General features: G+C 43.7%; 3 protein-coding genes, 1 long non-coding RNA gene and 2 other non-coding genes across 10 annotated transcripts; 5 read left to right on the top strand and 1 right to left on the bottom strand.

The window, feature by feature from the left end:
• Positions 1 to 6,471: 6,471 nt before the first annotated feature.
• LOC117667949 (uncharacterized) lies at positions 6,472 to 19,981 on the top strand. The gene is made up of 2 exons (XR_004592179.3): positions 6,472 to 6,547; positions 19,672 to 19,981. It is a non-coding gene; the product is annotated as an uncharacterized LOC117667949 (long non-coding RNA).
• A 4,254-nt stretch (positions 19,982 to 24,235) lies between these two features.
• IER3 (immediate early response 3) lies at positions 24,236 to 27,046 on the top strand. Its single transcript, XM_034421572.3, has 2 exons — positions 24,236 to 24,485; positions 25,723 to 27,046. Exons 1-2 carry the CDS (start codon positions 24,294 to 24,296, stop codon positions 26,050 to 26,052), a joined length of 522 nt encoding a protein of 173 aa, XP_034277463.2. The 5' UTR covers positions 24,236 to 24,293; the 3' UTR covers positions 26,053 to 27,046.
• A 28,255-nt stretch (positions 27,047 to 55,301) lies between these two features.
• Positions 55,302 to 55,374, top strand: TRNAV-AAC (transfer RNA valine (anticodon AAC)). Its single transcript has one exon. It is a non-coding gene; the product is annotated as a tRNA-Val (tRNA).
• A 1,277-nt stretch (positions 55,375 to 56,651) lies between these two features.
• On the top strand, positions 56,652 to 85,539 carry FLOT1 (flotillin 1). Of its 5 annotated transcripts, none has more exons than XM_034421571.3 (13): positions 56,652 to 57,116; positions 62,156 to 62,215; positions 64,382 to 64,457; positions 64,830 to 64,920; positions 68,665 to 68,808; positions 70,712 to 70,831; positions 72,531 to 72,626; positions 73,424 to 73,576; positions 74,375 to 74,556; positions 77,859 to 77,904; positions 78,001 to 78,138; positions 81,554 to 81,718; positions 82,528 to 85,539. In XM_034421571.3, exons 2-13 carry the CDS (start codon positions 62,173 to 62,175, stop codon positions 82,561 to 82,563), a joined length of 1,290 nt encoding a protein of 429 aa, XP_034277462.1. In that variant the 5' UTR covers positions 56,652 to 57,116; positions 62,156 to 62,172; the 3' UTR covers positions 82,564 to 85,539. The 5 variants fall into 5 exon arrangements, with proteins under 5 accessions (XP_034277462.1, XP_034277461.1, XP_087744250.1 ...); XM_034421570.3 differs by having other exon boundaries at positions 56,783 to 57,116; positions 82,531 to 85,539; XM_087888124.1 differs by having other exon boundaries at positions 57,031 to 57,112.
• Positions 85,540 to 91,275: 5,736 nt separating this feature from the next.
• Positions 91,276 to 91,363, top strand: TRNAY-GUA (transfer RNA tyrosine (anticodon GUA)). Its single transcript is given in 2 exon segments — positions 91,276 to 91,312; positions 91,328 to 91,363. It is a non-coding gene; the product is annotated as a tRNA-Tyr (tRNA).
• Positions 91,364 to 103,597: 12,234 nt separating this feature from the next.
• TUBB (tubulin beta class I) lies at positions 103,598 to 126,455 on the bottom strand. The gene is made up of 4 exons (XM_034421574.3): positions 126,243 to 126,455; positions 109,453 to 109,561; positions 108,171 to 108,281; positions 103,598 to 106,329 (listed from the first exon to the last, which is right to left on the bottom strand). Exons 1-4 carry the CDS (start codon positions 126,297 to 126,299, stop codon positions 105,272 to 105,274), a joined length of 1,335 nt encoding a protein of 444 aa, XP_034277465.1. The 5' UTR covers positions 126,300 to 126,455; the 3' UTR covers positions 103,598 to 105,271.
• Positions 126,456 to 143,810: the final 17,355 nt, after the last annotated feature.

Below are 143,810 nucleotides of genomic sequence, written 5' to 3'. Positions count from 1 at the left end.
TTTTAAAATATATCATCAGTTCTATAGAGGAATTATTGAGTCTGTTATCTGCACCTCTATAACTGTCTGGTGTGGCTCTGCAACCCAACAAGACAGACAGAGACTTCAGAGGATAATTAGAACTGCAGAAAAAACGATTGCTACCAACCTGCCTTCCATTGAGGGCCTGTATACTGCACGAGTCAAAAAGAGGACTGTGAAAATATTTACAGACCCCTCACATCCTGGACATAAACTGTTTCAACTTCTACTCTCACAAGGATGCTATGGAGCACTGCACACCAGAACAACTAGACACAAAGACAGTTTTTTCCCGAATGCCATCACTCTGCTAAACAACTAATTCCCACAACACTGTCAAATTATTTACTAAGACTGTATTACTATTATTCTTCTCATCCTTTTTAGTACCTATCTCTTCCCACTCATGACTATAACCATGTTGCTTGTATCTTGACAATTTATTGTTTCCTAGTATGATTTGATTGCCTATGACTATCACTGTGTTGTATCTTATGATTCTTGATGAATATATTTTATTTTTCTTTATGTACACTGAGAGCGTATGCACCAAAGACAAATTCCTTGTGTGTCCAATCACACTTGGCCAATAAAGAATTCTATTCTGTTCTGTTCTGTTCTGTTCTGTTCTGTTCTGTTCTATTCTATTCTATTCTATTCTATTCTATTCTATTCTATTCTATTCTATTCTATTCTATGGGTGCTTGTTCTAAATATCTCTTCAGTGGGAAGAAAACAATTGGAACATTTTAGTCTCCATTGTGATCACTCTTCTTTCTCGCTCTCTCCCGCCGTCCCTCCCTCCCTCCGTCCCTCCCTCCCTCTCTTTTTGCTAAACAGCAGCGTTGTTTAGATAATACTGACTCATTGAGTCAATAGCCTAGCTAAGTCAAGGGCAACTTTCTCTATATCTAAGCAGAAACCAAAGAAAGTATACAATAAAAGCTATTCTGATTTTTGACAGGAAAATCTCTCATAAATAGGAGTTTGATTAACCTTAATTACTGAGTTCGAACTCCAGGCATGTGCTATTCATTCCATTCATTTAAAAATTGGATTCTAGTCTTCTCCTTGGCTGGACCTGCAGCCCTCTTCTCCAAGATCAAATGATAATAAAGTTTCCCTTAGCAACATACATTTTGGGCTCAGTTGTGGTTGTAACTCAAGGACTACCTGCATTATTGCCCATTTGGGCACCCTGCTTGTAGATGAATGGGAGAGCAGGAAAGTACCCACAAATCCTGTCCTTCCTGTCCATCACAGCATTTTCCATGGCGAGTTGAACAGAAATTTAACAGATTAACAGAGTTGGATGGGACCTTGTAGGTCATCTAGTCCAACCCCCTACCCAAGCAGGAGACCCTACAGCATTCCTGACAGATGGCAGTCCAGTCTCTTCTTGAAAGCTTGTTGAAGGTCTCAAATGGAGAACTTACTCCATGCATCCAGCCTGATCTCATGCTTCAGAATCCTATAATATACAACATTCCAGAGAAGGGAGTACCTTAATACATTGGATAGCATTCCTCTCTGCAGCTATGGATGGAAAACAGAGCTCAGGACAGAAGTGGGTTTCAGCAGGTTCTGACCAGTTCTGGAGAACCAGTAGTGGAAATTTTGAGTAGTTCGGAGAACCGCTAAATACCACCTCTGACTGGCCCCGCTCCCATCTATTCTCTGCCTCCCGAATCCCAGTTGATCGAGAGGAAATGGGGATTTTACAGTATCCTTTCCCTGCCATGCCCACCAAGCCACGCCCATAAAACCGTTAGTAAAAAAAATTGAATCCCACCACTGATAATCATAATAAAGGTGATGGAGACAGGTAGCTCAGCTCATGTCTCCGAATCTGTACAGGTAATCCTCGACTTACGACCACAATTGAGCCTGAAATTTCTGTTGCTACATAAGACATTTTTAAAGTGAATTTTACTCCATTTTAAGACCTTTCTTGCCACAGTTGCTAATTGAGTCACTGCCGTTGTTAAGTTAGCAAATACGGTGGTTAAGTGAATCTGGCTTCCCCATTGACTTTGTTTGTGAGAAGGTTGCAAATGGGGATCACATGATCCTGGGACATTGCAATTGTCATAAATAGTAATCAGTTGCCAAGCATCTGAATTTTGATCTTGTGACCATTGTAGGGGATGCTACAATGGTCATAGGTTGTGTTCACTGTGCATGGAGGTGGGTTCCTCCTGGTTCGGTCCGGTTCGACCGAGCCGGTAGCGGTGACGATATGATGTCACCGAACCGGTTCTCCCCCCCCGCCCTCCCACCCCCCCACCCCCCCACTTTATTCTTACCTTTTATTTGGTCCCACCCCCAATCTATTGCTGCCTCCTGAGTCCCAGCTGATGACTAGAGGAAAAAAAACTGTTTAAACTCTTGCCGCGGGGCTTCAAAGGGCTGTCCTACAGCTGATCAGTGTTAAAAGCAAACAAATGAGTCAGGTCATAAGTGCGAGGACTGGTCGTAAGTGTGAGGACCTTCCAGAAATGACTCTGACCAGCTAGCCACGCCCACCTAGTCACATGACCTCCAAGTCACACCCACAAAATAAGCCACGCCCACAGAACCGGTAGTAAAAAAATTTAGAACCCACCCCTGATGCGCATGTGCCGGCCACCTGTTTTTTGGCTGGGCACACCCACCCTGCCCCTCCCCTCCCAGGAGTCTCCACATGGTCTGTTTTGGATGCCAGGTAAGTACAGGGCTCACATGGAGGCTCTGGGAGGGCGAAAAATGGGCCTTCCGGAAGTCTGGAAATGGGCTGGGTTCACCCTCCCCAGGCTCCAGAAAAGCCTCCAGAGCCTGGGGAGGGTGAAAAAACAGGCCTATAGGGCCTACCGGAAGTCCGTAAATGGGCTGTTTCTGGCTTCCGGAGGGTTCAGGGAGGCCTGCTAGGCCCAAAAAGGGGCACGGGGGGGGGCGAGCATGTGCAGAGGGAGAGGCATCGCAGGGTGGGGCGCGTGGGGAGCATTGCATTATGGGTGTGGACACGCATGCGCACACAACCCCCCCGCACTCCCCCCGCTTTTGCCACGTGATGGCAAAAAGGTTTCAGAGAACATTTCAGAGAAATGGTTATTTGGATCTTCTTCCTTTGTTCTTAGGTCCAACAAGCCTTCCCAGCCTTGAGCCCTCCTGATATCTCAGAAGGACATCACTTGGAATCCCCCAAATTCCCACATTTTCTCTGGGAATCTGGAGTCTTGTGCCTTCTGGAGAACCACAAAAATGACTTCCTCGGAGAAGGAATGTGGCAGTTAACAAAAAAATGAATTGAGCCTGGGAAAAAGAAGGATGTGTTAGCAAGACATTGTTGGAAGGGACCTTGGAGGTCTTCTAGTCCAACCCCCTGCTTAGGCAGGAAACCCTATACTAGTGATGGCTAACCTTTTCCGGACCGAGTGCCCAAAGCACTCACGAGTGCTCAAAGTGTGCTTTGGGGATTCGGGCGTGCACCGGAACCCCCCCAAATGCAATGTGCATGTGCACCCCTCGCATGCGCTCCGCCCCGTGCATGCACGCACGCCCTCCCCGCATGCACCCCACCCCCACACATGTGCACGCATGCCACATGCGCCCCGCCTGAAACCCCAAAATGCAATGTGCATGCAGCCCCATGCATGCGCCCCACCCTGCGCATGCACACATACCCCCTGCATGCCCCCCACCCCCAATGCGCCCCACCCCTCACTCATGCACACGCAGTCCCACGCATGCATCCCACCCCTGCGCATGCGCAGCAGAGACCCGACGACCAGCTGGGCAGCAGGAGGCACACATGAATGTACGGCGAAGCTGAACTGGGGCGACAGCTCACATGCCCACAGAGAGGGCGCTGCGTGCCACCTGTGGCACGCGTGCCATAGGTTCGCCATAACCGCCCTATACCAGTGATGTCTAACCTTTTTGCCATCACACGCCAAAAGTGGGGGGAGCGCAGGGGGTCGTGCGCGTGCGTGCCCACACCCATAATTCTATGTACCCCACCCCTCACGCATGCATGCATGACCCCCCCATGCTCCCCCCACTTATGGCACGGTGGGCCCAGTAGGCCAGTTTTCTACCCTCCCCAGGTTCTAGAGCCTCTCTAGGAGACTCTGGAGGGCAAAAACAGCCTTCCCCACCCCCCCGGAAGCTTTCTGGAGGCCGAAAACAGCCTGTTTCCTTGCTTCTGGTGGGCCCAGAAGGCTCAAAAATCAGCTGGCCTGTGCATCCATGCGCGCCAGAACTGAGCTCACGTGCCCACCGATATGGCTCCGTGTGCCACCTGTGGCACGCGTGCCATAGGTTCACCATCCCGGCCCTATACCATTTCAGACCAATAGTTATCCGATCTTGAGTCTGTCTCCTGATCTAGCTAGGTTTCCTCAAAAGGGTTGACATCAGTGGTGAAATCCAAATTTTTGTACAGCAGTTCTGTGGGCATGGCTTGGTGCGCGTATTGTGGCTTGGTGGGCGTGGCTTGATGGGCGTGGCAGAGAAAGGATACTGCAAAATCTCCATTCCCTCCCCACTCCAGGGGGATAATATTGCAAAATCTCCATTCCCACCCCACTTCTGGGGCCAGCCAGAGATGGTATTTACCGGTTCTCCGAACTGCTCAAAATTTCCGCTACCGGCTCTCCAGAACTTGTCAGAACCTGCTGGATTTCACCCTTGGCTGACGTGAACCTGGAAGATATTAGAAGATGATCACTCTCCCCATTTAATTTAATCTCCCCAGAGTTGTCCATTTAGGCCTCATATGTCTTGTACCAAAGGTACTTTTTGAAACAGCAATTGGACTTTCTTGGATTTTTTTCTTTGAAAATGTTTCCCTTCTCATCCAAGAAGCTTCTTCAGTTTGGTTGAGAAGTAAAACATTTTCAAAGAAAAAACCTAAGAAAAGTCTAAGAAAAAATCTTTTCGAAAAGCACCTTTGAGAAAACCATGGCATGGATGGTTGAAGATCTCCATAGATACTTGTATGCCTTCCTTATCATGAATATTTAGCAAATCCTGGGCAGATATGGATATACGACTATAGAGTTTCCTGCCTGAAAAGGGGTTTGGACTAGAAGACCTCCAAGGTCCATTCCAACTCTTGTTATTCTATTCTGTTCTGAATTGCAGCTTCAAAGGAGAAACTTTCCTGCATCTGCACTTCCTCTGATGATGGGCCTTATAAATAAATTACCTTGGGTCAGGGGTGAAATCTACTTATCTTCCTTACTGGTTTGGAAGCACACGCTTCTGAAAGAAAGAAAGAAAGAAAGAAAGAAAGAAAGAAAGAAAGAAAGAAAGAAAGAAAGAAAGAAAGAAAGAAAGAAAGAGAGGGAGAGAGGGAGAGAGGGGGAGAGGGAGAGGGAGAGGGAGAGAAAGAAAGGGAGAGGGAGAGGGAAAGGAAGGAAGGAAGGAAGGAGGGAGGGAAGGAAGGAAGGAAGGAGGGAGGGAGGGAGGGAAGGAAGGAAGGAAGGAAGGAAGGAAGGAAGGAAGGAAGGAAGGAAGGAAGGAAGGAAGGAAGGAAGGGGTATAGGTATTATTCTTTACTGAAGCATTTGAGAATCACCATTTGGCTGTATAGTGGGCTATATGGACCAATGATTGTTAGTTGCTTATCTTTCTATTTTTCCTCCAGATTGTAGATTTCCCTCAGAGCAAAGCTAAAGCTTGGGAAGATATAATCAGACAATTCCCTATGACGTCTGGGGTTTTTTAATTGATGAGCAAGACATGCCTAATTATTTGAACTTTGGGAAGAGACAGTGAGTAGTTGGAGTGTAGGGCAGGGAAGGAGGTGGAAAAATTCAACTGCTTGTAATGAAAGGCAGAGATGATTCAGCCAAGGAGACATGTGAGAAGTTGATGTAAATCTGGCATGTAGGATTCTCTTTCATTAAAAAGGAGTTTTATGTATACATCTCTATCCACTTTCACACACATACTTACTTACACCATCGTCATGAGTTGCGATGATGACCCTTAACTCTGAGACACATCACAAAAAATAAAACTGCAGAATAAATTTAGGATAAGATCTTTTGTTTGTTTGTTTATGGAGCTAAAAGAGAATATTTTAGAGCTCTGTAGAGCTCTGATGTGCTGGACAGGAAAAAAAAAAGAATTATTTCTGTCAGATTGCAGGGAGTCGACCTTACGACCACAACTGAGCCTAAAATTTCTGTTGCTTAAGTGAGACATTTGTTAAGTGAATTTTTCCCTATTTTACCACCTTCCCTGCCACAGTTGTTAAGTGAAACACTGCAGTTCCTTTACCGTTATGCTGTTCACCAGACTCCTACATCTAAGCCGAAATAGATCAGTTTTCACTGCGAACGGAATCTGACATTTCTTTTACAGTTACTGTTTTCCCTCTTCCAGGCTTGGCCTCGGTCTTCAAATTCCCTACGCATGAAGTCAAAGCCAATATTATCTAACGGTTGGGAGCCAAGAAGGATATGTCTCACAGCTGAACGAGAAAAAGGGAAGCTGAGTACATGTTAAGGAAATGCCCAGGCTGCTTGCATACTTAGAGGTAAAAAAATAACAACACAACATTTGCATTTTAGCCAGGCCAGTTGCCAATTTATACAAACATCACAGGCTTCCCCCTGTTCAGATTATAACTAGAAACAGGACATCTGGGATGATTTGATTGGGAAAGCGACCTCATCGTTTTACAAGTAGTCCTCGACCTACGACCAAAATTTATGGTGCTAAGCAAGACATCTGGGATGATTTGACTGGGAAAGCGACCTCATCGTTTTACAAGTAGTCTTCGACCTACGACCAAAATTTATGGTGCTAAGCAAGACGGTTGTTAAGTAAGTTTATGCCCCGCTTTACAATCTTTCTTGCCACGTGAATCACTGCCGTTGTTATGTTAGTGACACGTTTGTAAAGTGAATCTGGCTTCCCTCTTGACACTGCTTGTCAGAAGGTCGCAAAGGGGATCACATTGTTGGAAGAAAAATCCAGTCCTGGTTCCAAGCCAGGAGGAGGGGGAAAAAAACCACTGGAAATAAAATGGAGGTTGGCTACAAGGAAATAAGATCTCTGTTTATTTGGTTTCCCAGAAACTTCAGTGACAGCAGCAAAGTTTCCAGGGTGGGTGACCAATTGGCTGGGTGAATGGATAGATTTTTATAGGGCTCTGGGGTTTGATAATTGAGATGCTCCAGGGAGTTGTGCAGTCTTTTACTATTCTAATGGTGGTGGGCAAGGGTGAAATCCAGCAGGTTCTGACAGGTTCTGGAGAACCAGTAGCAGAAATTTTGAGCACTTCAGAGAACCAGTAGCGGAAATTTTGAGTAATTTGGAGAACCGGCAAATACCATTTCTGGCTGGCTCCAGAGTGGGGTGGGAATGGAGATTTTGCAATATCCTTCCCCCAGGAGTGGGGAGGGAATGGGGATTTTACAGTATCCTTCCCCTGGAGTGGGGTGGGAATGGAAATTTTGCAGTATCCTTCCCCTGCCACGCCCACCAAGACATGCCCACCAAGACACACCACACCCACCAAGACATGCCCACAGAACCGGTAGGGAAAAAAAATGGATTTCACCACTGGTGGTGGGTTAATCCTATTATGTCCTAAAGGTCATATCCTGTCCTTAGAATTTGGGTGGGGGAATGTAAATTCTTAATCCCATCAGCTCCAGCCATCTGTGGGAGCTGTGGCTGAAGGCATTTTGTTTATGAATAGGATAGCCTGGCTTTCTTAACAGGTACAAAATATCCATCTCTAAAGACTTGAGACCTATGGGAGGTCTCACATAGGGGCTGCTTTCTGCCTTTGTTAAGATTTTTCTCCATTTCTCCTTTGGGGAAATATAATATTCTGCCTCTTTTAATATTCCCCAGAATACTTTGTTCTCTTGGGGGGGGGGCTTCCCACAATATGACCCCGGGACATTGCAACCATCATAAATGGGAAGCATCCAAATTTTATACACGTATAACTGTGGGGTTGCTGCAATGGTTTAAGTGAGAAAAGTGGTCCTAGGTCACTTTCTTCAGTGCTGTTGTATTGTGGCCCATCAGCAGCCTGTGCAATTGGTAGCTGATTCCGACAGCGAGGAGGCTGGTGTGGTGCTGCGCTAGCACTCGAGTCAGACAATGAGGAGGCTGGAGAAGATGTGGTGCCAGAGGCGGGGATTCAGCCAGGGCTTTCAGAACCTCCAGAAGCTCCCATAAGTGAAGAGGAAGAAGAGGAGGAGCCTCTTCTCGATGCACGGGCGCGCAGAGCTGCCAAAAGGCAGGAGTGGCTCCTCAGGAGGAGGTCTCCTTGAGGGTAAGGCTTGGGGCTAATTGGCCACTCCCTTAGCCTATTTAAGGAGGAACCCCAACTGAAGCAATTTGCAGGGAACAACTTCGTTCACTCTCCTTCGCGTCCTGATCTTAGTTCTCTTATCAGGTTCCTACAAATTGCTTCTGGGCTTTCTACCAACCATAGTAAGATTACGATTATTTATTCTTTGGATTCTTGTAGGCTGTTAAGAAAGTTAATTAACAGCCTTTGTTTGAAAAAGACTGATTTAATTTGGTAAACTAAGGTTTGTACAAGACTTTGTGTGTGCTGCATTCTTTGGGGTCCGTAGCTGGGGCAGAACATGTTGTATCTCGAATGGTCACTAAATGAAAAGTTGTAAGTTGAGGACTACCTGCAATGGGGCTTTCTCTGCAAGGCCATGGCACACTCAGCTGGCTTTAGAACAAATACACTGGGATAGAAGCTAATTTCAATGTGGCTCAAAACTCCCTTTGATTAGGAAGAAGCAGTTTGCGGGCACCAGTAACCAATTTAGAAGCCTTATACCTCACATAAGAAGCAAGTTTGAATATTCATTCAATTCAATTCACCTGTCCCTGAGTAAGGAGCCCAAGTCTTCCATCTACCTCAGGGGTGTCAAACTCACATCGTTAAGGCAGCAGCGTATGTGACGTATTGGGACTTTTCCCCCCTTTCGCTAAATCGGGTGGGGGCAGGACGTGACGCATCTGGCCTGCAGGCTGTTTGTTTGACACCTCTGATCTACCTCTTAACCTGGTGAGAAAGGAACTAAGGAGAGAGCAGAGCAAGGAACCTCTTAGCAAATAGAGCCGAGGTGGCACAGTGGTTAGAGTGCAGTACTGCACTACTTCAGCAGACTGCTAGTTCAGCAGATCAGCGGATCAAATCTCACCGGCTCAAGGCTGACTCAGCCTTCCAGCCTTCCAAGGTGGGTAAAATGAGGATTCAGATTGTTGGGGGGCAATATGCTATTTAGTATACTGTCTTTGGTGTAAGCCGCCCAGAGTCCTCAGATGGCATAGAAATATGACTAATAAAATAAATAAATAAATAAATAAAATGGCAACATCTGCCACTTCATGTCTGGGCTTGAAAGCTGAGTGAGATTGGTTATAATATACAGTATGTAGGAGAGCACCAGAAAATCTCAGAGCTTTAGGCTAGACTGGGAAAACACCTTCAACACTCCCTAAAAAATTGGAATGGCAACCCTTCTCTATACTGCTGCCAAAATATTTGCATCCATGTGCTCATGACATTACAGGTGGTTGGCTTGACTGCAAAGCCTCTATTTTACAGTAAATATTTCTCATTTCTTTCTTCAGGACTACCATTCCCATGGCCACGAATTTTGGGACTGAACAAAAATATTTAAAACCAACATGAAGCCTTTACAACATGTTCAGCTCTAGCTTAACAATGAGGATTTAGTTTAGACTAAATGGTGAGTTGCTGAGGCTAACTAGTATAGGATATTTTTGCCTCTGGGTTTGCTTAGTCCACATTTCTTGTTATATTTCCTCCTGTCATCTTCAGGGCGTCTTATGTTGGCAAGAAAACTCTGGTTTCTTTTTAGAAATACTGTCCATTTTCTTTGGTAATTTGCTACTCACAAAAAGTTCAACTGCTGCTTGAAATATCATCATCATCATCTTTCTATGCAGGATGAAGACCTCTTCCACATGTATCCAACTAATACGGTGCTGAGCTTTCTTTTGCCAATTGGGCCTGCAATACTTACTGATATCATCGATCCGTCTTGTTTTAGGTCTCTTTCGTGGACGCTTTTTATGAAAAACAAGCTTTTTTATGAAAATAGCAAAGGACCGGCCCGTGGTGCCTCTGCTACCAAAAATGAGGTACGAGAGGCCGTGTGTGGCCCCTCTGTGCCACATTCTGGGCCTGGACCAGGGGTAGGGTCTACTTACCTTTATTACAGGTTCTAACGGGGCCGCGGGCACGCTCTTCTGTGCATGCGCAGAAGCATTCTGATGACGTCGGGGTCGGTGGGCGGAGCCTCCCGCTGGTTTTACTACCGGTTCTATTGAACTGGTGCGAACCGGGGGCAGGCAACCCACCACTGGCCTGGACGGTCTCCTGCAGCACTCTGGCAGCCAAAACGGGGTGGTTGGGGGCACGCGCAGGGACTCCCACACCCTGTTTTGGCTGCCAGAGTGCTGCAGGAGGCCATCCTTGACTCAGAAGGTTATAAAAGGGAGGAAAGATAAAATATTTCACCTTTCAGGCTTGCAGGATTCTGCCACTATAGCCTCTGTCAATAATTTATAGTTCTAGTCTTCCTCCAGAGTCAGTTTCTTGATCTGGTCTTTCTCTCTCATAGGGTGACCAAGTAGATCAAGTATGTATTTAAAAAAAACAAAATCACAGAAATGTATGCCTCTCTATTTTTATAAGTATATAAAACCATGTGTGCGGAGGTGTGGTCCCGTGTCACGCCCACCATGGCCACGCCCATCATGGCCATACCCCCCACCCCAGCCATGCCTCCCCACCCCCACCCCAGCCCTCTGAGGTCAAACACAAACCTGATGCAGCCCTCAATGAGATCTAGTTTGACACCCCTGGGCAGGGGTGAGATGCTGGGGGTTCGCAGGGGTTCGGGAGAACCTCTAAGCTAAGATTCTGTGCAGTTCAAAGAACCCTCAAACTCTACTCCTGGCTGGCCCCTCCCACCCTGTCCTGCTCCTCCCAGGAGTCCTACGCGGCCCATTTTGGATGCAGGTAAGTGCAGGAGGCGCGCGGAGGTTTGAGGAGGGTGAAAAACGGGCCTACCGGAAGTTCGAGAAGCCAGAAATGGGCCTGTTTCCAGCCTCCAGAGGGCCTCTGGAGCCTGGGGAGGCCGTTTTCGCCCTCCCGGAGGCTCAAGGAAAGCCTCCAGAGCCTGGGGAGGGCAAAAATGCCACCCCCCACCGTGGTGCAGGAGGCCGACTAGGCCATAACCACCATGGCCACACCCACCCAGAAACCAGGTAGAGAACCCCTTGCTAAAAATTTTGAAGCCCACCCCTGGGGTAGAGGGATGGGGGGGAAGGAAGGAAGGATAATTCTGAAAGTTAAGGATGACCACATCTGGATACAAAACTCTAGACAGCCAGTCGATGGTAATTATTTTCTATCATTCTTTACTCTAACATGATGGTCTTAAAATGTCACTGAAAAGGAGAAATCCTATTACCTGTTCAATTTAATTTCACCCCGAAGGGTTGCCTGTGCAAACATGGGAGTGTACAATATAAACGTGCCCATCCTTTTAATTGACTTTTTAAACAAATTTAAACTTCCCAGTTCATTTCTAAACTCGGGAGGCCCTGGCCATTTCCTTTGCTGGGTCAGCATTTTCCACTGGCAGTTTCTCTTGCCCCACCCAGGATACCCAAATTCTCAGAACCGACATCAGCTGCTTGCTGCCCTTTCATCATATGGCCATGGGAAGGGGAGGGGTGGCCTCGCCCTTCTTAATGGCAGGGTGAGCCCAGGACAAGGCTCTGCATGTAGAAAATGTCACAGCTGGAGCAGTAAAAGAAAGGGCACACCTAAATCTCTACAATTTATGCACTCTTGGAGTTACTATTATCAGCCATAATATACACAGTAGCTCCAGCATAAAATATATATTGGCTGGATTCAGCCATTGCACTAAGCTTTGGTTTGTTTTATTGAATAAAGGAGAATGGGGTGGGTTTCCAAAATCTGCTGTAGGAAGCACCCCCCCCACACACCCGAATGAAATATTTGGGAGAATATTAAAAGAGGCAGAATATTATATTTTCTCAAAGGAGAAATGGAGATACATGTTCTTAAAGGCAGAAAGCAGTCCCCCCCACCCCTGTCTTCCTTTATAGTGAAACAGCCTCAAGCAGAAGAGGCTGCTCTTTAGGAATTTATTTATTTATTATATTTCTATACCACCTTTCTCCCGTAGAACTCAAGGCGATGTACAGTCAAGAAAAATATAGACACACAAACATCATAAAATTGCTAATTAAAATTGTTACTTAGTTTGGTCAATTAAATAAAACCCAGAATTAGATAATATTTTAAAAATCATTCGCATGTTTGTATGTTTAGCCCTGCCTGTTGGAACATCAGGGTCTTGAGGGCACGGCGGAAAGCACGGAGATCAGGGATATTCCGTATCTCCGGGGGCAGTTCATTCCAAAGGGTTGGAGCCCCCACAGAGAAGGCCCTCCCCCTGGGAGTCGCCAGTCGACATAATTTGACTGACGGTACCCTGAGTAGTCGCTCCCTGTGAGAACGAACTGGTCGGTGGGAGGAATGCAGATTTTGTACCCAATCAGAAAGGCTGGGCCATCCTATTCATAAACAAAAGATGTTCTGCCACAGCTCCCCCAGGCTGCGATTAAAATTTACATCCTTCCCCCCCCCCCATCCAAATTCTAAAAACAAGACATGACCTCTAGGACATAATAGGATTAACCCACCACCATTAGTATAGTAAAAGGCACAAGGCTCACTACATTGTGCAACCACCCTGGAGCATCTCAGAACCCTATAGAAATCCATCCATTCCTAACCCAAGGGGTCAGCCACCCCAGAAACATTTATTGCTGTCACTGAAGTTTCTGGAAACCAAATAAACCTATTTCCATGAAGTCAGCCTCCATTTTATACCCAGCGCTTTTCTCCCAGCTTGGAACTGGACTGGATTTTTCTTCCAACGGTGCTAAGCCATTCCACACAAGATCATAGATGGTTCCAGAATCAGCTCAGATTCAGTACCCACCTGGTTATTTGTATTCTACATGAGAGTTTATTTATTTCGGGCTTAACTGCAGGTTTACTTTCTTTTCCGTGCAAACATTTTTTATTGAGTTATAGAGTATTGTAAAATACAAAATACGAAAGTGAAGAGCAGTGGAGGGGAAGGGAAAGGGGAAAAGAAGTGAGGAAAGATGGGGGGGAGAAGAAGCATTGACTTCCGACTCTCTCTGTTACAATAAAATAAGGCATTAACATCAAATCACAACTTTTTGCTTTTCCATAATAGTATGAACAAGGCATTTTTATAAAGATCTATCAGTCTAATCTGTAAAACCCAAAGTTTCATTCTTTTCCACATCAAGCACGAAGTTCAGAAGCAGTTTCCATGTGGAAACAAAAGTACTTCTGTTCTTTTCCTTAATCAAAGTAGTCAGTTTTGCCATTTCAACCAACTCCATCAACTTCTGCAACCATTCTTCCACGGTCAGAATCGAAGTGTCCTTCCATTTTTGCTCATTTCAATAGTCTTGCTACTTTTTTTTTTTTTTAATTTGATTTATATGCCGCCCTTCTCCGAAGACTCAGGGCGGCTTACAATGTGCTCAGCTACTGTGGCCAGCTTGCTTTCTTATTGGCGGAAACTCAGGCCCTGCCCTGTCATTTGGATCCTGGGCTTCAGATGATAAAATTCTGCTCTTGGGTCTTTAAAGGGGAAGCATGTTCTGACAGCTTTGCAGGTCCTCCACACAGCACCCTACGGATTCCTTTTTAAAATGTATCTAGTATTGATTCTGACTTTGGATCATTTCCAGATCCTTGTACAAGTAGTCCTCAACATCGGATGACTACAATTGAGCCCCAAATTTATGTTACTAAGTGAGAAATTCGATAAGTGAGTTTTGCCTCATTTTTACAACTTTTCTTGCCAGATTTGTGCAGTGTCGTTGTTAAGTTAGTAAAATGGTTGTTAATAGAATCTGGCTTCCTTATTGACTTTGCTTGTCAGAAGGTCACAAAAGGGGATCACATGGTCCATGGGACACTGCAACCATCATGAATATGTACTAGATGCCAAGCATCACATGACCATAGGGATACTGCAACGCTCATAAGTGTGAGAAATGGTCCTAAGTCACTTTTTTCAGGGCTGTTGTAACTTTGAACAGTCACTAAACAAACTGTTGTAAGTCAAGGACTAGTTTAATTCTTGACTGTTGGTCTGATATTAATCTATGCCCATCTGGGTGATGATTGCTGGTGGGGAGATGTTTTTAATGTATCCTACTGATAAGTTGCCAAGAGAACGATAGTCAGAATTTCAATGTAGGCATGATGATGAATTTATCTGTAGAGCCACAAAACATGCTCTCATCAGCTTAGCTGAAGAGATTCAAGGACGCAGCTTGAAATTATTTTTCTCTACAGATGCAAAACAAGCATTTGTAAGAACTATCAACAACTGCAGAATCTAATCCTATTTCTTTATCAGCCCCAGGATTTCAACCCTGCTTTCCTTCGCTTCTTCCTTTCTCTTTATGAGGTAATGGATCCATTTTTCACTCTGGATGTCTCCTGCCAAAGAATTTTATTTCTTTGTTTTGCAAAAGCTTCAACTCATGGTCTTCCCTTTCTGGAGAGAGTTTTAAACTAATTTGGAGAGGATTCGGAAGTGGAGACAATCCGGTGCAGAAGTGCTCATGGCTTAGAAACCGCAATCGATGAGTTTGCACAACATGTTAAGCAGAACACAAACAATCTACTTAGAACTTGATGCAATATATGAATCAAACTTTTCAGTAAGCACTAACAACCGGTAGTTCATCTTTAAAGAAATCTGTAAAGTAGTTTCCCACCCCCCTTTAAAAAAAAGCACTTTAGACACTGATGTTTCACAACTTCAACGTAGTACTCAATTGCGTTATTGCATAAAATCAGGAAAGGGGCGGAAAAAACAAATTTCAAGACCATGCAATGGCAAATAACAGAATAACAAACTTGGAAGTTTTCTAGTCCAACCCCCTGCTCAAGTAGGAAACTCTATAATCATTTCAGAGTCATACCAATGGTTGTCCAATCTCTTCTTGAAAACCTCCAGTGTTGGAGCACCCATAACTTCTGGAAGCAAGTTGTTCCACTGATTTATTGTTCTCACTATCCAGAAATTTTTCCTTATTTCTAAATTGGGTCTCTCCTTGGTTAGTTTCCATCCATTGCTGCTTGTCCTGCCTTGGAGAATAGGTTGACCCCAATAGTGAAAACTAATTTTTTTTACTACCAGTTCTGCGGACGTGGCTTGGTGAGCGTGGTATGACGTGGTGGGCGTGGTGTGGCTTGGTGGGCGTGGCAGGGGAAGGATACTGCAAAATCCCCATTCCCTCCCCACTCCAGGGGAAGGATATTGCAAAATCTCCATTCCCAAACATTCTGGGGCCAGCCAGACATCCAAAACCTCCATAAATCAAATCCTGTGGCCCATGAGAAGCGTCTGGAAGCACATCATAATTAAGAGTTAGCTAATTCCACTTGACATCTCCGTTATTTTAGAGACGCTTTATTGTCCTCGACAAATCTTAGAATTTCTCTTGAAATTTCCATGATTTTCATTTGAACTTGGCCAGATGTATCATATCTGCTTTTCAAAGGTCATTGGTGCCCTTTTAAAATCATTTTCACATCATTGTCAAAATGTTTACTAGGCAACTAAGCTTACAACTTCTAGCATTTAATCCTTCTTTACGGAATCCCTGGGGGTGGCTGGACTGGGAACTTCTGCTTTTCATTCCAGGAAATAGTGGCACCAAAATAGCTGGTGGCATATTGTGTTTTTGCAATGCAAAGACGTCTAGAATTGTGGTGGCTTCTGTTGAATTGAACCTCGTAAATTTAGAAAGCGTACGTGACTCTCAGCCCTGCGATTCTGTTTTGCTTTCCGTTGTTGAACACCAAGAGAAAAACATATATATTTCCTATGTTAGTCAAATTAATATTTCCTTCTCATTAATATAGGTAGTCCTTGGCTTGCAAACATTCATTTAGTAACTGTTCGAAATTACAACAGTAGTGAAAAAAAGTGACTTATGACCATTTTTCACACTTACGACCGTTGCAGCATTCCCCCTGGTCACATGATCAAAATTAAGATGCTTGGCAGCTGGTTCATATTTATGACGGTTGCAGTGTCCCAGACCAATCAGATCAGACAAGCAAAGTTCATGGGGAAGCCAAATTCATTTAACAACCGTGTTTCTAACTTAACAATTGCAGTGATTCACTTAACAATGGTGGCAAGAAAGATAGAAAAATGGGGCAACACCAGGGGTGAAATGCTACCAGTTCGGGTGATAAAAACTGTGTGCCGCACTATCGTCGGAACCTTTGTTTTACTTTTTTAAAGCATTTTTTTTACCACCTATTCGCCCGAACCAGTAGTAAAAAAATGCTTTAAAAAAGTTTTTTAAAAAGGTTCTGTGATCATCGGAAACTTTTTTTTTACTTTTTTAAAGCATTTTTTTACTACCAGTTTGGGCAAATAGGTAGTAAAAAATGCTTTAAAAAGAAAAAAAAAAGTTGACCATGCCCACCCAGTCATATGACCCACACCCACCAAGCCACGCCCATCAAGCCATACCCACAGAACCGGTAGCAAAAAATTTTGCATTTCACCACTGGGCAACATTTACTCAACAACTGTCTTGCTTAGCAACAGAAATATTGGGTTCAATTGTGGTCATAAATCGAGGACTACCTGTACTTCGTTCCCACTCTCTTGGCAAACTACGCGGCTGCAAAAAAAATTTCCCAATTTATCTTCCTGCTAAGCACCAGCAATAACCCTAATCGCTCCAAAAAGTTTTTCTTTTCTCACAAACTTTTTCTACAACTCTGCAAAATAATGGCCAGTTTCTCATGACTGAGTTCCTCTCTTCTACCTAAAAAAGATCATTTAGGATAGGAATGTGAACTGCTCATATCCTGTCTCAATTTTTGGGTAAGTGTGAAGTGGCGGATTCTGCATCAGCTTAAAACGATCTCCCCAAACTTAGAATCCTTGAAATGTTATACAGAGAAGCCAAACATTCAAAATCTTATTCTTATTGGGAAACTGATATTTCCCCGCTCCCCCTCTCCATTCAAATTCCTATGGAATCATATGATTTCTAAGCTGGTTAAAAATTCATGTTGGGGGCATTTTGCTCTTTCTTTTTTAAGACAGATGCTGGTTTCCTTCAATACTGACTCTGAGAAGAAAAAAAAAATCTGTAATCCTTCCTGACCATCAACGTTTGACCACAATGTAGTCTAAAATCAATTGTAACCAGAGGTGGGTTTCAGCAGGTTCTGACCAGTTCTGGAGAACCGGTAGTGGAAATTTTGAGTAGTTCGGAGAACTGGTAAATACCACCTCTGACTGGTCCTATCCCCATCTATTCTCTGCCTCCCGAGTCCCAGCTGATCGGGAGGAAATGGGGATTTCGCAGTATCCTTCACCTGGAGTGGGGAGGGAATGGAGATTTTACAATATCCTTCCCTTGGAATGGGGTGGGAATGGAGATTTTACAGTATCCTTTCCCTGCCACGCCCACCAAGCCATGCCATGCCATGCCATGCCATGCCACGCCCACCAAACCACACCCACAGAACCGGTAGTAAAAAATTTTGAAACCCACCACTGACTGTAACATTGTTAATTGTAATTATAACAATTGTAAATTGTTAACGATGTTTGTAACATCAATGTTTGACTACATTATAAGGCCACACTTGGAATACTGCATCCAGTTTCGGTCGCCACAATGTAAAAAAGATGTGGAGACTCTAGAAAGTGCAGAGAAGAGCAACAAAGATGATTAGGGGACTGGAGGCTAAAACACATGAAGAACAGTTGCAGGAACTGGTATGAAGAGAAGGACTAGGGGAGAGATAATAGCAGTGTTCCAATATCTCAGGGGCTGCCACAAAGAAGAGAGAGTCAAGCTATTCTCCAAAGCACCTGAGGGCAGGACAAGAAGCAATGGGTGGAAACTAATCAAGGAGAGAAGCAACTTAGAACTAAGGAGAAATTTCCTGACAGTGAGAACAATTAATCAGTGGAACAACTTGCCTCCAGAAGTTGTGAATGCTCCAACACTGGAAGTTTTTAAGAAGATGATGGATAACCATTTGTCTGAAGTGGTATAGAGGTTCCTGCCTAAGCAGGGGGTTGGACTAGATAGAAGACCTCCAAGATCCCTTCTAACTCCGTTATTCTGTTATTTGCCATTGCATGGTCTCGAAATTTGTTTTTTTTTTCCCTTCCTTATTTTATGCAATTTTGCAGGATCCTACATTTGCTTGCATTCGGCTCTGCCTGCCCCAAAGCTTCTAGACACAGACCAGAACGCAAGACCACAAATGAAAACAACGAATTAACAAACAGGCTGCAGAATCTTTCCAATTTGGTAGCTCTGTTTTATTCATAAAGTGATTTAGGAAATTTCCAGGCAGATGGCTCTTAGGGCCATTAGTCAAAAGACATTGCACAACTATGCCCCTGTTAGCTTTTGTGACCAATGTTTTTGTGGCGATGGGGCCGGGATAGATTTTTTAAATGATGGGAAGATATGAGAAGATAAATGCGGTTTTTGGAATGCTCGGTAAAATCCCATTTGTGAGTCACGGCAATTGTATAATGTAACCTTGGCTTGAAGGATCACATTCCCCCCCCTCTGTTTTGTTTGGAAATGGAATAATTAAAGTGTCCACATCTGTATTTAGCCCATCTGTTTGGGAGATTGCATGGACTGTTTATCTGCTTCAAGATTCGCAGATCACTAGTGAGTGGAAGGTAATTATGGGGGTGTATTCCAGGCAGGATGTTTACAATGGGTTTGCAAGCCTTTGGAGCAAGTGTGTCAGGGAGATTTCGCATCTCGCAAAAACAACGGTGAAGAGCACAGGGTGCCCCCTGACCTATATCCGGTCCCAAGGTCCTTTTGGTAAAATAATTATTTTCAGCAAAATTACCAAACTTTGGCAGACTTAAACAGTGCAATTGATAGGCAGTTTTCCCCTTTGTATCCTTATTTATGGTAGTCCTCAACTTACTCAACTTACTCTGATGAGCGAAGTCAGTGGGGAAACCAGACTCACTTAACAACCGTGTTACTCATGTAACAATTGCGGTGATTCACTTAACAACTGTGGCAAGAAAGGCCGTAAAATGGGGGCAAAACTCACTTAACAATTGTCTTAATTAGCAACAGAAATTTTGGGGGTCAATTGTGGTCATAAATCAAGGAATATCTGTACCTGATTCTCCTTCCTATGTTTTTCTGACAGGGTGATTTTTCTCCTTCAAAGTCAGGATGCCCTTCCTCTTTCTCCTCTCATTAGTCACAAGCTCTCCTTGTGGTCTCCTATCCAAATACTAACTGAATCCAATCCTGCTTAGCTTTTCAAGATTAACCAAGGGCCAACTCTATTTTAATTAAGTGGGAGTAACTGAAATATTTTGTATCCCCTATATTTGTTTTTGCTTCCATTGTTATCACATTCAGTGGAAGTTGCTTTGGCTGCAAACGACTTTTTGAAATTCTCTCCTAAATTCAAGGAAAGAGAAACAGGGTGTCAATTTTATTTTTCAGAGTTTCGCAGGGCAAACGAGAAATCCTTCCACACCATACCTCAAAATTGGTCTGCTCTTTTTCTCAGACTAGCAAAAGTTCACTGGAAGATATTGGTTCAAATAGTTTCTTGTAAAGAATTTTGAAAACGATCTTAGAAGGGAAGAACCATTAAGAGAAGTGAAACTGCGATGAAGTCTTAGAAAAATGGAAAATATGAAGAAGAAATTCAGACTAAGCCCGTCTTGATTCTGTTGATATAGCAAAATCTGACTGCCTTTCAAGATCCTGTAATTATGCCGTATTACAATAAAGTCACAATTAAGAATCTGTTCCCTGATTTGGCCTAACCTTGAAAGGCTGATCGTTCCTTTGGGATTTAGAGGGATCCTGGAAAAACCAAAGAGTCTTGATGTTATAAAATAGCCCTGGAGAAATGAAGAGAATAGAAGAATAAAATATTTTTTATTGGCCAAGTGCAATTAGACACACAAAGGGATTTGTCTCCAGTGCATAAGCTCTTGGACTCGACTTACAACAGTTCACAGTGACCATTCAAAGTTACAATGGCACTAAAAATAGTGACTTGTGACCAATTTTTCACACTTACGAAGGTTGCAGCATCCCCCATGGTCACAGGATTTACATTCGTATGTTTGACAGCTGACTCACATTTACGACGGGGTCATGTGATCCACTTTTGCAAACTTCTGACTTGCAAAGTCACTGGAGAAAGTAGATTCACTTCGCAACCGTGTTACTAATTTAACAACTGCATTGATTCACTTAACAAATGTGGCAAGAAAAGTCATAAAACGGGGCAGCAAAACTCACTTAACAAATTTCTCACTTAGCAACATAAATTTTGGGCTCAATTGTGGATATAAACTGAGGATTACCGGTACGTAGAAACAATAAAGTGGTAAATCATAAGATACCAATAGGAGAAGGTAATTAGGAAAGATCTAACACCCCTATCTACTACATGGGTAAATATCCTTAGGTATAAGACAGCACTGTAGGAATTAGGTATTTAGCAGAATGAAAAAACTGTCTTTGTGTCTAGTTGTTCTGGCTTGCAATGCCCTTATAGTGGTGTCCTGAGAGCCAGATATTTACCCACAAACAAACCTCGATCCCTTTGCAATCAAGTCCTAAAGGAAAAACATTTAAATGTGAGCCAGCAGTGTGCAGCAGCTGCCAAAAAAGCCAACACAAGTTCTAGGCTGCATAAGCAGAGGGATAGAATCAAGATCACGTGAAGTGTTAATACCACTTTATAATGCCTTGGTAAGGCCACACTTGGAACACTGCATCCAGTTGTGGTTGCCACGATGTAAAAAAGATGTTGAGACTCTAAGAAAGAGTGCAGAGAAGAGCAACAAAGATGATTAGGGGACTGGAGGCTAAAACATATGAAGAACGGTTGCTGGAATTGGGTATGTCTAGTTTAATGAAAAGAAGGACTAGGGGTGACATGATAGCAGTGTTCCAATATCTCAGGGGTTGCCACAAAGAAGAGGGAGTCAAGCTATTCTCCAAAGCACCTGAGGGCAGGACAAGAAGCAATGGGTGGAAACTAATCAAGGAGAGAAGCAACTTAGAACTAAGGAGAAATTTCCTGACAGTTAGAACAATTAATCAGTGGAACAACTTGCCTCCAGAAGTTGTGGATGCTCCAACACTGGACGTTTTTAAGAAGATGTTGGATAACCATTTGTCTGAAGTGGTGTAGAGTTTCCTGCCTAAGCAGGGGGTTGGACTAGAAGACCTCCAAGGTCCCTTCCAACTCATTCTATTCTATTCTATTCTATTCTATTCTATTCTATTCTATTCTATTCTATTCCATTCCATTCCATTCCATTCCACGTAAATGGGTGCAAAAGTTCATTTAACTTTGAAATAAACTTCAAGAACAAATTCTCTTCCCAGAAGCTGGAAGACAAAGGATGGAGGGAGAGAAAAGGGGTGAGGAGCGAGGTGGAACAGGGGACGATGCAAGAGAATGTTCTGCTCCACAATAGATTATGCCCTTCCCACCTATTAACTAAAATGCATTTAGAAATAGAGCAGAGCAGCAGTGAGCGTGTGAGAGAATCCCTGAATGATATTCTTCAGAACGGGAACAAGGACATCAACAACGAGAGTGCCAGTTCATTAGCAAATGTTCTTTGTGCAGCCAAAATGGATAGAGAGGCTTCTGGGTTCTGTTAAGGCAAAGGAGAACAGGACATCGGTGACAAAAGGACATCTGCAGATGACAGTCAGGTAGCCCTCGACTTATGGTGGGGGGGGGCTTAGTGACCAATCAAAGTTACAACAGACCTCCCAAGGTTACCATATTTTTCAGACTATAAGACACACTTTTTTGTTTTCCAAAAGGGGGTAAAAATGTCTATGCGTCTTATAGACCAAATATTGCTGAAGCCCCACCCACCTGCTTGCCATTTTTTGGCCTCCGCACGCCCCGTTTTGGGGCCTTTCTTTGGCTTTTTTCAGGCCTTTTTTCACCCTGTTTTGGGGGCTTTTTTCAGCCCGTTTTTGAGGCTTTTCTCAGCCCGTTTTGAGGCTCTTTTCAGCCTGTTTTCGAGGCTTTTTTCAGCCTGTTTTCGAGGCTTTTTTCAGCCTGTTTTCAAGGCTTTTTTCAGCCTGTTTTCTAGGCTTTTTTTGGCCCATTTTTTTCTGAAAAAATATGTGAGCATTCTAGTCCCGCCTTAGGCATGAAAGCCAGCTGGGTGACACCAGGCCAGTTACTCTCCCTCAGCCTCCAACTCACCTCACAGAGTTGTTCTGGGGAAAATAGAAAGAGGTATCTAGGTATGTTCCCCACCCCCGCCTTGAGTTATTTACAAAAATAATAAAAGTGAGAAATAAATAAATAAAGTAATTACGCTGCAGCTAAAAGCAAAAGCAGATCTTGGACACCTTCACAAGGGCAAGTCATTCTGGCTGCGGTTTAAGATTGCATTGGATGCAGCTCACCACAAAAAAATTAAATGTATGTGTGTGTTTGGGGGGGGGGAGAGAGACTGTCAACGGGCTTCAAAGATGACTAGGTGGCTCATTGGCTAAGACAACGAGCTTGTCGATCAGAAAGGTCGGCAGTTTGGCAGTTCAATATCCCTAGTACAGGTCTCCTGCGCGAGCAGGGGGTTGGATCAGTGGTGAAATTCAAATTTTTTTACTACTGGTTCTGTGGGTGTGGCTTGGTGGGCGTGGCATGGCTTGGTGGGCGTGGCAGGGGAAGGATACTACAAAATCTCCATTCCCACCCCACTCCTGAGGGAAGGATACTGCAAAATCTCCGTTCCCACCCCACTCCTGAGGGAAGGATACTGCAAAATCTCCGTTCCCACCCCACTCCTGAGGGAAGGATACTGCAAAATCTCCGTTCCCACCCCACTCCTGAGGGAAGGATACTGCAAAATCTCCGTTCCCATCCCACTCCTCAGGGAAGGATACTGCAAAATCTCCGTTCCCACCCCACTCCTGAGGGAAGGATACTGCAAAATCTCCGTTCCCACCCCACTCCTGAGGGAAGGATACTGCAAAATCTCCGTTCCCACCCCACTCCTGAGGGAAGGATACTGCAAAATCTCCGTTCCCATCCCACTCCTGAGGGAAGGATACTGCAAAATCTCCGTTCCCATCCCACTCCTGAGGGAAGGATACTGCAAAATCTCCATTCCCCCCCCACTCCTGAGGGAAGGATACTGCAAAATCTCCGTTCCCATCCCACTCCTGAGGGAAGGATACTGCAAAATCTCCCTTCCCACCCCACTCCTGAGGGAAGGATACTGCAAAACCTCCATTCCCACGCCACTCCTGAGGGAAGAATACTGCAAAACCTCCATTCCCACCCCACTCCTGAGGGAAGGATACTGCAAAACCTCCATTCCCACGCCACTCCTGAGGGAAGGATATTGCAAAACCTCCATTCCCACCCCACTCCTGAGGGAAGGATACTGCAAAACCTCCATTCCCACCCCACTCCTGAGGGAAGGATACTGCAAAATCTCTATTCCCACCCCACTCTGGGGCCAGCCAGAGGTGGCATTTGCCGGTTCTCCGAACTGCTCAAAATTTCCACTACCGGTTCTCCAGAACCTGTCAGAACCTGCTGGATTTCACCCCCCTGGGTTGGACTACATGACCTCCAAGGTCCCTTACAAATCTGTTACTCTTACTGCCTACCCATCTCTCTCGCGTTCAGATCTTTGCAGCAGGAAGAGATTGCAAGGTAAATCCTTGGAGCTGGGAAAGGGAACCGAGCTCCCTGTGTATTATTATTATTATTTTTTTAGTGGGCGCGGTTGTATAGAAAAGGGCGGGGGGGGGGGACACGCGTGTTTTGCAAACAATGCCCTTTCTCGGCTTTCGCTGGCACCAATCTCCTTCCCCTCCCCCCTCCCCCTCCTCCCCCCGCGGGCTTGCTTATTGCGTGACATCCCTACACCTGCATGAATTAAAACTGTCGAAGTTCGGAGTTTCCAGTTTGAGCTGTCTTTGCTGCTACAGCCGCTTAGCCAATGGGGTGGCGGGTAGGCGTGGCCTCTCCCATTCATAAATTCGGATCCGGCCGAGCGGCTCCTCAGTCTGAGTGCTTTTCAGCTGCTTTTTGCCTTCTCCTCTGCTGGACGACCATGTGCTACGCCTGCAAGCCGACCTTGCCGCCGCTCAACATGCCCCAAATCTCCCCCAGGGCCGCGCCTACCGGGCCCCAATACTTCACTTTCGATCCTCTCCCGGAGGACGAGAAGAGCCCTGCCCATCGGAGCCACACCAAGGCCAGCAAGTCCAAGAGACGTTCGCGGAAAGTCCTCTACCCTCCAGTGGTAAGTCGTGGGGGGGATGATTTTGCAGCCTGGGTCCATCCAAGGCTTGTCTTGCTCAGGTCTTGACCCCTTTTAAGATGCTCGCTGGCTGTGGGTGGGTGGGGGACTCTAGGAGTTGAAGTCCCCACGTCCTCTGGTTGGTAAAGTTGGAAGGGACCTTGGAGGTCTTCTAGTCCAACCCCCTGCTTAGGCAGGAAACCCTACACCACTTCAGACAAATGGTTGTCCAAACTCTTCTTTAAAAACTTCCAGTGTTGGAGCATTCACAACTTCTGGAGGCAAGTTGTTCCACTGATTAATTGTTCTCACTGTCAGGAAATTTCTCCTTAGTTCTAAGTTGCTTCTCTCCTTCGTTAGTTTCCACCCATTTTGCTCCTTAGCCTGGGCTGACAAGGAGGGGGATTGGAACAGTGAGGAAAGCGTTCTGGCTTCTAGCACATTGCAAATTCAGGTATGCTGCTCACATCTGAGCAGCCTAACGTATTCAGTAGGGATTATTTCCCAGTAATTGTGCAAGGTTTAGGAGGGGTCCCCTAAATCAGTGTTTCTCACCTTGGCAGCTTTAAGAGGTGTGGACTTCAAGTCCCTGAATTCTGGCTTGGGAATTGAAGTCCACATCTCTTAAAAGCCACCATGGATGAAAAATACAATTCTGAGTAGCTATCCTCAACCTAGAATAACAGAGTTGGAAGGGACCTTGGAGGTCTTCTAGTCCAACCCCATGCTCGGGCCGGAAACCTTATACCATTTCTGACAAATGGTTGTCCAATCTCTTCTTTAAAAATTTCCCGGGTTGGAGAATTCACAATTTCTGGAGGCAAATTGTCTGCTTTGTGGGACTGTATAATCATCATCCCTGATTAATACCGGCAGGGGACAGCAGCAATAAATCATTCTAATGCCGTATTTTTTTGAATTTGGCAACTTTAAGATATGTGGCCTTCCATCCCCAGAATTCCATAGCCAGCATGGACATGGTGCATTTTCTGTTTTAGAATCAGAATCGTTCCTGAAAGTGGAGGGTTCTTCCCTACACACCAGTACATGGCAAGAGAAAGGGCATTATTTCAGAACAGAATAACAGAGTTGGAAGGGACCTTGTAGGTCATCTAGTCCAACCCCCCCCACATCCAAACAGGAGACCCTACATCATTTCATTGCAAAGGCACTGAACTAAATGCAGAGATTATCCTTGGGCGCTGTGTCACTAATCCCTTTTCTTGTTTCTCTTTCCCAGGTGAAGCGTTACTATCCCACTGAGGAGCGCAGCTATGCTAAGACCCTCCTCTTCATCCTCCTTGCCGTTGTCTTCTTCCAAATCTATAATGCAGAAGATGACCTCCTTGTTGGAGCCACACTGGAAGACAACACATCTGGTTGCTCTCTGCAGGTCCCGCCTGTCCCTTTAGAACAGCCCGTAATCCCAGAGCAACCCATTGTATCAACATCCTCCTTGGAAATCGCCACGGTGGCCAATGTTTCTGAGTGGTCCTGGGGAGAGGACAGATCTTCGGAATCTGCTCTTGACATTACCCATTTTTTGCAGCAGAATCCAGCTGCTTTCTGAAGATCGAACGACCTCCCCCTCTCACCGGAGGGGAGAAACAGAACAAGAGTCTAAACTGGGAAGTCAGACGGAGGGACTGCCATGCTCGTGGGCCTTTAGAAAATGTCTCTTTGTAAAGCAGAAGTAAAAGATGCAGAAAGGGACCAAGGAGGTTTGGAGCTCAGCCTTGTGCTTTCCTGCCTGGAGGTTGCCAAGCAAGGCTGACGTCATAGAAACTTAAACTCAACTGACACGGCATTATGCAACAGGAAGGGGACATTCCTCGTTGCTGCAATTGAAGGAGGGGGAAAGGGGATATTTAATATTTATTAATAATAATAATAATAATATCTATGTAATTTAAACTGACTTTTATTTATGTGTAAAACTGGGAGGTAGGAAGGGAAATTGCTGCTCTTGTGCTGCACTATGCATTTGGAAAGAATTCATGTTTTATGTACCTCTAGCGAGGTAGAATTAACGCTACGGTTTTGTGGGTCATAAATCTCTGATAGGAAGGCGGCTAGATTTTAAGAAACCAAGAATCTTTTTATGATTTGTACTTTGGCAAAGGAGCAAGGTTTTAGTGAAGATTGAATTATGATTGGAATTTTGCAGTGTTGTGATACTTCAATAAAGGGGGGAAAGTTGTGTGACAAATAATAGAAAAACTGACAAGTAAAAAAATTGTTATTGAAGCTGATGGACAGGACTTCTTAGCTTCGTAATAACTGGCACAATAAAAGTTAAGGATGCTCCTTTTTATTTATTGTAAAAACATCTGATTTTTTTTGGTTCCTGCTTTGTTAGCCAGAACATTTTTTGTTACAGTGTTTGCTTGCTGTGTAATAAGGAGTGGTTTGCAAGGGTTGGTGCATCCATACTACTAGCATTTCCAAAACTTTAGTAACTCACTTTTTGTGAACTGCACTTTACATGTTAACACTATTCCAGATGAACTGGCTCAACTCTGTATGTTCTGTGAACAAATCAATAAAAAAAATGGATGTTTTAATTTTTGGCTGGCTGGGATTTCTGAAAGCTGTGTGTGTCTGTAATCTGGTCTTGGATTGGTCATAAACCTTTAAGAAAATTTTTGTTGAATCAACCAACGCATACACATCCTGGTCCTGCATTCTAAATTCACAAAATTCCTTCACACATGCAAAAAATTACATATGAAAGAACACAAACAGTGGCAGCTTGGTTCACCATTAAGCCAAGCTCAGAGAAGACAAGAACTCAACTGTTTAACCCAAAATTACATTTATTTTCTACAATTTGGACCAACAAGAAGAACAAGTCCAATGAGTTCTGTTTCAGTTGTGGCTTCTGAGTCAGCTTCAAATGTTGCCCCACCTAGAATGTGCTGCAATAATTGACCCACACACGGCAATGAATATGGGTTACCACCACTTGGGTTTCCTGGTCCATATAGGGCCACATTCACTCACTTGCACTCCTGATTTATGATTACATCAGCTGTGCTAGTAGAAGCTCGTGAATTGAGGAGTGCGCTTGCTCATTCAGGGAACTCGTAAGGCCATCTGGTTCCATCACTAGAACCAACGTTTCTGTAGCCCAGGTGTTTTTGGAAGAACAGGACTTTTGCCTCGCTATATTTAATCCAAGTTTGTTTTGTCCTTTCCTGCCCTCACAACTCCAGGCACTGGTTCATTATTGTAGTTCTAGCTACCCCACCCCATGTTATATTTTTTGCAGATCTGGTTAATTATTCCCTTTACTTCATGATGAACTATGGACTCAAACCATTTACTGAGGCATCCCCCATCTCAGTACCTCTCCAACCATACATGAGTATGATTTTCAAGGCACCTTGTACACCGTTAGTTTTCAAGCCCACATCTAACTAGCTTGCTAATCCAAACGAATTATGGTTCTCAAATGCTTTAAGGAAATCAAGATATATTATGACTGCAGCATTCCCACAGTCTATCAAGGAGGTTACCTGTCGAAAATTCAGATGAGGTTAATCTGACAGATAAATTTTGCTCTTGATAAATTTTGCTTGACTTTTATTAATTACTGCATTATAATCAAGATACTTACAGATCAACTTCTTCATGATCTGCTCTAGAATTTGCCAGGTATTGATGTCTGTCAAACTGGCCAGAGGTTTCCCTTTTTCCACTTTTTAAGCACTGGTTCTCCTATACTTTTTAAAATTTATTATTAAATTTATTTGCCACCCATCTCATTTTGAAATTTCTATGACATTTCATTAATTTGTCAGGATTTCCCAAAGATATTGCATACAGGTAGTCCTTGACTTATTTAGTTCATTTAGTGACTGTTCAAAGTTACAGTGACACTGAAAATGGCACTTATGACCATTTTTCACTCTTATGACTGTTGTTAAAGGAGATGGAATGTTGAGGCCATCAAACTGATTGAGGATGGACGGCTGGGTTTCTTCTAGGTTGCAATTCCCTCGGACTGAACTGAGTGAGGAGTAAGGAGTGAGGAAAATTCCGTTCTGTCCTATGAAAGGGCCACTTTGTCTAACAATAGGTATACTGATAATGACCTGCTCAGCTTCCCCAAAACTGGCCAGCAAACCCTGGGATTTCTCACCTTAGAATAGAATAACAGAGTTGGAAGGAACCTTCGAGGTCTTCTAGTCCAACCCCCTGCTTAGGCAGGAAACCCTACACCACATCAGACAAATGGTTATCCAATTTTGAGTCTGTCTCCTGATCTTGCTGGGCTTCCTCAAAAGGGCTGACATGAACCTGGAAGATATTAGAAGATGATCAGCCTAGCACTCTCCCCATTTAATTTAATCTCCTCAGAGTTGTCCGTTTAGGCCTTATATGTCTTGTCCCAAAGGTGCTTTTCGAAATGGCAACTGGACTTTCTGGTCCTCAACTATAAAAAAATCTCTTCCCCCCCCCCCCATTCTTTGAGTTCCTCTTTCTTGTAAAGCAGGTAGCCCAACTATCAGTGCAATAAATGTTGTTGTTTTTTTCCTCTTCCGTGTCATGTATTTCTGAATTTGCCACGATGGTTCCTCAGAATAGAATTTAAATCCAGAATTTCCCTATAATTCAAATCAGGGATTCCCTGGCTCTCCCTTTATTCATTCAATCCTATTTCTTCTTTCTCTTTTCACAGCCTCCTCCTAGGGCAAATGTTTAAACTGAACCAAATTAAAAACTGAATAGTTCTGCCTTTTCTTTACTGCCTTGTTCACTGAGCACTTATAGTAAAGATTCTTCTCTTTTTTTAAAAAAAACAACCCTTTTCTTCTTCTTTTGCTTCCTTCTACACCAGTTCATTCTTGATCGTAAGTTTTCCTGACATGAACTCCGCAGTTCCTTATTAGCTTTGTCTACTCTTCCTTGACAATCTATCCCTTTGTCATTTAACAGAATAACAGAGTTGGAAGGGGTCTTGGAGGTCTTCTAGTCCAACCCCCTGCTCAAGCAGGACACCTTAGACCAGTGATGGCTAACCTTTTTGCCATCGCGTGCCAGGAGCGGGGAGTGGGTCGTACGCGCGTGTCCACATGCATAATTCTATGCACCCTGCCTCTGCGTGCGTGACCGCCCCTGCTCCCCCCACATGGTAGGCCCTCTGGGGGGGTGGGAAAGGCCGTTTTCACCCTCTGCAGACTCCTAGAAAGGCTCTGGAGGTTGAGGAGAGTCAAAAACGGGCCTTCCAGTCCCACCAGAAGTTGGCAAACGGGCTGTTTCCAGCCTCCAGAGGGCCTCCGGGGGAGATGGGGAAGGCCATTTTCGCCCTCCCCAGACTCCTAGAAAGGCTCTGGAGGCTGGGGAGAGAGAAATCACCCCCCCTCAAGGTCCTCTGGAAACAGCCTGTTTCCCTACTTCTGGTGGGCCCAGAAACCCCGAAAACCAGCTGGCCAGCACACGCACACGCGCTGGAGCTGAGCTCGCATGCCCACCGATATGGCTGCGTGTGCCACCTGTGGTACGCGTGCCATAGGTTCACCATCACGGCCTTAGACCATTCTGGACAAACGTCTGTCTCTTCTTAAAAACCTCAGTGATGGAGCACCCACAATTTCTGAAGGCAAATCGTTCCATTGATTAATCGTTCAAACTATCAGGAAATTTCTGTTTTGTTTTAGGTTGGTGCTCTATGAATAAATAAATAATGAATAAGAATAGAGATCTGTGATTCTCTGTTCTTCTATGTCCCCTTTTCCCTTATCAGATCCTCACTTAGCCTCTTGTTCCCCTCTTGTTTCCTTCTCCATTTTTTCCTTATTGCAGCTATTTGTAATTGCCCTTCCAATATCACATTTTCTGAGTCATCCCCATGTTTTTAGCTTTTCCCCCTGAACTTCTGTCCTTTCTTATTATTTCATGACTAATAATATAGTTTGCCAATTTTGATGAGGGTCATCACTTAAAAAATTATTAATAAACTTTAGTAAACTTCAGTAAACTTTATATACATGCAGGTGGTCCATCAACTTTCTAAATATATTGCTTTTTCTTTTTAAAAAAAGTGACCTTTTTTAATACAGCGTGATTTTTTTTTTCTGTTTAGTCATCCTTTCCACAAATTTGACTTGAATATATCAGAGTGGTGATGGCAGCATCAGTCAATCAGTGACAAATGAATTCTCTTGCAAACCATTTTGGGGGGGAAACCCTGAAGTTGGTATTCAATGACTTTCTGACTCTTTCTGATTTTTTGCTCTGACTGATGAAGCTGCTTGGATGAAAGATCTCTGATTAACAAAGTTTGGTCCAGTTTGCCATGAGTCAACCTTTAGACGCCTTTGGCCTGGATGTTTGAGTCTTCACTGATGAATTCTCTTGAAGTTTCTTCAAAACAGACCAATCAGAAGCCTACCTAGATGAAGAACCCATGAGGAACCAGATTTCTTAGATTCCCATGACATGGACCAATCAGGGATTAGTTACAAGAGTCCAGCCATCTCTGCTTCAGTTGCCTGTGGCAATAAATTCAATACAAAACAGCTCAATTTCCAGCCTCGGAAATTGCCAGCCACAACTTCTGGAACAACATCAGGATACCAGAAAACTAGTTCATAGCCATTCAGGCTGAAGCACATCCTGGCTGCATGAGAGAAGCAGAAATAAATGCATTTCTCTTTTGGGGAGCACTTTACAAAAAGAATCATGAATATTTCAAGAAAGTAATATAGGGAAATAATGCACACTAGAGCAAATAGCAAGCTTTCTGATACTTCCCATCCATTTACCAGTTCTAAGACTTACACTTCAATATACAGATTTACCAAGGTTCATTTAGTGACCATTCAAAATTACAACGGCAAAAGTGATTTATGACCATTTTTCACACTTTATGACCTTTGTAGCAGCCCCATGATCATGTGTGATCAAAATTCAAATGCTCGGCAACTGGTTCATACTTATGACCGTTGCTGTTTCCACAGTCACGTGATCCCCTTTTGTGACCTTTTGACAAGAAAAATCAATAGGGAAGCCAGATTCACATAACAACCGTGTTACTGAGTTATCAACGGCAGTGATTCACTTAACAACTGTGGCAACAAAGATCTGTAAAATGGAGCAAAACTCATTTAACAAATGTCTCACTTAACCAAAATTTTTGGTTCAATTGTGGTCGTAACTTGAGAACTACCTATAACCCCATATCAGTGGTGGGTTGCCCCCGGTTCGCACAGGTTCTATAGAACCAGTAGTAAAACCGGCAGGAGGCTCCGCCCACCGACCCCGACATCATCAAAACGCTTTTGCGCATGCGCAGAAGAGCACTCGGCCATGCTGTGAACCAGTAACAAAGGTAAGTAGAACCCACCCCTGCCCTATATCAATATATGCCCAGCCTTATTTAGAGCACAGTTGATGTGGGGGGAAATAGATTGAAGAAAAAGTTATTTTCATATTGTGTTTGATTCTTTCTGTTTACAATTTTTGTGGGGTCCTTGGCACTCTCTGAGCTTGGTTGTTTTCTTGCAGATATTTCATTACCCAACTAGGTAACATCATCAGTGCTAGAAGCGAGTGGGATTTGGTCTCTGTTTATATATAGTGGTTTGCCCTGTCATTGTTGATGAGAGTGTTGTTTTCTTCTTGCTAGTTCCACGATTAGATGTTGTTTACAGTTTGACTATTTGTCTGATTCTGTGACTGAGGTTTCTTTTTTTTTTTTTTTGACTGCTTGTTTGTTGCTCTGGTATTAATCCCCGTTTATCTGCATGTTGATTGCTGGCAAGGAGGTGTTTTGTTTTTGTTTTAACATATACCGTATTTTTCGGAGTATAAGATGCACCTTTTTCCCCCTTAAAAGTAGGTGAAAATTTAGGTGCTTCTTATAGACTGAATACGGACGTTTTTGCCTTCTGCGGTGCTCCACGTGGCCCATTTTCACCAAAAACGAACCCGTTTTTTGGCTCCAAAGCCCTCTGCATGTCACATTTTCGCCCTCCCATGCCCCCAGAAGCACTCTGCAGGGCAAAAACGGGCCGTGCAGAGCACTGCAGAGTGCTTCTGGGGGCATGGGAGGGCGAAAACCCAATGCACGGAGGGCTTGGGAGCCCAAAAATAAGCCTATTTTTGGCAAAAATAGGCCTGTTGTTGGCAAAAACAGGCCGTGCAGAGCACTGCAGAGTGCTTCTGGGAGCCTGGGAGGGCAGAAATCCGACGTGCAGAGGCCAAAAACTATTTTTTTCTTGTTTTCCTCCTGTAAATTTAGGTGCATCTTATAGTCCGTGCGTCTTATAGTCCAAAAAATACGGTATGTGCTTAAGGGAATTAATAGCTGGTGCACCACCACCCCCTTATGTCTGCATGAAGAGATAATCGGTGAAAAGCATTTTGAGGGTCTTTGCCAAAATCTACAACAGGAGTCTTGTTTGAGCCTGATTTACCCTTCTAGGCCTTCTGTGTTTGCTATCTGTGTGTACAATATTGGCTATCTAGGATAAGGCGTGGCCCATTAAGAATTTGTCATCGGCAACCAGCCCAGGAGTTGTGAGTAATTCACAAAGATAACTTTTGCCTCCAGCCTTTACTTTCCCGGAAAGTTACCATGCAGAAGTGATGCAAAAAACAAAACGTCTGATGAATTGTCTTTTTGAAGGTGATCCACTGGCCAGATAAAGCCTCCATTTTCCCTAATAGCTTCTTTGAAATGCTTTGTTCACTATTTTCCTAATTGCCTGAATTTAGTGAGGTATTTTCCACCAGACCACATCCATTCTAGAGGAGCATTTCACATAAAAGAACAGAATAACAGAGTTGGAAAGGACGAGGTCATCTAGTACAACCCCCTGCTCAAACAGGAGATCTTATGCCATTTCAGACAAATCGTTGTCCAATCTCTTCTTAAAAACCTCCAGTGCTGAAGCACCCACAACTTTTGAAGGCAAGCTATTCCACTGATTAATTGTTCTAACTATCAGGAAATTTTTCCTCAGTTCTAGGTTGGATCTTAATTGGTTTCCATTCATTGCTTCTTGTCCTGTCTTCAGGTGCTTTGGAGAATAGCTTGACTCCCTCTTCTTTGTGGCAACCCCTGAGATATTGGAAGACTGCTATCATGTCTCCCTTAGTTCTTATTTTCATTAAACTAGACATTTTTTAAAAAAAAATGATTTATATGCCGCCCTTCTCCAGAGACTCAGGACGGTTTACAGTGCGTTAAGCAATAGCCTTCATACTTTTGTATATTTTATACAAAGTCAGCTTATTGCCCCCACAAACTGGGTCCTCAATTTACCTACTTTAGAAAGGATGGAAGGCTGAGTCAACCTTGAGCCTGGCAAGATTCGAACTTACTTTAATTGCAGACAGCTGGTGTTAAATTACAGTGCCTTGTCTGCAGAGCTATCCAGGCTGACATACCCAGTTCCTGCAACCGTTCTTCATATGTTTTAGCCTCCAGTCTCCTAATCATCTTTGTTGCTCTTCTCTGTACTTTTTCTGGAGTCTCAACATCTTTTTTTACATTATGACAACCAAAACTGGATGCAATATTCAAGCATCTTATCAAGGCATTATAAAGTGGTACTAACACTTCATGTGATTTCTTCATTTTATGCATTTCATTGTAATTATGGTGTTGGAAGAAAAACCAAGTCCGGTCCCAAGCTGGGAAAAAGACCCCGAAATAAAATGAAGGCAGGCTGCAGGAAAGGAGGTCTCTGTTTAGTCGGGTAGCCAGAACCTTCAGTGACTGCAGTCCTGTCTTTGATCAGAGCAAAGTTCAAATGCAAGATACAAAAAAAAATCCAATTCTTTTCATTCCACAGTCTCCATATTGTTATAACTATACAGGTAGTCCTCGACTTACAACAGTTCATTTGGTGATCGTTTGAAGTTACAACAACGGCACTGAAAAAAGTGATTTATGAGCATTTTTTCCACTTATGACTTTGGCAACATCCCCATGGTCACATGATTTACATTTGGATGCTCGACAACTGTCTCACACTTATGACGGTTGCAGTGTCCCAAAGTTATGTGATTTAATTTAATTTAATTTAATTAATTAAATTTATATGCCGCCCCTCTCCGAAGACTTTGCAATCTTCTGACAAGCAAAATCAATGGGGAAGCCAGATTCACTTAACAACCGGGTTGCTAACTTAACAGCTGCAGTGATTCACTTAACAAAATGTGGCAAGAAAAACCCTAAAATGAGGCAAAACTCATTTAACAAATTTCTCACTTAGCAATAGAAATTCTAGGCTCAATTCTAATCGTAAATCAAGGATTACCTGTATCTTTAAAACTAAATGTCTCTATACAAGCACTGTTTTCACACACGAATGATGTTATCTGTGCTCTTGGTGGATTTGAAAGCATTTTCACCTTCAAAATCACACCCCAACGGCCATACCACTCCTAGGCAGAGCTATGGAATGCAACAATCAACAAACATAGCAGATTAACCCTCCATAATCACTTATAACACTGTGTCATAATCAGAAGCAAAGAAGATAGGTTATGCCCAAAATTATCGGGCCTTGGGTGCATGCTCCAAGATTACTCCCAGTTTCAACCAAGCACATTGGGAATTAGTCATAAGGGGGAAAAAAGTGTGGGGAGGGAATCTTAGGAAATTGGAAATGCCCTCCACATTGTAAAGGCATCTAGGCCAACCCCGTATCATTTCACTCTTATATCCAATTGTTGTAACACTTGATAAAACTTTTTAATAAAAAAAAAAAAGATGTCTCCGTGGTCATGTGGCCGGCATGATTAAATGCCAAAGGCGCACGGAAAGCTGTTACCTTCCCATCAAAGGTAGTCCCTATTTTTCTACTTGCATATTTTATGTGCTTTCGAACTGCTAGGTTGGTAGAAGCTGGGAGAAGTAACAGGCGCTCACTCCATTACACGGCACTAGGGATTCGAACCGCTGAACTGCCGACCTTTCAATCGACAAGCTTAGCGTCTTAGCCACCGAGCCACCGCATCCCTCTATTCTCAGCAAGAGAGCATGTAAATCTGGAGGTTCCTTCAGAGGAGCCTCATTGACGTCATCTGCCAAAACACTAGAGAAATTTACAGAGGGGTCTTTCTGATTTGGTCTTGAATATACCATAGCAGCTTCTTGTTTCTGCCATGTCTCCATGACACTGTTCTTGTCATAGCCCCAGCTCGTCCTTAAAGGCACTTTAAAATCCTTCTTAGCTGTTCTAGTCTTAAATTGGTGCTTTCCCTCTTATCCCAATTCAATCTTGTTGAAAGAGCCTGGCATGCTTCACCAACCATTTAGTTACTGGTATGATCCAGGGTTGGGATTTGTCCATCTCTTATTGGCCTCTTGTAAGCTACAGCTTCCAGTTCTCTGACATTGTCCTTCAGAGACATTTCAACCAGTGGTGGAATTCAAATTTTTTTACTACCGGTTCTGTGGCCGTGGCTTGGGGGGCATGGCAGGAGAAGGATACTGCAAAATCTCCATTCCCAGCCCACTCCAGGGGAAGGATACTGCAACATCTCCATTCTCACCTCACTCTGGGGCCAGACAGAGGTGGTATTTGCCGGTTCTCCAAACTACTCAAAATTTCCACTACTGGTTCTCCAGAACCTGTGAGAACCTGCTGAATAGCACCCTTGACTTCAACTTGGCCTTCAAAGAGGTTGGACATCTGCCTTCTACAGAGATTTCAGCTTCCCTAATGCCTGACCAACATTTTTTTCTTAGCACTTAGCAGAATAACAGAGTTGGAAGGGATCTTGGAGGTCATCTAGTGTTCTAGTCCAACCCCCTGTTCAAGCAGGAGACCAGTGGTGGGTTCCTCCCGGTTCGGCCCGGTTCGCGAGAGCCGGTAGTGGTGACAATATGACGTCACCGAACCGGTTCTCCGTCTTCAGGAGCTGGGCCCTCCCACCCGCCCTGGCGTTATGCCGACCTTATATTTCTTCTTTTTTCGCCCAGCTGAGAGGTGCGACAGAACGGATTGCCGCATCTCAGCTGGGCAGATTTGCAATGCGCTTGCACAAAGCGCACGTTTGGTGCGCAGGCAAGCAAACCGAGCATGCGCACGGTGATCACGCGCAAAGCACGTGACCGAAGAGGCGATTGCGCGCAAAGCGCGTGCACAAAGAGAACCGGTAGTAAAGCCGGTTAGAACCCACCCCTGCAGGAGACCCTATACCAGTGGTCCCCAACCCCCGGTCCGCGGACCGGTGCCGGGCCGTGGAGTACCTGGCACCGAGCCGCGCAGCGGCCGGGGGACATGAACGCTGCAGCGCACGGCCCAGGAGCCTTTGCGCTGCAGCGTTCATGTCCCCCGGCCGCTTTTGCGCACTGGGCCGTGCGCAAAAGCTCCTGGGCCGCAGCGATAAAAAGGTTGGGGACCACTGCCCTATACCATTTCAAACAAGTGGATGCCCAGTCTCTTCTTTAAAAGCCTCCAGCGATGGAGCATCTACAACTTCTGAAGGCAAGTCGTTCCACTGATGAATTGTTCTCACTATTAGGAAATTTCTCCTTAGTTCTAGATTGCTTCTCTCCTTGATTAGTTTCCCTCCATTGTTTCTTGGAAACAGTGTCAGGTTTCTTACAAACCTGTCAGATCTGATGCTGGTTTCTGTAAATCTAAGTTGAGTGCTATTGTAAAAGAGCACTAGACCTGTTTCTTACATATGGCTTTACCACGATTTTTGTAAATTGAGGACTACCCCCTGCAGTTTTCTTAGCAATGTATCTTAGCTGTGACTTGTCACTGCCTTTTTCCTAGGGCTGAGAGAGAGTGATTGGCTCAAGGTCACCCAGCTAGTTTTGTGCCTAAGTCAGAACTAGAACTCACAATCTCCTGGTTTTTAACCTGATGCTATATATATAATTTTATTCATATATATTTTTGAATACAGTGTATTGTCAGGGTATATACCATTTACAAGAGAAAAAGGGGGGGGGGAAAGGTCAAATAGAAAATAGTAATAAATATTAACACATGAACTAATAACAATAATAATAATATAATAACACATGTACTGAGAATAATACTAATACTATAACCAAAAAATTTTTCAACTAAGTTTCTTTTTATATTGGCTTATTTACATTTTTGTTAATTACGATGATTGTAGTTATAAATCTTCTCTGTTGTTAATACAAACATTCGTAGTCTTTCTTCCTCTAATTTCTACCTCTTGTCTCTAACCACTCATAAAATCTATTCCATATCAGATAATATTCTGTGTCTTCTTTATCTTTTATTTTTAAAGTTAGCTTGTCCATTTCAACACAGGCTAAAATTTTCCAAACTGCTTCCTCATCTGGCGGGGTTTTCTCATTTTTTCCAGTATTTAGCAAATATAATCCTTGCTCCTGTCAATATATGTAAAACTAAATATGTGGTCCCTTTATCAAAACCCTCCGGTATTATGCCCAACAGATATATTTCTGTCTAACCTGATACTTAACCACTTCACCGAATTAGTGCTCCTTTTCTTTTATATTTAAACCTAATTTTTTCAAAAATGAAATCCTGTCAACATCTCCATCGCCACACAGGCCGTTGCCTTCATTCTTGAGCATTGAGTGAAATCTGGAGAAGATGATGATCTCACGTTTCTGGGCTGTTTGTGATGGAAAAAAGACTCATGATACCATCTGAAACAACTGATATTTCTTTGTGCGTTGTTATGTGGAGTAATCTGGTGATAAAGCTTCCACCTCAAATACACAGTACCACTGGGATGAAATCCAAATTTTTTCCCTACCGGTTTTGTGGGCATGGCTTGGTGGGGGTGGCAGGGGAAGGATATTGCAAAATCTCCATTCCCACCCCATTCCAGAGGAAGGATACTGCAAAATCTCCATTCCCTCCCCTCCTGGAGGAAGGATTTTGCAAAATCTCCATTCCCACCCCACTCTGGGGCCAGGCAAGGGGGTATTTGCCGGTTCTCCAAACTACTCAAAATTTCCTCTACCGGTTCTCCAGAACCTGTTAGAACCTGCTGGACTTCACCCCTGCAATACCACCATTCCACCTCTCTTGACAAGGCTCCCCTCAAGGAGGATCACTTCTGATGTTATCAACTCACAACTCACACCCTTGGTCACTGTTTGTCTTTGAGCTCGTAAATCAGACGGTTCTTGTGGGAAGATAGCATCCTGCAATGAACTCTGGAGTGCTGATTTTAGGGTCAACAACAAGCTGTGAAGAACTGAAGGCAGCCTTGGATCTTCTCCTCCATGTTTTCAAAATGACCAAGGGTGTCTGGTGTGGAAGTTGAGGCAAAACAGCTCCATGGCTGTGTGACCAAAGCACCTGCGTGTGGAAAAAGGAGGTGGGGTGAAACTTTAATTGCATAGATACCATCCTGACTTCCCTGTGGATGCTTCTGCCAATGATTATATGGTGAAAAACCCCGCCGTTTAATTGAAGGCCAGTAAAATTTCTCTCTTAAAACACACTCCTATATTGGGCCCTTCTTAAATATATAACCAAAGTCAGCCAAGTTCTTCCCCAAGGTATTTTCTTCTTCAAGTCAAAAAGAGAATATGGTGTCCTGTATGTGAACTAGGGAGTTTTAATTTTACAGCCTAAGTAAATATCATGATGTTTTTATAGGAGGACATTTGATTTCATTTCAGAGGATGATCTCATGATGGTGGGAATCTTGGTTTTTGTTTTTTTGTTTTAACTGTGAGGCAAGTTCACAGATGGGATTGAAGCGGAAACCAAAGTTAGGGAAGATGTGATAGCCGTCTTCCACTATCTAAGAGGCTGTCACAGAGAAGAGGGAATCAACCTATTCTCCACTTGAAGGCTGGGCAAGAAGCAATGGATGGAAACTAATCAAGGAGTGAAGCAACCTAGAATTAAGGAGAAATTTTCTGACAGTGAGAACAATTAACCAGTGGAACGGCTTGTTTCCAGAAGTTGTAGGTGCTCCAACACTGGAAGTTTTAAAGAAGAGATTGGACAACCATTTGTCTGAAATGGTATAGGGCTGTGATGGCGAACCTATGGCACGGGTGCCACAGGTGGCACAAGGAGCCATATCTGTAGGCATGCGAGCGTTGCCCTACCTCAGTCCAGCATGCATGTGTGCACTGGCCAACTGATTTTCAGGCCTTCCGGACCCACCGAAAGTCAGGAAACGAGCTGTTTCCGGGCCTCCGGAGGGTCTCCGGGGGAGTGGGGAAGGCTGTTTTCGCCCTCCCCAGGCTCCTAGAAAGGCTCTGGAACCTGGGGAGAGCAAAAAAATGGGCCTACCAGGTCCACCGGACGATCGCATGCCAAAAGCGGGGGGAAGCGGGGGGGTCACGCACGCATGCGTGGGGGGACGGGCGCATTGAATTATGGGTGTGGGCACACGTGCGCGCAATCTCCCCCCACTACCCCCGCTTTTGGCACATGACGACAAAAAGGTTAGCCATCACTGGTATAGGGTCTCCTGCCTGAGCAGGGGGTTGGACTAGAAGCAAACCACGCCCACCAAGCCACGCCCACAGAACCGGTAGTAAAAAAATTTGAATCCCACCACTGTGGGTTGGACTAGAACAGGGGTCCTCAACCCCCCAGTCCATGGACTGGCACCGGGCATGCCAGAAACTGGGCCACACAAACAAGTGAAGCCCTATCCGTGGGACGCAAGTAGCACACAAAACCACCTCCCCTCTGGGTCCGCAGAAGAACCTCTCTTCACGGAACCTCCAAGGAACCTCCAAGTCCCTTCCAATTCTGTTATTCTACTACAATATGGAAAACAGGCCTTGTGGGTTATCAAGGGAAACAAAGCTATATGGTCTATAGCGGGGCTCAGTTCAATACTGACTAGTATTAGCTGTGTCACTTGATCCTAATGACATTTATTTAGAAATAAAACCTCCTGATCTAAAAAGGAGGTATAACCTGCAGCTGTGATCACTTAAGCCTGCAAGGAGAGCCCCACATCTAGCATTCATAAAACTGAAGTACTGTAGAGGCTATGCAGGGAACATTCATTCTTCTTATTCTCTGATCAAATATAAGGTAGCATTAGAGGGGTTCACAGCTTGCTTCTGACCTTATAAAGTGATTCAACTACTTGCCTTGAAGTCTTTTTTTTTTGTTGTCCCCATGTAGAATAGTCAGTGAATGGCTTAAACTGGGAAATAGTACCCGACAGCTGTCACTCAAGAATCATAAATACTTCGAGATAGAGCAAAGAGGAAGCTGTCAGACCTCCATATCTGAGTTTTGTTCCTAAGGAACTGATGGAGTAGGTCCTTAAGAGTTTGGAAGCAGAATAAAATATACTTTGATATCATCACCCAGTTATTTTTTCAACTGCTTTGGGATTCATTGTGTCTAGCAAAAAAAACTAGCTTAAAGGTTTGTGTATAAGTAGACAGATCTGTTACTTTAGGGCAGTTATTTTCTAAACAAAGTTTATCACTGTATCCAAGCTTCATTCCCTTGAGTGCCCTCTGTACAGCTCTAAATTCTCTTATTTGTAAACTAAAATGCGACATTTTAATAAACAATCTCCATGTTAAAAAAAAAAAAAAAAAGGAAAACAGGCCTTGTGATCTTCACACCTCGGTCCCCACTTGTTTTGCAACAAACCAGAGAAGGAGGGAAGCAAAGAAGTAAAATTATTCACCTCGGAGATTAAGGAGGGATATGATCTCACAACACCTGACACCTCAAAGGAGATAGAGAAGAAATACGTGCAAAGGCAATTTCAGAAGTACAAAAGGTCACACCTGCATCAAATGTCATGATTGAGAGCTCGGCTTCAGGAAATAAAACAAAAAAAAAAAGACATCCTTATAATAAAATCCACTGGACAAAGGCTTACTTTTGTTCTTTAGGAATGTGCAAATACCTTTCTCCTTCAGGAGTTTGTGAAATCTGTTTCTTGAAAAGACATGAGCTGTTTCCGGGAACAATAGTTTAATTTAGTTCCTTTAAAGCAGACTATAAGTGACAGTTAATGTGAAATATGGAAGTATAACTTTTTTTAAAAAAATGAATTACTAGTGCTGGAGTTGACTCTTACTGGCAACGCAGTGTGCATGAAGGGAATATTTAACGCTTCATTTCCCAATCACAATAAGGACAACTATTAAGACATTTGAGGGGGGGGAATTTTATTGGTGCAACTTTATATCAACCAGTTAATCGTCTCTTATCGTAGAGCACTAATCCTAGCAAAAACAAAGTTGCAGACAGAGTACAAATTGTCCTTGGGCAGATTGGCCAAAAAGAGAAAAGGAAGAGGACAGAGATTTATTTATTTATTTATTTATTTATCAGTCAACAAATTTATACATTTGTCAACCATTTATTTATTCGTCTACCAATATTGGTAGAGTTTTAATTATGAGCTTTTTTCAGTTGGGTCTAAGGAAGCTGCCAAGAATATCTGAAAGGGGTATAACGTGTTCAGAATAATGTCTTCTGTTGTCTTCTCCTGTTCAATAGTTTCCAATTCTCAGAGACTGCCTGGACAATCTCTGCAATTTTCATGGTGAGGTTTTCAAAGCAGCTTGCATTGCTTCCTTCCTAGGACTGGGACAGAACGACTGGCTAAAGTTCACCCAGCTGAACTAACTGGTTTCTAGCTTGCTGCCTTAACCATGGCAACAAATTGGTTCTTGGATTATAATAATAAAATCTAATACACAGCCTAAATGTAAAAAAAACCATAAAAGAAAGTAGGAGTAAAAATGCAAGAAAAAAGGAGAGAAGACGGGAAAAGAACAATATAACAAAGAGAAAATAAATATATGAAGACATGGCCTCCAACGTTCATGACGAGTATAAACAAATTTAGTGACTCTTCACCATCTCTAAAGCTACAAACATTTTTCTCTTCATCCCATATGCCATCTTCATTCAACAATGTCATTGTGTTGAACAGGGGTGGGGGTTCGCAGGGGTTCAAGAGAACCTCTAGCTAAGATCCTGTGCAGTTCAAAGAACCCCCAAATCCCACTCCTGGCTGGCCCTGCCCACCCCACCCCGCCCCGCCCCTTTCAGGAGTCCTACGCGGCCTGTTTTGGATGTAGGTAAGTGCAGGGCGCGCGTGAGGGCTTGGGGAGGGCAAAAAACAGGCCTACCGGAAGTTCGGGAAGGGCAGAAAGGGGCCTGTTTCCGGCCTCCAGAGGGCCTCCAGACCCTGGGGAGGCTGTTTTCACCCTCTTGGTGCTCGAAGAAAGCCTCCGGAGCCCGGGGAGGGCAAAAATGTCCCCCCCAATGGTGCAGGAGGCCGACTAGGCCACGCCCACCATGGCCATGCCCATCCAGGAACAGGGCAGAGAACCCCTTGCTAAAATTTTTGAAACCCACCCCTGGTGTTGAAGGGTAACAACAGAAATTTCCAAAGGCAATTCCAACTGCTTTGCAGCCATACTGTAACGCTCTCAACTCGCCATTCTGTAGATGGCTTCTACAGAATCCCAAAATGTGTTCAAGGGTTGATTTTCTAAAAGGTTCTTAAGGGAGTGGGATGGGGAAAAAAACCCGCATGAAATGCTGATGTTTCTCCTGATTCTGCACAACACGTTTGTTGTGCAAGAATGCCAGCATCTTATAAGATCCGGTGGATGAGTTGTCAAGGAGTTGCAAAAGTTTCACAATTCTGTGAGTTTACCCTTTTTCAAAATTTTGATTTTGTTATTGTTGTTAGTTACAAAGCTGTGTCCGACCCATCGGGACCCCGTGGACAACGTTCCTCCAGGCCTTCTTCTCCTCTACCATCCTCTGGAGTCCATTTAAGCTCACGTCAGGCATGCCCTTAGCTGAGCTGGGCCGCATTGAGTGAAGAAGGAATTGTCTGGGGCCCCATATAAAACACATACTATATTTTATGTGTATAAATGCACATAATAATGTTAAACATTAACGGTCTTGTGGGGCTGCATTACTGGCTGTCCAGGACCTAATGCGGGCAGCAGGTTGGACACGCCTGTTCTAAATCATTTCTCATGATCCAGAGTCCACTTCCTAGATAGAAGCTTTTTTTAAAGACCACCCAGAACCTCTTTGGAGGTTTATTTATTTATTTATTTATTTCAAATTTATATACCGCCCTTCTCCCTGAGGAATCAGGGCGGTGTACAGCCAGAATTAAAAACATAAAATACAAATATTAAAAAACAATTAAAATATATATAAATTTGGCCCAAAATTAAAAATACAAACCAATTGAAACATTTAAAATTTCTTCTTAAGCCAGCCCAGCTTGCTGGAAAAAGAAGGTTTTAAGGGCACGGCGGAAGGCACTGAGGTCTTGGATTCTCCTTATCTCTGGGGGCAACTGATTCCAGAGGGTAGGTGCCCCCACAGAGAAGGCCCTCCCCCTGGGGGTCACCAGCCTACATTGATTGGCTGATGGCACCCTGAGGAGGCCCTCTCTGTGGGAGCGCACGGGACGATGGGAGGTCGTCAGTAGCAGCAGGCGGTCTCGAAGATAGCTAGGCCCGATGCCATGGAGCACTTTAAAGGTGATAACCAGCACCTTGAAGCGCACCCAGAAGACCACTGGGAGCCAGTGCAGCTCGCGCAGGAGCGGTGTTACATGGGAGCACCATGCTGCTCCCATCACTACCCGCGCTGCTGCATTCTGGACCAGTTGGAGCCTCCGGGTGCTCTTCAAGGGGAGCCCCATGTAGAGAGCGTTGCAGTAGTCAAGGCGAGAGGTGACAAGGGCATGAGTGACTGTGCACAGGGAATCCTGATCAAGAAAGGGCCGCAACTGGCGGATCAGGCGAACCTGACAAAAGGTCCCCCTGGTTACAGCTGTCAGATGTTCCTCCAAGGACAGCTGCATATCCAGGAGGACTCCCAGATTGCGAGCCCTTTCTGTGGGGGCCAAAGACTCGCCCCCAATAGTCAGTGATGGAGTCAACTGACTATACCGGGATGCCGGGAGCCACAGCCACTCAGTCTTGGAAGGGTTGAGCTTGAGCCTGTTCCTCCCCATCCAGATCCGCACAGCCTCCAGGCACTGGGACATCACTTCAAGGGCATCATTGGGGTGGCCTGGGGTGGAGATGTACAGCTGGGTGTCATCAGCGTACTGGTGGTATCTCACCCCGAAGCCACGGATGATCTCGCCCAGCGGCTTTACATAAATGTTGAACAGAAGGGGCGAGAGGACCGATCCCTGCGGCACTCCACAGATGAGAGGCCTCGAGGTCGACCTCTGCCCCCCTGCCAACACAAACTGCGACTGGTCAGAGAGAAACGAGGAGAACACAGTGCCTCCCACCCCCAACTCTTCCAGCCGGTGTAGCATGATACCATGGTCGATGGTATCAAAAGCCGCTGAGAGATCTAACAGGACCAGAACAGAGGAGCAACCCCTGTCCCGAGCCCTCCAGAGATCATCAACCAACGCGACCAATGCCATTTCTGTGCTGTGCCCAGACCTGAAACCCAACAGGAACGGATCTAGATAAGATGTTTCCTCCAGGAATTGTGGGAACTGTCACGCGACCACACTCTCAACAACCTTCGCCATGAAGCGAAGGTTGGAGACAGGACGGTAGTTGGCCAATATTGCCGGATCCAGGGACGGCTTCTTGAGGAGAGGCCTCACCACCGCCTCTTTCAAGGTAGCGGGGAAGTGGCCCTCACTCAGTGAAGCGTTGATAACACCCTGGAGCCAGCCTCGTGTAACCTCCTGGGAAGCCAGTACCAACCAGGAGGGACACGGGTCCAGTAAACATGTGGCCGCACTAAGTCTCCCCAAAATCCTGTCCACATCATCGGGAGTCACAGCGTCAAACTCCTCCCAGATAACATTCTCAAGACTATTCCTCGTCACTCTGCCCTGATCTACCCAGTCAGAGTCCAAATCCCCCCGGATCTGAGCGATTTTGTCATACAGGTATTGTCCAAAATCCTCCGCCCTGCCTTCCAAGGGATCCTCCCGCACTCCCGGATGGAGCAGGGAGTGGGTCACCCTAAACAGGGCGGCCGGACGATTCCCTGATGACGCAATAGAGGCGGAAAAGTAATTAAACTTTGCCGTCTTTATCGCCACTAGGTAGGTCTTAATATGCGACCTTACCAGTGTTCGATCAGATTCAGCGAGATTGGCCCTCCAACCGCTCTCCAGGCGTCTTTTCCAGCGCTTCATTTCCCTCAGCTCCTCGGTGAACCAAGGAGCCGCATGGGATCGGCACCGGGTCAGAGGCCGCAAAGGCACGACTCGGTCCAAGGCCCCACCAGCCGCCCGATCCCAGGCGGCTACCAGGTCCTCGGCCGAGTCATGTGCTAGAACCTCAGGAAATGGCCCAAGCTCCATCTGGAACCTCTCAGGATCCATCAGGCGCCTGGGGCGGATCCATCTAAAGGTTAAGCTTCAGTGAGATTTATATTTCAGCACCTGGGACGGAGGCACAAGGCATGACCCCTCTGCACATTCCCATGGATGTCCTCTGTCCTAGAATATGATCAGAGGCAAGAATTGAAGAGTCTTCCCTTTCGTTTCCTTGCCTGACAGTATTGCCTTAATCATTTCCTGTAAGCCACCTTGAGTTGCAGTGAGCGAGTAGGCAGCAATATAATTTTCTAAATAGGGAGGGAGGGAGGGAGAGAGAGAGATGAGAGAGAGAGAGAGATGAGAGATGATAGAGAGAGGGAGGGAGGGAGGGAGAGAGAGAGATGAGAAAGAGATGAGAGACAGAGATGAGAGGGAGGGAGGGATGAGAAAGATGAGAGAGATGAGAGATGATAGAGAGAGGGAGGGAGGGAGAGAGAAAGATGAGAAAGAGATGAGAGAGAGAGATGAGAGAGAGAGGGAGGGAGAGAGATGAGAGAGAGAGAGAGATGAGAGATGAGAGAGAGAGGGAGGGAGGGAGGGAGAGAGAGAGATGAGAAAGAGATGAGAGAGAGAGATGAGAGAGGGGGAGGGAGAGAGATGAGAGAGATGAGAGAGAGAGATGAGAGATGATAGAGAGAGGGAGGGAGGGAGAGAGAGAGATAAGAAAGAGATGAGAGAGAGAGATGAGAGAGAGAGAGGGAGGGAGAGAGATGATAGAGAGAGGGAGGGAGAGAGAGAGATGAGAGATGATAGAGAGGGAGGGAGCGAGGGAGAGATGAGAAAGAAAGATATGATAGATAGGGAGGAAGGGAGAGAGAGAGATGATAGATAGATAGATAGATAGATAGATAGATAGATAGATAGATAGATAGATAGATAGATAGATGGATAAATCATTCTATTTTCTCTAGAAAAGCCACACTTTCCGTAATGTCCATCAGCTTCTTCCTTCTCACAATTACAGGTAGTCCATAAAATTTACAATTCACTTAGTAACCGTTTGAAATTGCAATGGCACTGAAAAAAAGTGACTTACAACCAGTTCTCGCACTTACCCCTGTTCCAGCGTCCCCTCAGTCGCACGATCAAAATTTTGGACACTTGGCAATCAGCATGTATTTACGACGGTTGCAGTGTCCCTGGGTCATTATTTGCGATCTTATTTCCAACAAGCAAACTCAATGGGGGAAATTGGATTCGCTTAACAACCATGTGATTTGCTTAACAACCATGTGATTCGCTGAACAACCATGACAAAAAAGTTTGTAAAATTGGATGTGACACAGTTAATAACAGCCTTGCTTAGCAATGGAAATTCTGATCCCAGTTGTGGTCATAAATCAAGGACTACCTGTAGTGGCATAATCCAGTGAGGCAAGCGTTCATCTGGTTAAACTCTCCCAGATTAATGGACATCAAGAGCAGCTGATAAAACTCCATCTGAGTTGTGCACTCCCATAAATCTCAGAGGATATCATGGCTATAGGATATTTCCAGAAGAAAAGGGAAAGAGCCAGTTTGGTCTAATGATTAAGACACCTGGCTAGAAACCAGGAGACTGGGAATTCTAGTCCCGCCTTAGGCATTGAAAGTTAGCTGGGTGTGTTCGGGCCACTTGCTCTCCCTCTCTCTCTCTCTCTCACCTCAACCCACCTCACAGGGATTTTTGTTGTGAGGTAAATAGAAGGAGGAAGGAGAACTAGATATGACTTCCACCTTGAGTTATTTATAAAAGTAATAATGGCAGGAAAATAATAAATGATAGATGATAGATAGATATAGATACTAGCTAGCTCTTGGCCCTCATTACTCTTTTCAAACAGGGATTTGAGGGATTCGATAACAAAGGGGTTTCTGGAATAAAACTCAATGGTGAAATAAATTTTTTTTTACTACTGGTTCTGTGGGCGTGGCTTGGTGGGGAAAGATACTGCAAAAGAGGGATGGAAAAGAGGGAAGGACCCATTGCAGAAGGGACGAGCCACTGGTTATCCTGATGCCTCAAGGATGATATACAAGGCAGAGGTGGAGGGTGAAAAAGTGGAAAAGCAGAAGAAAGTGGAAAGATTACTAAGATTTACAAAAGACGGCCCAAAAAGATTGTTATTGTTGGCTTTACTGTATTAAGGAAGGAATGGCTTTGTTGTTTCTCCATCTGTCAGTTTCCTGGGTGTGCATCACTCTTAGATTAACTAAGAATTGCAGGAAAAGCAGAACTGTCATGGCACGAAAGGGAACCGGAAGATGTCTAAAATGACATCTGTCTTCTGACCACAGAGCAGGCATTCATTCTAAGGAAGCAGAACTCAAAAGGGCAATGTAGAGAGAAGGAAGGGAAGGAATATGTGACTTGTCACCATCCACCTACAATTCAGCTTTTTCAGAGAAGAAAAATGAATGTAGAAGCATGATGACGTTATCGCATAACCTATGCCAGTGATGGCTAAACTTTTTGCTCTCACGTGCCAAAAGCAAGGGTCACACAGGGGGGTCGCGTGCACGTGTGCCCACACCCATAATTCAATGCAACCCCCCCCCCATGGATGCGTGCACGACCCCCCCCACGCGACCCCCACTTTTGGCACTGATGGCACAGTGGGCCCGGTAGGCCTGTTTTTCGCCCTCCCCAGGCTCCAGAGACTTTCTTGGAGCCTGGGGAGGACGAAAACAGCCTTCCCCAGCCCGCCCGCCCCCCGGAGACTGGAAACAGCCCGTTTCCCGACTTCTGGTGGGACCGGAAGGCCCGTTTTTCACCCTCCCCAGGCTCCAGAGGCTTTCTAGGAGCCTGCGGAGGGCGAAATCGGCCTCCCCACCCTCCGGAGGCCAGAAACGGCCTATTTCCTGACTTCCAGTGGGCCCAGAAGGCCAAAAATCAACTGGCCAGTGCACGCATGCATGCTGGAGCTGAGCTAGGGCAATGCTTGCATGCCCACAGATATGGCTCCGCGTGCCACCTGTGGCAAACGTGCCATAGGTTCGCCATCACTGGCCTACACTATGTCATTTTTAAAAATACTTTCTCGTTCTGTGAGCAAAGATTGGATGGATGAATGGATGGATGGAAAGAGAGAGAGATTGATGATAGATAGATAGATAGATAGAGATAGATAGATAGATAGATAGAGATAGATAGATAGATAGATAGATAGATAGATAGATAGATAGATAGATAAATAGGAGATGGATAGAGATGAATGGATAGATAGAAAGATAGATATGGATAGATGGATAGATGAGTAGAGAAAGATGGATAGATGATAGATGATAGATAGATAGATTAGCGATGGATAGAAATGAATGGATAGATAGATATGGATAGATAAATAGATAAATAGATAGATAGATCGATAGATAGATAGATAGATAGATAGATAGATAGATATTGGATAGATAAATATAATTATGGTAGATGATAGATAGAGATATAGATGGAGAGAGAGGGAGACAGAGAGAGACAGAGAGGGAGAGAAAGAGAATACTGTATATGGGTTGATTTTTATCAAATTGATGTCAGCTCTTACCAACCACTTAGATTTTTCCAGGACGATCCATCCCATCCTGGTGCTTCCACAGACCAATATGGAATGGCAGATTTGAGTCCTAAGACAAGATGAACTACAATCATAACTGAGCCTGGAATTACGGTCATAAGTCATTGCAGTTGTAAGTCAAGGCATCACAAGACCAGATTCGAAGTTACGACCATTTTTTAATGACAGCTGTTAAGCAATCACGGCTGTGGTTAGGCGAATGCGTTTTCCCGTAGGGGTGTTTTTCGCCAAAAACCGGAAGTAAATTCCAAGAACAGGCAAAAACATCACAAACCAGTCTGGTGACCACAGGACACAGCAAACGGCCATCAAGAGGTGCAGGCTGCCAAGCATCAGAAATGCAATCATGTGACCCTAGGTGTTTGTGTGTGTGTGTGTGTGTGTGTGTGTGTGTGTGTGTATACGCATGCACATCCATTGTAATTCAGCAAACAGGTCATAAGTAGCTCTGGCGAGGTCCTTCATGACTTCAAATCATCGTTAAGTGACCAGTCATAAATTGAGGATTACTTGTAACTATATACAGGTAGCCCTTGACTTACAACCACAATTAAGCCCAAAATTTGTGTTGCGAAGCGAAACATCTGTTAAGTGAGTTTTGCTCCATTGAATGACCTTTCTGGCCACTGTTGTTAAGTGAATCTCTGCAGTTATTTAGTAACATGGGTCATTAAGCGGATAGCGCTTCCCCTTTGACTTTGCTTGTCAGAGGATTGCAAAAAATGATCACGTTACCTCGAGACACTGTGACCATCATACATATGAGTCAGTTGCCAACAGTCTGAATTTTCATCCGGGGGAATGCTGCAATGGTCATAAGTGTGAGAAACGGTCATAAATCACTTTTTTTCAGTGCCGTTGTAACTTTGAATGGTCACTAAATGAACTGTTGTAAGTCGAGGACTACCTGTATACTACAAATCAGTCAGAATATAAAGAAAGAGAAAGTCAGAGATTAAATACCTATTTTTTTCCAAGCAGCTCCTTTTTTTCTCTTTTTCCCTTCTTTATAGCATTCATAAATATTTATTTACTTTTATTCATATATTAAATTTGTTTGCCGCCCATCTCGTTGCAAAGTGTCTCTGGTCAGCTAAATAACAATAAATATGGAGACTTTAGTGTGAAGCTCACATTAAATATTGTAAAATAATTTAGTGCATTTTGCAGTTGTCTATCGATGCTGCACTTAACTTTTAATTGTACAATTCATGTAAAAATGTTATGTTTATTAACATTTTATAAACCATATTTAACAATACCAACATTTTAAAATTTTTATTTCAAAGGTTTAAGATCTCAACCAAAATAGTGTTAACGGTTATTAGTTTGAATTGCATAAATACCACTGTAGCCAGCTAGAATTTACATTTTATGATTTGTGTGTATTAACATCCAAAACAATGAGTTGGGGAAAATAAGTTTCAGGCGTGCCTCCTTTCAGATTTCAGATTTCAGGAAAGAATGACCCCAACTCCATTTTCATAGATTTCCATTTTCATGCCGTTACCATGGCAGCCAACAAGCAAGCATTGAAAGAGCGGAGGCTGAGGACAGGTTAAGTTATGAGGTGGCTCCACTATTAACATCCCTCCATCTATGATTTTCTTTTCCTGTTTCAGTTCTGCTTTTTAATGCTTTTTTAAAAATAATATTTATAGAATGGTGGTCCCACGGATGCTTTTTTATGTGAAGACATTTCATTTCTCATCCATGACTGTCAGAATTGAAGAAACTTCTTGGATGAGAAGCGAAATGTCTTCAAAGAAAAACCATAAAGTCCAGTTGCCTCTTGAAAAAGCATCTTTGGGACAACCATTGACTGAGAATCTCCATAGACATATTATATAATTACTTTAGGTAATGATTATTTATATATTTTACTCTTTTGATTGGATTGCTGTATGCCACCCAAAGCCAGTTTCTAGGTGATGGGCAGCAGTGTAGATTTGATTAATGAATAAATAAAAATATTAATGATTGCATATTATTCTGTGCCACAAAGAAACAGGGCCACTTTGAAAGCTGATGTGCACAATTCCAGACCGATTGATCGATTTCATTTACAGGATGTCCTCGACCTACGACTGGTCACTTAATGAGCATTTAAAGTTCTGACAGACCTACTTAGGGTACAACCCAGATTCAAAGTTCTGACAGTCAGCCCCTCCCCCACAGTCATGTGACTGCACTTCATGCACTTGGCAACCAGGTCTCACTTTATGGCCGTTTGCAGCGTTCTGTGGTCACGTCACTATGTTTTATGTTTTTGCCGAAAACTGGCATTCAGCTCCATTGCTTCGGTTAACGACCAGTGTTTGCTTAACGACCCTTGCAAAAAAAAAAAAAGGACTGTAAAATTGTAAAAATGTACATAAATTATAAAAGGCCATAAAATTACAACTGTGAGGGGCAAGCTCCATTATGATCATAACTCAAGGAACATCTACAAATAGCATCCTGAGTCAGTCCATAGAATTACTCAATCTGGGGCTGATTACCCTCCCGAATTTTGCTTAGGCTTAGGATAATTTTAGCGCCACTGCATCTTAGTGTAACATTGCTCAGGGAAATCCCAGAGTTTCTTTTAAGTACTGTATTTAATCAACAGGAAACGGCATAGAATCCTGTCCCCTTACCCACATGCCTGGAAAATCTGCAGTCTTTTCATTCCCTCTTTACCATTTGTAACAGCATAAGTAAAACCTCTCACATTATTCTGAAAAGAATTATTATTTTTAGTCTAAAATGTCTGAGTGATAAGGGATTTGCAGCCCAGCTAACGCCGTCCCCTAAGTCTGAGCCACTCAACAGAGTTTAACCCTTATCCCAAATGTAATCCATTCAGATTTTTTTCAACTACAAGACCCAGCATCCCCCACTGCTCGCCAAGCTGTTTGTGGTTTCCAGGTTCTGTAGTTTTAGTAATAGAGCCTTGATAGTACAGGGGTTTAGTGCACCCTGTAATTAACACAGCTGCCTGCAATTTCTGCTGGTTCGAATCTCTCCAAGGCTCAAGGTTGACTCAGCCTTCCATCCTTTCTAAGGTAGGTGAAATGAGGACCCAGTTTGTGGGGGCAATAAGCTGACTTTGTATAAAACATACAAAAGAATGAAGGCTATTGCTTAACGCACTGTAAGCCGCCCTGAGTCTCCGGAGAAGGGCGGCATATAAATCAAATAAAAATATATATATATATCTGGAAGATCACAGGTTCTTTACTTCTGAGAACCAGAGAAAAGCAGGAAAAGGAATCAAACGGAAAGAAAGGAGAGGATATTAATAGAAGTTTTTTTCTTTATGACACCGGAAGGACCAATTGTAATATTCTTCATACGAGGGTAACCTAGGTAGCCCAAGAATCAGAAGATAAAACTCTTCTACACACTTTTATAGATCCATTAGTTTTTGGTGGCTGTTCTCTCAGTGAAGGAGCCAAGCTTCAGATAGATTGACTCAAAGTCACCCAGTTGGCTTTCATGCCTAAGGCGGAACTAGAACTCACCATCTCTTGGTGATTGGCTCAAAGTCACCCAGCTGGCTTTCATACCTATTGCGGGACTAGAACTCACAACTCCTGGTTTCTAACCTGATTCATTCACACTAGAGCAGGGGTCAGCAACCTTAAACACTCAAAGAGCCACAAAGGTCCTAACCGGAAGCCCCCATTCAATTCTGGAGCCGACCGGATGGTTCCCCCATCATAGTCTCCTCCTAGCGCGGCATCCTTTTTCCTCTACCTGTCCTAATCGAAAGCCCTATCAATTGTGGAGCTGACCAGCAACAGGGAGCCGCAGCAGAGGGATGAAAGAGCCACATGCGGCTCCAGAGCTGCAGGTTGCTGACCTCTGCATTAGAGCAAACTGGCTCTCCGAATTACTTAACAGCATAAAATTACTATCCTCTGCAGGTGAGGACACGCTCATCAAGACAGAGAATATGATGTCATGCCTCAGGGACGGTGGAGGGAAGAGGTGGAAGGATATGCAGAAATACTACCACTTACTCACTGGAGCCTCACTCCTTAAGCCACCTTCTCATCCTCCAATATTATACAGGAATGAATAATTCTATCAAGGTATTATTTCTCAACCATATGCAATTCGTAATTTTCAATCTTCCAACACCAATATGAACCCAAGTATTGAGGTGTCCCAAATCCTGGTTTTGGTATGCTTGAATTTTGAGGTCATCCAACTTTTAGGTGGTGCCAAGCTGGCAAATCTGAATTACGTACCATATATGATGTGGCACTAACACACTTGCATCTTGCGTGCAGTTTTCTGTGAAACAAGGAAATATGACTAATAGCTAAGCCTTCTTGAGAGTAACATCCTCCAGATTGCATTGCAAATGTACTGCAATGACTTCTTTTCAAATCTCTAGCAGAAGGAGGCTCTGTTAATCTGCTTCCACAGTTCCTACTTGTGATTGTTAGCACATGAATGGGAGATCCCAAGGAAATCCCAGGATTACAGAACAGGCTAGGGAAGCAAACTAATATTTCGAAAGAAGGCCACGGCAAACCCCGCTGCATTTCTGTCAAGAAATCCAAATACTGTAGTCCGAGTAACTTGAGTTTCTGAGATTCTGAGGAGGTTGACTTTTTGCCTCTCACGGTACATAATGGACAAAATTCGTAATCCAGAAGCTAAAACGTAGGAGGCACCGTTGCAGGAATTGGGTATGGCCAGTCTAGAGAAAACAAGGACATGGGGTGGACATGATAGCCCTGTTCCAGTATTTGAGGGGCTGCCACAAAGAGGAGGGGTCAATTTATTTTCCAAAACACTAGGAGGGCAGGACAAGAAACAACGGATGGAAACTAATCAAGGAGAGAAGCAACCTGGAATTGAGCAGAAACTTCCCAACAGTGAGGACAATTAACCAGTGGAAGAACTTGCCAACAGAAGTCGTGGGTGCTTCACCACTGGAGGTTTTTAAGAAGAGACTGGACAGTCACTTGTCTGAAATATTATAGGGTCTTTTGCTTCAGGATGGGGTTAGAATAACACAATAACAGAGTTGGAAGGGACCTTGGAGGACTTCTAGTCCAACCCCCTGCTCAGGCAGGAAACCTTATAACCTTTCAGACAAATGATTGTCCAACCTCTTTTTAAAAACTTCCAATGTTGGAGCAACCACAACTTCTGGAGACCAGTTGTTCCACTGATTAATTGTTCTCACTGTCAGGAAATTTCTCCTTAGTTCTAGGTTGCTTCTCTCCTTGGTTAGTTTCCACCCATTGCTTCTTGTTCTGCCCTCAGGTGTTTTGGAGACTAGCTTGACTCCCTCTTCTTTGTGGCAGCCCCTGAGATATCGGAACACTGCTATCACGTCACCCCTAGTCCTTCTTTTCATTAAATCAGACATACCCAATTCCAGCAACCGTTCTTCATATGTTTTAGCCTCCAGTCCCCTAATCATCTTTGTTGCTCTTCTCTGCACTCTTTCTAGAGTCTCCATATCTTTTTTACATCGTGGCAACCAAAACTGAATGCAGGTATTCCAAGGTGGTCTTACCAAGGCATTATAAGGTGATATTAACACTTCAGGGGATCTTGATTATATCCCACTTTTGGACTAGAAGACTTCCAAGCTCTATTTCAGCTCTATTCTGATTGGTTGATAGGTCACCATATACTTTACAATCACCAGGTGGCATACTATTATATGTGCTCCCATCTGCCTTAGCTGATCTGTGCGTGCCATCTACTGGCTGCAAAGTGCGTTGTCATCTGCCTCTGGATTTTAAAAAGAAACGCTGTTTGCAAAGCATTTTGCAAACGTTGAACTCATTCAAAGTAGCATTTCCCAGATTGCAATGAAATTCAATCTCAGTAATTCCTCACCCCTGTTGGAAATTATGGCAATTGGTCTAACATAGGATTCCCTGGTGGTCTAGTGGTTAAGGATTCAGCACTGCACTGCCCACAGCTGGATTCAATTCCTGGTCAGGGAGTGACTTTTCCTTTCAAAGGAGTTTCTGTAGTGTAGTGGTTATCACGTTCGCCTAACACGCGAAAGGTCCCTGGTTCGAAACCAGGCAGAAACAGCTCTTTGGTCTTTTTCAAGAATTCCCCAGTCATTCAAAGCCCCAGAGATTGAAAACATTTGGGGACTGTCCTTCAGCAGTGCAGGAGGGGTGGGAGGAGACGACAATTTTTACATTTTTACCTTGCAGCTATCAATGACCAAAAGGTACCACTAGTGGGTTGGAGAGAACACGCCCTGGGGATGATGGAGAAAATAAGGACATTTTTGCATTGTGTCCCAAAGGTGCTTTCTCAAGAGGCAACTGGACTTTCTGGTTTTTTCTTTGAAGACGTTTCACTTCTCATCCAAGAAGCTTCTTCAGCTCTAACTGGATGGTGGGGAATGGAAGGATTTATATTCCTTGCAGACAGCTGGTCATTTGCATTCTTTAAGCTCCTTTCTTCATCTCTTTTCCCTTCTCCTCTCTCTCTCTCTCCCTCCTTCCATCTCCATCTCCCTCTTTCCTTTTCCTCTTGAGCTGTTTTCTCTTTTCCATCCTTCCTTCTCCATGTCTTCTCCTTTCTCCTTCCTTCCTTCTTCCTCTAACTCCTTTCTTTTCATTCCGTTCCTCCTCCAGCTCTTTTCCTTTTCCTTCTTCCTTTTCTTTACTCCATTTTTCATCTCCCTCCCTCCCTCGCTTCTTTCCTTCCTTCTGCCTTCCTTCCTCCCTCTTTTCTTCCCCTCTGCCTCCCTCCCTCCCTTCTTTCCTTCCCTTTCTGCCTTCCTTTCTTCCTCCCTCCCTTCCTTTACTGCCTCCCTTCTCCTTCCTTCCTTCTTTACTCACTCACTCCCTCCCTCCCTTTCTCTTCTGCCTCCCTCCCTCCCTTTTCTTCCCCTTCGGCCTCCCTCCCTCCCTCCCTCCTTTCCTTCCCTTTCTGCCTTCCTTTCTTCCTCCCTCCCTCCCTTTAGTCCCTCCCTTCTTTCCTTCTCTTCCCACTTATGACTGTATGACTGTAACCTTGTTGCTGGTATCCTTAAGATTTATATTGACTGTTTCCTAATAGGATTTGATTGCTTATTTGTTCCCTCTGACTATCATTAAGTGTTGTACCTTATGATTCTTGACGAACCTATCTTGTCTTTTAGGTACACCGAGAGCATAGACACCAAGGCAAATTCTTTGTGTGTCCAATCACACTTGGCCAATAAAGAATTCTATTCTATTCTATTCATTATTTTTTATTCTTTTCTTTTCTATTCTATTCTATTCATTATTTTTATTCTATTCTATTCATTATTTTTTATTCTTTTCTATTCATTCTATTCTATTCATTCTATTCTATTCTATTCTATTCTATTCTATTCTATTCTATTCTATTCTATTCTATTCCCCTTCTGCCTTTCTTCCTCCCTCCCTCCCTCCCTTCTTTACTCCCTCCCTCCCTTCTTTTCTTCCCCTTCTACCTTCCTTCCTTCTTTCCTTCCTCTCTCCTCTCCTCTCCTTCCATCCCATCCCGCTTTTTCAGCCTCCCTCAGCCTCCCCTGTCCTTGGCGGCCACCAGATGGATCTCCAGGTGAGGGCCGACGGAGAACGCAGCCACTCTGCCTGCCGGCCCAAAGCGAGCGCGGGCGAGGCGGCGGTGGCGACGCTGCTCCCCAATTCCCGCCATTAGCCGCCCCTGCGCCGCCCGGCCGCCTCCAGCAGGGGCTGCGCTTGTGGAAAAGCGAAAGTGAGCAGCCAGCGAGGGCTGCCGGGAAAGGCGTCGGCAGGAAGGGTGTGTGCCTGTTCGGAGCAGAAGGCAGCGGGTCCTGGGAAGGCAGGTAGGGCCTGGGCGTCGGGGACCCGGGCGGGGAGGGTGCCTTGCGCCAACGAGCAGCGGGCGGATGAGAAGCGGGCAGTTTCAAGATTGCACGCAACTCCCGTTGGGGAGCGTATCCTTTTCCCCCTTTGCGCTTTTTGCAAAATACACACGAATAATAAAAACAGGCCTTGGGCTGCTGCCTTTTTTTTCAGAGAGCGGCGCTTGTATCCTCAGCGAAATTATTAGCCTAATTAAACCGTCGCGGGGCTAATAAACCCCTAGGAAATTTTTTTTAAAAAGCTTCGTATTACCGTAGAAGATTTCCACACTACAGGATGTGGGGCTGTCCTCCTGTAGTGTGGAAATTTCCCGGATCAGCTTCCTCCTTGGGTATGGGTGGGTGCTTATTTTGAATTACAGATAACTCACTAGTCCTCATGATTCTACCCGCCTTAGAAAAGCTCTGCTTTTGATCTAAACACCCCGTGGCTAAATGCATTGCCTAAAGAATTTCATCTTTCTGTGGGAAATGGCTCCAGGGTTGGGTTTTTTTGCCAGAGGGAGGAAAAATATAGTCTCTGCCATTGATTGATGTACATTATATTTAGAAAAAATATACAGCCAGAAGCAAGACTTGATGGGGAGCAGAGGGTGGCAATTAAAAGGGATGAATATCAGTAATTAGGAAGAATTGGCATTATTGAGCATTGAAATGCTCTGCTTAGAATAATGGTGCTGGATGGATTCCTTTCACAGAATCTTGTCCTGAGAAGGGGTTGGACTAGGTGACCTCTTTGATACCTTCCCTTTTTATGTCTAAATGCATGTCACCCATTGCAAAAGCTCCAGGCAATGTACATTACAGATAGTCCTCAACGTACGACCATAATGGAGCCCAAGATTTTGGTTGCTGAGTAAGAAGTGAGTTGTGGCCCATTTCATTACCTTTTTGCCCCTGTTAAGTGAATTGCTGCAGTTATTCAGTGAATCACACCATCATTAAGCGAACCTGGCTTCCCCCCCTTCTCTTCGTCGGAAGCCAGGTGAGAAGGTGACATGCTGATCACATGACCTGGGGATAGTGCAACTATCAGAAATACATGCCAGTTGCCCAGCACCCAAATTTTGATCATGTGTCCATGGGGATATACAATGGTTGTAAGTGTGAAAACCGGTTATAAGTGACTTTTTTCATTGCTACTGTAACTTTGAATAGTCACTAAATGAATGGTTGTAAGTCAAGGACTACCTGTATTTTATGTAACATTCAACATTCTAAAACGATCCAACATTCTAAAATAACCTTCTGACCTTCAAAACAAGCTTAGATTAGGGTTTCTCAACCTTAAGATATGTGGACTTCAACTCTCAGAATTCTTAGCAATCAATGGCCATGCTGGCTGGGGAAATTCTGGGAGTTGAAGTCCATATCTTAAAAGTTAGGGAGGTTGAGAATCACTGCTCTTTGGTTATGTGTTAGACCCAAGTATCTATTGTGTTAACAATTAACAAATGCTCTTGTAGAATGATGTTCTTCATCCAAGCACATGCGTTGTGACTTTTGTCACAGTTTCGTGTCAGGATGTGTAATTGGCTGGAAGGTGTTGAAGGTGTGGCTGCCTTCAAAAGTGTTTTGGAAAGTTTAGATAATTCAAAGGCAAACTTAGTTAACCAGACCTGGGGTGGAGATCACTCACTAATTCTGAAATAGCTATATAACTTCCTTGCCCTCTCTTGGAGATGAATCCAAAAGTCAATCATAGGAGCCTTGGTGGCACAGAGGACTAAACTACTGTTAAAAGTAGTACTTAGCTGCCAGCTGCCTGCAATTATTGCGAGTTCAATTCTCACCAGGCTCAAGGTTGACTCAGCCTTCCATCCTTTCGAGGTAGATAAAATGAGGACCCAGTTTGTGGGGGCAATTGTTGTGGCTCCGTTACCTGAGCCTGTGTCATCGGCAGGAGAGGACTCCGAGAGTGAAGGAGAGGAGTTAGCAAGGCCTCCCTCTCCAGGACCCTCCTCTGGCAATGCCTTCGGTGTCCGCCGAAGGGCAAGAGATAGGGCCGGGGCCAAGCACGTCCACGCAGCCACAGGTGGACAGTGATGAGGGAAATGAGTCTTGGCTGGATCCTCGGCAGCGTCGCAGAGATAAGTGTGCGCAACAGAAGAAAAGGCATGCCAGAGATTAAGCTGAGTCACTGGACCACACCCCACAGGGTATAAAAGGGGGTGAGGTGGCCATTCAGACTCTGTGATGGACAAAACTAACTACTATCGAGTCACATTGCATCTTTGGAAACAACATTATCGGCCTTGGATTTATTTTACAAACTGGACAATTCTTAACTGTGTGTATTTTGTTTATGAGTAAAGTTCTTGGCAAGCAGCTACTGAGTTGCTGCCAAACTTCTTATCGAAAGAATTGGTTGTCTGCCAGTTTATTTAACCTCCGGCTGTCTGTTTGTGTGCGTGTGTGAGACGGGGACAGAACAGCAATAAGCTGACTTTGTATAAAATAGAACACCGCTCGGGGGAGCCAAAAAGCCCTACTAAACAAAAGTATGAAGGCTATTGCTTAATGCATTGTAAGCCGCCCTGAGTCTCCGGAGAAGGGCGGCATATAAATCGAACTAATAAATAAACAAATAAATAAATCATGAACTTCAAAGCTCTGTAAGACTTGGAATTTGTATATATGTCCCTTTTCATATTGACCAAAGTCAAGTTCCAAGCATCTCCACCATCTTAGAAGTCTTTGGCAACTAAGGAAACACAAGCATGGCTGAGAAATTCTGGGAGTTGAGATCCAAAAACCTTATAAAGTTGCCAAATTTGGAGATCCCTGCAATAGAAGTTTAGGAGCAGTGGACAAACTCTGATCCACTTGCTTGTGCTTTGTTTTTAAAAAATTGGTTATTTCAGCTCTGAGGATTCCAGAGACATGCCTAAGTAGCAGAACTCAAAAGTTGCCAGATTTGTGATCTAGAAGGAGATTCTCTGGATTAGGTGCCTTTCAGGTATGTTGGACTTTGTGACTTCCATCTTTTGACTTCCATCTCCAGTTCATGTAGAAACTGTGGGAATGGACCTTAGCACATCTGGAGAGCACCAGGTTAAGGAAGGTGTAGTGTGAATGTTCATAGAAACAAGCAGCTTCGGCTACACCAGGATTTCCCAATCTTGACAACTTCCAGATGTGTGGCCTGTGTGACATTCCAGGAGATGGAATCCATATATTTGGAACTTGCCAAAATCCCTGGGTTGGAGCAAGCTCAGTGACCAGTTTAGTTGGCATCGGTGGCTTCATTACCTTCAGTAGATTCATCAAGAATTCTTTGTCCATAAGAACTAACTCTTTGGTGTTTCCAGCATGGATCTTTTCATAATTTAATTCTAATTGGTGATACTGGGAATGAATGTGAGATTTTCTGCATGCAGAATTGGTGTTCTATCATCAAGTCACAGTTATTCTCTGTTCTTTTGGTGCTGGGTCCAAAGTTGGGTTGATTTTAAGGAATCTGTTTGAATTGCAAGCTTGGCTGCAGATTTAGGCACTGGGCCAATCAGGTAGTTCATTGAATAGATTCCTAGTCTGAAGCGGTTTAATTTGAATGGGGGAAAGATTATTTGCGTAGGGCTGTAGTGCAGGGGTGAAATGCTCCCGGTTCGGACCGGATCGCCCGATCTGGTAGGAATGGTGGCGGGTGGTTCAGAGAACCGGTAGCAAAAATCCCTGCGCGCGCCCCCCCCCCATGCCCAGCTGAGCCGCGCGATCATCAGAGGCTTTTTTTTTTACTTTTAAAAGCATTTTTTCCTGCAACCTCTTCAGCCGAAAAAATGCTTTTAAAAGTAAAAAAAAAAAGCCTCTGATGATCGCGCGGCTCAGCTGGGATCGTCAGAAGCTTCTAAAAGCATTTTTTCTGCAACCTCTTCAGCCGAAGAGGTTGTAAGAAAAAAAATGCCTTTAAAAGCCTCTGGTGATCCCAGCTGAGTTGCCTGATCGTCAGAGGCTTCTAAAAGTATTTTTTTCTGCAACCTCTTCGGTGGAAGAGGTTGTAGAAAAAATGCTTTTCAAAGTTAAAAAAAAAAGGTTGGCCACGCCCACCCAGTCACATTACCCCACCACCACCAAGCCACGCCCACAGAACCAGTAGTAACAAATTTTAGATTTCACCCCTGGTGTAGTGTATTTTAATTCTGAGTGAGGATGAAAAAACTTCTAGTTCTGGAGTAAACTATATCTCCCACTATTGGACATCTCCCACTATCCAGCAACATCTGGAGGGCTTCACATTGTTCTACCCTGATGCAAGCAGGATGTATTTATTTATTTATTTATTTATTCATTCATTCATTCATTCATTCATTCATTCATTCATACATTCGATTTATATATGCCGCCCTTCTCCGGAGACTCAGGGCGGCTTACAATGCATTAAGCAATAGCCTTCATACTTTTGTATATACCTGCTTAGTAGGGCTTTTTGGGGCCCCCTGAACGGTGTTCTATTTTATACAAAGTCAGCTTATTGCCCCCACAAACTGGGTCCTCATTTCCCTATCACAACAGGGGAAACAGAAAGGCCAGATATTAAATAAGATATGAAACAAGAGCAGCAAAGAAGATTAGGGGACTGGAGGCTAAAACATATAAAGAATGGTTGCTGGAATTGGGTATGTCTGGTTTAATGAAAAGATGGACTAGGGGTGACATGATAGCAGCCATCCAATATCTCAGGGGCTGCCACAAAGAAGAGGGAGTCAACTTATTCTCCAAAGCATCTGAAGGCGGGACAAGAAGCAATGGGTGGGAACTTATCCAAGAGAACAAACCTAGAAATAAAGAGAAATTTTCTGACAGTGAGCACAATTAATCAGTGGAACAGCTTGCCTTCAAAAGTTACAGGTGCTCCAACACTGGAGATTTTTAAGAGATTGGACAACCATTTGTCTGAAATGATATAAGGTCTCCAATTTGAGCAAGGGGTTGGATTAGAAGAGCTCCAGCCTGCTTCCAGCCCTGCTATTCTGAAATCCAGTTTCCTTTTTCTTTTCCAGACTCTCTAGGCGTCAAGATGTTCTTTACCTGTGGCCCCAATGAAGCCATGGTTGTCTCAGGTAAGTGCTCCATTTCTTGTTCCTTTTTCTTAGCTTTCTTATCCAATCGGATCAGCCTTCAGGGTGGCCACAAAATGTGGCAGTATGCTTAATGTCAGGGTTCCAAGTAACACCCCCAACGAAAGAAGACTCCAAGGCTTGAGTTTCCTCAAAGTTCCATTTTATTAGAGATGTCATATTGGTACATCTGGGAAAACCCGAATCTGAAAGTTTCCAGGTTTTCCCCACCCAAAGGAAAGTCCAAGCCCCTGCCCAGCACCCACAAGTCCATCACATGGTCCAATCAAAGCACCATCCCAGCTGGAGATGCCTCCCAGCCACTCCCCTCCAGGTGCAGGGCAAGATGTCCTTGACTCTCTGAGAAAAGAATGTTATTATGACTACATATCACCCTTGCTCCATACAATCCCCCCTCCCAGTTTCCCACAATAGTAATTGTGGCAGGCCTGAAGGCCCAATGCAAAAGTTGGCTTCCAGGCCTGACACTTTTGTTCAAGATAGCCATGATTTCTTTCAGATTGCTCTGTTCCAGAACGCATGGATCGCTTTGTACATTCAACCATCTTTGGGCTGTTCAGATGAAGTTGGCTCTTTAGTTATTTCATTTGGAGAAACCGTTTTCTCCTCTTTTTAACTATTCAGTGCTTTTATTTTCACAAAGTGGATTTCTTCCATCAAGGGCTGTCCCCCTGGTTGTGCCGGCTTCCTAACAATCATATTTTGGCTGCACAAGCATGGGCTCAAACTTTTTATTAATAGGGCTGTGCAGCATAGGGCAACTGTATAGTCCTAGGAAAAGACACAGCTGCTTTAAAGAGTTATTGAAGAGTGTTAAAGATCATTTCTAAAGCAGATTTTTGGAACAGAAGCCAAAGTGTTTCACTTCATAAACTATTCCTTTGGAATAGTTTATGAAGGAGATCTATAACAAAATCATACCCTATTGGATAGTCTTGATCACCAATCCCCGTGCTTCTTTGTAGAATACAGAGAGTCCTTGACTTATGATCACAAAAGGGACCAGAATTCTCATTGCCAAGCGAGGTTGTTCTTATATGACTTGTGCCTAATTTTTATGCCGCAGTTATTAAGCAAATAACTGCAGTTGTTAAATGAATCACGTGGTCATGAAGCAAATCCGGCTTCCCTCATTGACTTTGCTTGTTGGAAGCTGGCTGGGAAGGTTAGCCTCTGGGAGGCTGCGACTGTCATAATTACATGCCGCTTGCAAAGTGCCTGAATTTTGATCACATGACCATGGGGATACTGCAACTGTCGTAACTGTGAGGATCAGTCATAGATGGAGACTGGAGGTTAAAACATATAAAGAATGGTTGCTGGAATTGGGTATGCCTAGTTTGATGAAAAGAAGGACTAGGGGAGACATGATAGCAGTCTTCCAATATCTCAGGGGCTGCCACAAAGAAGAGGGAGTCAAGCTATTCTCCAAAGCATCTGAAGGCAGGACAAGAAGCAATGGGTGGAAACTAATCAAGGAGAGAAGCATCTTAGAACTAAGGAAAAATTCCCTAACAGAATAATTAACCAGTGGAATAACTTGCCTCCAGAAGTTGTAAATGCGCCAACATTGGAAGTCTTTAAGAAGAGACTGGACAGCCACTTGTCTGAAAGGGTATTGGGTTTCCTGCCTAAGCAGAGGGTTGGACTAGAAGACCTCCAAGGACCCTTCCAACTCTGTTATACTATTCTATTCTAGATCACTCTTTTTTCAGTGCCGTTGTAACTTCAAAACGGTCACTAAACCAATAGTTGTAAATCGAGGACTACTTGTATTACAATCAGTTTCCTATTCCTTTAATTCAGGGATCTCCAAACTTGGCAACTTTTAAGACTTACGGACTTCAACTCTGAGAATTTCCCAGTCAGCATGGAATTCTGGGAGTTGAAGTCCGTAAGTCTTCAAAGTTCCCAAGTTTGGAGACCCCTGCATTAATTGGCCATATTTCTTCATTTTCCCAAAGAAATGACCAGTTTCTGTGCCTGCTAAACGGTTTTCTGTTGAGCTCTTTTTGCTTTTTATTATCAGTTATCAAAAAAAAAAAAAAACCCAAAATGAACAGTTGACCGAGGAATCTGATTGACTGGGCTGATCGAGGGATCTGATTGTCTTGGGTAGATTCTGCACTGTTTTATCTCTTTCCCCAGGTTTCTGCCGCAGTCCCCCAGTGATGATTGCTGGGGGCCGGGTGTTTGTGATACCGTGCGTACAACAGATCCAGAGGTAAATCTTTCTGTGGAGGCTCTATTTAAAGATATCCAGGATCTCACCAAGGTTGGACTAGTCTTTTCAATGAGCAATGGTATCCTGTTGGTTTCATTTCAGTTGCCCATCCAAAAAACTAACCAGGGCTGACCCTGCTTAGCTTCCGAGAACAGTCAGGGTTGGTAGGATGCTGAGACATTCAACCACATTGGCATCCTTCAAACATTAATCTTATAGGGTGTTGTGGATTACAAGTGGAATTCAAGTTTGCCCTATTTTGCCCTCATTGCATTAATAGATAGAAACACAGGGTGACATGTTTCTTAGATCTAAAACTTCATGGATGTGTTGCTTGTATGTGTTTTAACCCTTTTCTTTCCACTCTTACAGGATCTCACTTAACACTCTGACCCTGAATGTGAAGAGTGAGAAAGTTTACACCCGGCATGGAGTCCCCATTTCAGTCACTGGCATCGCACAGGTAATATTTTTATTCAGCAGGACACTGAAGGATATCGTGGGAATATCAAAACACCTGAAGGCAGGACAAGAAGCAATGGATGGAAACTAATCAAGGAGAGAAGCAACCTAAAACTAAAGAGAAATTTCCTAACAGTGAGGACAATTAACCAGTGGAACAACCTGCCTCCAGAAATTGTGGGTGCTCCAACACTGGAGGTTTTTAAGAAGAGACTGGATAGTCACTTGTCTGAAATGGTATAGGGTTTCCTGCTTGAACAAGTGGTTGGACTAGAAGACCTCCAAGGCCCCTTCCAACTCTATTATTCTGTTCTGTTCTGAGAAGCAACCTAACCACTGGGGAAAAGCAGACTACAATCCCAAATGAATTCATTTTATTTTCCTATTCCTCTGGTGGATTTTTAGGTAACGTTTCGGCCATCCCTGAAATGATGTATTATCTTCCACTTGCTTCCTTGTGCAAAATGCATCCAACTGGGCCTCAGTTGTGCCCAGCGTTAAAATCACCAAATACAGGTAGTCCTCAAATTACAAACGATGATAATAGAGGCTTGCCCAGCATGATTGTAAATCAGGACAGTTGTAAAGGAATAGAATAGAATAGAATAGAAAAGAATAGAATAGAATAGAATTTTTATTGGCCAAGTGTGATTGGACAAAAACGGAATTTGTCTTGGTGCATATGCTCTCAGTGTACATAAAATAAAAGATACGTTTATCAAGAATCATAAGGTACAACACTTAATGATAGTCATAGGTTACAAATAAGCAATCAGGAAACAATATCAATATAAATCGTAAGGATACCAGCAACAAGGTTACAGTCATAAGTAGGAGGAGATGAGTGATGGGAACGATGAGAAGATGAGAAGATTAATAGTAGTGCAGACTTAGTAAATAGTTTGACAGTGTTGAGGGAATTATTTGTTTAGCAGAGTGATGGCGTTTGGGAAAAAACTGTTCTTGTGTCTAGTTGTTTTGGTGTGCAGTGCTCTATAGTGTCATTTTGAGGGTAGGAGTTGAAGCAGTTTATGTCCAGGATATGAGGGGTCTGTAAATATTTTCACAGCCCTCTTTTTGACTCGTGCAGTATACAAGTCCTCAATGGAAGGCAGGTTGGTAGCAACTATTTTTTCTGCAGTTCTAATTATCCTAATTATTCTAAAGTGGGTTGGTCCTGTGCCTGACCCAATTTTACAACCTTTTTTTGGTGGATGTCGTTAAGTGAATCACAACGGTCGTCAAATGAACCATTTGTTCACTATGGACATGGTTTTACCCAAAACCGGGACTAAATGCCAGGTTGGGCAAAATTGTAAACTGATCATATGAATGCAGGACACCGTAGTTTTGGCCTGGTTGCCAAGCAGCTGAAGTGCAGTCAGCTGACTGGGGGTGGGGCGCATGGAGACAGGATTCAGAATTTTGAATCCTGATTTTAAGTACAGGTAGTCCTCAACTTACAACCCTTTATTTAGTGACGGTTCAAAGTTATAATGGCCCTGAAAAATGTGATTTATCACCATTTTTCACACTTACAACCAGTGGTGGGATTCAAGTAATTTAACAACCGGTTCTCTGCCCTAATGATTTCTTCCAACAACCAGTTTTCCAAATTGCTCAGAAAGTTAACAACCGGTTCTCCCGAAGTAGTGCAAACTGGCTGAATCCCACCACTGCTTACAACCATTGCAGCATCCCCAGGATCAAAATCCAGCTCCTTGGCAACTGGGTTCATATTTATGACGTGTGCAATGTCTCGGGGTCATGTGATCCTCATCTGTGACCTTATGACAAGCAAAGTCAATGGGGGGCAGCCAGATTCCCAATGTCAGGTTTCCAAGTGATGAAACCCATTCAGAAAAGAAATAGGCAAAGTCCATCTTCCAAAACAAATTTCTTTTATTTAGGTAGGCATCAAATTGGCAAAGACTGTTGTAATTCCGGATCTGACACAAACCGGAATTACACCACATAATATTGAAAATTAGAAACATCCCACAAAAGTCACATTCCCCAATAAAAGTAAAATCAACATTGCCCAGTCTCTTCAAACTCCACCTTCAGCTCTCAGCAAGGACAGCCACCGTTCCCACGGGAGGGAAGATCACCTAGCCAAAATAATGCTCACTATCTATTCCCTCCTTCCACCTTAAGAATGTGGCAAGCCCGAAAAAAAACTTATAAAACAGAGAAAGAAAAGGAATAAATGAGAATAATAATAATAATAATAATAATAATAATAATAATAATAATAATAATAATAATAATAATAATAATAATAATAATAATAATAATAATAATATAATAATCTCGTCAAGGCTGCATGCCGCTCAATGCTGGACCCAGCTGGTTGCTGAGCGGAGCTTCCCCCACTGTCCCAGGCATCCAGGTGGATATTACCGACGCTCCGACTTCCCAGGACAGCTGGGGCTCGCCATCACTGGGGGTCAGCTGGGGAAGTCAGAGCATCGGTAATATCCACCTGGATGCCTGGGATGGTGGGGGAAGCTCCGCTCAGCAACCAGCTGGGTCCAGCATTGAGCGGCATGCAGCCTTGACGAGATCGGCACAGCTTCCCGAATCTGAGTTGCCAGCGCTGACCGATGACGCTACAGGAGTGCCGACAACATTGAGGGGCAGCTGTGCCGATCTCGTCAAGGCTGCATGGGTGACAGGACAGGGTGACAGGAAAAAAACCTGGTATGAAATACCATATTGAAATCAAATCTGATATTTTTTAATTTTTATTTGGTGTGTGTTGGAAGAGGGGTAGTCTTATACGGCGAGTATAGCCCAAACCCTATATTTTAACAGGAAAAGTAGGGGGTCGTCTTATACGCCCGGTCGTCTTATACGCAGGAAAATACGGTATATGCAAAATTTTGGATTTATTTATTTTGTCCTGTTTATGTAGTGTATATTGGAGGTGGTGGCCCTTTGAGAATTGCATGCAACGAAATTTCATTTTAATGTATGCCGATCAGTGTACATTCAAAGTGACTATAAAGTTATTCTAAGTCTAAAGTTATTTTAAATCTGTAACCCCAAGATAGATATGTCAGAACCTTTAATGATTGCTAAGTGACTGATCATAAGTCAACCACTACCTGTTTAATGAAGGGATGCGGTGGCTCAATGGCTAAGATGCTGAGCTTGTTGATCGAAAGTCGGCAGTTAATCGGTTTGAATCCTAGTGCCATGTAACGGGGTGAGCTCCTGTTACTTGTCCCAGCTTCTGGCAACCTAGCAGTTCGAAAGCATGTAAAAAATGCAAGTAGAAAAATAGAAACCACCTTTGGTGGGAAGGTAACAGCTTTCCATGCGCCTTTGGCCTTTAGTCATGCCAGCATCTTCGGACAGCGCTGGCTTTGAACAGCGCTGGCTCTTCAGCTTTGAAACGGAGAGGAGCACCGCCCCCTAGAGTTGGGAACGACTAGCACATATGTGTAAGGGGAACCTTTACCTTTACCTGTTTAATGTTGGGGGGACCTTAAGAGGTTTTCAGCCTTCAACCTAGGACAGAATTCTCATAATTCTGACAAATGAACTGTTGCTTGATTTGATGTGATGGAACTCTCTTTTGAGACGGAGAGTACAATCACTAGTTGCTTAGAGAAAAAAAACCTTCTTAGTCTGACAAACCCCATATGGGGGGAGGGGAGATCAGATATGAGCAGGAAGCGCTTCCCATCCTTCCTTCCTTCCTTTCACTTTCTAATCTACACCATCTTTTCCCACCTAGGTGAAGATCCAGGGCCAGAACAAGGAGATGCTGGCAGCTGCTTGTCAAATGTTCCTGGGCAAGTCTGAAGCAGAAATTACATATATTGCTCTGGAGACCCTGGAAGGGCATCAGAGAGCCATCATGGCCCATATGACAGTAGAGGTAAGGCTCTCTACTGCTCTCCGTGGCACACGGAGCCATATCTGTGGCCACACAAGTGTTGCCCTAGCTCAGCTCCAGCACGCATGTGCATACCGGCCAGCTAATTTTCAAGCCTTCCGGAAGTCGGGAAAGGGGCCGTTTCCGGCCTCCAGAGCAGGGGTGAAATGCTCCCGGTTTGGACCGGCTCGGGCGAGTAGGTAGCGATGGCGGCAGGCAGTTCGGAGAACCGGTAGCAAAAATCCCTGCCCCGCCCCCCATGCCCAGCTGAGCCCCGCGATCATTAGAGCCTTTTTTTCCTTTTAAATGGCTCTGACCAGCCAAGCTCTGACATCCCAGCTGAGTTGCCTGCTAATCAGGCAACTCAGCTTGGATTGCCAGAGCCATGTAAAAGAAAAAAAGTTTCTTTTTTTCTCACCCCCCCCCCCAGCCTCCAGCTTGCTTACCTTAGCTGCTGATCGCATGGCGATCACAATCCATGCATCAGCAATCTCCCTGCCTGCAATCAAGCTCATTGGTGAGCAGCTCTATCTGCAACTTTAAGACTTGTGGACTTCAACTCCCAGCAAAGCTGGCTGAGGAATTCTGGGAGTTGAAGTCCACAAGTCTTAAAGTTGCCAAGGTTAGAGACCCCTGTTCTATTGGGTACGTTTTTTTCCCCTTTGGGAGCTTTAAAAAAAATAGTTAATTGGGGTTTCTTTTAGTTGTTCTTTTTTTAGACTTAGCCATTTAAAGTTTAGGAAGTTTTAAATTTAGCTGTTTATATAAAAATTAAAATAAAATAAAATAATATTTGTGCAGCTTTCTGAGATTTAGTGTGTTTCTGTAGTGTTTCACTCTAACTACACAAACACACAAAATCTCACAAAGCTGTATGTGGAATTTTGTGTGTGTAAAGTGTGAAAGTTGGTTTTTTGGGCTTTTTGTGGCTGTGTGAGGTTCCTGCTTGTTGCGGGGCCATTTTGAGTCTAGCACAGCTGCTTTTACATTGTGGGTGAGCCAGTTGTGTTGTGTTGTGTTTTGTAGGTTAAAAAAGGGCAAAGAAGTGACATTGACTTGGCCACGCCCACCCAGTCACCTTACCACCAAGCCCCGCCCACTAATTAAGCCATGCCCACAGAACTGGTAGCAAAAAAATTTAGATTTGACCCCTGCTCCAGAGGGCCTCTGGGTGTGGGGTGGGAAGGCCATTTTTGCCCTCCATAGGTTCCAAGAAAGCCTCTGGAGCCTGGGGAGGGTGAAAAACGGGCCTACCGGTAACCTTTTTGCTGTCGCATGCCAAAAGTGGGGGAAGGGCAGGGGGGCACTGAATTATGGGTGTGGGCACATACACCCGCGATCCCCCCCCCTGCGACCCCCGCTTTTGGCACACGGCAAAAAGGTTAGCCATCACTGCCCTTGGGCCCAGGGGTGGGCAAATGTGGCTCTTTTACAACCTATGGACTTCAACTCCCAGAATTCCTGAGCCAGTTTGGCTGTCTCAGGAATTCTGGGAGTTGAAGTCCACAGGTTGTAAAAGAGCCACATTTGTCCACCCCTGCCCTAGGCTATAGGATAAAAAGAAGAGTTTATGCTGCTTTTATCATCATCTTTTAATGACCCCATAATCCCTTGTGGGGTGGAGTCTGAGCTACTGAATGGAGCTGAGTGCTTACTAGCTGGATGCCCTTCCTGTCAACAATGTGGAGGTTTTTTCAGCACATATATTCTCACTGTGCCCAGAGAGAGAAATATCAGCCTCTTATCTAGGCTCGAACTCACAGCTTCCTGATTGTGAGAAGAGAGCTCCACCTCTAGGCTACTGCACCACTCTAGCTGATGCTGCTTCTGCTTCTAGAGGGGCTTAAAAACTGGTGAACAGAATCTCTGCTTGGTACTGACATAGTTACCTCTCTTTGTTAAACAGGAAATCTACAAGGACCGCCAGAAGTTTTCAGAGCAGGTCTTCAAAGTTGCCTCGTCTGACTTGATCAACATGGGGATCAGCGTGGTCAGTTATACCCTCAAGGACATTCACGATGACCAGGTGCACATATGTGCTGTTTTGTATCGATGCAAACCATTTTCCATGTCACTGAGAAAGTTCAATCATAGTGATATCTTAGGCAAGAGATTACCAAGGATGTCTGATTCAGCAATAGAAATAGAAAACCAGCATCAACCTGTCCCAACATAAAATAGAATTACTTGATTGGTTTTTTTCTTCCTAATGAAAAAATGATACGAGGTTCTTTCAGATACTGACAATCAAGTTTTGGGCTGAACGTATTTATTGATTGATTGGATTTATATTTGTCAGTCCTTCCAACATCGGAAGAAATAATTATATTAAGTTTAACCGGAACTCTATGGTTGTAAGCAGGGGTGAAATGTAAAATTTGTTACTATCGGTTCTGCGGGCGTGGCTTGGTGGGGGGGGGAGTAATGTGACTGGGTGGGCGTGGCCAACTTTTTTTTTTTTTTTAATTTTTCAAAGCATTTTTTCTACAATCTTTTCGGCCGAAGAGGTTGCAGAAAAAATGCTTTGAAAAGCCTCTGACGATCCCAGCTGACTTGCCTGATTGGCAGAGGCTTTCTTCTTTTTTTTTTTTTTTTAAGCCTCTGACGATCCCAGCTGACAACTCAGCTGGGATCATCAGAGAGACTTTTCAGAGCATTTTTTTTACCACCTCTTCGGCTGAAGAGGTTGCAGAAAAAAATGCTTTTCGATCCCAGCTGAGCCGCGGGATCATCAGAGGCTTTTTTTTTTACTTTTAAAAACATTTTTTCAGGCGAAGAAGTTGTAGAAAAAATGCTTTTAAAAGTAAAAAAAAAAAAAAAGCCTCTGATGATCGCGCGGCTCAGCTGGGCCTGGTGGGGGGCCGCAGGGATTTTTGCTACCAGTTCTCCGAACCACCCGTCGCCATCACTACAGGATCGGGTGATCTGGTCCGAACCGGGAGCATTTCACCCCTGGTTGTAGGCTATAGTAACAAAATCTTGAAAGTGTTCCCTTCCTATAGTGAATTAAGGTGGAACCAAAATGAATTTTTTTCACAGTTTCCTGGGTTTAACGTGTTTTGTTGTTGCAACAATCATTTCCACCTTGTTTCTCCAAGGACATTTTAAGGTAGCATACATATTGCTCTCTATTTTTCTCCACAACAATCTTATGACATAGGTTGGGTTGAGAGAGAATGATGAGTTCAAAGTGCTTCAGGGAGAGGATTAGAACCTGCGTTTCCTCACCTGGGACAGATTAGAGCCTGTCCATTCTGCAATTGTTCAGTCACCCAAGGAAAAAAAGTCAGAATTCAGGCATTAAAACGTAAAAGTTCCCCTCACACATATGTGCTAGTCATTCCCGACTCTAGGGGGTGGTGCTCATCTCCGTTTCAAAGCCGAAGAGCCAGCACTGTCCGAAGACATCTCCATGGTCATGTGGCCGGCATGACTAAATGCCAAGGCCGCACGGAACGCTGTTACCTTCCCACCAGAGGTGGTCCCTATTTTTCTACTTGCATTTTTCATGTGCTTTCGAACTGCAGAAGCTGGGACAAGTAACGGAACTCACCCCGTTCGAACCGCTGAACTGCCGACCTTTCGATCGACAAGCTCAGTGTCGTAGCCACTGAGCCACCGTGTCCCTTAATTCAGGCATTACCAGATTTTATTTGCACAATGAGTATTTTCTGGATTCTGGATTGCTTTTCCTGACCATCATCTTCCCCTTTTGTCAATTGTAGGATTATCTTCATTCTCTGGGAAAAGCCCGAACTGCTCAGGTACAGAAGGATGCCAGGATTGGAGAAGCTGAAGCCAAAAGGGATGCTGGCATCAAGGTGAGCTCTTGGGCAATTGTGGAAGGTCTTTGCCTATGTGACTATCTACCTGGTTTTAGAGATTGCTGGAGTGTCAGGCCTGGAAACCATCTTTTGCATTGGATCTTCAGGCCTGCCAAATCTACTACTGTTGGAAACTGGGAGGGGGGATTGTATGGCGTAGGGGAGATATTTAGCCATAATAACATTCTTTTCTCAGAAAGTCAAGGACATCTTGCTCTGAACCTGGAGGGCTGGAACTGGGAGGCATCTCCAGTTGGGACGGTGCTTTGATTGGACCATGTGATGGACATGTGGGTGCTGGGCAGGGACTTGGACTTCTCTATGGGTGGGGAAAACCTGGAAGCTTTCAGATTCGGGTTTTCCCAGATGTGCCAATATGACATCTCTAATAAAATGGAACTTTGAAGAACTTCTAGAGGTTTTTAAGGAATGATTGGACAGCCATTTCTCTGGCATGGAATAAGGTGGTCTGACTTGGGCAGTGGGTTGGACCAGAAGACCCGCCAGGTCCCTTCATGCACTATGATTCTAAGCAGGTTCAGATCTGGATATTAATTGGATGGGAGACCACTTGGAAACCCCAGAGCTATAGAAAGGAAGGCCGTGACTGCCCAACGATTATCAACAACCCAAATAGACTTTCCCATGAACTCACCAGGAGTCAAACAAAAACTTGAGAATCTTTTTAATCAAAACTTCTTTGATGCTCATAGCTTTTGCACTATCTCTAAGCTCTTGCCTCTTTCTTCCCATTGGGCACTGCCTCTTGAGTTCTCCCATCTTTCCGCCTCTAGGAAGCCAAGGCCAAGCAAGAGAAATTGTCGGCTCAGTTTATGAACGATATTGAGATGGCCAAAGCCCACCGAGATTTTGAGCTGAAGAAGGCTGCTTACGACATCGAGGTGAACACACGGAAAGCAGAATCGGACTTGGCCTATCAGCTCCAGGTGAGCTATCCACCGCGCAGCCAGTCAAGGGGATCGGCAGATGACAGAGATGGAATAAGTCATAGCCTATTTTATTCTCAAATGAAACATGTGCAGAAAAATGTTTGCGATTCCTGCCCCTGGTCACATCCTTCATTTAGAGCAGGTCTCTGTCCAACCATGGCAACCTTAAGACCTGTGGACTTCAACTCCCAGAATTCCCCAGCCAGCAAGGTTCGACAGCCCTGATCTAGAGCATCATCAGCTCTAAATTTGCTGGATGTTGACATATTGAGCCATGAACAAGCTTCACGAGGAAGTTTCTGAACACTTCAGAGCAGTGGTGGGATTCAAATAATTTAACAATTGGTTCTCTCTCCTAATGACCGGCTGGGTAGGCGTGGCCAGGATATGTGACAGGCAGCACTCAGCTCCCTGCACCCCCCTGGGAGCAAAAATGGGCCATGGGGGAGATGAGCCCCCCCACGCCCCTTTTTTGGGCCTAGTAGGCCTCCCTGCAGCCTCCTGGAAGCGAAAATGGGCCGTGGGAGCGGCCACTCAGGTTTTGGGCCTAGGAGGCCTCCCTGAAGCCTCCGGGTCATGAAACCGGCCATGGGGGGGGGCTCACCACACACCCCCACGTCCCATTTTGGGCCTAGTAGGCCTCCCTGCACTTACCTGAGAGCCAAAATGGGGCGCATGGAGGCTCCTGGGAGGAGAGGAGAGGGGTGGAGCCAGCCAGCAATTTAACTACAGGTTTACCCGAACCGGCTGAATCCCACCACTGCTTCAGAGTGTTTTTCTGTATCCTTCACGCAGGTGGCCAAGACCAAGCAGAAAATTGAAGAGGAGAAGATGCAAGTCTTGGTGGTGGAGCGAACTCAGCAGATTCAGATCCAGGAGCAGGAGATGATCCGTAAGGAACGGGAGCTGGAGGCCCAGGTCAAGAAACCAGCCGAAGCAGAACGTTACCGGTTGGAGAAATTAGCCGAGGCTGAAAGGTACGGGCATTAGACTCCCATATCCCCCTCTTTTTTCCTTCCTGTCCAGAATCTGCTCCTATCCCCCTCTTTTTTCCTTCCTATCCAGAATCTGCTGTTATTCATCATAGAAAAGCATTTTTCAAGGAGGAAACTGATGCTGGCTATACCCCTTTAGAGTACAGGGAGTCCTTGACTTATGGCCATAATTGAGCCCAAAATTCCTGTTGCTAAGTGAAACGTTTGCTAAGTGAATTTTGCGACCCATTTTACGACCTTTCTTGCCACGGTTGTTAAGTGAATCTGGCTTCCCCCATTGATTTTGCTTGTCAGAAGGTCGTAAAATGTGATCACATGACTCCCCGTGACGCAGCAACCGTCATAAATATGAGTCAGTTGCCAAGCATCTGAATTTTGATCATGGGGATGCTGCAACCGTTGTAAGTGTGAAAAACGGTCACAAGTCACTTTTTTCAGTGCTGTCGTAACTTTGAACGGTCCCTAAGTGAAATGTTGTAAGTTGAGGACTACCTGTAAAGCTGAAGGGTCAAATAATGGAATGAATCTCCACAAAAATAATACTGATAGTCCTTGAGTTATGACCATAATGGAACCTGTCTGGTCATTAAGCAAACCAGTGGTTTGCAACGGGGGCTGTTTTTGCCAAAAGCCCAAAGTAAATTCCCTTTTTTGGGGGGCAAAACTGGTATAATGGAGTCAGGACACTTCAAACTGCTATAAATGTGACTTGAATGCTACATGCCAGTCACGTAACTGTAGAGGGTGGCGATGGGCAACTGTCAGAATTTCAAATCCGGGTGGTAGGTACCCAACAGATAGGTCTGTCCAAGCCACTAAGCGACTGGTCATAAGTCGAGGACTACCTGTACTCCCCACTCACATACCAGAGATGGGTTTCAGCAGGTTCTGACCAGTTCTGGAGAACCGGTAGCGGAACTTTTGAATAGTTCGGAGAACCGGTAAATACCACCTCTGACTGGCCCCGCCCCCATCTATTCTCTGCCTCCCAAGTCCCAGCTGATCAGGAGGAAATGGGGATTTTGCAGTAACCTTCCCCTGGAGTGGGGAAGGAATGGGGATTTTACAATATATCCTTCCCCTGGCACGCCCATCAAGCCACACCCACCAAGCCATGCCATGCCCACCATGCCACGCCCACAGAACCAGTAGTAAAAAAAAATTGAAACCCACCACTGTCACATACGATGCCTAATCTGAAAAAGTAGAATCCAAAAATATCTCGTCATACTAGGCCCTGATGTATCTGGGCTATGCAGAGAACTGACCTGTGGCAAAACTCCTTGGACTGCACCATTTGAGAATTCATTTAAGGATGGTTTGCGTGGCTGAATGCTTAATTTTCAATCACATGTCTCGGGATTCCTGCCCAGCAATGCATTGTGTCAGGAAGACAGTTATCACAGTTGAGATGCTTTTTCTAACTTCAAAACTCTTTTTAGAACCCTGTAGCCTTGGAGCAGGGGGTTGGACTACAAAACCTCCAAGGTTACTTCAAACTCTGTTTATTCCTTCCCTTCCCTATTTGGGATAGAGTCAGGGTGATTGAATATATTGACTGTTTATAGGCTCTTCTCACACACCATAAGTGGACTATTTATTCCCAGCAGATATATATTTTCTCCGCACCCTAGGAGAGAAACATCTGCCACTACCTAGGATTGAACTCGCAACCTTCCGAGTGGGAGGCGAGCGTCTTCACCACTAAACTACCAGGCTGCTATTTTTTTTCTAACTTCAAAGAGGTCTAACTTTCATCCTTTGGAACACCGTTCAGTCCCATTCTGCAATTGTCAGCCCATAAATTTCCCATCCTTTTGCCTCAAAAGGCAACTGAACGGTTGTTTTTTTCCTGGAGAAAGACAGTTATTTTTGTTTCTGAAGAAAAAAAAACCAGTCCAGTTGCCTTTTGAAAAAGCATCTTTGAGACAGTTGTAGATGACTGAGAATCTCCACAGGCATTCTTTAGCCTTTGCTGTTTGATGCAGAAAAGACTTCCCAGCATGGCTTCCACGCATATAATTCTTTTTGATTTCCTGCAACTAACTCTCCAGTTGCAAACCAGGATTACCATGCAGGGCCCTAGAATAATAAGCCTGTTTTCTTGCTCCAGTTTTGTCACCTCAAACTGCTGTCAAACCCTGTCGCTTTTCAAACCTTGTCATATTTTAACTTACTGCACCTGTGTATGGTTTGCCAATTGCACAGTGGCAGATAGGACAGCACTCCAGAGGGTTAATGTCATCGCCCAGAGGATCATTGGTTGTCCTCTCCCCTCTTTGGAAGAGCTTTATAGCTCCCGCTGCCTTAACAAAGTTAAAAACATCCTTAAAAATCCATCTCATCCTGGGCACCCTTATTTTGAACTATTACCATCTGGCAGACAGTACAAGACAATAAAAACAAGGACAAATAGGCTGAAAAACAACTTCTATCCCAGGGCAATAACCATATTGAATTCTACGGTATAGTGCGACACTAATGCAATATCGGGGGTTTTCAATTTACCGTATTTTTCGGACTATAAGATGCACCTGGCTTTTGGGGAGGAAAAAGGAAAAAAAAATCTGCCTCTGCCTCCCAGCAATTTGCCTCCTTGCAGCAAATAGCAAACAGCCTGGTCAGCTTCAGCACAGCCTGATTTAGCATGAGCAGCTGGTTAGCGGTTGGATCTGCCTCCTGCAATACTGCCTATCAGCTGTTCCAGGCTGTGGGGATCGCTACCGTTGTGCCCATTGCTGCTGCCGCCTATCACCACCTCCGTGTGCCCCATTTTCGGCCTCTCTGCATCCCATTTTTGGCCCATTCCAGGCAGCAGGGATTGCCACTGCTGCCTATCCCTGCCGTCTGGAACGGGCCGAAAATGGGATGTGCGGAGGCTGAAAATGGGGCACGCGGAGGCTGAAAATGGGACGCGCGGAGGCCAAAAATGGGATGTGCAGAGGCGGCGATAGGTGGCAGAGGTGATGGGCGGCGATGGGCGGTGGCAATCCTCGCAGCCTGGAACAGCTGATAGGTGGTATTCCGGGAGGTAGATCCATCCGCCAATCAGCTGTTTGTGCTAATTGTATAGAATATGAAGAATGTGTGTTCTTGTTTTATTTTTATAGTCTTTTTTATGTATAATGTACATTGAAGATAGCATTTAATTTCGTTGTACGAGGTGCAATGACAGTAAAGTATTCAATTCAATTCCCGGTCTTCCCCTCCATTTTGGGAGGCCAAAAGTGGCTTTTGACTGTTGGATGCTGGGCAGACCATGTCCCTGTTTTCTTCCCAAACAGGACTCAGCTCATCATGCAGGCGGAGGCGGAGGCAGAAGCCATCCGGGTGAGCCATTTCTTCTTCTCTACCTCATGGGAACGAAGAGCAGGAAGAAGTGGATGAGAACTTAGCTTATCGTGAAATCCTGTTTTCGTTTTTTAGATGAAGGGTGAGGCTCAGGCGTATGCAATTGAGGCCAAAGCCCGGGCTGACGCTGAGCAGATGTCTAAGAAGGCAGAAGCTTTTAAGCAGTATCAAGAGGTTGCCATGGTGGACATGCTTTTGGAGAAGCTTCCAGAGGTAAGCACGTCCTCCCTGTGTAATCCCAAGGAGAAAAGAAGGGAGATGAAAGTCCCAAAGGTGCTTTTTCAGGAGGCAACTGGACTTTCTAATTTTTTTGTTCTTTTGAAGACGTTTCGCTTCTCATCCAAGAAGCTGCTTCAGCTCTGACAGGACAGTGGGGAATGGAAGGATTTATATTCCTTGCAGACAGCTGGTCGTTTGCATCCTTTTAGAGAGTCCTTGAAGCACTTGGAAGTTTACCTGTGTCCTCAGGGTCACCTGAGTAGTGCTCCTGATTCCTATAATATGCATTTTTTTTCCTCTGGAAATCTATTCCTACTCCCACACCCAAATTGGTGTTCATCCCAAATTGTTTAGCTAAAAGTCTGAGGACACAGATAAACCTCCAAGTGCTGGCTGGCTATTGAGTCACTAATTGTAGTTTCTTTGTGCCTCAAGGCTTGAAGGCCTTGACATAAAAGAGTGGTACTATCGACATCTGAACAAAATCACCACAAAATCACCATGGGATTTGTTAATTGGACAAAGCTGCCAACTAACTTCTAGTATAGATAAAGGAGAATATTTGCATTTCGGGGTTGAAGTGAGGAGGTCCTTGGTGCTTTCCGAGTCTTGTGGTTTTCTTGCAAACATTTCATTACCCAAATTAGGTAACATGCAACAAAACCACCAGACTCGGAAAGCACCAAGGACCTCCTCACTTCTAGTGCAGTTAGTCCTTGGCTTATGACTTAATAATTGAGTCTGGAATTACCATTGTAAGTCATTGCAGTCATTAAGTGGTTAACACATGACCAATTTTATCCAATTGATGTTTTTTGCTGGAAACCAGAAGTATATGGCAAAAACCAGCAAAAAAAATGCCAAAAATCACAGTCACATGACCAGAGGATGTTGGGAACAGCTGTAAACGCGGGTTGGTTGCCAAGCGTCCCAAAATGAAGTCATAAGAGGAGGGTGCTACCATTATCAGAACTTTGAAATTTGGTCCTGGTTATGTTCTGTAATGTTTGTAAATAATATTTTTTTAAAAAAAGAAGAAGATGGAAAGTGATGTTTCCAAAAGCTTTCTCTAGGAACCCCAAAACAAAGACATATTTATGGAGTTCGTTCTCCATACTGATTCCTTCTGGCTTTGGCACACATTTGTGACTCCACATCCCAGAATTGTCCTTTTACAGATAGTCCTCGGCTTACGTCCATTCGTTCAGCGACAGTTCAAAATTATAGCAGTGTTGGGGGGAAAAATGGACCTATTAACCAGTCCTTAAAAGTTTCAGCCATCGCAGCATTCCTGCAGTCAAGATGATTGCGAACTGGCTGCTTGTGTACCTAACTTGCAACTTTGACATCTCGGGAAACTGTTGTCATGTGGTCGTCATTTGTGATCTTTTTGGCGGCTTCACAGAAACAAAGTCAGTGGGGAAGCCAGCAGGAAAAGTTGCAAGTTGCTCCAGAAAGTCACTCCCACTTTTTCTCCAGCCCACAGCCCATCCCTTACCTACATTCAGCCTCCACTGGCTCTCCCAAGCTATCCCTCAGGCTGCCCCTCAGGGCACCTTCACACCAGGGGTGGAATCCAGCAGGTTCTGACAGGTTCTGGAGAACCGGTAGCAGAAATTTTGAGCAGTTTGGAGAACCAGCAAATACCACCTCTGGCTGGCCCCAGAGTGGGGTGGGAATGGAGATTTTGCAGTATCCTTCCCCTGCCACGCCCACCAAGCCACGCCACGCCCACCAAGCCACGCCCACAGAACCAGTAGTAAAAAAATTTGGATTTCACCACTGCTTCACACCCCTGACTTAGAATTTCTGCCTCTTCCTGCTTAATGACCCACGTGTCCTGGATTTACAACAGCAACCAGGATTGCCCAGGATTGCTGTTATTAAGCAATGTGGTCATGTAATGTCTGCTTGCAATTGCCACCATAAGGTGAGGACTAACTGTACAGTCTTCGACTTATTGAGCCCAAAATTTCTGTTGCTAAGCGAGACAGTTGTTAAGTGAATTTTGACCCATTTTACAACCTCTCTTGCCACCGTCCGTTAAGTCAACCGCTGCAGTTGTTCACTTAGCAACACGGTTGTTAAGTGAATCTGGCTTCCCCCATTGACTTTGCTGGTTAGAAGGTCACAAAAGATAATCACATGACCCCGGGACACCGCAGCGGTCATAAGTATGAACCAGTTGCCAAGCCTCTGAATTTTGATCCCATGAACCATGGGGATGCTACAACGGTCGTAAGAAATGGTCATAAGTCACTTTTTTCAGCGGCGTTGTAAGTTCAAATGGTCACTAAATGTAAGTCAAGGACTACCTGTAATTCGGGAGAACCAGGTGCGGTTTGCTATTTGACTGGTGGATATGGTTGTGGGCCGCAGGCCTTTTGCAGTTATCCGTAATCTAAGTCAGAGGTGTCAAATTCAAGACCCGCGGGCTGGATTTGGCCTGCGGGATGCTTAGATGTGGCCTGCAAGGCTTCCCTGGAAACAGCAAAGAACCGGCCTGCGGTGCCTCTGCCAGCGAAAATGGGGCCCAGCCTCCCCCCAGCTCTGTTTTCGCTGGCAAAGGGCTAGCAAAACAAACTAAAAACAAAAGAAGAAATGTTTCCCCTTTTGAATTTGAGCATGCAACAAGGGACAGGAAAGGAGAAAGGAAAAGAGGAAAGACAAAAAGAAAGATGGGAAGATGGGAAGAGAGCAAGGAAGGAAAAAATAAGGAAAGAGGGGAAGGAAGAAGAAAGAAAAAAGAAAAAAGAAAGAAGGAAGGAGGAAGGAAGAAAAAAGAAAGGAGGAAGGAAGGAAGACAGACAGGAAGGAAGGAAGGAAGAAAAAAGAAAGAAGGAAGAAAGGAAGTATGGAAAGAAAGAAAGAAAAGAAAGAGAAAGAAAGAAAAAGAAAGAAGGAAGAAAGAAAGAAAGGGAAGGAAGGAAGGAAGGAAGGAAGGAAGGAAGGAAGGAAGGAAGGAAGGAAGGAAGGAGACTATAATCAGAGTGAGGAAGAGTCTGAGGGAAGTCTTGCCTTAGCACTTGGCCACCACTGGTGCACCACCAGCACGAGTGACATCGAGCTGGCCACGGCCACCACGGCCATGCCCCCCCGGCTGCCCCGAAATCACACATAACCCTAATTCAGCCCTCAATGAAATGAGTTTGACACCCCTGGTCTAAATGGTCCCTTTGATGGTAATAATATTTTGCTTTCATATACTATTTTGCGCTGGAAAAGTCTTCAATTAGAACTTTCCCTAATTTTTTTTCCCCACCCCAACAACCTTGTAAGGTAGGTTGGTCAGAGAGAGAAGCCCAAAGTCATCTCCTCCCGCTCTCCTGACTTGAACAGCAATCTCTATATTCACGTTTGCTATCTTAAATCATTGGGCTACCCTCTGTCTTCGACCTTCCCTTCACAGATAGCCGACGAGATCAGCAAACCATTGGCTTCCGTGAGTAAGATCACCATGGTGTCGAGCGGGAACGGAGATGTGGGTGCCGCGAAGATGACTGGGGAAGTCCTGGAAATCATGAATAAACTGCCTGACACTGTTGAGAAACTGACCGGTGTTAGCATCTCTCAGGTATCACTCAAGGATTGCTGAGCTGCAGGGAGGAAGGGGTGGAGCAAATATAAAGCCCTTCTCAGTAGAAACTAGCTAGAGTAAATATGTAGTTACCTATCCTAGCTTCCATTCCATATTTAGTGGATTAAATAGAACCCGAAATCTGAGCTGTATGGAAGGAGGAATAATAATTGGTTGGAGACAAAGATGAGCAATACCTTCTTGTTATTTCTAGGTTTCATCTGGAAGTAGGTAGCCTGAGATACTTTTAATGAGTGTGCTTGCTAGGAATGCTGGGAGTTGTAGTTTTTCCACATTTAGTGTGCCACAGATTGCCTATCCCCTATGCCAGTGGAGAACTTTTCTGTTCTAGTGGCTGTTTCGTCTCAATCAACCTTGCCCAATCTAAACATCTTTCAGATGAGAGCTCTTTAATTTCCAGAATTCCCCAGCGAGCATGAGTATTGTTGAGATCTCTTGGGGATGAAGAAGCAAAACACCTAATAGCAATAGCACTTAGACATATGTACCGCTTCACAGTGCTTTTACAGCCCTCTCTAAGCGGTTTACAGAGTCAGCCTATTGCCCCCAAACAATCTGGGTCTTCATTTTACCCACCTCAGAAGGATGGAAGGCTGAGTCCAACCTTGAGCCTGGTGAGATTCGAACTGCCAAATTGCAGTCAGCTGGCAAGTCAGCAGAAGTGTACTGCACTCTAACCAGTGTACTGCGCCACTGCTTTAATTCATATTTCAGTGGGGAAAGTGTCCATGTTCATGGAAGTGATGGCTGAAATTTAATTTTTGGGGTGGGCGCTGTCTCTCCAGCAGATGAATCAGAGGAAACCAGGACGGATGAACTGACGGCTCAGAAGGAGAAGGAAAAGTCTTCTTGAGGGTGAACACCCATGAATCATCATCAATATGCACCCATATTTAGCGTTCCTCCTATCGGTGCCCTCCTGTGAATACCAAACCTTTCTTATGGACAAGATTGTTGCATGTCGACCAGTATCTGCAAATGTTGAGGTCTTGTTACTCTGCTGTAGCACCGTGATAGCTGGTGATGTCGCAGGGTGGACCTGTGTATACTGATTTCCACCGTAAAACAGGATCCTGTTGTTCCTTTCCTTGATGCTGTTTTTGCTACCTGAGCCTGCTGGTCACTAGATACCTTTTCCTATAAGCAAGCTATCCTCAAGGATCTAACAATGGTTCTAGTTCTAAAAAGACTGGGAAAGATATAAGGATGGAGTAAGGATGAAGGTTGAAACCCAAGATCTGTTCTTTTTAAAGGCCAGGTGGGTGACAGGGATTTCTAGCAAGGTGAGGTAATTTAGGGTCTTGTTCAGTCGTTTCCCTAAAGAGTTGCCGCCTATGTAAAGAGAGGAATTCGGTTTTACAGTTCTTATCAAACCTAGTGATGGGTGGGTAGCCCAGTTCTGTTGATCTAAACCAAGGGTGGGAAACGATGGCCCCTTTTAGGACTTGTGGACTTCAACTCCCAGAATTCCTGAGCCAGCCATGCTGAGTTCAGCCATGCTGGCTCATGAATTCTGGGAGTTGGTCCACAAGTCCTAAAAGAGGCCATCGTTCCCCACCCCTGATCTAACCCTTCCCAACTTGCTTCATATATCAACATCTCCATGTGTGTGCCATAGTGTTTGGTGCTACTTGTAGCTAAGATTCCTCAACTTAGCAAACTTCTTCCTTTTGGGTCTTTTGTCTTTTTCTTCTGTCCTCGCCTCGCCACCACCTTCCCAGTCCTTAATCTCACTTTTGGAGGGGGAGCCTATGTCCACAGCAGCTTTCCTGTGTTAAATCAGAAAGATCTCCCTGCCAAGAAGACAATTCACACGGCAACAAGAGACTCCCTCAGGATATGAATGTTCTAATAGGCCTCTCTTCTGCCTGCATGTTCATTTCCTTTTAAAATCGTCATCTGAATGTGCCTTATATCTGTTTGAACTAACGGATTAGATATATATATCATTTCCCTAAAAGGGAAAATATAAAAGGCCCTCATTTTCACTGTCTAGTTATTATTATCTCTGCCCCACGTTTTTGAATGCTCCCTGAAGCTTTTCAGTTTTGTACGGTAACTGCTGATGCTTGTCCCAAATTGTTAAAGGAGGCCACCTGCTCATATCTTCATGAAGCACACTCGGTCAGACGGTAGCCCTTCTACGGTGGCTTAAATATCACCCCTGGACCTGTGCTTTTGGATTCACATATGCCGTGTTTGGCCTACTTGCTTGCTTGTGTGTTATGGCCTCAGCATGGTGCCTTGTCTATGTTCGTCTGAAGAGAAGGACAGTCCATTCTTCATACTACTAAGAATAAAGGCCAAGATTAATTAATGCCTTCTGTGTATCCATTTCTACTTTCTGGTCCATGTTTTCACCATCTAATACTTGAACCTTGCTTGAGTACAGGTAGTCCTCAACTTACGACCACAGTTGAGCCCAACATTTCTGTTGCTAAATGAGGAATTTGTAAAGTAAGTTTTGCCCCTATTTTACAATTTTTCTTGCCACATTTCTTAAGTGAATCACTGCAGTTAGTAACACATTTGTTAAGCGAATCTGGTTTTCCTACTGACTTGGCTTGTTGGGAGTTTGCAAAAGGGAATCACATGACACCCCCCCCGGGACATTGCAACCGTCATAAATGTGAGTCAGTTGTCAAGCATCTGAACGTAAATCACGAGACTATGTGCACTAAGTCACTGCAGTGTGTTCTGTGTCACTGTAATGGTCGTACGTGTGAAAAATGGTCACAAGTCACTTTTTTCAGTCCCGTTGTAACTTTGAACAGTCACTAAATGAACTGTTGTAAGTCGAGGACTACCTGTATAGAAAATACATGGCGCAAGCTGCATTTCTTCTGTTTTCACATGTGATCCTGCTTTATCAGTATAGATATAATACGAATTTTGTCTGCATAATCTCTAACATTCCTTTGGATTGCAGTTGGAGTGATTATTTATTATGGTTGGTTACACAGCCATCCAGATGATTAGGCTGAGGTTGGCATTTTTTTATCCACCTATCAAGTTCCTCCCAAAGACCTGGGATAGGCACACATTGTTGTGGAATATTAAATTTATCATCACAGAATGTAAGCTGTTCCAAGTAAAGCTGCCTTTTGCAATTGACCGATAGCGATTTTTGTCAATGCCAATGATGTTCAACGTTGCTTGAGATTGTTGTTGTTATTATATCACACATTGATGGTCAATGCAAGGGAGAGAACCTATGTAATACTCCTGCTTTTTATATTCCCCATAACAACAACCCTGTGAGGAGGGTTGGGCTAAGAGAGAGTCACTGGCCCCAAAATCACCCAGCCGCCTTTCGTGCCTAAGACAGGATTGGAACTCACCGTTTCTTGGCTTCCAGGCCAGCATCATAACCACTACACCAAACTGGCTCTAACCATGAGTATCTAGGAGCCCCAAATTGTATTTCTCTCAGTGTCTAAGCCAGGGGTGTCAAACTTGTGGCCCGCAGGCCAGATGCATCATGCGTTGGCCATCCTCAACCCCATTTTAGCAAAGGGGGGGAAAGTTGTGATATGTCACATGATGACGTCACAAATTTGACACCCCTGGTCAAAGCCATGCAAGCTGCTATGTAAAGAGAGGTTTGAGCTGTCAGGAATTTTTACTGTGGATAATAAAGAGATCATACAGCTAATTTAGTGGATGGTTTCACATATTCTGTGAGGGCATAATACGTATTGCTTCATTTGCTTTTTGTTCAGTATGTATGAACCCAGTTCTTTGTTTGTAAATCAAAGCGTATGGCAAAATATATAGATTTAAGCCATTAAAATAAACCTTGGTTTTGCGTGATCCATAAATGCAGCTGGGCTTGGTACAAGGCAGTGTTGAACCTCAGCAACTTCAAGATGTCTGGACTTCAACCCCCAGAATAACCCAGCCAGCATAGCTGGAATAAGGCAACCTTCTATGGGTGACCCATCTAGCCAAAAATACTCCATCTAGCAATTGGGCCGTTAACGCCTTGCTGTGTAACTCCAAAAGAGGAGGCAGAAGGGCACCTTTCCAAGCGCAACGCAAATTCAGAGCGCACAACTGATTTAAATAGAAATACAAGGCATTGGACACAAATGGGGATGCTTACCAGCTTCATCCAACTTCCCAAACGTGCTGTTGATGCATACATAACCAAATTCTCGGTCTAAGGTTGCAGTCTGAATCTGGTTGTCTAAAAAGCAATTTTGTTCATGCTGGTAAGTTGAGATTACAGCTTCCACATTTGATGGCACTGAATGTTCTGGAACAGTGGCCCCCAACCTTTTGGGCACCAGGGACTGGTTCCATAGAGAGAGTTTTTTCCATGGACTGGAGGGGGTGGGGTTTGGTGTGCTGCGTGCATCCCATGGATGGGGCCTCGCTTGTTTGCGCAGCCGGGTTTCTGGCATGCCGCTGCCTGGTGCCTGTCCATGGACCAGGGGTCGGGGACCCCTGTTCTCGAGGCCTCCACACAGTTGGAAGGTGCCCCCTTGGGAACGGTTTGCATTAGAGGACTCCAAGTGGATTTCTGTTGTCGCATTTTATTTCAGAGTATTCTCTGTAACAAGCGGGCAACGAGATGGCTCAGTGGTTAAGACGCTGAGACACGTTTGAGACCCGAGTGCCACATGATGGGGCGAGCTCCCATCCTCACCCCAGCTCTGCCAACCAGCAGTTCGAAAGCATACAAATGCAAGTAGATAAATAGGTACCACTTCGTTGGGAAGGTAACAGCACTCCGTGATGTCATGTTGGCCACATGACAATGGAAATTTCTTCAGATAGCACTGGTTCAATGGCCTTGAAACGGAGAATGGGTACCAGCCCCTATAGTCAGCAACGACTAGCGAAATAAAATCCCAATGAACTCATTTATCCTTTTATTCTCTGTAACAAGGTGGGTGCTGTCTCCATAAGAACCTAAGAAGCTTTCAACTGGCTTGAAATATTAGTTTCCTGCCCCAAAGGGGGCAAATAATGTATGATTTCACAATGCCTGCCAATCCATGATACACAGATAGTCCCAAAGGTGCTTTTTTCAAGAGGCAACTGGACTTTCTGGTTTTTTCTTTGAAGACATTTTGCCTCTCATCTAAGAAGCTTCTTCAGCTCTGACTGGATGGAGGAGAAGGGAAGGATTTATACTCCTTGCAGACAGCTGGTCATTTGCATTTTAGCGAGTTGTTAAGGCTACCTGGAGGTTTATCTGTGTCCTCAGGGTCACCTGAGTGGTGCAAATGGGTGTGGAGCCTTCTTGGAACTGTTGAAAGGACTGTGTTGTAGATTGGAGATAGATGATGCATCCCTCCCCCTCTGTTGAGTCCAATTGCCTCTTGAAAAAGCACTTTTGGGACAACCATGAACTGGATGACTGAGATTCTCCATAGATACGTAGATAGTTGATTATAGTTGGTCTAGTGGCCAAGAAGTTTTCAAAATATTGATGCATATGCAAGGATTGTATTTCAACAGAGGGATAGTATCAAGGTCACGAGAAGCGTTAGTATTGCTTTATACTGCACTGGTAAGGTCACCCTTGGAATATTGCATCTGGATTTCACCGCGATACACAAAGGATGTTGAGACACAAGAAACTGTTGTGACCTAGGCCCAAATAGTTATTACCGGACACAATCAGTCCTAAATGAACATATTTTATTAGAACAGCTTACTTCATTCTCAGCTTAGTCCAAATTAATTCCAAAACAAATCCTTCATAAACAGTCCTTCGGCCTTATCACCAACCTTTGTCTTCTTTGGCACCCCGCCAAAGGCTTTTCTTGGCAAAACTCCACGAAGTTCAGAAGCAAGAGACTCTGACAAGAAACAAATGTAGCAACGTTGCTTTCCTACAAAGAGCCTTTGCTGCTCTTTTAAGCCTTCTGGGAGAGGCCAATCATCTCCTGGCCTTACTCCCAAGTTGTCCTTTTTGCTTTAGCTAGTCTTGCCTTCTGACAGCTCTTCGCATGCATGCACTAGGACAGGGGTCTGCAACCTTTAATACTCAAAGAGCCACTTGGACCCGTTTCCCACAGAAAACAAAACACTGGGAGCCGCAATGCCTGGGTGGGCGTGGCCAACTTGACACTCCCCCTGGTCACATGACCCCCCCAGCCACGCCTGGTGGGCGTGGCCAACTCAGCATCACTCCCACCCAGCCACAAAACATTTTGAACATGTGTATTGGAGGGTAGGGTGCAGTCAGCTGTCAAACTAAATAAAAAATAGAATAGAATAGAATAGAATTCTTTATTGGCCAAAGAGATTGCAGAAAAAAATGCTTTTAAAAGCCTCTGACGATCAGGCAACTCAGCTGGGATCTCAGAGGCTTTTAAAAGCATTTTTTTTTCCTACAATTTCTTCGGCCGAGCGGTTTGGCTTGCATTTGGGAGGTTCCCCCCACCACCACCCCTTTCGGCTGTGCACGGAGCGAATCGCTTACTTAGCTTCTCACCGAGTAGCAGTGACTTCCTAGATAGCAAGGCGAAGAGTGACTGGGACTCTCTTCTTCCTTCTCTTATCCGGCGAAGGGAGGAGGAGTGGGGGACAGATGGGGCCAACCAGGTGAGCAGTCTCTTCTTTTCTCAAGCCACGAGAGGAGTGACTGGGGCGATGGGCGGGGCCAACCACGTAAGGAGTGACTGGGAGGGGAGCAAGTCTCTTCTCTTCTCAAGCCACGCGAGGAGTCACTGGGCCCGGGATGAATGGATGGATGAAATCAGCTGGTACTACTGGTGAAAAAGTTAACTACCGGTGGGTGCGACAGGGAGCCACAGGTGAAGGGTGAAAGAGTCGCATGCGGCTCCGGAGCAGCGGGTTGCTGACCCCCGCACTAGGAACAGGCTTCCAGGCTCCAGAGTTAAAATAAACCAGCAGACAAGAATTTCCTTTGATAACAGAATTGGCAGCAACCCAATGGCTGCTTGCCAACAGTTTTTACTTACAAAGGGAGGTTTATCTCCTCCGACCAAAAACATCAAAATCCACAAAAGCCCAAAGAATATTCAAGTCCAGTCCAAAAAATCAGTCCAAGCAGAGCATATAACAAAGTTCCAGAAATGCAGAATGACTTGTTAGCTTTCAGTTTTGTGTGTCACAAAGCCTGAATGGCCACCACACCCCCTTTTATCCCCTGTGGGGTGTGGTCCAGTGACTCAGCTTAATCTCTGGCATGCCTCCTTCTCTGCTGCGCACGCTTGTCTTTCCGACGCTGTCGGGGATCCAGCCAAGACTTATCTCCGTCGCTGTCTAACTGCAGCTGCTCGGAAGTGCCTGGCTCCTGGCCTATCTCTTGGCCTTCAGAGGACACCTGAGGCATTGCCAGAGAGGAGGGTCCTGGAGAGGGAGGCCTTGCCAACTCCTCTCCTTCACTTTCGGAGTCTTCTCCCTCCGATAAGGCGGGCTCGGGGGTTGGAGTCACAACAGAAATGGTATAGAGCCGTGATGGCGAACCTATAGCATGCGTGCCAGAGGTGGCACACAGCACTCACTCTGATGGCACGTGAGCCGTCGCCCCAGTTCAGCTCTGCTGCGCATGCATGCGTGCCTCCCACCAGCCACCTGGTCTTCGGGTCTCTGCTGCACACGCGTGGGGGTGGGGCATGTGCAGGGGCCCGCGTACATTTGGGGGGTGGGGGCATGTGGGGGTACACGCATATGTGCAGGGGGGGTGGGGTGCATTGCATTTTGGGGGGTTTGCACATGTGTGTGTGCTTTGGTCACTCGGTCTGGAAAAGGTTAGCTATCACTGGTATAGTGTTTCCTGCTTGAGCAGAGGCGGTTGACAACAAGAGTGTCAATGCCTGGAATGCACTACCTGACTCTGTGGTTTCATCCCAAACCCCCAAAATTTTAACCTAAGACTGTCTACTGTTGACCTCACCCCATTCCTAAGAGGTCTGTAAGGGGCGTGCATAAGAGCACCAGTGTGCTTACCATCTCTGTCCTACCTAACGTTTCCTCTATTTCAGGGGTGAAATGCTCCCGATCCGGTAGTGATGGTGGCGGGTGGTTCGGAGAACCGGTAGCAAAAATCCCTGCCCCCCCCCCCATGCCCAGCTGAGCTACACAATCATCAGAGGCTTTTTTTAAACTTTTAAAACCATTTTTTCTACAACCTCTTTGGCTGAAAAAATGCTTTTAAAAGTAAAAAAAAAAGCCTCTGATGATTGTGCGGCTCAGCTGGGATCATCAAAGGCTTTTAAAAGAAAAAACCCCCTTTTTTTTCTTTTAAATGCCTCTGACCATCCAAGCTGAGTTGCCTGATCGTCAGAGGCATTTAAAAGAAAAAAAAGCCCCTGCCGATCAGGCAACTCAACTGGGATCGTCAGAGCCTTTTGAAAGCATTTTTTTACAACCTCTTCCCCGAAGAGGTTGTAGAAAAAATGGTTTTAAAAGTTAAAAAAAAAAAATTGGCCACGCCCACCCAGTCACATTACCCCACCACCACCAAGCCATGCCCACAGAACCCGTAGTAACAAATTTTAGATTTCACCCCTGCTCTATTTGTATCTATTTTATGTATCCAATCCATGTTTATACTTATTACCTAATACTTTCTTGATAGATAGATAGATAGATAGATAGATAGATAGATAGATAGATAGATAGATAGATAGATAGATAGATAGATAGATAGATAATCTCCAAGGTTGCTTCCAACTCTGCTATTCTGTTCATGACTCCTTCTGGATAGGATTATGTCTTAGTTTTGATTCCCTCCTTTCCCACTCTTTTAACAGGCTGCAGCTGAAACGGGCTTCTCATTTAATTCAGCAGGTTTTTTAATCCCCCCCAATATTCTCACACGATTTATTGGATCCAGACACTAAGCAGCCCTTCCCGAACTCCAATCCCCGTGTGTTGATTTAAGTGGGGAAATGAAGTGAGCCGATCCGAGGCTGTGCAGCTGTGTGTGAGTACAATTCAACACTGAAAACGCCAGCTGCAAGGGGCAGCGGATTTCACAGCAGCCCTGTGAGACACGACGTGACAGATGCCTGGTTGGCAAAAGAATGGCAGAGAACAAAAGGAACATCTGCTGGGCCCCCCTTCCTATGACTCAGGGCCGTTTCCTCTCCAGGATGACGCGAGGCTCACACATCCTGCCTGCAAAGGGACAAAAATCCATCAGGCTTAAGTGCAGAGTTGGCTGCTTGCCATTAGCTATTTAGCCTGCATGAAATTATTTTTTTTCCCAGTCTGTGAGGGGAACTGGGGAGGGGGGGGGAGATCCAGATTAGAAAGCGATGTGCTTCCGTTTAATCATTCTTGAAAGTAAACTTTCTAAATTCCCGCCCATCTTGGATCATCAGAATTCTGTTCCTTATGCTGCTCTCTGGCACTTGGCCTAGTTTGGGTCTAATCGCAGTTTCCATAAGTCACAGCACCTCTCGGGTTGCACCTGCGTAGAACTCACTCCAGGCTATTTCAAGGAATGCAAAACCAGCTCATATTATACTGTTGGCATCAACAGATAATCTTATCTACCAAAAGAAAAAAAGAGAGAGAGAGAGAGAACAAGGACAGGCAGCTTTCCTTCGATAGCTCAGCTGGTAGAGCGGAGGACTGTAGAAGCCTGCTTGAGTCATCCTTAGGTCGCTGGTTCGATTCCGGCTCGAAGGAAATTGTTTTTGGAGCCATTTTGTTCTCGTGGTTAAGGCACCTGTCTGGAAAACAGGAAACGTTTTAATGTATTTTAATATTTGTATTGTGTGTTTTTAATTTTGGCTGTTCACCGCCCCGAGTCCTTCTGGAGAGGGGGCGGTATAAAAATTTAATAAATAAAATAAAATAAAATAAATAAACAGTGAGTTCTAGTTCTGCATTAGGCACAAAGCCAGCTGGGTGACTTTGGGCCAACCACTGTCTCTCAGCCCAACCTACCTCATAGGGTTGTTGTCAGGGGTGGGCTTCAAAAATGTTAGCAAGGGGTTCTCTGCCTGGTTGCTGGGTGGGCGTGGCCATGGTGGGCGTGGCCTAGTCAGACTCCTGCACCACAGGGGGGAGGGCTTTTTGTCCTCTCCGGGCTCCGGAGGCTTTTCTTGAGCCTCCAGGAGGACGAAAATGGCCTCTCCAGGCTCCAGCGGCCCTCTGGAGGCCGGCTTTCTCAAACTTGTGGTAGGCCCATTTTTTTGCCCTCCCCAAGACTCTCTGCGCGCCCGGCACTTTCCTGCATCCAAAATGGGCCGCGTGGAAACTCCTGGGAGGGGGCGGGTGGGAGGGGTCAGCCAGGAGTGGGATTTGGAGGTTCTCCGAACTGCACAGAATCTTAGCTAGAGGTTCTCCCAAACCCCTGCGAACCCCCAGGAGCCTACCCCTGGTTGTTCTAGGGAAAATAGGAGGAGGAAAGTGTGTTGGATAGGAGGGAGAAGGGCGGTTCAGAAATGTGAAACACAAATAAATTAAATAAATCTTTAGCAAGTGATTAGCAAAAATAAAGGCAGGATACAAACAAAGAATCAAATTCGAGAATACTGTCTTTAATATAGAAGTAAAGGCCGGTAGCTCCGATGCTGCCAGATGACTCAATTAAGTTGAACCTTCTTCCCTAAAAGACATTTTTTCATCGGCCACGTGGTTTACCTTCAGATGGTTGACATTTGACTCACATTTACGATGGTTGCAGAGTCCCTGGGTCATGTAATCCCCTTTAGCAACCTTCTGACAAGCAAAGAGCCCTGGTGGCGCAGCAGACTAAAGCTCTCTTATTAACATCAGCTGTCTGCAATTACTGTAAGTTCGAATCTCACCAGGCTCAAGGTTGACTCAGCCTTCCATCCTTTCTAAGGTGGGTAAAATGAGGACCCGGATTGTGGGGGCAATAAGATGACTTTGTATAAATATACAAAAGTATGAAGGCTATTGCTTAACGCATTGTAAGCCGCCCTGAGTCTCTGGAGAAGGGCGGCATATAAATAATAAAAAAAAAAGTCAATGGGGAAAGCCAGTTTCACTTAACAACCATTTTACTGATTTAACAACTGCAGTGCTTGGCTTTAAAAATGTGGCAAAAAAAAGTCGTAAAAATGGGGCAAAACTCACTTAATAAATTTTGGGCTCAAAGGTGGTCGTACGTTGAGGATTACCTGTATACATGATAAAGTTGATCAAAGTATTGAAGTGGTCGAACATGCATACATTGATTATTTTTTTAAACTAACCCAGGGATTCCCAACCCCCAGTCCATGGACCAACACTGGTCCGCGACATGCTAGAAATATTTCCGCGCAAACAAGCGAAACCCCATCTGCGGGATGCAGGCAGCATGTCAACTCTGAAGCGAACCTGGCTGAAGCCATCTTGTGCTGCCTCATAGTTGCCACGAAGCATGAGAGGGGGAAGGGAGGGGGAAAGTAGATAGCTCAGTTAACAGTCAAAACAAAAAGTTTCCTGTGGGAACCAAGGTCATTGTAACAGGTGGCTGTTGGAGGAGGAGACGAGCCTGCCATCCATCCTAATTGGACTATGTGACCGATGATACCTGGGAGGAGGGATTTTACTCTTTTAATTAGGTGAAAACTGCAGGAACTATCAGAGTTGGTTTTCACTGGCTGTGCCGATATGATGTATCCAATAAACATGTTCTTTGAGGAATCTACCTGCCTCGGAGTTCTGCTTTCAATGGGTTTGTTACTCGGAACGCTGCCATAGCACATGAAACCACACCGCGGAAAAACTTCTCTCCAGAGAACTGGTCTCTGGTGCCCAAAAGATTGGGGGCCATTGCAGTAACCTATCCTAACACATCCTATAGGGCTTCCCCCCTTTCCTCCTTCTTTCTGTAAAGTGGAATCTATCTTTCTATGCAAAGGAGTAGTATTCAGGACACTATGAACTTTATTTCTATGTCAAATTAAATATGCAACATGTCCTTTTTCTAGACCACTGGGAAGATAATCTGACCCAGTTTTTTTAAACTTGGCAAGTTTAAGAGATGTGGACTTTTCAACTCCCAGAATTCTCCCAGCCAGCTTTTTGGATGAGAAGTGAAATATTTTCAAGGGGGGGGGGAATCAAGAAAATCCAGTTGCCTTTTGGAAAAAGCACCTTTGGGACAACCATGACCTAGATCATTGAGAATCTCCATAGACAGACTCCAAAGTTCTGTAAAGCATTTCTTAGCATGAAAAGGTATGGGTCAACAGAGTTGATTCTGCAATCCATTAACCAAATTATGTCAAAATAAAACTTTCTTTGCATTTTCCAACACACTGAGCCTACTTGGACCAAGACTATGCAATCAAATTCCCCCAAGTTTAAAATGAAATATTTAAATGGCAAAGCTTTATTTTATGCTTACAGATGTTTGCCATTTATCTTCATTTTGAATAGAATAGAGCTGGAAGGGACCTTGGAGGTCTTCTAGTCCAGCCCCCTGCTGAACCAGGAGAACCTATACCATTTCAGACAAGTGACTGTCCAGTCTCTTCTTAAAAACCTCCAGTGATGGAGCACCCACAATTTCTGGAGGCAGGTTGTTCCACTGGTTAATTGTCCTCATTGTTAGGAAGTTCCTCCTTAATTCCAGGTTGCTTCTCACTTTGATTAGTTTCCAACCATGATTTCTTGTCCTGCCCTTTGGTGCTTTTGAGAATAATTTGACCCCCACTCTTCTTTGTGGCAGCCTCTCAAATACTGGAATACTGCTATCATGTCATCCCACATTTGAAGGCTCTATTTATTTATTTATTTATTTATTTATTTATTTATTTATTTATTTATTTATTTATTCAATTTATATACCGCCCTTCTCCTAGTGGACTCAGGGCGGTGCACAGCCAAAACTAAAATACATAACAATACAAAATTTAAAATTAATTAAAAGAATTATATACTTTGGCCCGAATTAAAACAATGCGAATTAAAACCCATTAACAGATTAAAACTAAACAATTAATAACAATTAAAAACTAAAAAAGGGGGCGGGGTTCACGCCAGCCCTGCTTGCTGAAAAAGAAGAGTTTTCAGGGCACGGCGAAAGACCCGGAGATCCGATTCTTATCTCCGGGGGCAAATCGTTCCAGAGGGCGGGAGCTGCCACAGAGAAGGCCCTCCCCCTGGGGGTCGCCAGCCGACATTGCCTGGCTGACGGCACCCTGAGGAGTCCCTCTCTGTGGGAGCGTACTGGTCGGTGGGAGGCTATCGGCGGCAGAAGGTGGTCCCGTAAATACCCAGGTCCTATGCCATGGAGCGCACCTTGAAGCGCACCCGGAAGACCACTGGAAGCCAATGCAGCTCACGCAGGAGAGGTGTCACATGGGAGCGACCCCTTGCTCCCATAATCCCCCGCACAGCCGCTTTCTGCACCAGTTGGAGCCTCCGGGTACTCCTCAAGGGGAGCCCCATGTAGAGAGCATTGCAGTAGTCCAGGCGGGAAGTGACGAGTGCCTGAGTGACTGTGCGTAAGGAATCCCGATCCAGAAAGGGACGCAACTGGCGAATCAGGCAAACCTGATAAAAAGCCCCCCTGGCCACGGCCGTCATATGCTCTTCTAAAGACAGCCGTGCATCCAGGAGGACGCCCAAGTTGCGAGCCCTATCTGTGGGGGCCAATAACTCGCCCCCAATAGCCAGCGATGGCACCAGCTGGCTATATCGGGACGCCGGAAGCCACAGCCACTCGGTCTTGGAAGGGTTGAGTCGGAGCCTGTTACTCCCCATCCAGATCCGCACGGCCTCCAGGCACTGGGACATCACTTCAAGGGCATCGTTGGGATGGCCTGGGGTGGAGATGTACAGCTGCGTATCATCAGCGTACTGATGGAACTCCACCCCAAAGCCACGGATGATTGATTAATCATTTTGATTTAAAAAAAACATAGACCAGGATATGTGCCTTAAATAGATCCATATTTAAGTTGAAGCCCACCTATCTTAAAGTTATCAAGGTTGAAAAATACATAACAAAATAACAGAGTTGGAAGGGACGTCTTCTAGTCCAACTCCCTGTTCAAGCAGGAGACCTTATACTATTTCAGAGAAATGGTTGTCCAATCTCTTCTTAAAAGCCTCCAGTGATGAAGCATCCATGACTTCTGAAGGCAGGCGATTCCACTGGTTACTTGTTCTCACTGTCAGGAAAGTTCTCCTTAGTTCTAGGTTGGTTCTCTCCTTGATAAGTTTCCATTCGTTGTTTCTTGTCCTGCCTTCTGGTGCTTTGGAGAATAGCTTGACCCCCTCTTCTTTGTGGCAGCCCCTCAAATATTGGAACACTGCTATCATGTCATCTCTAGTTTTTCTTTTCACTAGACATAGCCAATTCCTGCAACCATTTTTCATATGTTTTAGCCTCCAGCCCTCTAATAATCTTTGTCATTCTCTTCTGCACTCTTTCCAGAGTCTCAACATCTCAACACTAGAAGCATATGAAATGGCTCGCTAATACCAAAAGAATTAGGGCTGCCTTATATGACGCAAACTGTTCATTGCATTCCGGCCTCTTAGTAATATGAATTAGCTTCACTCCCCTCTTAACACACCCTCTTGGCTGGGATTTTTGCTTTAGCATCTGTCTAGAGAGGGTCAGTTCCAAAGATACGACTTCACCAGTTTGTACCGGTAGAAGAAATGTTAAGATTATGCAGTTGCAAGCAGGGAAATTCAACATTTGTGGCATGGAAGGTATGTAAGTCGTGTGGGGCTCTCCACTGACTCCCCAGTTCTCTAGCAAAGGTTTAACCAATATACAGGTAATCCTCAAAATATGACCACAGTTGAGTCCAAAATTTCTGTTGCTAAGTGAGACAGTTAAGTGAGTTTTGCCCAGTGGTGAAATTCAAATTTTTTTTACTACCGGTTCTATGGGTGTGGCTTGGTGGGCATGGTGTGGCTTGGTGGGCGTGGCTTGGTGGACATGGCAGGGGAAGAATACTGCAAAATCCCCATTCCCTCCCCACTCCAGAGGAAGGATACTGCAAAACCCCCATTCCCTGCCCACTGCTGGGGGAAAGACATTGCAAAATCCCCATTCCCTCCCCATTCCAGGGGAAGGATACTGCAAAACCCCCATTCCCTCCCCACTCCAGGGGAAGGATACTGCCAAATCCCCATTCCCTCCCCACTCCAGGGGAAGGATACTGCCAAATCCCCATTCCCTCCCCACTTCAGGGGAAGAATACTGCCAAATCCCCATTCCCTCCCCACTCCAGGGGAAGATACTGCAAAATCTCCATTCCCTCCCCTCTCTGGGACCAGCCAGAGGTGGTATTTGCCTGTTCTCCGAACTACTCAAAATTTCCGCTACCGGTTCTCCAGAACCTGTCAGAACCTGCTGGATTTCAACCCTGGTTTTGCCCTATTTTATGACCTTTCTTGACACAGTTGTTAACTGAATCACAGCAGTTATAAAATTAGTACAGATAGTCCTCAACTTATAATAGTTTGCTTAATGACCGTTCAAAGTTACAGCATTGAAAAAAGTGACATATGACCATTTTTCACACTTACGACCGTTGCAGCATCCCCATGGTCACGTGATTTACATTTGGATGCTTGACAACTTGTTCATGCTTATGACGGTTGCCGTGTCCTGGCGGGGGGGGGGTCATGTGACCATCTTTTGAGGCCGTCTGACGAGCAAAATCAATGGGGAAGCCAGATTCACTTAACAACCGTGTTACTAACTTTTAACAATTGCAGAGACTTCCTGTTTGCTGCTGGCCGCCGCCAGACGTTCCTTAGGGATCGTCAGCTTCCACTGCCTGTTAGAGCCGCCTTCACAACGGAACGGCGGCTCGAAAAAACTCCGTTCCCATGAGGAAACGGAGATAGAGCCGGCAGGGGTGGGTAGAACTCTCTGCAGAGTCCCAAAAGTTTTTCTTTTACTTTTGGGATGGAGCGGATGAGATGCCCCATATCCCCAGCCGTTGCTCCGGGCTTTGGGAGACCTCTGCTAATGCAGAGCCAGGCGTCAAAAGCAAGCTTGCGAATTTGACAGATTACTCAAAGAAAATGTGAGCTGGACCTGTAATACTGAAGCGCAAGTATTTTACTTATCTTTTAAAAATTACTTAAGAGAATAGAGGAAGAGAAAGAGGAAAAAAGTTTCTTTTTAAAATGGCGTCTGCCGCGGCTGGAGAAGAGTTTGAGAGGGAAAGTTCTTCCGTTTTTTATTATTACAATGTAGCGGAATAAATACCACTGGCTACATTTGTAGACAAAACTCCGCTCCTGTTTTTGTTTTTCTCTTTTTTCCCTGGAGGCTTGAGTGTTGCTGGCTGGAAGTCTTTTGTCTTGTTTTTTTTTTTTCTTCTTCTAACAAAGCCTGCTTAGGCGGAAACATGGCACTGAGGCTTGTGAAGTCAGACAAACAAATAGGTGGGGGGGATTCCCCCACCAAGAATTTAAAGCAATATGTTTTAACTCTTCAGTCCCAGAAACCTGATTTTAATATAATAGAATTTCTCTTAGAGGAGATTGAAAGAAGGGATGAGATTGTGAATCAGCAACTTGAAAAATTTAAGCAGGAAACTAAGGAATTGGTGAAATCCAAGTTTGACTTTTTGCAGCAAAAAATTTTAAAATTGCCAGAATTCATGATTCGGTTGGATACAAATACTAATTTACTAGAGTCAAAAATGGATGAAATTCAAGATAAATTGGACAATAGATTTCAAAAAATTGAAAATGATTTGTTAAATATTCAGGATTATAGTTCAGAAGAAAAATTTAAAATGGATGCTGACCAAAAGTCTGGTAATGTAGAATATCTGGAACAGAGGATTCAAAAAGAGGTTCTAAAGATACAATATAATTTCACAGAATATGCAATAAGACTTAGAGGTTTGCAGGAAAATAACAGAGATGACTTAAGGAAAATATCTTCTGAATTTCTAGCTGGGATTTTAAAGATTCAACCTGAGGAAGTGTTTTGTAGGATTGACAGAGCTTATCGAATAAACTCTTGGACTGCCAAGCAAAGGCAATTGCCTAGAGATGTGGTAATCTATTTTTCAGATAAAGAAATTAGGAATAAAATTGTGCAAAATTCCTTCAATTCTAATTTGCAATTGTATGGAAGAAAGATTTGGATTTACAAGGAACTCCCACCTAAGATATTAATGGAAAGGAAGAAATTTGGCTTTCTGGTGTCTGAGTTAAAAAGGAGAAATATTCAATTCCGGTGGGACGTCCCAGTTGGTATTATATTGAGATATCAAGGAGAAAGATACCAGTTAAATACTGTTGAAAGGGCGGAAGAATTTTATCAAAATAGGTTGAAAATGAATTTAACGTCTTCAGATATAATACAGGATAAGCAGAAGGAGCTGGAACTAAAGACAGAGACTGTACCAGATAAATTGCCTTTGGATTTATCGGATACCCCAGCTGGATTATCTACAAATTTGAGAGAAGTGCCATCTGATTTTAATGTGATGACTTATCAAGGCAAGGACAAGCATGGAAACCAATTAGAGGATATACAAGGGATAAAAAAGAAATGCGAGACACAAAAAATTAGGATGGAGGTCAAACCCACAAAAAGAAAACAAAAAAAGAAATAGGTTGTACAAAAATAGAAATTTCTAACCCAAGCAACAGTGAAGCCAGTGATTTTAAAATATGAATGATTATGTGAAAACATAGAGGAGGCGACATATTGGTCAATATCATCCTGAGGATAGTGGCAGATCTCTGCATTGCCGTAATTTTGGGACATGGAAAGAGCCTCAAATTGATGGTTTTGAATTATCTATTTTGAAACTTCTTTTTGTGTTGATAAATATATTATAATTATCTTGAATTATAAGGCAAGAGAATCACATTGGGACATGCAGAAGATCGGGTTGTTACCCAATACGATGATGGAAATTAATAATCCTGATGAAACCCACAATTATTATTATATGGAATACAATTATAATGTCACTCGGGTGGTTGTTTTTACTTTTATATATATAAGAAGATGTTTACTACTGATGGGGGCAGATATGATTGGAGATCTTGAATAAACTGTTGCATCCGCAAGCTATGTCACCCTATTATGGATGTTGGTTTTAACAATCCAGTGGAAAGACTTCAAGAAGATATTATATGGACTATAAATTTAAAGTTATTGTCTTTTCTTTTTTTTATTTAGATATAATGGAATATATATATATATATATTTTTAAGTAGTGTGGGCAGTGAATTAAAGATATCAAGAATTGTTGTGTATGGTAAATTTGTAAGACAGTGGGTGAATAAGCTAGCTACAGACTGATTAGTTCAAGAAAAGGGATTTTTAAGTGATACATTTAGGGGAGTGGAGGAAATGGATAGAGTGGAATAAATGTTAAATTAGATTTTATGGGGAGCCCGCTTTGAAATGTTATTAAAGTAGGACTTATTGTATAGTTTTAAAGTGGAAGGTGGTTTTGAATTGTTGCAATAATGCATAGATATAAAACACTATTATGCTAAATTAGAGTTATTTTATAATAGTTATAGTATAATGTGTTTGTTTTTTTTTGTTTTGTTTTTTTTTCTCTTCTTTTTTTCTGAAATGTATGGATAAAGGGGGATTTATAATACTTTTAGTAAGTAAAGGTCAGTATTTTGAGGAGGGAGTAAGTAATCTGTTATGAATTAGGGTTTTTTTTTGTTACGAAGAAGTCACAGGGGGGGAAGGGTGGGGAGGGGGGGTTAGGGAGGGGGGGGAGGGGGGGGAAAAAGGGGGAAAAATTTGTATTTGAAAACCTTTTCAATAAAAAAAAAAAAAAAAAAAAAAAAACAATTGCAGTGAGTCCCTTAACAAATATGGCAAGAAAAGTTGTAAAATGGGACAAAATTTCTCACTTAACAACATAAATTCTGGGTTCAATTGTGATCGTAAATCAAGAACTACCTGTAACTCAGTTAAGTGATTCTCGTTTCCCCATGGACTCGGCTTGTCAGAAAGTCACAAAAGTTGATCACATGACCCCAGGACACTGCGACCGTCATAAATAGGAACCAGTTGCCAAGCCTCTGAAGTTTGATCCTGTGACTATGGGGATGCTGCAAGAGTTTGTGAAAAATAGTCATAAGTCATTTTTTCATGTAACTTTGAAGGGTCTCTAAATGAATTGTTGTATATGGAGCAGCGGCACCAACTGGTGGTCCTTGAGAAAATGTTGGTGGTCCGTAGAAAAATTATTTGCATTTTTTTATATTGAACTAAATCAGGGGTCCTCAAACTACGGCCCCTGGGACGGATACCTGCAATGAACGTTGGTGTTGCTGCAGAGAGTCTCCCCCTTTGGGGTCTTTTTGTATGGGGCAGAGGGGGGCAGAAATTCCGACTTGGGGTCTGCTTCAGCCTCCTGGTGTGGGGCTTTGGGCGAAGGCTGAAGGCTGAAGGGAAGTGCCATTGGTGGTAAGGAGACGGAGGGCCTTGTTTTCGCTAGCAGAGGCACCACAGGCTGGTCCTTTGCTGTTTCCAGGCCATCCATCCCTACAGCCAGACCTAAGCACCCTGAGGGCTGAAACTGGCCCGCCGGCCTTGAGTTTGACATAGTGGTGAAATCCAAAATTTTTTACTACTGATTCTGTGGGCGTGGCTTGGTGGCTTGGGTGGGCGTGGCAGGGGAAGGATACTGCAAAATCCCCATTCCCTCCCCACTCCTGGGGGAAGGATATTCCAAAATCTCCATTCCCGCCCCACTCTGGGGCCAGCCAGAGGTGGTATTTGCCGGTTCTCCGAACTGCTCAAAATGTCCGCTACCGGTTCTCCAGAACCTGTCAGAACCTGCTGGATTTCACCCCTGCGCTGGTTAATCATCCTCAGTTAGGAAGTTTTTCCTTAATTCCAGGTTGCTTCTCTCCTTGATGAGTTTCCATCCGTTGTTTCTTTGTCTTGCCTTCCTTTCCATTCTCAATCTATTAGTTGCTCCTGCAAGCAAGAGAGAGCCAGCCTCTCCAGTCATGTGGTTAGAAAATAAATCTGGTGAAGCACGCAGGAAATATGATAGCTCCACACACAGCATGACGCACTGGAGCCTGGCTGCTACCATGTATAGAAAGGCTGAGCCCAACCCCACCTCCCTTCCTTCTCTGGCAGCCTCTTTCTCATCTGGCCTCATGAAACAGCCTGCTTAGCACTTCCTCCGTCTGCTTTTTACAGCCTTTGTTTACAGAGAGGGGAAAAAAGTGTACGCCAGAAGGAAATATAGTGTGTTTTTCCCTGCTATACCTCTCAGCAAACCCAGAAGGCCGTCCGTTTTGACACGGTGCCAATCTTGTCACAGTTCATTTGACACCTTAACTGATGTCTTCCATATGTGCTAGGCTCTTTTTCATGGTTTGGTTATAAGTGGAATTGCAATCGGAGACGTTTGGAGGGCATTCAAAATTGTATTGAAGAGAGTGCATGTTTGGTATAGTAATTAAAAGGGGCTGGCTTAGAAACCAGGAGGCTGTGAGTTCAAGTCCTGCCTTAGACATGAAAGCAAGCCCATTGGGTGACTTTGGGCCAGATTACTCTCTCTCTCAAGCCAATCCACCATCGTTTTTTTTTTGGAAAATCAGAGGAAGGAGTATTTATTTATTTTATTTTATTTCTATACCGCCCTTCTCCTGTGGGACTCCGGGCGTATTAGGTATGTTTGCTGCTTTGAGTTACTTATAAAGTAATAAAGATGGGATAAAAATGAATAAATCTTGGCTGATGTACTCTGAGAGCGTATGCATCAAGACAAATTCCTTGTGTGTCCAATCTGTATTGTTCATGGAGTCTCCTGAGTAGTTCATCTGGGAATTTTAAGTCTCACACCAGTGCATTAAAAAAAAATTTTTTTTTCTCCTGAAATCTAGGTTTCTGCCAGCACAGGGGAAGCAGATAGTGACTCAATAAAAAATATATGAATATTATCTAAAATACCAATGTAATATTAATAAAAATGTCAGTGGAGTTAATCAGGGCAGAGGCCCATTAAGCCAACAGCTTCTGATAAATTGCTTCTAGAAAGTTCCACCACTCACAATGGGTCACCTCAGCTGGCCAACAAAATTGATCTAACAAGGCAAGGAATAGGGAACAAGGCTGCTGAATGAAATGAGAATAAATTACGGTGTATTGTTCAGTGCATCAATATTGTCTCCCCAAAAATATATGAAAATAAATGCCATTGTTAAAGAAATGTTAAAGAGAATAATATGAGATATAATAATGTGATAATTTGTAAAATTTTGGATATGAGATTAAGCACAAAAGAATTGTAACCGATGGATACACTTTCTGTGATTGTAATGGATGATGATTATTTTTGTTTTGTTTAAAAAAATTTTTTTCCCCAATATTGTCTCCCCAGTGGTGGGTGACTAAGAACAGACAGTACTGTGGTTTTTTCTGTAATAAAAGGACCGCATTCCCTCCTTTCTGGCATTTTCCCATATAAATAATTTACACTTCTGTAGCTGGTAACGTGGTGGCTCAGATGCTGAGCTTGTCAAGCAAAAGGTCAGCTAGTTCAGCGATTCGAATCCCTAGTGCCGTGTTAACGGGGTGAGCTCCCATTACTTGTCCCAGCTTCTGCCAACCTAGCAGTTCAAAGCACGTATAAAATGCAAGTAGAAAAATAGGGACCACCTTTGGTGGGAAGATAAACAGCGTTCCGTGCACCTTTGGCGTTTAGTCATGCTGGCCACATGACCACGGAGACGTCTTCGGACAGTGCTGGCTCTTCAGCTTTGAAACAGAGATGAGCACCGCCCCCTAGAGTCAGGAACGACTAGCACACATGTGTGAGGGGAACCTTTACCTTTTTAGCTGGTAATATATTTTCCAGTCAATCTTTGCTGATCAGATTTCCGGATCTAACCAGTTAGGAAATTTTTTAATGGATGAAATGAGGCTTTCCCCACAAGGGGAACGATCAGATTCACTCAACGCAAAGAAAACATTTTTAACAAAAACTTTTATTTGTTCACAGGACTTTTCAAATATGAACAGGGATTTTTTTTAGAAGAAAAAGCAAAGAAGGCAAAGGAGTGGAACAAGTGAGAAAAAAGTTGGATCAACAAGCAAGAGAAAAGCAGGACAGAGTCCACGCATCTTGGAGGTTGCTGAGTTGAGAAATACTGATATAAGGCAATCTTTCTAGGGGTGACCCATCTAGCCAAAAATACTCCATCTAGTATTTGGAGGCAAAGAGCAAATGTGCTTTATGCTCTTCCACTTAGCCACACTAACTAAATGGCCTCCCTATATTTGATGCTTGCTACCACTTACATACTACATTTGCAACAAGATGGCAAGTCATGTATTATTAAGTAAACCTGAAGCAAATATTTGAATGGGTAAAAAGATCCATCCCATCATGCATTGCCCCTTTGCACATCCTGGAACATTTGAACTTCCTTCATATTTCTTTTGGAGCAGACGTACCCCTCAACACATCTATCTCTACAGCTCTCCCTAAAACAAATTTAAATCATTAGAACTTAACATGGCACCTTCCCTCCTTCAGATTTAATAGAATTGCTTCTTTGAGCAGCAATCAAGCACCTAATTTGAATGAGGTGGAAGCGAGCTTCCTTTTTAGTGCATCTTATGCTCTCCTATGTGAAAATTCATTCTTAAAACATGCATGTACCTTTATGGTCCAAAACCGACACCGTCCCTTAGAAAGGCCTTTAGCTTTTCTGCCTTCATTGCTAAGACAAGTCTCAAATGTTATTTAGGACAATTTACAAATGGGACACTTCTTTGGAACGTGGGTGGAATTGTAATCAAAAGAAGAGAGGTTAGCAATGTTCAATTAATAATTCAATTAAGATTGGGAGTTAAGATTAAAGCTAAAGTCTGAACGAATGCCCACTTTAGGGAGCAAAATAGTACTTTGAGGCTGGGCTGGTTTTTTGTTTTAAGTTTTGGCAAGACACGAAGCTGTGATAAACATCCTTAGATTTAGTCAAGGGATTTGAAACATGTCAACCCCGAGTGGAATAAGCCGAGTGGGGTGGACAGATGGGATATGAACACTGATGAAAGAAAAAAAGAGCCAAATCCAACCCAGGCCAGGCCAGGATTTTTCCGTTACAGATATCAAAAGGACGAATGCCTTTAAGGCAAAGCCAGGAAGATGAAAAGGAGCATTTGGCAGAACGAGGAAGTGGTTCCATTTTAAAGGTATTGGGTTTCCCCCTAAAAATAAGTCTGCTCCAAACTGCCTTACTTCCTTGTCATAGCTGGAGACCCCTTGAAGCTGCAGTTTCACTTAAGTTGGCAATAAGAGATATTGAAGGTTGGGGAATAATAAATACAGTAAGAATTATAGGCAAGGAAGGAACTGCATATCTTTTCCCAGTGTCTCACACAGCCTCCCCTGACCTGATTTTACTGGGTACCTGCCACAACTTAAAAAAGAAAAAATGTACTACACATAAAAGCCAAGCCAACTTTAAACCATCATTAGAGGCTGCCCTGTAAGAAAAGTCTGAGAAAAGAGAGCTGACAGGTTAGGTTTTGAGAAGAAGGAGAAGGAAACAGAGGGTGGAGATGCAATTTTTTTTAAAATTTTTATTTTGTGAGGACTTATTGAACAGGAGTCGAAAGGGCATGAGGTTTTAACCTCAAGCTTCTTCCTCCGCCTCTTCTCCAAAATCCTCCTCTTCCTCAGCCGTGGCATCCTGGTATTGTTGATATTCAGAGACGAGGTCATTCATGTTGCTCTCCGCTTCCGTGAACTCCATCTCGTCCATGCCCTCGCCTGTGTACCAATGCAGGAAAGCTTTACGGCGGAACATGGCTGTGAACTGCTCGGAGATGCGCTTGAAGAGCTCCTGGATGGCTGTGCTGTTGCCGATGAAGGTGACCGCCATTTTCAAGCCACGGGGAGGGATGTCGCACACGGCTGTCTTGACGTTGTTGGGGATCCATTCAACGAAGTAGCTGCTATTCTTGTTCTGCACATTCAGCATCTGCTCGTCCACCTCCTTCATGGACATACGGCCTCGGAAGACGGCGGCCACCGTGAGGTAGCGTCCATGGCGGGGATCGCAGGCTGCCATCATGTTCTTGGCATCGAAAACTTGCTGTGTTAACTCGGGGACTGTTAGAGCCCGGTATTGTTGGCTGCCACGGCTGGTCAAGGGAGCGAAGCCAGGCATGAAAAAGTGGAGCCGAGGGAACGGAACCATGTTTACAGCAAGCTTGCGGAGATCGGCGTTCAGCTGTCCGGGAAAGCGGAGACAGGTCGTGACACCACTCATGGTGGCAGAGACCAGGTGGTTAAGATCCCCGTAGGTTGGAGTGGTCAGCTTGAGGGTGCGGAAACAGATGTCGTAGAGGGCTTCGTTGTCGATGCAGTAGGTCTCATCTGTGTTCTCCACCAGCTGGTGGACGGAGAGGGTAGCATTGTAAGGCTCCACCACGGTATCTGAGACCTTGGGAGAGGGCACCACGCTGAAGGTATTCATGATACGGTCAGGGTACTCTTCACGGATCTTGCTGATCAGTAAGGTGCCCATTCCAGAACCGGTTCCACCCCCTAGAGAGTGGGTCAGCTGGAATCCTTGCAGGCAGTCACAACTCTCGGCTTCCTTCCTCACAACATCTAGGACTGAATCCACCAGCTCGGCTCCTTCTGTGTAATGACCTTTGGCCCAGTTGTTACCAGCTCCACTCTGGCCTGAAAGGTACAGAAGAAGATGGGGGATAAAATCATTAAATTGGGTTAGGAAGCCACCTTTTTCCCTTTAGACTGCTAGCGACTTCTACTTTCCTGGGCTTTTCCCATCAGATTTATACAGATGATTTTCTTGAACATGCAACCACTATTCTTCAAACTCACCATACGAGGAACCTTCAAACTCTTCACACTCATAAGAGAAAACTTCCTAACAGTGAGGACAATGAACAGCCACTTATCTGAAATAGTATAGGTCAGAGGTCGGCAACCTTAAACACTCAAGAGTCATTTGGACCCATTTCCGACAGAAAATACCGAGAGCCACAAAACCCTTCCTGTGTCTGACTATTTCCTGAGCAGCCACAAAACTAGCATATGTAGTTGAATTAAACGTTCTGTTTTCTTCTGAAACTTTTCTTAACTGCCTATCTTTCTCTTAGAGGGGCTCTGGGTGATGACAATGCAACTGTCAGCACTTCAAGCTGCATTTACTCTAGTGCTGACATAAGAAGAAGTGGAGTCGTCTGGAAAGGGACGTTTGACTTTTTACCTACTTATTTTCCCTGGAGATAATATCCCCTAGGAGATGGGATGGGAGGGGGGAAATTCCTTTGAGCTGGAGCGGTAGATTAGGGATAGAATGACTTGGAAGATGGCCAATGAGTGCAGGGGAGTGGGGAACGGAAAAGGAGGGTTTTGGGTCTGGAAGTCAGTGTTGGCTTCGATGGAGTCGGGTTTTAGAATGTCATGCTTAATAAATAGGAGTTTTTCTTCAAAGACTTTGTTTGAAATGCAATTTATTTGAGATGACCTCAAAACCTGACAGCAACCTTTGTTTGGTTTATCATACCAGACTCGTCCACTGCAGATTCTAAGCCAGGGGTCTGCAACCTTAAACACTCAAAGAGCCATTTGGACCTGTTTCCCACAGAAAAGAATACACTGGGAGCCACAAAACCTGGGTGGGCGTGGCCAACTCAATGTCACTCACTTCCACCAGTCACATAACCCCATAGCCACGCCTACCCAGCCGGTCATTAGGGCAGAGAAGCAGTTGTTAAAAAAACACTGGGAACCACAAAATCCTTTTGACATCTCTCTCTCTCTCCCCCCCCCCTTCCCTATCTCTCTACGTCTCTCCCCCACATCTCTCTTTCTCTGCCCCGGCTGCTTCTCCATCCCCCACCGTTCCTCTTACCTTCTCACGCCAGCTGAGGAGTGACTGGGAAGGGAGGGCAAGGGGTGGGGCCAGCCAGTGGTGGGATCACCCGACAGGGAGCCACAGCAGAGGGCCCAAAGAACCGTATGTGGATCTGGAGCCACAGGTTGCTGACACCCGCTCTAAGCCAAAGCTGACTGAGGAATTCTGGGAGTTGGAAGTCCACAAGTCTTAAAAGTTGCTTAGGTTGGAGACCCCTGTCCTAGCACATCTGGAGGGCACCAGCAGTTTAGGCATCAGTGAACTGCGACGGTCCCCTGAAAATTGGGTGGGCTTCAATTCCCAGAATCCTTTTTGTGCCAGCTCAGGAATTCTGGGAGTTGAAGTCCACACAAGCAGAGAGATCCAAAACCTGGAAGGCAAAAACCGAACATTCCAGAAGAAATAGCTATTCCAGCTTGCTCTGAAATCACTTATCTTTTCTTGCCTCTCCCATTGTGTCAATGCACTGCAAAGTCTTCTTTTCTTCCTTCTTCAATAGCAACATAAATTATCAAGACACATTCCCAATTTGACGAAAGACACTGGTTGTTCAAACCTAATCTAGTCCTCCTATATTTTCCCCCATCAAATGTAGTTACAAGTAGTAAAAGGGTGCAGGGAAAGAGGTTAAGATTCTTACCAAAAACAAAGTTATCTGGTCGAAATATTTGTCCAAAAGGTCCAGAACGCACAGAGTCCATAGTTCCTGGCTCTAAATCAACCAAGATGGCACGAGGGACATATTTGCCACCTAGAGAAAGAAACAAAAAACAGGTGTAACAGAAAGTCCATTGCAGTAGCAAACTAAGGTTCCTCTGATGCAAAACCAAATTACAGTTGAGTTCTAGCTATCAAGCATCTTGCTTTTGCCTAGTTGTTAAGATTTCAGAGGAGAGGCTGAGCGTTGATAAGGCAGTCAATGAATTAAAGGATGTCAGACATTATCTATATAGCAGGGATCTCCAAACATGGCAACTTTGTGGACTTCAACTCCCAGAATTCCACAGCCAACACAATATGGCTGGCTGAGGAACTCTGGGAGTTGAAGTCCACAAGCTTTAAAGTTGCCAAGTTTGGAGATCCCTCAATATATAGGATGGGAGGAAGTGAACACAGAAGCGGATATCAGAGGTACAAAAAAGAGGAAGAGAGAAAAAAAGAGGCATTTCCATATGGTATTAAAAATATTACAAAATAGTCATCTTTCCAATATTTGTTGGCATACACCTTTCTCAATCAAATTTATTACACTGTCTTTGTAGGGTAAAATGAGGTTTAATCCTGAGCCAGGCCTTTTCATTTAATACAGGTAGTCCTCAAATTACAGCCGTAATGGAGCCTGCCTATTATGGTCAAAGGTTGTACAACTAGTTTTATATCACATAATGGACCCAATTTAACAAACTTTTTGCAACAGTTGTTAAGTGAATAGGGCAAATGTACAGCAAATGCCATGGTCATTAAGCAAACCCAGGGTTTGCTATGGAGGCGTGGTTTTGCCAAAAATCGGAACTACCAAATTTTCAGCAAAACTGTCACAAAATGCAACCACACGACCATGAGATGCTGCAAAGTCTTAAATGCAGCTGTGTTGCCAAATGCAGTGGTCACATCACCACAGGAAAGCAGAGTTTTGGATCTGGGTCATAAGTCCCCTTTTAACTCTTAGAAGCTTACTTTTAAGTTCATGAAACGAATACTGAAATTCTTAGCAAGCTCAGACTATAACTTCCTGCCCATATACTTATTTCTATATTCCTCTGATATTCAATTTTAATATACAAGGACGTAACAGAAGGAAGGATTCTAGAGGAAACAATGAGGAAATTCCACAAGGGTTCATATTTATTTGTTGGAAAACATTTGGATCAAATAATGCCAATACAGTGAGGGAGGAGGAAGAAGAGGAGAGGAAGGCTTACCAGTGGCCTCATTGTAGTAAACACTGATGCGATCCAGTTGTAGATCACTGTCACCATGGTAGGTTCCAGTTGGGTCGATTCCATGTTCATCACTGATCACTTCCCAGAACTTCCAAAGATAAATAAAAAGAGAAAGATTTGGGTTAGGATGGGGGCAGGGGGAAGCAGCACATTCCAACTTATTTACAAAAGGAAGTATGATTTTCCCCCCCTCCCTTTCCAGGTTATATGCCAATTTTCCATTCTTAGACTAAGAGACATACATTCTTAGAACAATCTGTCAAGAAATTAATCTGCCCAACACTGAGAGACACACCCTTTAAAAGTCCCAAGTTTTCCCCAAACTTGGTAGTCTCTTCTGCGGTAGACTACAACTCCCCATATACCTCCCCCACAGCAACACCGGCTGAGGCTGATGGGTTTCTCCACAGAAATGTCATTATCTTAGAGAACCTCTCAACATTTTATACATCCTGTGCTACTAGCCAATTTATGAGCTGCTTAGTTCTATACAGGGCCCAAACATTTTGGACACAGAGTAAGGAAGCTGTGAAGAGATGCCATACATGTTTTCTATTCGGAAAATGCTTGATATCTATCTCCAGTATGAAAGAAGGAACAAAGTCCACAAAATCTCTACCCTAATTAGAAACTACCCCCCTCTTCCCTAATCTGGTGCCCAGCTGGGATGGGATCTCTAGCCAGCACAGCGCTATTGGTAAGGAATTCTGAGGATCTGAAGAATTCAGATGGTCAACAGAATTCAGATGGTCAACAGAATGGTCTGTTGTTCTGGAGAACAACAGACCATCAAAGAACCCCCAAGAGAGGTCTTCTTAAGAGGATAGGGTGGGAAAAAATACAAGAATTTCTGGCACTGACACTGAACCAAATCATGTATTTTTGCATAGACCTAATTGGCTGCAGCACCTTTGAGCCTGAAGCTCTCCGTCCTCAAGGGCAAGATGAGTGAATTCAAGATATGGTTAGAATTCATTGCTATCCCTTTACAGTTCCAAGCTGGAATCTGGGCAGACTTCAGGGCTCCACTCCCATCCAGGCTTGGACATGCCATTATGGGGGAAAACAACATGAATGCAAGTGAGAAGGATTTATGCCTATTTCAAAAGGCCCAACCATCCTAAGGCACCAATGATCTTCACATTAATCACAGTACCCCCCCTTTTTAAAGCAGCAACAAAACTTCCCTCTCAAAGGACAGAGGAGTTGACTAAGCAGCTGCAACAGACATACAAGCTCTGCTTTGTTCTCCTGAAGGCCAGGCTTCATAAAGTAGCTCTTAGCTGCAGTGTAATCATGTCTGTTAGCCTTTCTCTCTCTCTCTCTCTCTCCCCCCCCCAATCCATTTTACAGGTGCGGACTACATCTCCCAACATCCCCTCTTTAGAAAACAACTTTTCCTTGCTTATTCATCAGAGGGCTTCTTCCACCTCCTAGAAAGGGGTCTCCAACCTTGGCAACTTTAAGACTTGTGGACTTCAACTCCCAGAATTCTTAATTCTTAAGACTCCATAAGTCTTAAAATTGCCAAGGTTGGAGACCCCAGTACTAGAAGATCTGACGGACCTGCCAGAATTCCTAAGCAGGACCAAACCTTCAGTTTGAAATGGTCTCTTATCACTATCTCCTATGAAGTATATGAGCTGAGGTCCTTAAGAATGTCTTGAAGACTGCCCTTTTCTGCAGGGTGCTTTGTCATTAGCAAAAAGACTTCCCTAAATTAGCTTACAGCTTGTTTTCATTGATTCCGTTTGTTCTGCGTTGTTTTCACTAAAAAAAAAAAATTAATGCCTTCAATCTTAAGGAGGTATTCTGGGCGGAATTTCTCAATAGTTTGCATCTCAGCTTAGAACAGGATTCAGGAGGATTCAAAGCTGATTTAGCTCCAAGTACCCAGAAGGCAGACTTGGAAGAGGCCCCAGCCTTTGGCTGATGCTAGAAAGGAAAAATGTGGGATTCTGAGGGCAGAAAATAAATTGCCTTCACAAAATGGCTGCCATTTATATGGTGATCCATCACAAAACAATACAAACTTGGTGCTTCTAGTGTTTTGAACCACATCTTCATCCATTTTAAGCTTAGCCTCGCCCCATCCCCTTTCTTGGGGGAGAGGTCATGAGTCTTAGGAGCTATAGATATCTTATCTCTGGAGGATGCCCTAATAACTCTTCTCTAAGCAGGCACATTTCATCGCCTGCCCCGGCCACTGTCAGCTAGGAGACTGGCGAAATTATTTAATATACATGTATATAGGCTGCATGGCATTCCTCAGCGAATAATATCGGACAGGAGCGTACAATTCACTGCCAGGTTTTGGCGGAAATTCCTAGAAAGGGTGGGTAGCAAGCAAGGATTGAGCTCAGCATTTCATCCCGCTACCCAGGGGCATTAAATGAATGCTAATGCCTATACTCTATTTTTTGGTTATGATGGAGAAGATCTTCGTGGACATCAGGCTGGGGAATACCAGCCTTAGAACAATCCTAAGAGATGACATATTTCAGGGAAGGGATGGTCTCTTAGGGCAGATTGCCCATCGAGTGTAATCTTCTCCCTTCAGAAACTGTATGGGCATTTCTAAGGAAGGTTTTAAGATTGTATAAGCTCTGCTCAACAGTCCAGGATTCTCACTCTTTCTGTCCTTTTTCCACAGCCTTGGCTCAAACAGGTTTCACCGCTTAGTAAAATAAATCCCAAACCTTCAAATATTCACCAACACTCACATATAATATTTCAGTCAATTAACCCAACTACAGCAATAAAACTAAATTGGCTAACAGTCCATCATAATGGGTGGTATGTTTCTTAGGAAGACGTGTTAGTTATTAATTTAACGTATGTTTGGCTTCGTATGTCATGCAAGCCCAGCTCCAGTTTTTAATAAACCTGACTTAACATGTACCATGATATGCTAAAGTTAGAAAGATTACATGAATGAATCCATATAACAGGTAATCCTCAATTTACATTCGTTCGTTTAGTGACCATTCAAAGTTACAATAGCACTGAAAAGTAACTGACACTTTTACACTTATGACCATTGCAGCATCCCCATGGTCACATGATCAAAATTCAGATGCTTGGCAACTGACTCATATTTATGATGGTTACAGAGTCCCTGTGTCATGTGATGCCCTTTTGAGACCTTCTGACAAAGTCAATGGGAAAGCCAGATTCACTTAACTGTGGCAAGGAAGATTGTAAAATGGGGCAAAATTCACTTTAACAAATGTCTCGCTTAACAGCAGAAATGTTGGGGCTCCATGGTGGTTGTAAGTCAAGGACTACCAGGTAGAGAACAAGGAAGTGTCCTTCCTTTGGGCCATAGAGATTTTTTTTTGCTAGATGCCCACTATTATTTTTTTTAAATGACAGCATTTATCTAACCCTAACCCCAAATAAATCACATTTTGGCTTAAGAGTCATTCCCCACGCCAGTCTACTTGTGCACATTAAATCCACAATAAACACATTTCTTAACCTGGCAGGAAACATGCCCTTTAAATATCTCCTCTCTTTGGAGATTGGGAAGAGAGATGGTTCTCATTAGCCTACCAGCTTTTATTCCATAGACGGCTTTTATCTGTATCTCCGGAGATAAATTCTCTGCGAGGCATTGTTAATGTTTTGATTAACCCAGAATATCCAAGGTCCACAGCAAGAGAAAGAAAGAGCAGAGTGATGAGGCATCTTATGAGACTGAAACAGGCCAACAGCCAGAATTTAATTTAATTAGTTCAATTTATATGCCGCTTCTATTTAAGAAGCTTCTATTTAAGAGACAACCTCTGGAAATTACAGACTTGGAATTTATCATACATCAGTATGCCTGCTTTGATAGAATAGGGGATAATTAAAGAACTAAAAACACCCATTTCCAATTTAGTGCCTCTCTATTGGCTGGAAATTATAATTATAGCATGAAGAGAAAATAGTCTTGATGTTCCAATTTCCCCGAAGAGTGTCGGGAGAATCTAATTCTGCAACAATTCAACATCAATTGCAAAGATGGGTGTGTAGCTGACAAAAATGCTAACAATACAGAAGCATCTTCTAAGCATTGGAGTGTTTTCCAATGCAGGTTATTTGCAACTCATTTGCATTAAAGTGTAACGTATCTATATTTGTGTGCTATTTCCTATATTGTATCCATAGATCAACTCATGGATTATTAAGGACCGTCTCATACTTCTCCTAAGTGTCCCGTCCTATCTATTTAAAGATGAGTCACCTCATCTAAGCTGGCTCTACTGGGGCAAAGTACAGAGTGTAGAGGAAGAGTTGGCAATGACATATTAGCTAAACAATCAGCCATGCTGGTTGTGGGGTCCTCGATGCTCCTTGAGCTTGGTTGTTTTCTTGTAGATGTGTCACTACCCAACTATGATTAGATGGTGTTACCTAGTGTCCGCTTAAGTGTAAAGCCCAGATTCCCTCATTTCTAAATTTTCTCTTAGGTAACACTAAAGCAATTGGATCCAAAAGGAAAAAGTTGCTGTTCATCATTTGTCCAGTTGTGTCCGACTGTCTCTAGAGCATGGTGCTTATCTCCATTTCTTGGCCAAGGGAGCCAGCGTTGTCTGAAGACATTTTCCGTGGTCATGTGACCAACCTGGCTATACACCAAAAGCACACGGCACGCTGTTACCTTCCCACTGAAGTGGTACCTATTTATCTACTTGCATTTGCATGCTTTTTGAGCTGCTAGGTGAGCAGGAGCTGCGGCAGGAACGGGAGCTCATTCTATTTGCAGGGTCTCGAACCCAGCTGTCAGCTTTCCCACTGACAAGCTCCGCATCTTTTAACCGCTACCCTGTGATAAATAGGTAGGAAGCAGGAGGCCTTCTCTAAATCCTCAGTGGGATCCATCTCAAGATGCAGAAAAACAACTTCTTTTTCACTTTCTAGGCCAGGGGTCGGCAACCTTAAACACTCAAAGAGCCACAAAGGTCCTAACCAGAAGCCCTCCATCAATTCTAGGGTCTCCTCCTAGTGCGGTGTCCTTTTTCCTCTACCTGTCCTAACCGAAAGCCCTATCAATTGTGGAGCCGACTGGCGACAGGGAGCCGCAGCAGAGGGATGAAAGAGCCACATGCGGCTCCAGAGCTGTGGGTTGCCGACCCCTGCTCTAGGCCGTGACTATCAGTGGTGAGGAAAAGAAACATTCCAAGCATTTTTCTAAAACTAGTAATGGTTGATTTAAAAGACACTGGGCCCCATGAACAGCCTCCATTCATCCCTGCCCTTATGTCCCTTGAAGGAACATTTTACAAAGACTTGGAAGGAAAGACACTCTTTCTGGAGGGGTTGTTTTTGCTTCTTACATCTGAAAGGGCAAAGAATCATCCTGCAGCATCTGAAAGGCAAAACTTGCTTAATAATGTCCAGTGGAATGTGCTGTCTTTTGAGATGTCAAAACAATCTTACAAGGTTCGTGCAAACTTTAACTTAAACCTTGCAAAACAACATGGCTAACATGTTTTAGCCTGTAATTATTGACCTGTGCAAAATCTAGCTCCTTAATGAAGTACCTGCCCAGACAATCTTTTCAAAAAAAGATACGAATTTCAGACAATGCTATGGGGACCTTCCCAAGTCTGGTGTCTTCTAAGTGTACAGAAAAATCCATCGGTCCAGGAGACCAGCCTAAGCTTGAAGGCTTCCATACTAGTTCATAGCATGTTTTCAGACTCCAACCTACTTTCTCCACTCTTAATATATGCAAAGTTCCTCCTTATAAGAGCATACAAAGGTGCACAAAACCTCTTAAGGTAGGAATGTCAAACTAGTAGCCTGCAGGCCGGATGTGTCAAACGTTGGCCACGCCCACCTACTTTTTAGCGGAAGGGGGAAAAGTCACGATACATCACGTGACGATGCAAGTTTGACACCCCTGTCTTAGGGCAGGGGACTCCAACCTTGGCAACTTTAAGACTTCTGGACTTTAAAATGGCTGGCTGATGAATTCTGGGAGTTGAAGTCCACGAGCCTTAAAGTTGCCAACGTTGGAGTCCTGTCTTAGGGTTTGTAGACAATTTGGAATGTTCAGACCACGTTGATCCGATACTCTCTCAAAATGCCTGCCATGGTTGTGTCTATTCACAAAATGGCTGCCATAGCAAGCATCTTTGTCCCAAAACACCCATTTATCAGAAGGCAAACAGGTGGATTTGTTCCCCAGAACCCTTGGGAGATATTCTTCACTTTTTTTGCATTTCTGGGCAGACAGACATATTCCTACACATAATGTTTGCACTGTACTGTTTCCATCCAACATTTTTATTTTCTATAAATGTCCCTTGGGATGGTGTGATATGCCAAAATCTTTTTGAAAATAAAGCTGCCAGAAACACTTGGTTGACAACCAATTAATTTTCATTAAAAGAATCCAGAGCATAAAATGCAGAACTAGCTGGGAGGAGGAGGAAACATGTAGGCCCCAGCAGAAAGATTTATCGGCACTATAATGCTCTCTGATATGCCTTGCTCTCTGGGCAGAAATTCCTCTTCCTCAAATAAATTGCTGTGTCCTTCTCTGAAATCACTTCATCCATGAAGCCAAACAGTAAAAGGAGGAAGTATTTAAGCAAATCCAGAAACCTTTGAACTACAGATTGGACAGAAGGGGTCAGTAAGCAAATCAATGGAAAAGTAAAAGCGGAAAACCCTATTAAAAGGCCACAAGCAAATCCAATGTGTTCCTTCCCACAAATTCTTAGAAGTCTCATAATCAAAAATCCTCCTTTAGAGATCCCCAACCCAATGTTTTTTTCAGATAAATGAGACTTTCAATTCCCCAAATTCAGGGAATTTGTCAATCCCCAAATGACAAACTGGTATAAAAGCTGCACTAATCTATCTATTCAGGAAAATGTAAGAAGAGATTCATACAAATGCAGCTCTAACCAGTCCAGCTCCCTCTTAAGGAGATGGCACCTGTCTTCCTTCTCTCTAAATGTAAGGATTAATAAAACCAAGCTATCCCACAAAGTTTTTAAAGAATAAAAGATAAAGTCTCCTTCAGTGTAAGTTGACTCTTGGCCATTTCATGAATATGCCCATGTAATTTTGTGGCTGACAATATAGAATCTTTTTACAGTCAGTCCTTGACTTATGACCATTTATTTAGGAGCTGTTATGACAGCACTGAGAAAAGTGACTTAAAACTGGTTCTTGTAATTATGACCACTACAGTTACATAATCAAAATTCAGGCACTTGCCAATATATTTATGGTGGTTGTAGCATCCTGAGATCACTTGTGACTTTTCCCAGGATTTCTGATAAGCCAAGACAATGGAGGAAGCAGGATTTGCTTAACAACCATATGATTTTTTTTTTAAATGACCATACCACAATTTCATAAAATTAGGTGCCACTCACTTCAAGAGCCATAGTGGCGCAGTGGTTAGAATGCAGTATTGAAGGCTAACTCTGCCCACTGTCAGCAGTTCGATTCTGACTAGCTCTAGGTTAACTCAGGCTTCCATCCTTCCAAGGTCAGTAAAATGAGGACTCTTGATTGTTAGAGGCAATATACTGACTCTATAAACCTTAGAGAGGGCTGTAAAAGCACTATGGATCGGTATATTATTTGAGGTTTTTTTTCCCCAACTTTCTAATCTACTTAACAGGCCAGGAACTTATTAGGCTTATTATCTATGAATTCACTAAGTCTAGCTCCGATAATATTTCAACTCCAGGCAAGGTTAGATTTTTGAGACAATACAGGCAAGGGACAATCCAATCAACTATTCTTTTCTTTGCATGAATCTTCCAAATTCTTGAAACTCGCATTACGCATACGTCATCTCTAGAGTAATGTCATGTTGGTTAATAGTTAACATAAATTACCAATGTGTGTAGACAATTATTCCTAGGAGAATTCAATTATCTTGTGTGAATTATAAGTTAATTTTCATGCGTTCTTCTAATAATTATTTGGACCCAGAAAACTTCATCTTAGAGGTTTCCCAAGTCCTCTCAGGCAAAGGGGGGACTGCGACAAAGGTCGAATTATAACATGTAACAGAGTTGGAAGGGACCTTGGAGGTCATCTAGTCCAACCCCCTTCTCACACAGGAGACCTATACTAGGGTTTTGAACCGCCAAACCTTTCTAATTGACAAACTCAGTGTCTTAGCCATTGAGCCATCTAGTCAGGACAAATGATCAGAAAATTGTCTTTTTCTATGACGTTAAAATGTGGGAATTCAAAGTATAAAGTGTTTTAGAATGGTAATTTAAGAGGAATGAGAAGAGTACATGTAGACCTCGACTTAAGACCAAAAATTTCAGCTGCTAAACACGACACTTGTTAAGTGAGTTTTGTCCCACTTAACATTTCTTGCCATGTTAAGTGAATCACAGAAATTGTAACACGGTTAAGTAAATCTGGCTTCCCCATTGACTGTGTGTGACAGGTCACAAAAGTTGGATCACCTGATCAGCTGGGACACTGCAAACCATCCTAAATACAGGCCAATTTCCAAATTATAGGGGTGCTGCAAATGGTTTAAAAACCGGTCCTAGTTGTAACTTCAAACAGTCACTAAACCAATGGTTGTAAGTAGAGGACTACCTGTGAATCATATGGATTCTGTTAGGTAGGGAAGAACAGTGTTGGAGAAGTCAACTAGAAATATTTGGAGAGCTTCTGGTTGCCCAACTCTGGCTAGGATTATGGAATTTACTTCATTATTTATTTACACATGCTCCTCCTTATGACCGGTTGTTTACAGGTAGTCCTCGATTTACAACCACAAGCGCAACTGGAAATCCATGAGAATCAGATCGTAAGTTGAGGTGCCCACATGACGTTTGTGACAATTGTTGAGGCACCCATGATTGGACTGCAAATATTACAACCGTTTTTTAAATAAGAGTTGTTAAGTGAATCAGGTAGTTTATAGCTCTGAACCCGTTCTCTTGAATGGGTGTTTTTCACAGAAAAGAACAACACAAATTGTCACGGGACAGAGATGCTACAACCATTTGTAAAAGTGAATTGGTTGCCAAATGCCCAAAATGCAGCCATATGACTGCCAGGGATATGTGACATTTCCGGAAGACTGGAAGTGCATTATGGGCCATAAAGCACTTTTTCTGAGGAATTCTTAACTGTGAACCGTCATTACAGTATATACTCTTCAAGCAGACTTTACATCTCAAAATAGAGAGCTTGGAATAACGTGAAATGCTCCTCTTTGCAAAACCTAGCACTTATCTGGAAATTTGGAAAATGTGTGTGCTGCATCCATTAGTAATTCTTTTAAAACAGCCTCACATTTCCCTGGGATTATGCGTGACAGCCTTTGCGATCACTTCTGGACATGGATACAGCTGCTTTAAAGAGCTGCACAAAGGAGCTGGACTCATAGCCCACTCCCCTTATTCCAAAAACACCATTTTGGAATCCAATCTAAGGCACCGTACAGCCTGGCACAATAACTTTCTTTCATTGACAGTGTTGCTATGGGAGCAGACAATCCGAGACAGTTACAATGTGGTGAATAAGGCTAGTGATGGGGTTGACTGTGGCTACTACGCGGACAGCAATTCAAGACAGTATTTAGTACGGAAGTGCAACATTCATGGATCCAAGTTAAGAATGTACCAGAGAAGTTAGAAATATTTTTTTTACCTTCAAAACGGGCCTGGTAGCTCAGCAGACTAAAAGCATTGTGATTAACACCAGCTGTCTGCAATTACTGTAAGTTCGAATCTCACCAGGCTCAAGGTTGACTCAGCCTTCCATCCTTTCTAAGGTAGGTTAAATGAGGACTCAGTTTGTGGGGGCAATAAGGTGACTTTGTATAAATATACAAAAGTATGAAGGCTATTGCTTAACGCATTGTAAGCCGCCCTGAGTCTCCGGAGAAGGGCGGCATATAAATCAAATTAAAAAAAAAACCACAGTCTGTTGCAGGTGCATTTTGATGGTTTTCAGAAGTAAACGCTCCCAACCGGGAATCATTTACTGTCAGAAACTCCTTATCTGGTCCCAAAATGGTACAGTTCAGGAAGAAGTCTGGACAAAAACTGCAGGTCCAGAACGTTCCTATCTTGGATCAATGAATTCTGCATATCCTTAACATTCAGGTGTCAGGTTTCGATATCGTCTCAAATAAAATAAATTGCATTTCCAAACAGATAGTCTTTGAAGAAATCTTTCATTTTATTAAGCATGACAATCTGCCCCCGATCGTGGCGTAGCCAACTCTGACTTCCTGACCCCAAACCCTCCCTTTCTGTTCCCCAAATCTCTGCGTCTCATTGGCCTTCTTCCAAATCACTCTCCCCATATCTACTACTTAAGCTCCCAGGAATGTCATCCCTCCCTCTCATCTCCTAGGGGATATTATCTTCAAAGAAAATAAGTATGTGAAATGTCAAGCGTCCTCTTGCCAGCTGCCCCCTCTTCTCCTTATGTCAGCACTAGAGTAAATGCAGGTTGAAGTGCTGACATCAGGGTTTTAGGTTATAGGCTTATCATTAACATTCTCTGCCAAAGTTTTCTTTTACTGTAAATCCTACATCTTCCCACTCCAGTTTACATTATTGTGTAGAGACTAAAAAAGGAACATTTTCAGATTTGCCATCCTGTATCATTAGGAAATACCCACAGTATCCCCACCATTGCTTTAAAGAGGTATCATCAGGATCCATTGTGAAAATTTTAAAATGAATAAGAAGTTTTTCATTGTGACCATTATCGTCATAATCATCCTCACTGCTACTAGTGTTTATCAACCTTGAACCTCTTTTGAGATGTGTGGATTTCAATTCCCGGGCTGGGGAATTCTGGGAGTTGAAGTCTACATGTCTTAAAGGTGCCAAGTCTGAGAAACACTGATTACTAGTACCACCAGGCCAAATCAATTCACTCCAGAATCTTTCCATTGATGATTTCCATTGAAATCCACCAATTTGGGTTAGGATGCAAATGTCTTTTCAATTTCTTGAAAAACTAAAGACTGCCAAGGGTGAATGACTGGACTATCTTTCATACTTGAGATTGGAACCTGGATGTCCCCATTTCTAGCCCAGCATTTAACTTAAATTATTTATTTCAACTTCACACTGGCTCTTCATAACCTCCCACCAAGTTTTTAAAAAGTTCAAGACGCTATGAATAACACCCCCCTTGTTTTTCTAGTTTCCAGTTCTTTGCAAGGAAATGAAATACCACTCTAAGTTCAGTTCCTAGTAGTCCTGAATAAAGGGAACATTTAGGTGGCCACTTCTTCAGGTTCAAAATCCCATTTGGAGCTTGACAAGTCAATAAGTTAACAGAATAACAGAGTTGGAAGGGACCTTGAAGGTCTTCTAGTCCAATCTCCTGCTGAAGCAGGAGACCCTATACTATTCCAGACAAGTGGCAGTCCAATCTCTTTTTAAAAGCTTCCAGTGATGGAGCACCCACTTCTGGAGGCCAGTTGTTCCACTGGTTAATTTTTCTCACTGTTAGGAAATTTCTCCTGAGTTCTAGGTTGCTTCCCTCCTTGATTCATTTCCATCCATTGTTTCTTGTCTTGCCTTCTGTTGCAATAACCTAATCTCACCCTATAGCCCCCAGAACTGGGAAAATGTAAGGTTGGGAGCAGCCAACGATAATCATGACTCTTACCCATGTTCTTCTCAGATTTTCTTTGGTCTAGTAACTTCCAAAGCAGTGGAGAAAGAAAGCACAGAGTCAAACATGATAAATGGTGTTCCCCAAAGCATCAAAAAGGAATGTGCTCTTTTCATAGCGATGTGGGAAGAACAGAGTAGATACTTCCAAGAAGCAGACTTGGCTTCAAATGTCTTCCTTGTGGGTAGCTGAATCAATAGCCCATTTATAGTTATCCAGCTTCTAGCATAAGCTTGTCACTGGCACGAGCAATGAATGAGGGGGTGTGGCCCACTGGCTGCATTTACATATATATACATAATAAGGATTATAATGAAATATAGCTTTCATTCATTGTAATGCTTATAACATTTTGTTCATGTATATTTATGTATGAATATATGCCCTGTAGGCATTTCTTTCTTTTTGTAGTTTTCTGTTAGGTTCCCCCACTCCAATTTCTATATAACTTTTTATAAAGATTGTTTGTGTTCAATTAATAATTTTTTTAAAAAAGTTTCTATTGGTTGTATACAGATTTTAAAAATCCTCATTCAGTTATATGAGCTTCAATTAAGAAGAATTGTGTGTTGTAGTTTTAGAAGCACAATTTTGCCTTCATAGGGATATATTCTCTCCCCCCTCCCCCGACAGATAATAATGGTATCATTTTTATAAGAAACGCAAGAGACATAACCCACAGATAAAGTTCCTTCGTAGTTTGTGGGCAAAGACTGCTGACAAAGCACAGAACAAAATTGTTGTAATCTGTGCCTAAGAGATGATTGCTTCCAATGGGCTTGTTCTTCCCACAATATTCTTCCCAATATAAATCACTTTGTCTTCAATTTCAGATGTTTTTACAGGCACTATTTGAAGGGGGGGAAAAAAACCTTGGCTCCCAGGCTCTCCTACTTGCTGGCCAAACACACCCAAGGCACTGCAGATACATAAATTTTTAAATACACTAGTGGGAAGGAAGGTGGGGAATCGGGTCTAGCCCCACCCTGACTGCAGATCTAATGGGGGGGGAGACTGCATGCAGACAGACAGTGGTCCAAAAAAGCCAATACAAACCATTGGAATGTGCATGGATTCCAAAGGTAGGAATTCTAGCGTTCCAGTGGGAAGATATTGTTCTAAAGTATCATGAGTGGGGATTCTTTCTTTTTCTTTCTTTCTTTCAAAAATGCTGCTGCTCTTTATCTAATCGAGAAAGGCTGCAGCTCAGTTAGTCTGCTTTTAATTCATCAGGTGCCAGCAAAAAGCTGCAGACACACCCTCACGCATGCCGAAGTGGATGCGTATACCGCAACATAGGTCATGTAGAGGTGATCAGGGTGGGGCAGCTGGGAAGGAGCAGACACTGGATTAGCACCGATGGATCCCGGAATACCGTCTTAAAAGCTTACAACAGCCTTCTAGGAACAATGCAGCATTTTGGAAAATGAATAATGATCCCTGGTATTGATTTTGCTTCCTTTCCTGCCCCCCCCTCATCAAATGCACCACAGAAGAGAGTGTACCAGAAAGAGAACAAAGCATATAGGTCCAGAAGCCAATTCTACACACTGTAGGATTCTGCTTTCTCATTGCATCGCTATCGTTTACCACAAACACAAGTGCAGGTGCTGGATTATTTTTACTACTCCTAAATCCACTGGCAATCCCCTATTCCATAATGTCTAAAATTATAGCATGATCTAGGTCAGGGGACAATCTCCAAGATAGGAAAGCCAATTTTAGCTCCTGCCCTAAGGATACAGGTGAATATTCCTCTTCAGTCTTTGGATGAACAAGTAGCACAATGGAGAAAAAACTGACTACCATCACAATAGATATACCCCATTGTCTGCTTGGTACAATGTCCCAATTTTAAGGGGGGGTGGGCTTAACATGTGGCAAAAGCCCAAGTTTCACTGAGGATGTGGAGTAGAGCATAACCAAGAAGCTTCTGAAGCGTAGGAACACACAACTGTTAAAAAGTTTGACTTTCTCAAAAAGGCTTTTTTCTCTGAAGGCCTGGCTGGGCATCCTTTCTGCCTTTTCAACATGATGTAGAGCAGTTGGAAGGGATCTTGGAGGTTTGGACTCCAACCCTTGGCTGAGGCAGGCAATCAGAATTTCTCACACATCCAGAGAGATTTAAGAAAGCAAGGATTTTTTTAAAAAGATGGTTCTTTTTTTATTTTTTAAAGTTTTTATGCTGCTTTCAGAAGCCCTTTGATGGTTCATCCCACGAGTGTCCCAAACACAGAAAGATGGAGGGCATCAACGCTGGGAGATGGGTGGGCACTGACTATCTGCCATTGTCTCTAGTTCTGATCTCCCAGTCTTTTTTAAAGCCTGCTAAGCTGAAATGCAACTCAAAGGTTTTTATTTTATTCCTTTCTACAGGCTAATTCAAGGGTGAGAGCAACTGGGACGATGTCAACAGCTTTGCGGAAGGCTTTTTTCCTATAATCGGGATTTACTGTACGTGAAAGCGGACTGGCCAAGGAGCAGGCTCGGAAAGTAACTCTGGGGCTTTAAGCTACTAAATCCCCCACCCCATAAAAAAAGTTAAAATGTGTGCTGAATAAAAAGACCGATCTGCTATGTAAAATTTAACAGTTTCCCTGCGAAATCTCCACTTCAACCACGTTGCTGCTAGAAAAAACGCCTCGGTGCCATCTCCGCCCCCCACCTGGGCGTTGTTTCTCTCCCACCCACCCCTTTTTTCCCCTGCTTTCAGAGACCCACCCGGCCATTACACGCGCCCACAAAACCCGGTGTCTGCAGCTGTTGCTGCTGCAGCCAGGCAGAAGCGCGACCATTGGGGTTGGAAGGAGAGCTGGGCCAGACAGACAGGAAGAGGATGGAGGGAGGGAAGGAAGGAAGGAAGGAAGGAAGGAAGGAAGAAAGAAAGGAGGGAAAGAGTGAAAGGGAGAGAGAGACGCGAGCGCGCCCGGCGGCCATGTGCTTCCCCGACTGCAGACAAAGACGGCTTGAAATGGTGGGCGGGTTTTTAAAAAAAAAATGGTGGGGGAAGGAAGATTTGGCGCCAGTAATGGCATCCGTTCTGCAGTAGAGGAAGTCGATTTAAAAAAAAAAAAAACACCCATTGTACTGATCGAGCTTTGCAAGCCAAGCTTTCCCTCAACTTGGCGCCCCCACCAATACTGTCGACTCCAGCTCCCATCATCCACACCCACAAACACCCTCTCAAGCATGTTTGCCTATAAGGGACGAGGGAAAGAAGCCCAAGATGTCTGAAAACTCGTTACAAGTTTTTTTTTTTTTACACTAGGAGGATTTCCCTTTCCAAAGCAACCTTTTTTTCCCCCTTTTGTAACATTTTCAGGCCTCGGGGTTGCAACAAAATTACTGGAGGCCGCGGGGTTTTTTTTTTTTCTTTTCTTTCTTTCTCCTGGCTTAATCCGAGGTTATTATACTAAAGAAGTGCAGCTCCCGCGGTTTGGTGCGGGATGGCGTTAAGGAGGATTTAATTTCAAGCCGGGATCTAAATGTCAGATAGGGACGTAGAAGCCACGGAGCCTCTAAACACTCCTAAATAAATATATTAAATATAAATAAATAAATTTAGGACCTTTCCTAAATTAAAAAAAAAAGGAGGGGGAGGATTTCCCCCTAATTTAAATGCTGTTTTATTAAATCCTAACAAAAACCGGAGAAAATGGTTGGTGGGAGAAAATATTCAAACTGAATTCCGTTTGTGGAGATTTTGGAAGTTTTATTTACGGAAATAAAAGGATTTGCTTTTTAAACGCCTTTCAAGGCATTTATACCTCTTTCAAAACATATCCGGAGGGGAGGGGCTAAATTTTAAAACGGGAAGAGCGCTTCGTGGGATTTACTCCCGAGTAAACCTACCCGGAGTTTGGTTTACACGCCTTGCAACCCCCAACCGTGCTTTACTACGGAAAGGGATTCAATTTAGTCTCCTAAATCGGTGAGCCGCGCCTCTTGGCCGAAAGCCACCTTTTGGATCCTTCTCTCCTTTTGCCTCGATCCCATCTCTAACGGATCAGGAAAGCGGGGTGGGGCTCGGATTAAAAAAAAAGGGGGGGGCCGCGTTGACACAGACGATCCCAAGGAACTTAATCGGTTCAGAAGAAACCGGGATTCGCTAGTCGCAAAAAACACACACACACACAAAACCGATACGGCGTCGTTGGATTTAGGCGGGGACGGGGGGTTTCGAACCCTGTGTTCGAATCCTCCCGTCTTTTTTTTTTTCTTCCTCCGGCTGAGTTCAATTTCAAGCCCACTTGACCCACTTCGCTCTTTTTCTATATATATATATATAGATATAGATAGATAGATAGATATAGGTCGGCTACACACGCGCACACACAGCCGCCCTTCCCATCTCGGCGCTTTTGTTCTCGTTTTGTCACTCGATTCGGATCTCTTTCGAAATTGCACTTCCTTTCCTCGGCCGCTTTGGCGCTAGAATTTACAGGCTACGGCGGATTATATCTGGCGGGCATTTGACTCCCCCTCTCCTCCGCCCCCCTCCCCTCCCCTCCCCTCCCCCCGACTAGAGTGGTGTCCACGGACAGTCCTCTCTGCCATTAAGGATCTTCTAATCCCATTCATTTCTAAATCACAGGATTAAAAGGGAAGGACGAACAAAGGCAAGGGCCCCTCGCTTTAGAAGGAAAATTAAGTTAAGATGGTTTTAGCGGGGGGGGGGAGAAGATAAGGGGGAGCCTCTTGTCCCCATCTTTTCTCCTCGGATAATGGCTTTAATCTAGAGGCGATCCCTTTATATACGGTACATATATTTATATGTGTATATATTTATTAGATATATATATAAAAAGGAAAGCACCGCTGTAACCGGGTTTGATAGCGATCACACCGGGTTTGTTTGGTTTTTTTTTTTTTTGCAACGGCGATCGAACAAAAGGTTTGCCCCGCAGCCCTTATAAATTTCAAAATTTAACGCAGCCACGTGCTTCTCGCCGCGGGAGCACTTCCGTTTTGCCACCGTGGCAATGGATGAGAAGGAGCAACATGGCAAAGCGTTTAAACTGAGCCGTTCCACCTCCCGCTGTTTTTCATCTTGGCTATATTATAAAGTTTCACGCTGGAACCCGCGTGGACTGGGGTGGGGGGGGGAGGAAAGAGAGAAAAATTGCCATCCTCACCTTCGCTCCGATCTGGTTACCACATTGCCCAGCTTGAATGTGTACGATTTCCCTCATTTTGCTTCTTAGTGCCTCGCCCGCACTTCTGGTGTTAATATATATATATAAAAAAGATTGCGCTAGCCGGACGCCGCTGCTCCTTTAAGTATATTATAGAACGTTGCGGAGCTCAAGGTTCTCTTCTCCGAACGCGGCGGCAACAGCGAAACGTTCTAAGGGAAGGTAGCCTGCGGAGAACCAGACAAAGCTTTTATAAACTGGCGGTCGGCTCGCGCTCTGATTGGTCGAAAGGGATCAGGAGCGCGCGCTGATAGGGCGGAGGGGGGGGCCCGATGGAGCCACGTGGTAAAAAAAGGGAGGGGGGAAGGCAGAGTTGGGGTGTGGTCGGTGACAGGAGGGAGTCGAGGAGAAAAATGCGATTTTTTCCTCCCTTTTCTTTTTGTGGCGGTGATAAAATGGGAAGGGGCGTTGGAAGGCTTGTCTAATGGGCGAGAAATGATAAAAAAAAAAACAAACAGCATCGTGCGTCCTCCGCATTACAGTAATACGCCACGAGATCTCGTCCGCTTTTGTGTTACGTTTCAATGGGTGATTCTTTCCGCCCTCTGTTTTAAAGAGTTTCGGCCATAATATGAGTGCAAAACGCATTTGCTGTAATGACTGCATTTTTAAAAGGCTCCGTGGTCTCTCAAAATGCCTAGCTAGCGAAGTGCCCTTCCTTTGTGGCGTGTTGCTTATACCTATCAGGAATAGGGAGGGGTCTTTTCAGCGTTTGAAAACGGAGGTGACAGAAATAATATAGTTAGATGGTGGGTCCCCCCAATCAAAGTATTTATTTAACCTGCAAAAATGCATTATTCCTTGGTACTAAGGGTTACCATGAAAGATTAGGAGTTAACCTCTTATACAATGATCTTATTCCTGGCTTTACCTAATTTCTTATTTTCATGCTGTTTACCCTCTCTTTTGTATTACTGCTGTAAAGTTGGGCTTAATGCAGTAGTGTAGAGTACTAGAGTACTCTAGTTTTCTACAGTGTGGTCCTAGGACCCACCCACCCCTCTGCCATCAAAAGTATTTGCCAGCCAATGTTGAAAAAATAATATATTAAAATCCCATCAAACAATCCTGAGATGCAGTTGTGACTGTGAATGCGTCAATGTTAATTTTATACAGGAAATATTTATAAATATCACCCTCACAGACAAAAGGCTCTTTACCCATAATCTTTAAAAATGAGCAGGAGCCCTGAGAGAAAAAAAAGTGTTAAGAAATTGGTTTTGGGGTAGCACGATAATATTTAGCTAGGTGCCACTTATGGTGAACAATAAAATGTTTTATAGTACTAATGTGAATTGTGCAATATGTACTCCTAATTGCATTGATTATTTTGCAAATGTCATAGTTTTTTGCATTAATGTATTGTATTTTAAAATGGACCCTTGAGGGCATATCTTGCTAAGGAAGAAACAATGTGTAAAAGAGATAAGGTTGTTGACAATGAACCAGTAATAGTATTATGGGGAAAAGATTGGGCAGGATTTAATTAATACAGATTGACGCTTATTTACGATTCCTCCCCAAAATAAGATCGAAAATGCAGTTGGGGAAAACTGCAGGAGGAGAGCTGCAATAGTCTAGGCTAGCCAAAAATCCAGGAGACGGTAGTGACTTTTTAGACCCACCAATATTATTTAAAAAATATTAGAGTGAACTATAGCTCCTTGAAACATTATATCTTTTAATAAAATCTTCTAGTGGGAGTGGGGGGGGGGGAGAGGCCAGCAAGAAAAAAGACATTTCAGAAGCAAAATCAAAATGTTACACTTTTCCATGGAGTACGCTAATTTTTAACATACAGAATTAGCAATTCATGTTTTGTAGTGTTTTTGTATAGTGAGGAATCTTGTTTATTTCTGGGTTTACATTTTTTTTTTTTTTTGGTCTTAACCTTTTCTAGTTTCTCTTAAGCTTTTAGAGAGAAACAAATCTGACATTCTACTATGTCACCATATATGAGGTTTTACGTTGCTTCCACCTACTCCTGAGAGGAAGGATTTTTCTTTGTTATTTTTCACAGTATATGATGATGTACAATAGAACTAAGCCAAGTAGAGCGGGAGGTCCCCAAACAGTTCAGATGCAGCCCCTTCTCTAAACAGTCAAAACCATTAAGGAAGAAATAGCTTACCATTCAGACACTAATTCTTGATTTGTGAGGCTGCCTACCTTAGAAGACCAACCAATTCCCTCAGCTATCAAAAGAATTTCTCTGTTGATTTCCCCCAGGAGCTTCTTCCTCTCTGCTCAAATTTCTCTTTGTTTCCTCAGCCCATAAATTTTCATGGCATGTTCTTTTTCCAAGCTGCTAAATTGCTTTTTCTTTTAAAGTCCCTAAGTTACTACCTGCAGTGGTTTTTTTTTTTTTTTTTTTGCAGCAGTTTCCTTCTGCACATGTTAAGCTCATCTTTCCTGACTCATCACTTACTTTGAGCTTTCTCTATTTTTATACATATGCCTGTCCTTGCTCCATTCCCCATAGTTTTTTGGGGAGGAAAGATGCATAAACCTGCTGGATAATGAAAGCCCATCTCAGTCAATATACAGGTAGTCCTCAATTTAACGACCACAGTTGAGTCCAAAATTGATGCTGCTAAGTGAAAAATATGTTAAGCCCCATTTTACGACCTTTCTTGCCACCGTTGTTAAGTGCATCGCTGCCGTTGTTAAGTTAGTAACACCGTTGTTAAGTGAATATGGCTTCCCCACTGACTTGGCTTGTCAGATCTCGTGACTCTGGGACACTGCAACTATCATACATGTGAACCGGTTGTCAAGCATCCAAATGTAAATCATGTGACCCCGGGGATGTTGCAATGGTCGTAAGTGTGAAAAATGGTCACAAGTCATTTTTTTCAGTGCCTTTGTAACTTCAATCATTAAATGAATAGTTGTAAGTCAAGGAACTTAAGGGACATGGAGGCTCAGTGGCTAAGACACTGAGCTTGTCGATCGAATGGTCGGCAGTTCAGTTCAAATCCCTAGTGCCGCGTAACAGGTTGAGCTCCTGTTATTAGTCCCAGCTTCTGCCAACCTAACAGTTTGAAAGCACATAAAAAATGCAAGTAGAAAAATAGGGACCACCTTTGGTGGGAAGGTAACAGCATTCTGTGCACCTTTGGCATTTAGTCATGCTGGCCACATGACCACGGAGACATTTTCAGACAGCGAAAATGAAACGGAGATGAGCACCACCCCCTAGAGTCAGGAACAACTAGCACATATGTGCGAGGGGAAGGACCAATCAACACTCTTGTTCCTCTGCAACTGGTATTTGATATTTGGAGATATTTATTTTATTTCGTCAAGCATGCATTAGATAGAAGATATAAGTATAAACATGTTTATGAATACATGAAAAGGATATGAATAATAGAAAACATTAGGACAGGGACAGTAAGCACGCTGGTGCACTTATGCACGGCCCTTAAAGACCTCTTAGGAATGGGGTAAGTTCAACAGTAGACAGTCTAAGGTTAAAGTTTGGGGGTTTGTGGAAGAAACCACAGAGTCAGGTAGTACATTCCAGGCATTGACCACTCTCTTGCTGAAGTCGTATTTCCTGCAATCAAGTTTGGAGTGGTTTACCTTGAGTTTGTATCTATTGTGTGCTCGTGTATTGTTGCTGGTTGAAGCTGGAGTAGTCACTGACAGGTAGGACATTGTAGCAGATAATTTTGTGTACTACCCTTAAGTCAGACCGAAGGCGGCGAAGTTCTAAGTTGTCTAAGCCCAAAATTTCAAGCCTGGTGGCATAAGGTATTTTGTTGCGAGCAGAGGAGTGGAGGACTCTTCCCATGAAATACCTCTGGACTCTCTCAATTCTATTAATGTCCGACATGCAATGCGGGTTCCAGACAGATGAGCTGTATTCAAGAATTGGTCTAGCAAATGTTTTGTATGCCCTAGTTTGCAGTTCAATATTACCGGAGAAGAAGCTACGCAAGATTAGGTTAACAACTCTTAATGCTTCTGACAAGAGTGCGCTGTGATAAACCCCTTTGCTCCCAGGGGCTACCAACCTGAGCCTGCCAACCCTCTGGCTCCTGGCCACTGACTTTCAGGGCCATTTGTCTTTGGGAAATGGGAGAACTGGGTTTTTCTACTGGGCCACAAGGCTATGTCTTCAATTCTCTGACCAACCCTGAATGTCAGGAGAAGCAGGAAGAGGAGGAAGACTTTTCAAGTGGCAGTCCTGGCACCTTTGTATCTGCTGCTGTAAGTGACTGTCACCAAAAGAGGTGTTTTCCACTCTGTCTCATTTGTGATGGAATCTGACTGTGAGTTGCAGGAGGAGGTGGCTCGGGGTGGGGTGTCTTTCCCAAGGTGCTAAGAGACAAGTTAGTCTTGTCCTTGGTGTGCAGAAGGAGGGCCAGGAGGAGGAATCCTCCCTAAACCTTCATATATCTGATAGTTTTGCAAAATGTGCTTTAGTCTGGCAAGATTCCTGCCTAGGAGTGAACAGCAGTAAAGAAACTACTCAGCAATTTGAGGTGCGGTTCTTGATTCCTTGTGCCTGACACACTGCTTCTTTTGCAGACGGCAATACTATTCTTTCTCTCCCTCTCTCTCTCTCTCTCCCTCTCTCTGTCTCTGTCTCTCTCTCTCTCTCTCTCTCTCTCTCTCTCACACACACACACACACACACACACACACACACACACACACACATCCCATCTGCTTAGTTGTAAGAGTTGAAATTGAGGTCAGCATTTCTTTAAGCTGGCACAGTTCCTTGCCAGTTCCCATGCTGAATGACAGTGGCATTTTTACTGCTGAAGTTCCAAAGAGCCCTGAATTTTGCTCTCTGGATCATTCAGGTCAGAGGAAAAAGGAAAATCAAAAGCTCTCATTATCTTGCCCTTGTGGTGGCTTTCATCAGGCACCAAGGCCTGGGTGGATCCATGTTCACATCCCTTTTGCTTATTATACCCTACAAACAAAATCAAAGCAAATCATAACATTGTGATAAGGGATCTTTTCTTTCCTGAAATAAACCTTAATATCACAGGAAGAAAAGTCGTATAATTAGAACTTTTGATGTCTTTTGTGTTCTCATTCCTCACCCTTGCACCTCTGGCTGTACCTAGCACTGAAACAGCTGGAAGATGGCTTAAAACAAAAGATCTTGTCAAAAAAGCTTGTCAATCAGAAAGGTCGGCAGTTTGGCAGTTTCAAATCCCTAATACAGGTCTCCTGGGTGAGCAGAGGGTTGGACTAGATGACCTCCAAGGTCTCTTCCAACTCTGTTACTGTTAAAGCACAAACAGAGAGCTAATTCTTAATCTCTATTATATTGGTTTTCAACATTTGTAATATTTTATTTAACATTAATTAACCTTTATCTTGTTGGAAGTTAAAATCTACCCCTCTCCTAGAAAAATGAAATATTTTAGGATATACTAAAAGGGCAGAATATTTCCCCTAAAAGGGAGGCAGAAACTTAGAGAAGCAGAAACTCAGCTCCCCCACACCTTTGTCAAAAGGCCATTAAGGCCTGGGCCAGTCCATTCTACATAACAAAGATTTACCTCCTGCAGGCAGAGCCATTTAATTGCCCTTCATTGCACCACCCACCAAGTTTCAACCAAACTTAGCACACAGACAAGGTGAAAGGCTAGCTATGACCTCTGACAGCAACCATTCAGGATACCCTTCCTGTGCTCCAGGAAGTTCAGAGCCAGAGAGGGTATAAAAGCCAGGGACTCTCAGCATCTCCTCCAGTGGTGGGTTCCTCCCAGTTCCGCCCGGTTCCGCCGAGCTGGTAGCAGTGACGATATGACGTCACCGAACCGGTTCTGGCCCCCCGCCCTTGTTATTCTTACCTTTTATTTGGCCCCATCCCCAATCTATTGCTGCCTCCTGAGTCCCAGCTGATGGGCTATAAGGAAAAAAACTGTTTAAACTCTTGCTGTGGGGCTTCCAAGGGCCGCCCTACAGCTGATCAGTGGTAAAAGGCAATTTGGTGGTAGACCGGTGCCTGCAAAAATAAATGGGTAAATTTTCAAGAGCCAGTAATGATGGAGACTTGGGAAAAGATTTGGATTAGAAATGTGAAATTTACACAAGCACAAAATTTAAGAGAAAATTTTTATAAAATGTTTTATAGATGGCACTTAGATCCCAAAAAATTATCATGTATGTATCCTAATGTGCAAGCTAAATGTTGGAGATGTGACTGTGATGATGCAACTTATTATCATATATGGTGGACTTGTAGAAAAATCAAAGCATTTTGGATAAAGATTTGGTGGGTGGTGCAGAATATTCTTAAAAAGAGACTGAAATTTACTCCACAGTTGTTCTTACTGGGTATAACTACGGACTGTACAGTTGCAGAGACTAAATTGATTTTGAACTTGATAACAGCAGCAAGATTGTTGGTAGCACAACACTGGAAGAAGGATTTTTTGCCTACTATTGATGATTGGATATTGAAAGTAACTAATTTAGTTGAAATGGCTAAAATCTCAGCATATCTGAAGGATCACACACAAGAAAGGTATATACAGGACTGGAGAAGATGGATTGATTATATACAAAATAAGTATCAGACCAAAAAATATCAAATAGCTTATGAATGATCTTTTTTATTTGTATAAGCGCTATATAAGTGATATTAGAAGTATTATGTTTAAGAAATAGGACTTTATATATGGGGGGTTAAGAATTTTTTTTTAGGGGGTGTTAGTTTAATGATTGGTTATGCAATTTAGTTTATTGTTAAAGGTCAATAGAAATACCTTGTGTTCTGCTCTGGGAAGTCGGGGAGGGGGAGGGGGGGTTGGGAGGGAGGGTTGTGGGGAAATTGTGTTTGTTTTAAAACTTTTTCAATAATAAATAAATAAATAAATGGGTAGACCGGTCCCTGCAAAAATACATGAGTAGATCAGTGCCTGCAAAAATAAATGGGTAGACCAGTGCCTCCAAAAACAAATTAGTAGACCGGTACAGCTCTGCAAGCAGTTAAAAGCCTGGTAGACCAGTACCTCTGCTAAATCCTAAAGAATTGTCACATGACCATCAAGCCACGCCCACAAAATAAGCCACGCCCACAGAACCAGTAGTAAAAAAAATTAGAACCCACCCCTGATCATCTCCCTTTTTCTCCCCCTTCACCCAACATTTTCAAGACATGTGATCCATTAAAACCATCTTTCCAATGGTTTCCAGTGTCTTTTCCCCCACTTGGAACTGAACCCAGGGGGACATTTCTTCCAACAATCTGTTGCATACATTTTGAGCCAGTCAGTCTCTCTCACTAGATACCTCCCGTACCCACTACAGAAGCCTAGATTACAGCTGCCCGATTCAATAAATTTAAAATGACTGCCAGTCCAGATCTGGATAACACTGAAACTCTTTAGTTAAAGAGTTATACATAATGTTGATTAAGATGGCATTATCTACACATTTGGCCACTTCCCGACTGTCATCTGCTCCATTCTCCAGTCTCTCTGGAGCAGTTTGCCACAATCTGCGTGTTAAAAGCAAGTAATATACTGTAAATCCCCTCCTTGATCTGTTGAAAACTCTTTTGCATGGGCCTTATAATCTGATCTGATGTGGCCATCTTTATTAAATTGAGACAAGATATTCCATTGTTAAACAAGGCAGTTGTTGAATTGTGTGCAATTTTATGACTTATTTTTTTTTGCTACAGTTGTTAAGTGAATCACTGCAGTTGTGAGTCATGCAGTTGTTAAACAAATCCAGATTCCTCCATTGACTTTGATAGGTTCTCCTGCTTCAGGAGTGGGCTGGACTAGAAGACCTCCAAGATCCCTTCCAATTCTATTCTATTCACATGGTGATCACCTGACTCTGGGATGCTGCAAGCATCGTAAATACATGCTGAATTTTGTAAAGAAAAGTCGCTGAGTTTTAATCACATGATCATGGTTGCAACCGTTGTAAGTGCGAGGACCAGGTGTAACTCACTTCTTTCGATGCCATTTGTAACTTTCAATGGTCGCTAAACGAATGGATGTAAATTGAGGAATACATGCAGTTGCTGTAAAAAGCCATCGGGGGTTTAGTCATCCTCTCCCTCAAATTTGGACAAAGCATCTCATCCACAGCATCTTAAAAAAAAAATCAGCTGATGTAGCAGCTTGAAATGTGTGACAACTGGGCCAAAAATGACAATATTGTAGAAATACACAACCAGTGGTCGGTTCCGCCCGATTCGGCCCGGTTCAGCCGAGCCGGTAGCGGTGACGATATGACATCACCGAACCGGTTCTCTTCAGGAGCTGGGCCCTCCCACTCCCCCCACCCCCCCACATTATTCTTACCTTTTATTTGGCCCCGCCCCCAATCTATTTGCTGCCTCCCGAGTCTCAGCTGATCGGCTAAAAGAAAACAAACTGTTTAAACTCTTGCCACTGGCTTCAAAGGGCCGCCCTACAGCTGATCAGTGTTAAAAGGCAGTGTGGTGGTAGACCAGTGCGCTCGAAAAACAAATGGGTAGACCGGAACGCTCCAAGAAGAAATGGGTAGACTGCTACAGCTCTGCAAGCAGTTAAAAGCCTGGTAGATCAGTACCTCTGCTAAATCCTAAAGAATTGTCACATGACCATCAAACCACGCCCACAGAGCTGGTAGTAAAAAAATTTAGAACCCACCCCTGTACACAATCTATCTTGGAGCAGGCAAGTGCCATATGTAGCAATAGAACTTAGACTTATATACTGCTTCAGAGCTCTCTCTAAGCAGTTTAGAGAGTCAGCATATTGCCCCCACAAACAATCTGAGTCCTCATTTTACCGACCTTGGAAGGATGGAAGGCTGAGTCAACCTTGAGCCTGGTGCAGACATTGATTGGTGGCCTTATATGCAAATAAAATTGAGATATAAGACAGATTTGACACAATATGGATTCCAAAGAGAAGTATATGAATCAGGTAAAATCCTCCAAGGTACAGAAGATAAATTGATCAAAAAAATGTACAATTATTTATTAAGATACAAATTGGAAGAGGAGGTAGTTAAAGAAAATACGATAATTTGGGCAAAAAAATTAGGATACAATATTGAATTAGATAAATGGGAGAAATTATGGGGAAAAAATTTAATAAACCCCGGCTCTTTTATTAACCCAAACTTAATATTTCTTGCAACTACAACAATGTTCATAGTTAACATGATCTGATACAATATTTTATAATGTGGCAGCATTGTAAAGTTTTAAGCTGCTGTTGGAAGAAATATCCTTCTGGGCTCAGTTCCAAGTGGGGAGAAAGACAGGAAACATGGTGGCTGTTTGGAAAGATGGTTTTAATGGTGGACAGGATCACATGCCTTGAAATTCTTGGGTGAAGAAGAAAAAGGGCAGAGATGCTGAGAGTGCCTGAGTTTTATGCCCTCTCTGAGCTTTTGAATTTGAGCTTGTATTCTGATTGGTTGTCAGACTCCCATGGGGCCATGCAGGGGCAACTCTGTAGGCTGTGTTTTTGAGTCCCAAGCTTGGTTGAGTCTTGCTGGGAGATGTAATCCTCCCAGGTGCCAGGTGGTGAGTTCTATTGCTAGATGGGTAGAGGGCTAATCCTACCTTTGTTGGATTTTGGGTGAGGGCATTTGCCTATGAATAGACCTAACTATCTCTTTATCTCTTAAGTGCTGGCATCTGCTGTGGGCTATTGAGGAGGGTGGGTCTGCTTCCTGCCTAAAAAAACATGTTTCTCCATTTCTCATCCAGGGAAATATTCTGCCTTTTTAATATTTCCTAAAATATTTCATTCTTCTAGGAGAGGGGTGGGTGCTAACTTCCTTCACACTAAATGCTTTTAATTAATTTATTTATATCCTGGCTTTATTGTTTATACACATAACACAAACACACTTAATACTCCTTCCTCCTCCTATTTTCCCCACAACAACAAGAACCCTGTGAGGTGAATTGGGCTGAGAAAGGGTGTCTGGTCCAAGGTCACCCAACTGGCTTTCATGGCTCAGGCGGAATTTGAACTCATGGTCTCCTGGTTTCTAGCTTGATGCCTTAAGCCCTAGATCAAATTGGCTACTCTCCAGAGGTGGTATTCAGCAGGTTCTGACCAGTTCTGGAGAACCGATAGCGGAAATTTCGAGTAGTTCGGCGAACCAGCAAATACCACCTCTGACTGGCCCCACCCCCATCTATTCTCTGCCTCCCGAGTTCCCAGCTGATCGGGAGGAAATGGGGATTTTGCAGTATCCTTCCCCTGGAATGGGGTGGGAATGGAGATTTTACAGTATCCTTCCCCAGCCATGCCCACCAAGCCACGCCCACAGAACTGGTAGTAAAAAAAATTGAATCCCACCACTGCTTCTCTCTCCCTCCATACAAACAATGCCAGACTGCAGGGGAAACTTCTCCGGTTCGTTCCCCAAAGGCTCTCAAAAATGCTTTAAATGTTTTAATTCACAGTCAACTGCTGAGAGGGATGCTGAACATTAAAAGGGCAGGTTAGAAAGTTTTTCTTTCGCTCAAGAAATGGGTTTCAGAAGTTGAGATGTGTCATCTGTGGGAGCGAAACAGAGGTCAGATCAATGAAAGGCAGCTCTCACTGAGATTTTTTTTTTTTATCCGAATGCAAGCTGACATCGGGGGCATTTATGTACTTTACCTCTGAATAATTTAGGCACCGAGCAATGTCCATTTTGTTCCTCTGCGCTTTTAAAAGCACTTAGGATGTGTATCCATTTGGCCTCCTTCCAGAACATAGCTTTGGATACGTATCATTTGTTCTGCTGGAAGGTTGGTTTTCATTATTGTTGGAATTTGATCCTCTCTGAAATGGATTCACATGCCATCTTCAGAGCTTGCATACGAGAAAGAGTGATGTAGGCCTTCTACTGATGCACTTAAGCAATGTTGGTTTCTAGACATAATGGGTTTACCAGACCACGCGGTATCATTATAAGGATCATTATTTGATTTTTCACTGTACTGAAAACTCCCCTCTTTATTTTACTTGAGTGAAACTCCAAACTTTTGCCTTCAAGACCAGCCTTCAAGGAGCCATCCAAACTTTAATTAATTAATTAATTTTATTTTATTTTATTGTTTATATTTATATAAATATAAACTCTTTTCCCGAAGGACTCGAGCCCTTCTCCCGAAGGACTTGGGGCGGTGAACAGCCAACAGATGAAACACAAGAAATACAAAATTTAAAAACAGTATTAAAATCCAATTAAATTAATTTGGCCCACAATTAAAAGCACCCCTGAATTAAGACCCATAATTAAACAATTTAAAAATTAAAACAATTTAAAAGAATTAGGCCAGCCCGGCTTGTTGGAATAAAAACGTCTTTAGGGCATGGTGAAAGGTGTGAAGATCCGGGATCCGCCGTATCTCCGGGGGCAGCTTATTCCAGAGGGTAGGTACCCCCACAGAGAAGGCTCTCCCCCTGGGGGCCGCTAGTCTAAGGTGACCAGACGTCCCGCTTTTGGCGGGACAGTCCCGCTTTTGAGCAATTTGTCCCGCGTCCCGCGGCGTTTTAAAAAAGTCCCGATTTTTCATTCTGCCTCCTGAGTCCCCGCTGATGGCTAGAGGGAAAAAAAACTGTTTGAACTCTTGCCGCGGGGCTTCAAAGGGCCGACCTACAACTGATCAGTGTTAAAAAAAAACAAAACCTTGGTATATTTGCGGCGCAAGGCAGCCCTCGTTTCCTGCCGACTCGGAGCGGTAAACAGCGTCTGGTTCAGGGAGCAGCCGGATTTTGTTCTCCATTGCTCTCTCGGTCCCCTGCAAGCTCTCATCTCTCGAGAAGCCCCAACCAAAGTTTCCCGCGCCATTTCAGGGAGCGTTCCTCGAGAGACGAGAGCTTGCAGGGGGCCGAGAGAGCAATGGAGAGCAAAATCCGGCTGCTCCCCGAACCAGACGCTGTTTACCGCTCCGAGTCCCAAGCGACAGGAGAGGAGGGCTGCCTTGTGCTGCAAATATACCAAGGTGGAATCCTGATGCCGCCCTTACAGCGGAGAGAAGAAGCCGGATTTTGCTCTCCATTGCAGACACCAGATCGTAATGCACCACCTGCAAAAATGCGAAAATTTCCAAATGTAGCCCTGCCCTCTTACAGCTCTCCTGATGTTCAACTGTTGTCTCTCAAGGAGGATACTTGGCCAGCCTCATGCTTGATGTCTCCCACCTTGGCAGCTTTAAGACTTGTGGACTTCAACTCCCAGAATTCTCCACAATTCCCCAGAATGGGCTCGGCGGGAGTTGAAGTCCAAACGTTGTAAAAGAGCCACAATTGCCCAGCCCTGGGCTAGGGTAGGCTGATGCCGCGCGGATGGGAGGAGGGGTGGGCGACCCAGCAATTAAGTTGTGGTTTGGAGGTATATATGGGGGAAATTATTTGATTTATTATTATTGATAAATATAATTAATTGATTTGTAAGAAATTGGATTGCATGGAAATAATTGGAATATTCATGTTCATATTGATTAATATACAAAAAAGATAGTTATATAACTAATTGATTTATATTAAAATGTTGAATTTGTATTAAACAACTGTATTACATAATTACATAATTAACCAATGTGAGGATGGATATAAAAATAGATGACAATGGGAAGGGGTATAATATAGAATAGAAGGGAAAAATTGAATTTGATTAAGATTAGAGATGAGGATGAAGGGTAATATTGGTTTTTTAAAAAAATAGATGAGGAATAAATATGGCAAAAAGGAAATATAGAAATTGTAAATTTAATTGAAATGACTAAACGCTGTTTAAATTTATGAACCAGCCAAATATTCTGTTCAAAGAAAATACATTGTATGTTTGTATGTGTGTTTCTAATTACTGCTATTTATTCATATTTGTTCTCTTTTATTCTTTAAAGTTTAACAATTCATTCTTTATCTTAATATCTTTATATTTGTTTGGGGTTGGCTTTCTTCCCGTTCATCTTTTTTATTGTACAGCAATCTTTCTCCTCAAACCTACCACCTCTCTCTTTTCTTTCCTTCTTACTTTCTCTTCCCCCCACCCTCTTTTTCTCCTCCCTACTTCCTCTTCCTTTCTCCTCCTCCTCCTCTCTTCCTCCCTCTCTTACCCTCACTCCTACTCTTCCTTCATCCCTCTCTATTGCTGTATCCTTTAATGCATATGGACTACTCAGAGGGCTGAAAAAGTTATTTTTGACTGGTCCTCGCACTTTTGACCAGTCCTCGAACTTACGACTGTCCTCAAATTTTACGTTTTTGCCCTATCTTGTCACCATGGTGAAGAGAAGCAGTTGTGAAATGAGTGACATGGTTGTTAAGAATGCTGCACGGGCATAAATGTGAGGATGGTCATAAGTGTGAGGACCAGTCAAAAGTGTGAGGACCTGTCAGAAATGACTTTTCAGCCCTCTGAGTAGTCCCTATACACATAGCCATGGCCACCCGGTCACATGACCAGCTAGCCACGCCCACCCAGTCACATGGCCTCCAAGCCACGCCCACACAATAAGCCACGCCCACAATGGTGTCCTCCTTACCAATGTTAAAATCTGTTCACCTTACCCTATACACATAGCCATGGCCACCCGGTCACATGACCAGCTAGCCACGCCCACCCAGTCACATGACCAGCTAGCCACGCCCACAAAATAAGCCACGCCCACAATGTCCCTCTTTACCAATGTTAAAATCTGGTCACCTTACGCTAGTCGGCATTGTTTTACCGATGGCACCTTGAGGAGCCCCTCTCTGTGGGAGCGTACTGGTCGGTGGGAGGCTATCAGTGGCAGAAGGCGGTCTCGTAAATTTAAATATCTTCTGCTGTCTCTGGTTTAAAAAAAAAAGAGAGAGAGATAGCTTAGCTGTGTATTAAATGGTGAAGGAGTTGTGCAATTTAAATTAAATTTTGAAGGTTTTTTAAACATCTTTCAAAGGTAGAGAAGTTTTCTGTTTTACATGTTAGCCTCTCAGAGCAGGAAACATATACCTTCCTGTGAATTATTTAAACAGTGTTTCTCAGTGTTGGCAATTTAAAGATGTGTGGACTTCAACTCCCAGAATTCCCCAGCCAGCATGTTCACTGGAAAACTCTGGGAGTTGAAGTCCACACATATTTAAATAATAAAGGTTAGAAACACTGGTTTGGAATATGGAGGGAGCTGGTGAACTCAATTAATGATAACTATAAGCAGTGTACTTCAAATTTTTAAAAAATATAGTACAGGGAGTCCTCGACTTCATTTAGTGATGGTTCAAACTTACAACTGCACTGAAAAAAATTATTTATGACCATTTTTCACACTTATGATCATTGCAACATCCCTGTGGTCACATGATCAAAATCCAGACACTTGGCAACTGGTTCATACTTATGACCATTGCTACATCCCAAGGTCATGTGATCACCTTTGCAACCGTTTGCCAAGCAAAGTCAATAAGGAAGCCAGATTCACTTAACAAGTGGGTTACTAACTTATCCACTGCAGTGATTCACTTAAGAACTGTGGCAAGAAAGGTCATAAAATGGAGCAAAATTCCCCTAACAAATGTCTCAATTGACAACAGAAATTTTGGGCTCAATTGTGGTTGTAAGTCAAAGACTGCCTGTAATAACTTTACAATAGCAACCAAAATTGAGTAGCAAAAGCTGTGACACCAGGGGCACAGCACAAGGCACCAAATTGTTTTTTTTAATGTTTATTTGTTTTGTTTGTTTGTTTGTCAAGCACATATATAAGATAACAGATAAAAGTATAAACATGATTATGAATCACTGGCATCCTTCAGTCTCAAGAGACTATGGTATCGTGCTCTGGAAAGAGGTCCTAAAACAGCATCTAGTGTGACTAAAAAGGCCAATTCATCAAATTGATTATGAATACATGAAATGGATATGAATAAAAAGGTACCAAATCTCCAGTTCCAAGTTCAGAGATGCCCCAAGCAGTTCATGCCTGTTCCGGGTTGCCATAGACTCCAGACACTTGGAAAGGAATTTGACAAGGTCACCTGGTCTGCTTTAGGCTGAAGATATGCATCTGGTTATCATTAATCTAGTTAAAGGAGGGATTTAGTTCTGCCTGGAGGAAGAAGGGGAAGAGGGAAAACAATTAGCACAGCCATGGCAAGATAGAAAACGTGAGAAAGAGACCTCCAGAGCAGCCCCACAGAAACATTGGTGTCCTTAAACAGGGCTTTTGTTAATTTGGAGAGTTTTTCTAATACTAATATAAGGGTAAAGAGAATAGAATAGAATAGAATAGAATAGAATAGAATAGAATAGAATAGAATAGAATAGAATAGAATAGAATAGAATTTTTTATTGGCCAAATGTGATTGGACACACAAAATAAAAAAACATTAGCATTTCACCGAGGCAGCCTTTGGTGGCGCCACCTTGGATCATCCCCCATCTTGGATTATCCCTTGCACATATGTGCTAGTTGTTCCCGACTCTAAGGGGCAGTACTCATCTCCGTTTCAAAGCTGAAGAGGCAGCGCTGTCCGAAGATGTCTCCATGGTCATGTGGCTGGCATGACTAAACGCCAAAGGCCCACGGAACGCTGTTACCTTCCCACCAAAGGTGGTCCCTATTTTTCTACTTGCATTTTTTATGTGCTTTCGAACTGCTAGGTTGGCAGAAGCTGGGACAAGAAACGGGAGCTCACCCCATTACACAACACTAGGGATTTGAACCACTGAACTGACGACCTTTCGATTGACAAATTCAGCATCTTAGCCTCTAAGCCACTGCGTCCCTATAGTACTAATATATCCTATAACCGTGATGGCATTTTTGTCCTCCGGAGGGCCTCCAGGGGGATGGAGAAGGCCATTTTCACCCTCCCCAGACTCCTAGAAAGGCTCTGGAGTCTGGTGAGAGAGAAAAACGGGCCTACCGGGCCATCACATGCCAGGAGTGGGGGGAGCTGCGCATAGAATTATGGGTGTGGGCCAGTGGTGGGTTGCTCCTGGTTTGCACCAGTTCGCAAGAACCGGTAGTAAAAATTTCTAGTAGTTTGGAGAACCTGTAATAACATTGGCTGGCCACGCCCCCAAACTGGTCCCCAGCCCAGTCGCTGCTCGCTTACCCCGCCCACCTCATCAGAGGTTTTTTTTTTTTTTTTTACTTTTAAAAGCATTTTTTCTACCACCTCTTCGGCCAAAAAAATGCTTTTAAAAGTAAAAAAAAAAAGCCTCTGATGATCGTGCGGTTCAACTGGGATCGTCAGAGGCTTCTAAAAGCATTTTTTTTCTGCAACTTCTTAAGCTTGTAGAAAAAATGCTTTTAAAAGTAAAAAAAAAAGGTTGGCCATGCCAACCCAGTCACATTTCCCCCCCCCTACCAAGCCACCCCCACAAAATAAGCCATGCCCACAGAAGTAAAAAAATTTAGAACCCACCCCTGATGGCAAAAGGTTAGCCATCACTGTCCTATAACAATAACATAGAATTGCTGGAATTCTTTTCTTGACTCAGTCTACCTTGAGAACTGATAATACTGATGATACTTTAACCAGTACCAACTCATGATCTTACTCAGCAACCTGCATATGGATTTAAAGCGGAGAGTGTAGAACCCTGAGACACCCGAGATTGGCGCCAATGCTGAAAACCCAAGGCTGCATATGCATAACCATTCTGTCTTCCCTTCCCCTTCCCTTTCCTTCCGATTATTGAACACCACTATGTTTTTTTAAAGGAGAAATTGACAATTTTAGTTAACCCTTCGGGTGAACAAAAAGCAATAGAAGTTCAAAGGAATGTAGTCATGTGCTCCATTCAGGACAGGCATTATTTTATCCATATTGATTTTATTCTGGAAGACTTATTATTAGATTTATTCCCATTCTTTTATTTACAGTATATGTCAGCGGTTTGGAAATTTAACAGAAAAACCGCAGAACAGATTATGCATTTATATTATTTCAAAACATTTTCTGAGAATACAAGATTAGTTGGTTATCCCTTTTCTATGTAAGGATTAGAAAAATACAGGTAGTCTTACAACTCTTCATTTAGTGACCTTTCAAAAGTACAATGCCACTGAAGTGTTGGAAGTGTCATCAGACTCCAGGATCTTATTACCATATGTGGTGGACATGCGTAGAAGCAAGGAGATTTTGGACTAAGATACACACGTGGTTGGAAAAAATGATAAAGAGACATATTGACCTTAAACCAGAGATATTTTTATTAGGGATCTTACCAGAGACATTCAATAAAGAATTGCAATATTTAATTGTGAATATTTTAACAGCGGCTAGAATTGTATTTGCTAAAAATTGGAAAGGAGAGAAGATAATTACTGATGAAGAAATTATTAACAAAATGTTGGATTGTGCTGAAATGAGTAGATTGACATTCGAAATAAGAGAACAGAAAGATAAACAATATTATTTGATATGGGAGCTATTTTATCAATGGATAGATAACAAAGCATGGAGATGAAATACTATATATGAAATGAAATTTGGATTAAATGGGTAAACACTTGTTTTTTGTTAGAGGAAAGAACATTTGTCATCTCAATATATGAGATGACAAATTTTGAAAATTTTG

This window comes from Pantherophis guttatus, chromosome 2 (genome assembly GCF_059756535.1).
Source record: "Pantherophis guttatus breed Tessera chromosome 2, ASM5975653v1, whole genome shotgun sequence".
Lineage (NCBI taxonomy): Eukaryota > Metazoa > Chordata > Lepidosauria > Squamata > Colubridae > Pantherophis > Pantherophis guttatus.
Note: the sequence above shows the minus strand (reverse complement) of the source record. Positions and strands in the feature narration are given on the sequence as shown.

Excerpts from the sequence above, each read along its gene's own strand:
- IER3 (XM_034421572.3), top strand. The coding sequence starts at position 24,294 with ATGTGCTACGCCTGCAAGCCGACCTTGCCGCCGCTCAACATGCCCCAA. Across the intron at positions 24,486-25,722 it reads AAGTCCTCTACCCTCCAGTG|GTGAAGCGTTACTATCCCAC; the intron begins GTAAGTCGTGGG and ends TCTCTTTCCCAG.
- TUBB (XM_034421574.3), bottom strand. The coding sequence starts at position 126,299 with ATGAGGGAAATCGTACACATTCAAGCTGGGCAATGTGGTAACCAGATC. Across the intron at positions 108,282-109,452 it reads TTACTACAATGAGGCCACTG|GTGGCAAATATGTCCCTCGT; the intron begins GTAAGCCTTCCT and ends TTCTTTCTCTAG. Across the intron at positions 106,330-108,170 it reads ACCAGATAACTTTGTTTTTG|GCCAGAGTGGAGCTGGTAAC; the intron begins GTAAGAATCTTA and ends TGTACCTTTCAG.
- FLOT1 (XM_034421571.3), top strand. The coding sequence starts at position 62,173 with ATGTTCTTTACCTGTGGCCCCAATGAAGCCATGGTTGTCTCAG. Across the intron at positions 64,458-64,829 it reads TGCGTACAACAGATCCAGAG|GATCTCACTTAACACTCTGA; the intron begins GTAAATCTTTCT and ends CCACTCTTACAG. Across the intron at positions 70,832-72,530 it reads AGGACATTCACGATGACCAG|GATTATCTTCATTCTCTGGG; the intron begins GTGCACATATGT and ends TGTCAATTGTAG.